The sequence below is a fragment of the Polyodon spathula genome, chromosome 13 (genome assembly GCF_017654505.1).
Source record: "Polyodon spathula isolate WHYD16114869_AA chromosome 13, ASM1765450v1, whole genome shotgun sequence".
Lineage (NCBI taxonomy): Eukaryota > Metazoa > Chordata > Actinopteri > Acipenseriformes > Polyodontidae > Polyodon > Polyodon spathula.
In genome coordinates, this window is record NC_054546.1 from 2,939,827 (window position 1) to 3,084,005 (window position 144,179).

The 144,179-nt window shown below is 38.6% G+C and overlaps 7 protein-coding genes and 1 pseudogene across 11 annotated transcripts in view; 1 reads left to right on the forward strand and 7 right to left on the reverse strand.

Annotated features, from left to right (window-relative positions):
- Positions 1-34,476, reverse strand: part of LOC121325128 (metal transporter CNNM2-like) — a 43,000-nt gene extending 8,524 nt beyond the window's left edge. Inside the window, exons 1-2 of one of the 2 annotated variants that reach the window (XM_041267421.1) lie at positions 32,791-34,476; positions 59-202 (exon numbers count right to left, since the gene is read on the reverse strand). In XM_041267421.1, the coding sequence (XP_041123355.1) occupies positions 59-202; positions 32,791-34,273 (1,627 nt within the window). In that variant the 5' untranslated portion in view covers positions 34,274-34,476. The remainder of the gene's footprint in view (positions 1-58; positions 203-32,790) is intronic. The other variant, XM_041267420.1, reaches the window with a different exon arrangement.
- Positions 34,477-37,267: 2,791 nt separating this feature from the next.
- On the reverse strand, positions 37,268-45,917 carry as3mt (arsenite methyltransferase). Of its 3 annotated transcripts, XM_041267397.1 has the most exons (12): positions 45,556-45,799; positions 45,388-45,442; positions 44,815-44,942; positions 44,116-44,266; positions 43,500-43,636; positions 42,870-42,939; positions 42,623-42,704; positions 42,336-42,467; positions 40,661-40,803; positions 40,227-40,361; positions 39,266-39,318; positions 37,681-37,767 (listed from the first exon to the last, which is right to left on the reverse strand). In XM_041267397.1, exons 1-11 carry the CDS (start codon positions 45,588-45,590, stop codon positions 39,280-39,282), a joined length of 1,107 nt encoding a protein of 368 aa, XP_041123331.1. In that variant the 5' UTR covers positions 45,591-45,799; the 3' UTR covers positions 37,681-37,767; positions 39,266-39,279. The 3 variants fall into 3 exon arrangements, with proteins under 3 accessions (XP_041123329.1, XP_041123328.1, XP_041123331.1); XM_041267395.1 differs by lacking the exons at positions 39,266-39,318; positions 45,556-45,799 and adding an exon at positions 45,837-45,917 and having other exon boundaries at positions 37,268-37,767; XM_041267394.1 differs by lacking the exon at positions 39,266-39,318 and having other exon boundaries at positions 37,268-37,767; positions 45,556-45,796.
- Positions 45,918-46,758: 841 nt separating this feature from the next.
- LOC121325952 (BLOC-1-related complex subunit 7) lies at positions 46,759-49,308 on the reverse strand. Its single transcript, XM_041269039.1, has 5 exons — positions 49,071-49,308; positions 48,114-48,176; positions 47,879-47,922; positions 47,576-47,596; positions 46,759-47,173 (listed from the first exon to the last, which is right to left on the reverse strand). Exons 1-5 carry the CDS (start codon positions 49,200-49,202, stop codon positions 47,122-47,124), a joined length of 312 nt encoding a protein of 103 aa, XP_041124973.1. The 5' UTR covers positions 49,203-49,308; the 3' UTR covers positions 46,759-47,121.
- A 2,618-nt stretch (positions 49,309-51,926) lies between these two features.
- Positions 51,927-60,551, reverse strand: wbp1lb (WW domain binding protein 1-like b). The gene is made up of 4 exons (XM_041268852.1): positions 60,230-60,551; positions 57,432-57,534; positions 56,356-56,517; positions 51,927-55,876 (listed from the first exon to the last, which is right to left on the reverse strand). Exons 1-4 carry the CDS (start codon positions 60,320-60,322, stop codon positions 55,152-55,154), a joined length of 1,083 nt encoding a protein of 360 aa, XP_041124786.1. The 5' UTR covers positions 60,323-60,551; the 3' UTR covers positions 51,927-55,151.
- Positions 60,552-61,871: 1,320 nt separating this feature from the next.
- Positions 61,872-67,479, reverse strand: LOC121325862 (annotated as a pseudogene).
- A 625-nt stretch (positions 67,480-68,104) lies between these two features.
- On the forward strand, positions 68,105-74,144 carry LOC121326151 (protein DPCD-like). Its single transcript, XM_041269338.1, has 6 exons — positions 68,105-68,218; positions 68,644-68,724; positions 68,855-68,979; positions 69,511-69,644; positions 73,275-73,377; positions 73,717-74,144. The coding sequence occupies exons 1-6, from the start codon at positions 68,155-68,157 to the stop codon at positions 73,786-73,788; spliced, it is 579 nt and encodes a 192-aa protein (XP_041125272.1). The 5' UTR covers positions 68,105-68,154; the 3' UTR covers positions 73,789-74,144.
- An 832-nt stretch (positions 74,145-74,976) lies between these two features.
- fbxw4 (F-box and WD repeat domain containing 4) lies at positions 74,977-112,817 on the reverse strand. The gene is made up of 9 exons (XM_041268602.1): positions 112,401-112,817; positions 108,154-108,249; positions 107,507-107,692; positions 106,745-106,877; positions 105,939-106,033; positions 88,377-88,442; positions 78,758-78,898; positions 76,748-76,889; positions 74,977-76,091 (listed from the first exon to the last, which is right to left on the reverse strand). Exons 1-9 carry the CDS (start codon positions 112,586-112,588, stop codon positions 75,957-75,959), a joined length of 1,182 nt encoding a protein of 393 aa, XP_041124536.1. The 5' UTR covers positions 112,589-112,817; the 3' UTR covers positions 74,977-75,956.
- An 8,844-nt stretch (positions 112,818-121,661) lies between these two features.
- On the reverse strand, positions 121,662-128,780 carry LOC121325473 (fibroblast growth factor 8). 2 transcript variants are annotated; one of them, XM_041267970.1, is made up of 5 exons: positions 128,470-128,780; positions 128,323-128,359; positions 126,698-126,845; positions 123,591-123,697; positions 121,662-122,019 (listed from the first exon to the last, which is right to left on the reverse strand). In XM_041267970.1, exons 1-5 carry the CDS (start codon positions 128,499-128,501, stop codon positions 121,741-121,743), a joined length of 603 nt encoding a protein of 200 aa, XP_041123904.1. In that variant the 5' UTR covers positions 128,502-128,780; the 3' UTR covers positions 121,662-121,740. The 2 variants fall into 2 exon arrangements, with proteins under 2 accessions (XP_041123904.1, XP_041123903.1); XM_041267969.1 differs by having other exon boundaries at positions 126,698-126,878.
- Between the last annotated feature and the right edge of the window lie 15,399 nt (positions 128,781-144,179).

Here is a 144,179-nt window from a genome sequence, read left to right on the forward strand (position 1 = left end):
TGCTAGTGCAAAGGAGTATCTCTTCCACAACAATAACTCGCTTGGTATTGGTACCTACTGTACAAGTCTGTTTCATCCAGGATTTCCGACTTGATGATTTCTTCTATAACATCCTCCAAGGTGACGATCCCCAGCACCTCATAGAAAGGGTCTCCTTCCCCCTCGTTATTCACACGCTGGACAATTGCCAAGTGGGATTTACCTGCGAAAAAAACAAGACAGAGAGAGAAAAAGGAGTTAACTTTCCATAGCAGCGGAAAACTCGCTTGATGGTTTACTGGACAAAAATGCTTCACTATTCTACTGTAAATCAATCTGCCTGGATCCTAAATGATGTGGGTTGGGATTCCAGTAGGTGAATAAGCACATAACATGACAGAAGTTATAGTTTTTTTTTGCAATTTATACATCTATTTTGTTAATGCAGTAACCCTATGCTAATACACATAAATCAATTTTTAATGGTTTAAAACACTTTTTTATTATTACATAAGCTCCTCATGAAATGTTAACTGGAGTCTTCAGACCTGCCTCATCCAGCAGGTGTCACTATTAGGCAGTGAGGTTGGACGATCCCATATATGCCATAAAATGGAACCGGAAAATGAATACAGAGCCCTAGTGCTTGGGTTTGGTTTTGGGTTAGAGAATCTTATTTTACAATGGACAAGAACACCTTTTATTTCACATCTGCAGCAATGTACTAACACCAGAGTAAAGGACACTTTTTTAGGCAGAGTAATTTTCTAAACCACTTTCCTCCCTTAGTAATACAGGTAACACTGTATAAAAGCAGTCTGAATCAGATGCAGTTAATCAAAACACCTTCTCTTATTTTAAACGTTGTTATATTACTATATTTCACATACAGTAACAGATATCCATAGTAAAAATTGATGAATAGTGGTAATTTGGACAAACGTGCGCTCAAAAAAGAAATGTTCTTCAGAAATCAGAAATCCCAGAAGTTTCCCCATCTGCTTTCCCAGGACCCACAGTAATCCGTTTAAACCCTCCTTGTGAATGCTGTCTGTCAAAACGTTAAAACAAATTATTTTCCTATTCTCAGCTTGTGATCATTTAAAGGGAATTTTCCAGAGCAGGGGCTAATATTAGACTCGAAATGAAGTTTCCATTCCACTTGGGTGCTATTCTCACCAAAGTAACGGCTGCGTAATCTGATTGTCTTGGAGCTACCCGTTTAAATGCAGATAGGCATAGTTTAAATACCAACCCCCCTGGACTCTCTGGATCTTATCTGTAAGGACTTACACCAAGCCTAGTCCCCAAAACCACCTTGCCAAGATACTCAATGTCAGCAACTCATGTACTCAAGATTCAGTGCAGTCATGCACATGTGGAACCCCATATTAACAGCTGAAGACACTGAAGTTTCTTAGTTTTGCAGCAAAATAAAAACAAATAAATTGACAACAGGAAACAACCATAACATTCATATAAATCTATTTATATATTAGTATATAGTATATATATAGTATATATAGATATATATATATATATTTTTCTCAGAAAGAGTTCCCTCAAGGGAAAGGGAGCCTGTGTTTGAATCAAAACATTGGAGGTATTTATAGGTGTTTGACAGCATGACAACTACTTGTTATTGTTTATACTCAAATAAATGATTTATTCTTACATGATGTAATGGTGTTCTATATATTGTGACATCATTTTTACTTATATCTTTAAATCTATATTAATTCTAATTAACATTATTTTATATAAACTTATATTTATATTATCATGCAATGCTGGCTCTGAAGATCAGCCTTGATTTGGGTGTTGAGTTATCTAGATCAAAACGAGATTAGAACCTTTGTCTTATTGTAAAAGTAAGTACATATATAGTAAATCTGATATGACATGTAGGGCGAGAAATTGAATATATATATATATATATATTCCAACCTTCATTATATACCTGGCGAGCGATATTTGACACGATACCATAGGCTAACTAAAATAAATTAAACCTTATATATAATTTGCTATAAAGCCCGAAAGTTATAAGGAATACCTAGTTTTTGTACAAAGAACATAGGGTGGTTTGATACTGGATGTAGATAAATGTAACTGTAAAGAATAACACAGTAATGAGCTTTGATGTCAGTAATACCTACAAAGGCATTCCAAGTAAGCAGCAATCTTGTACTTAAATCTAAGGCACAGTTAAGATGTTTGAACTTTGTACATATATTCTTTAAACGGTGTTGGTATCTAGATTTGCCCCCGGTTTAGACCCCATTATCTACTGTAGTTTGTTGATAGGCAAAAAATATATATTTTGCACCCCTTAATGAGGACCTATCACCCCCTGGAAAAATATCCCCCGATTTGAAGAAGTGTTGCCACAGTGATCATGTGGGTGGAGCAGAGGTACGTCAGCCCCTGCCACCTTCATTATGCATCCCTGTACTCGCAGCACTTTGTTGTGGTCTGGGTAAAGAGTTCAAAGTTAATGTATTTTGTGTTTGCTTCAGTAAATACAGTAAGTGTTCCAGTAATTCTGCCAGTGTGGGGCACGTCAGTAAGTCTGCAGGGCTGTTCAGAAGTAAAGTGTTCCCATGAGCATTAATAGCTGCTCATTAAAATAAAATCTTAAAAGCAAATCGGTGATTGTGCGCCCGTATGCTACAGTACACCATGCAGGGTCAGTCAGTCAGGTGGATGCTCGTGCCAGTCTCTCTCCTGCTTTCTATATCCTTTCTCACTAACTGCACTTTGTTTTGCCGTGGCTGCATCGACACCTTGGAGAACGAAGAGAAAACAGGACACAGCTCTCTAATCATAGCTGGTGTGCCACCACCACAGAATGACCCATCTGCAGTGCACTCCACAGTAGTGTTGGAGCAATTTTTGAACATTCGATAATATTGCAATAAAAATCTTCAACGATACACAAAATACTTCTTTTTTATAATACCGTATTTAATCGTTTATCACAGTTAAAAATCCCAGCATAGTCTCAACACTGCTCCACAGCATACTGGATCACTAAGCTGTTTGTATTATTGCCATTAACACATTGCAATGGCTGTCTTTGCTCAAACATTAAAGCTCACTATTGTTATAAAAGTTATCTCAGTCTACAGTATACAGTACGTTGTCAGAGAATGAGGATAGCAAAGGTACGTTAGGCTCAAGTTACAAGTAAAGTAGGTTTGGAAGTACTGTAATAAATAACATAGAAGGGGTGCTCATTTAGATCACAACTGAGGTGTGATTTGTGGGGAGGGTCACAAAGCATATAGTGTACCTTCACCATGCTGTAATCTACGCAAAGTCCCTGGCAGGAGCAAGAACTAATCACACCCAATTGATGTTTTTTTACACTTGAACAACTGCGCTTTTGGTTTATAGTTGATTTTTTTTTTTTTTTTAACTTTTGGTTTGCAACAAACATCCAACTGCTTCTAACCAGCAAAGAGGCATTGCACCACATTGTGGAAATAGTGCTCGCAGTTCATATACTGTATAGCAGGGAACTTGCAGGGACAATCCTCTCCGCTCATAGAACAGTTCCTTCAGCTGTGGCCAGCCTGTGTCCTGACACTCAGCTCTCTTTGTAATAAGCAGTGAATGCTGGCACAGGTGGGAAGGCTCCAGATGGCAGGACAATCACGCACTGTTACCTAGCAGGGAGCTTAAGGTGATAAGCCCTGGTATGAAGCCAGTGCGCATCATGCAGTGGAAAGCATTTAGATGGAACACTTTAACTGGTATCTTACTAGAGTGAGAAACGGGGGTAGATCAGGGAGCTCTGTAAAACACTCTCAACTGAGCTGTTGGCATTAAATCATAGACCGGTTAATGTTCCACTACTGTTTTAAAATAACCTGAAGGAACATGGGATGAATTCTTATACAAGCAGAGCAGATTTAACACAGGTCTCAGTTGCAGTGCATCTTTATGAAGTCCAACAGCATGGCATGAAAAGCCTAAGTAATCACACAGCTCTTTTGAGTGGCATGTGTATAACCCTAATGGAGACTTACTGAATTTATTGTCCAGTACTATTCATGTAAAAAAAACAATGCAAAAGTGTCATTTTTTTAATCAATTAAAATATTAACCAAGGATAACTAGGGTGAACTGTTGGTATTGCTTTTAAATGAAATGCTCTTTATAACACTGACTACATACTTTCCATTTTCCCACAAATTAGATGTCACAAAAAAATCAGCCTCATGTCCTTCGATACCAAAAATATTTCAAACAAAAACACGCAGTGGCTAATAATAGCACAGCTGCTACTATTCTTACATTCCTCTTTCTTTCAGATGGAGTGGAAATTATCTGTTCTAGTGTCTGAGAGCCCAGTGACCCGCCGACAGTCCTGTGCGCTGGAGTCAGAGAGACAGCAGCCCTGGGAACAGAAGCCAGCATCTTCCACCTCGAGCGCAGGACCAAGCAATCAGGAGGTCAAAAGGAGCTTGGAATAGAAGCAGTGACGGCCAGCTGTACTGTACCTGCTTTGAATTAACAAGTCACTGGCATTACTAAAAGACTGAAAACAAATGTGTGGTTTGCTTGGGATCAAAGGTAGTGCTCACAGTGCATTTACTGGAACTGAATGTGACATACTGGGCACTTGCTTAGCAGAACTTGACACTCAAAGCACTTTATTTAAACAATAAAACTATGTTTTCATTTATATATAGTATTGCTTCTTAAAGACAGGTTGGTTGTAGTTCTCTTTTTACAATACACCTGCAAAAGGATTTAATCTTTGTATATAGTGAATCAGTTAGATTTGCTTACTGAGCTGCACAGCTCCATTAAAAGCTGTATTAACACTCTCAGCAACAGACTTCCTCAGTTGGAGTTGTGCCTTCCAGCAGTGTGCAAATGTGGTCCACAGAAGACACTGCAGTACCTAAAGTGCTAGATAATATACTTTTGACTCTGGTCTCAAAACTGCTCCTGTGGTCAATCACTGCATCTGTCTGGTAACCAGGAGTCTGATTTTTTTCCTAGACTGCATTGCACTGGCGAGAGGGTATCCTAAATTATTACAAAGGCTTGATGGACACAGTAAGTGTGAAATCTACTAACTCCTAAATTCAGTCCAAGTCCCAGTCTGGACACAGGAAGTGTGAAATCTACTAACTCCTAAATTCAGTCCAAGTCCCAGTTTCAACCCAAGCTGTTCTTATCTGCTGCTGTGGCCCGTCACATGGTGCTTGAGAAATTCTCACAAACTTTTCTGAGACTGCAAGTCGCACTTTTTGACCATTCCCAGCTTATTAAGGAATGCCATTTTCCATTTTTTTTTCCAGAGTGGAATCTCCTATAAATAGTCTACAAGGCTCCAGGGCTGTGCCTGTGGTGGTCTGCGATGTTTTACTGAATGTATTTTTAAAATAGAAAATGATAAGTGATGGAAAACTCTTGTGACCCTCCAAATGGCCTGCAGGTCTTCAAAGAGTGTTAAAAAAAAGTATACTTTAGACAAAGCACTAAATAAGGTCAAACACTGGAGTAGAGACAGTTTTGAGAAAAACAATGATGATGATGGATTATTTCTTGTGAATGGTACATGATATCATTCTGCTTTAAACCTTTCAAAGACAACACCCAAATAAGTTGAATAAGCAAGAAATGAGCTCTCCCATGTTCTCATATACCAACAATGAAATGCAGCATTCTCTCATCCAGTATTGAGCAATATACCATTGGAGACATTTACCCATTTACTTTTGTAAAAAAAGGAAAGCCTGGCTTGTCCAAGTGTTCTGGAATTATCCTGATTGCCTACCATTTCTTAGAGACTAAACTCCACGCAGTGTGTAAAAGGAATCAGCATGCTGGTAGAAATGTTACTTCATCAATCAGAGTGGTACGTGTGGTTTGACAAGCTACAGTACTTATTGTCTATCAGCCACCAGGGGCAATAAGTATCTTCTAGGTCTCAGTTGCTTCAAGAAGGCTGGCTCACTTTATGGACCCTTTGAATTTTAAGAAATTACTGAAGGTACTGTACAAGGTAGGCAATACCAAGTTCGTCTGCAACTTTACTATACTGTCTTAAATAGACCACACTGATGATCTGCTAAGGTGAAGCACAGTAACTGTGGTGTGGTGACCATATCATGCATGTGATCATAAATTAACAGAAGAAAATATTAGGAATAAAATAAAACTGATCATTTTTTTATTTAGCACAACTTAGTACCTAGTTGTTTTTCAGTTGTACATTTTCTTCTCTTTAAAGTTAACCAGCTGCTTTGCTTATCGCCATGTATTTATGTGTAAAAATAAAATATGGAGTTAAGGACACCCTGTATGGACATTTATTCAGTAGCTTGTCTCATTCAATTATCATAATACAAGACCCATCTCACTGCATAGTCGTAAAAAGTTGTTTAATCATGCCTTCAAGCCAATTAGAGAGCACTGTATCATACTGCAGTGGCTTCGCATGAAATCAAAAGTCAGCCAGCTAATTTCATTTGTTGACAACATTAAGGCACATAACGTATTTGTAGGCAACCTTGAATGCTTGATAACATTGATTTAACAAGTACAAGTGCCAGTGTGCTTTCACCGAGTTACCCAGGCTGTAATACAGGCCTCCGCCACTACAGTACTTCATTAAAATACAGCAAACATCCCAAGGATCAGATGGAGTTCCTGCATTTACATTTTCATTAACCGTGCTTGAAGTGTGCATAGGGCCTACTGCAAATAGTTAAAAAGGCTAAAACTGATTTAGCTTCCGTGTGCAAGTCCTGCTGTACTCTGTTGTTATTTCTTTTTAAAGTTTCCATTGGCCTCCGTGTTTTCCAGCAGTTTAGCCTCATTTTGTTGTAATTATGCTGATCAGGACCTGCACATGGAAAAAGCTGCAGCTAAGTTGTTCCATTCACAGGCCCTATGCTTGACAGTGCTTATGCCAGGCTCGACCTGTTTTTTTCAGTCCCTTCAGAATATGACTGGCCATTTACAGTTTTTCTTTTCCCCTAATTTTCATCTAATACAGCCTGTCACACTCCAGCTGCTAATATAGTGCTGACCTACTCACTAGCACTGCATGCTTACTGTAGCACACAGGGCACACCTGGGAAAGTGTTGCGTTTCTAGATATCCACTGCTGTGGTATAGGGGTCATCTTCCATGATGAGCAGAAGAAAGTACTTGCTTCTTGAGGGGGATGGAACCCTGCAGATACAGTCTACTTTTCACCTCCTATCTAAGCAAGCATATGAAAGTCATGGGATATTTAAATACACTGGGATTAGGGATAACTGGGGTCTTAACTGTAATTCAGTACTTTACAGTATATAATATATCTATACATTTTCAATAGTATATAAAAAAGAATCCTAGCTTCATTTAAAATGTGTTGCTACTGTAAGTAACCCTACTGTCTCTAGGCTCAGATGACTACTGTATGGCACGTAGCTTTGGCTTACAGCCCTACTGTAACCTGACACAATGCTGAGGCTGATCTTTGGTCTTGGACTGATTCTTGTACACCAATAACAGCACAATAAATCTAATATATAATTAATTCCAGCATGTAGATATACACACAGAAACACATTTAAAACATATCACTCTTCCAGTGTGTCTTCCCCTCTTGCACAAACACAAACAGGCCTACTGTACAACATACTGTATTAGTTGTCAAAAGACTATCCTACACAATTCAATCCTTAACTCAAGCATTATATGTTTTGGGAATAGCCGAACTGAAGCTACCCCTGATTCTTTTTATGTCTGTTCCTAAAACTTGAAGAATCTGGTAATCCCCAAGGAGCACGTTTGCGGGTGCAGATTTATAATGTGGGGACTGTTCAGATAAATGGTAAAGAATATCCAACCACTGAATTAGAAACATTTCCACTACCTTTTGTTTGTACTGTAGTGGAGTCTAAACAGCTGCGCAGCACTGGTCCTGGTTACAGTGTTACAGATGTTGCTTTTCATGCCATTAAAGAGGCAGATTTCTCAATTGCAGCTCTATTTTAGGTCAACTCAATAATGTACGAACACTTAGAGGCCAGTAGACTTACCGTGCCAGCAGCCATTCATACTGTGCAAGCTTTATTTCTAGTACGGTAATTGAAACAACTTCAGCACAACACACATCATGCTATGCGCAGCTGTTTTAATGGTTATGGCAGCATTAACAGTGCAGTCATGTTTCACACTGACTATATATTTCAGTACCTCAGTCCTGATGAATATACAACAGAACGCTCTTTGGTCACTCAGAGCGCCCCCTCTTCTCATCTAATCAATGCAAATATGGTAGCAGATGGATGTGGGTACTGACATGTTATAGTAAGAGTGTACACTGAAGGATCTGGATCACCTTGCAATTACTGTAAAGTATTTATTTATTTAATTGAAGATATGTATACAGTAAGTGGTGGTGGAGAACATATGCAAGCATCCTATTTGATAAACGGTGTCAAGCCACTGATACGTTAGGCTTCAGCAAAATTTAGAAATCACAAACAGTCTCCAATATATGTCATAAATAATCTTCTACTGATGCCTTTTTGGCTTGAAATGTGGTGTAGTGGCAAATAATTTAAACTGGGAAATTAATCTTCTGTCTACAGGGAATGCAATACAATAGACTTTCAACAATACATACTACTGAATAACAGATTGCACAAAAGGACACAAATACAAAAGAATGTAGTCAACAGAGACCACTGAATTTTATTTTGATTTAAAACTGAACATGATTGCAAGATTGAGTGCAGCTTTAAGCAGCTGACAGTAAGCCAAGGCACTGCACTGCTCTGCTTCTCTACGGATGAATTTCCACTTTCACAAGGGGAAAGCAAGAGACACAAATGAAAAAAACACTCCTGCTTCACAAAGTGTGGTAAATAAAACACACAGAAGATTGAATTAAAAGCTGTTTTTGGCAGAGTCTTTTGGTGCATGTTCTTATTTTTCTGAATCTTTTACATTTGGGCACAGTTTGGGCACAGAATCAGTGATAACATAGATATATTTTTTCAAAATGTTTAACATTTTGGCTTTTGGCTTAAGCTATAAATATTTGCGACCAAAATATTTGGTGAATCACACCCATAAAACTTAATTTTGCTCCAGAAATGTTGGCGACCTGTTGCAATATACAAAGTATGTAATATTAATGAAATTTGATATTTGTGCCAGAAATGTTTGCGTTTTTTTCATATGTGAAAAACGCATAATAAAAGGCTTTACAGTATTTTATAAAATCAACCCAGAATTATTACTTTATAAAAGGCAGCTTTAGGACATGGTTCAGTTCCTCTGTTAGATAAAAGTACACTGAAAACACAATCTCACCCTGTTTAACATACATAAGGCTGCACACCAGGATTACAGAATAAATCAGTGGTATTGAAATGTAATATTAAAAAACATGTTCTACTGTTGAAGATTCCAGCTGTGTAGAAAGAAGTAATACAGTATGCACTGCTACAGGTATAGTGTACATGTGACATCTGCAGTGAACACATCATGCTACACTGCATGCAGACATAAAGGACACATGCTGGAATATAACTAATTCCAGTCTAATTACTGAGGTATACAGTGTTTGGCATGATAAGAATTAAGTTATGTCCCAAAAACCGCTGACATTGTAGTATCATTAGGGGGCCTTCTGAAAAGGGGCAGATCAGTACACAGCACATGACGTTTGGACGTTGAAGGAAAAAGAACCACGTCAATGTATTAGGATTTAGATCAGGAATCATCAGTGACCACGCACTAGCCATACAGCAGTCTTTAAAGCTTTTGTTTTTCACAATAAGGGAGCCTGTAAAATAACTTCCACACTCAACTGTTTTGTTGCAAAAAGATTCTCTTTACAAAACTAAAGTATAGCCCAGAAAAACCGCCATGTTATATTATAACAACAATGTGCACCAAATAGTACACAAGTTGTAGAGTACAGTATTAATCTTACTGGTTAATTAAAAACTAATTCATAACTAATAAACCCATTTCTGTTACTGAGAAGGATATTTTAGTCAGATCAACCTTTACCATTCCACATGCCTGTCTGCTGCTAAAAGCATACAATTAAGTTTCCCGACAGTGCTCCATAATGCAGAAGTGTCTTCTGATATTGAAACCAATCACTCCATACCACACTGGCCTGGCCCAATGTAAGCCAAGCCAACCTACATTTAGTAAAAAATCTTGCCAAATGAAAATTGTTAATAACAAACAACTGCCTTGATTGTTTGTGATCATTAAATGCACTTTGAGCAGCCAGGGGATTTCAACTCACAGCACCCAGCTACTTTGAAATTAATCCTACTTCTTAGAAATTCTATAGAATGTGGCAGGGCTCTATAACGGAAGCAATAAGGCATGACAGGGTGTGTGATGTACTCTAATACCACTACGCCCCGGGTGCTTTGCAAGCCACGATGCGAAGCGGTGTGAAAATTCCTGTATATCTGTTTTTTTTTTGTTGTTTTGTTTTTTTAAGTCTACTGGCATATGGATATTTACAAGTGCCAGCCTATGGTGATATGCTGTAATATCAACACTCCCATGTTACCTGTTTTGACCAATCAGGATAGAGTACTGATGTCAAATCCACCCAACCACTGCTAACAGTACTTGGAGCAGCATCTGATACTGACCCGAACTGTTAATGAAGAAGCGGCTACATGATTGTGCAAAAAGTGATCCTCTCCTCTAAAACAAGGCAATTGCCAGTTTGTTACTTTAAGCTTTATTTATTATTATTATTATTATTATTATTATTATTATTATTATTATTATTTATTATTATTATTATTATTTTCTAAAACCAAAGTTTTCATATCTTGTAATTTAAATACATGGTGGATGTTTTGCTCTTTCTCTCGCATAGCTCAGCTGTTTTAAACATCGCACAGCTGTCTGCACGTTAAAATAAAGGTGAGAAACTCTAACAATTCAGATTGTTTTTTATTGTGGACTATCAAAAACAGTTAATAATGTGAATTCACCTGATGATCCGAACTTTCATTTTTCCGAACTGGCTCCGGTCCCAATTAGGTCGGATTAACAGGGTTCTTCTGTATTTAAAAGACCCATTTTATAAACACAGGATACTTTAACTGACATGGACCCCTACAGACATCCAGTGCATCGCTGTGTCTGAACTGGCTGTGCTCCATAAAAACATCTGAACCGATAAGGGCATCCAGTCGAGCTGTCAGGCTGTGATTGGCTGACTCAGCAGTTGCCGGTACAGGACTGGTGCTTTGCATCTGCATCTTTGCAACTTCCTAGGAGTTCACTTACTTGTGATACAGCACTTCACCCTCTGAAAAGCGTAATACAAATTGAATTGTTCATTGTTTTAAAACATCTGTAGGGGGAGCAGCTGTGGTTCAACGATACCTCTTTCAACAGGTGGTGGTGTAATCCTGAACAGGCCCTGAAGAGTTACATGGTGGAAACTGAACAAAACCGAATGACAACCCTTAAAGTGAAAAGCAACAGCAGGTGCTTTAACTCTCAGCAGTGGGTACACGTCATTACCTTTCCTTTTTCTCAGGACCCTTGCTTATCCAGAAGAATCGCACAGGAGGAAAATGACGCTGTCTTCATCAGCAGCAGACCAAACTGTGACCTTTTTCCTATCCATGTAATGATTGCTTTCAACTTGTGCATGCATTAACTATGTGCGGACAATTCAGATTGAACTTTACTTCATAAGGAAGTGTGTTCTCTCAGCCCCTTGTACAAAAAACATTTCAAAGTCTTAAATAAATAAATAAATACTATCACGTTTCTATCTTTTACAGCAGATTGCCATTTGACTGTCTCACGTTGAGATCTTGCTGCTTTTCTCTTAAATGTTAAACCCCCGCCACTCAGAACAGACTTCAATTTCAAGATTAACCCTCGCAGCTGTACTGTGTATGAGAAACCGGAGAGGTCTCAAAGATACTGCTAGGCAGTCGGTGTCATACCTGGCACTTCAAAATAGTACCAAGTTTTACTTATCTGCCACTCACTGACTAATTATTTACTGAATATCACTAAATGGAATAGGATTTTACAGAGAAAGACTCAGAAACCAAACCTTCTCATCTAGGCTGATTTTAATGCCAGTGCACTCACTTCCCAGCTCAGGGGAACTACAGTACAACTGTATAGAGTTAGTTTTATTAAGTCTCATTTGTTTTGATAAAAATGCTGAGTAACAACTCAATTTACAGACCAGAGGGAAGTGGGAACAGTTCTGTGTACTGTAGCTTGGCATTTGATCAGTTTTTTTCCCCTTCTGAAACACATAACAATATTCTCACTTTTCAGCAGAACAGGTTTACAGCTAGTTTTTCGATTCTGTTTTTAACCAGAAGGACACTGGTGTACTGTTTTGAACCATCAATCTAGAAGATGTGGTTTGTCTGTTACCGGAAGTGTCGGCTATATTGATGTATATCTACAGTGTTACATATCAGTGTACATATTATTTACTTTGATGGGATACAGAGAATTCTGCTTCCGGGCAGCACTGAATTTCACCTTTGCTTATCCAAACAAACTGCAAAAACAGCACTGTGCTGCTTCGGCACGTATATACTGGAGGTTTAAAAAAAAAAAAAAAAAAAAAAAAAACACCTCAATGGAAGTCAGAGTTTCCCATGAGCACACACACACACACTCTAGCAGCCTTGACCCGTACGCAAAAGGAGAGTTCCAGCACTGTAAGCAAACAACTGGAGCGCCGAGATAAACACGGGTTTCAGACAGACCACATTCTGATTGAGTGAGGGGGCTGCTTGCTCTATTATAATTGCACAATTATTAATTGTATAATTTCGCAGCCAATACAGGAAAAGGGAAGGACAAAGGAAGGTCATATTTACTAGCTGTGTTAACAGACTTGTCTAGCCAGCACTAACGTTAGGATGTTTTTGAAAAGTCTTAGCATCTACTTGTGCCCAAAAACTGTTATGTTGCACTACTCTATAACTAATAATAATAATTGTGTCAGAAGACCTTATTATTTTCATGATTTATTTTGTTAATTTTCTTTCACCAGTCAGTGTGTGGAATACTAATCTGAAAATCATAAAACTTTGCAGTCTATAAAAGAGGACTGCATTAGTATACTGTAGTTGCTGTTTGTAAAGCACAGCTTTACAGGGGAAGTTAATGAAGTGTGCATTAGAGTTTTTGAGTGCTCTCCTCAACATATTTACAGTTTGCTTTACAATAAAGAGACATTACAAACACAAATAAAAAATCTATACACATTCTTTCCTACCACAGAGATTAATGCTAGCGAGTACTGCAGCAAGGGGCAATTCAAACCTAACTTTTCACTAAAATAGCAGGTACTCCATTTAAAAAGCAGTAACCCTTACTGTACTGAGCATATTAACCCTGATCCTTACTGTACTAGATACATTAACCCTAACCCTTACTCTACTGAACATTTTAACCCTAACCCTTACTGTACTGAACACATTAACCCTAACCCTTACTGTACTGAACACATTAACCCTAACCCTTACTGCACTGAACATATTAACCCTGACCCTTGCTGTACTCAACATATTAACCCTGACTGAACTGAGCACATTAACCCTTACTGTACTCAACATATTAACTATACAAGTAGTGGTGCAAGACAAGCAATCCCCTCGCAGAACAGAATTTGTGTAGCGGAATTATCACCCTGATTGTAATATTTACACAGTTCTATTCTGGCCAGCAAAAGTAACAAACTGTAACACACAATACAATATAAGGGAACACTTGCTGTATGCACATGACATTGTGATCTGAATGATAGCGTGGTGTATTTAAGACCATCTATGCTGTTGATAAGTGGCAAAGTCTCAAGTGGATTTTTAATTATTATTATTATTTTTTTTTTTTTTACAAAATTCAACAGGAAGAAAGCTGTCCCAGAGTAACTACTCCAGCATGAGATCAGCGTATTCATGAACAGCTTTGCTAAGAATATCAGCCAATGTTTTTCAGTTGCAGCTGCTCTCAAAATACCTTGGCAAAGACAGAACTATAAAAGGCTCAGAATTGGATTGCAAATGATGTATTTTCAGTTATTTCTGCAATACTGATTTTGCTATATTATGAGATGGGTTTGCAGTATTTTATCGCATCTCGTTCGTTCAATCCACTCCAATTTACTTATGGGTATACTATACTGTACCTCCCATCTAATAGGCATGTACAGTAGAGATCTAATTTAACTTCATTTTAATCCAGTTGAGAACAAACAATATTATATCACAAAAAGTAGTAATTTTCTGGACTCATTACAATATGTAACACAATTTTTGTTCCTGGGTAGTAAGTGTTATTTCCTAATTGCTTATGCCTCAAAAGTATAGAAAACAGCTATTATTCCCCACAAACTTTGCTTTTGTGACCAGGACAGTGATATTTTGAAATATTACTATTTCCAATGGGAAAACGGGCAAATGTGTGTCTTTTCGTTCACATAAAGTCAGCATTTACAGTATAATCGTAAATCTCGGAAAACTACTCACTTCTAAATCTTTTGTAGTCATTTTTGTATTACTTTAGTATAAATACATGTTAATTTGGATTCATATGTTGTTTTTTTCTGACTTTATGTGAACGAAAAGACACACATTTGCCCGTTTTCCCATTGGAAATAGTAATATTTTGAAATATCACTGTCCTGGTCATAAAAGCAAAGTTTGTGGGGAATAATAGCCATTTTCTATACTTTTGAGGCATAAGCAATTAGGAAATAACACTTACTACCCAGGAACAAAAAAAAAAAAAAAAATTGTGACACAGTGTTATCAGTGTACTGCTATACCTTTACAGGATTTCCTTTATTAATTCAGACTCAAAGTTACTTATTTTTGGTATATATAGGCCTTAATCATATTGTTATCCTTTTAATTACTGTAACAGGGAAATGTAAAAGATCAATAGTTGCATTTTATTGTATAGCAGTGTACTGCATTTAACAAAGTGGGATGTTGTTTGAAGATACAAATGCAATCTAGAAACAGAATACAAAGCAGCAGATGAATGTGTTTGCACAGATTTTAAAAACAATGTTGTTTGCATTTAACTGCAGACCTGCTGTAGCCGTTTTCTTGTCCATCTGTTCGTCACTTGTCACAGTGAATTTACTTCATGTGACCTTCAGGAGTTGTACACTACATTCTTGTGGTCCTGAAATGTCTGGTAGAAGATTTTAAATAGCAATGTGCTTAACATAACCACAAACAAAACAATATAAAATATATAGTACTTTAATGTTTATGCTTCAATAAGCAGGTATGCATTTTAAACACTGTGATAAGCAGTGTATCAGCTATTTTTGGTAACAATGCAACAACAACAATTAACAACAGAGAAGCCAATTCAGTACTGCAGTTGGCTTCAAATCTCCATAAGGAATCTACACCAAACTTTTTTTTTTCTAAACACAATAGATCAATATCTATAAAAACAGAGTAAGCCCTGTGGTGACAGGTCATGCAGCCTCGTGTTGGTCAAGTCTGTGAATATTCACTGCTAGTAAATCAGAGTTTTATCAGGAGCGAGAGGAAACAATAGAGCTCTCTGAAAAGTCTGTACTCCTCTGATAACCCCTGGAGCAAACACTACTAAACACAATACAACACATACACTGGGCTTCCCACTGAGGACAAGGGTTCAGCAGCACAGAGGAATCATACAGCATGATGTTAAAAGCTTACGCTAGGTAGGAAATCTAGTGGATGATACCCTTTTGTTATGCCGTATTGATTGATTTTTATTCTGTGCATTGTTCAGTATTTTGTTAAACTGTACGCTGCACTGCACCTTATGGGCATTTTTAGTTTTTGTTAAGACAGCTACAGCACAGTATATGACTGAACTGGTGTTTGCTATGTGCAGATCACTGAGCAAAGATCCTTTCTCTCTCCCTCAGTCTACAGCATGTATTTAACATAATACAGGTCCCTGCAGTTCAAACAGGCCACATGCATACTGCAGCGAAACCCATGTATAGACCAGAATTTAAACATGTTGGATAAAATGCCCTCTACAGCATTGGCTAAATGGGTTAGGAGTCTGATGAAACGCATTTCACACGGAGGAATGTGTTCAGTGAAGACATTGAAAAAGACCAAGTATAGTCAAATGTCTGTCATTGAATATACAAAGCTTTAGTATCTCAAAATGTGCTTCACTTTTAAGTTTGTTACAAAAGAGCAAACTTTCAACTAACTTTTCCGGTTTGAATTATAGTATTTTGCACGTTGCCTGTCAAAAAAACACACTCTATACTGTAGTACTGCAGAGAGAGAATGCTATGATTTCAAATAACTTAAAATGACTTTGGTTTTAACACAACCTTCTACAGCAACTTGATGGTACAGTAAACTAAGGGGAGCTACTGTAGTACTTGTTTTTTTAATGACCAACACACAATGCAATCTATGAATTACTTAAACACCACAGTTTAAATCATTAACATATGACTCTTTGCATACCACAAGGTTATGAAACATCTAGTACGGTCATGTGAATCTATTTGTATTTTTGCATATATTTTAATTATTTAAAACGTCAGCAGTATTTAGACCTGACAAGTCAGATAAATTCAATAAACCCCAAGCCAAGTGAAAATGTATTCTTTCTTTTTTTATATTTTAATTGAAAAGCCAGATGGTGAGTAGTGCATTTGTCCTTGAAGCTTATCACTCTGCATGAACGGCAAATCGTGGCTCTAAGAAACATGGAAACAATGACAAGATAACCGAAAGCTTGGCTAAACTTGTAATTCGCCATCTGTTCCTATTTATTTTTTGTTAAGAAAATATGTAAAAAAGCTAATTGTGCACACATCTTTAAATTGGGCCAGCAAAATGCAGACCGTTAGTGTTAGTGGAGCATACTATAGCCTGCCACCCCTAGGAATTTCTCCCACAGCATTTTCAAAGCAAACAAGATAAAGACAGTGAAGTAATGAAAATCCATCCTACTCCACTCCTTGTGCAGCGTTGACACCGCTCACTACTGCGCCTGTTTCAGGGTTAGATTCACTGTGCATACGATTGATTCATTGTGCATAACACACTCGCTATCATGACCCTTTCAAATACTGATCCTTCTCTTTAGGGCATTTAGTCTTTTGATACTTCAGATCCTTAACATTGCATATCCTCAAGTAATGATTATCTAGTTCATATGGTCTTATCACAGTATGATAATTTATTTGAAAATCGCATATTAAAACAAGTAGTAAGATGTTGTTTTAAGATACAAATGCAAACTCTACAATCAGATTACAAATCAGGGTATCAAAACAGAGAGGGGCATAGTCTCATAGAGATCTCAGTGAATTAAATTATTTGAGTATATTTATTTTTTTTAATCGATTGGATTTAAAGGAAGAAAAAAAAAAACAATGGTACAATTTCCAATAAAAACAATATCTGCTACACTTTGCTTTAGCATTCTTTATTAATGACCAACATGCAAAGCACTGACAAAAGGAACCTCATCATAGCATTAACTCCAGGGAAGGGCCAAACAGTAAAAGGAAACTATTTTGGGTCACACATCCATTTGAAATACAAATAGAAAATAGGTTCCCAGTAATGTTTTATAATTATAAAACAGCAAATGGCAAATATTATTTTACAACCATTTAATGGTTGTGGAATACACCAATTTTATTGTTTTGATGTTTCCATAATAATGAACTATAGGCTCAATACGTTCTGCTCTATACCTTCTAATGCATGGAATAGAAACTACAGACCCTGCTTATCCAAGATTGTTTCTCTAGGAGAACAGTTCACATGATCTTCTGTGAAAGGAAATCACACCACAAATGCTACGAAACCAGCATGAACATACTTACTGCTGGTGGATAATGTCATCCTTCAGATATCCTGTTCTGTTGTTTCTCATTAGTTTTCTAAGGTTTACAAATCATGGAACATTAATACAGTATTTCATTTCTACACTGTAATAAATTGCACCCTGTAATAAATATTTAGCGTCATATGTTCATAAAAGTTAGCAATTTCATTTTAAACAACACGTTCTTAAAATAAACCCACTATTTTATCCATGATTTATTAAAAAACTAATATCATAATGGTCAAGAATGCAAATTGTTGCTGGAATTATCCCACAAGAGATCCAGAAACATGATGAGTAAGACAGATGTGTTTTTTCTGTTTTTTGGTAGTTACATAGTGCAGTGAGCCTGTTCAAACGGGATAAATGGGACTGTGTAACGAATACGAGTTCGCTTGTGGATAAGTGTGACTGCTGAGCGATGAATCTCTTTTTTTTTTTTATCTGTTTGTGTTTGGCAATGTATTTGTTTGATATAAAAACTCTGAATATGATTTCAACTTTAAACCAGGCTAGGCACACCACTAAATACCACGCTGCTAAAATGTTAGTAATTCCATTTCCCAAGTGGCAAAGTTCTCTCCTGGCCAGCAGACAGTTTATTCAAGTAAATGAATCTGGAGTGTGCGGATTCCATTCACACTTAATCAAGACCTGGCCAGGAATTCACACTCCCAACCCTCTGATTTACTAAAACACACCAACACACTACACTGTGGATCAGTTTATTAACCAGTGAACCAAACAGCAATTAGACCTATTTGTTTGTTCAAATACAGTACCGTACTTTGCAATAACAATGAGGGCACTGTGGTTCTGGAGTCAGGCTGAACAATGCAAATTAATACCTGCAAACCTGCACATTCTTGACTCTAGCTGTTTACAGCTTTGCGAATCATAATTAATACCCTGATGAAAACAATTAGCCATGGCTCAAAGCCTTAAAGCCACAATGAGCTAAGTACCAAAAGAAAAGCTCTCAGGCCTTTATTAAGCTGTGGGAATGTTGCTGGTCAGAGCAAATAGCCCAGCAATGAGCTATCCCTTAACCCTCTAGGGCAATTCAATTTAAACTGGTTTGAAGAGATCACATCCTCTATGTGCCTTTACAGAATTGCTGAACTGGGAGCTATGGGTGTAGCATAACAGCTCCACTTTTTTCCCATTGCATGAAATTTGTATGTTACAATATTATTAGGCTTATCGCCAGCACTACAGTACATAGTAATAATAATTAATACCCTAGTCATACTGTCTAAATAAGGCATACTTAACACAAAGGAAAAGTAGTATGGACTGTACCACCTGCAGTACCTGATTGATCCAACAAATATAACTTACAATCCCAAAGTCACACATTTAGGACAAAGATCCTTTCCTTACATTGCCTCTACACTGAGCAATGCCTAACAATGCCCAAATCAATTGTAAAGCTCCTATTGTGCAGATAAACACAAGCTATGATTAGATTTTTACAAAGTATCATAAAACTAAATATTAGTTTATAATTGCATCAATTGTCTGCGTGTTTACATTTCGAGCTTTATGTAATTCTCTGAAAGTACACCTCATGAAGAGAACTTCAGTGTAGGTTTATACTGTAATTATAATGCAATTAGCACTACACTAACAGGTCTTCCTCTAGTGAGACTATTTGCCAGGAATTACACACATTTCTGGTCCTTACTACTAATAATGCTTTAACCCATTTTTAGTCAGAAGAATTTTAGTTTGAGGTTCTGTTTTTATTACGGTACCGATAATTTCATTTTTTGGTGCTTATTTTGTAACTATTTTCAAGTTTTATCTATCTATCTATCTATCTATCTATCTATCTATCTATCTATCTATCTATCTATCTAATCTATCTATATATACACACACATACAGACACACTTGATGTGCAAAAGTCTTAGACATGTTGCATTTTTCTACTCTGATGCATTATGAACATCAACAATTTACTCAAAGCCTCGACTAATGTTTTTTACTATTATAACAACCTTGACTTGCATATAGAAGGAAACACATTGCGTGAAATAGCTTGCATCACTTGATTTTCAAGGAGTGGTATCTGAAGCACAATCAACATGTACAGAGAAACATCATCTGTAATTGACAAACCCAGGACTGGAAGACCCAAAAAGCTGTCTAACAAGGATGAGCAATACTTGAAGATAATAGCCTTAAGGAATAGAAAGAAGACAAGCTTTGAATTGACAACAGAGCTGGCAGAAGGTACAGGTGTCGCTGTCCATCCATCAACAGTCCACTAACACTTTCTGTGTTATTGTGCATATTTTAGCCTTTTTGTCTTGTTCTCCTTTCTTAACAGAGGTATTCTTACTGCAACACAAGTCCTGATTTCAAGAGTGACCTTCGTACTGTTGATTTGATGGACAATGACACTTGTGCAAGTCAAGGTTGTTATAATAGTAGAAAACACTACTGGAGGCTTTGAGTAAATTTGTGATGCTCATAATGCATCAGAGTAGAAAAATGCAACATGTCTAAGACTTTAGCACACCAGTGTATACGTATATAAGCAACAGTCTAGTATCATGGTAGCAAAATCATATTTATCTCCATCAGTTTTAACAAAATATTCAACGAAAGCTGTAAACTGGGGTTAGCTGGATAATATTTTTGTCAGTTTATTGCAATTCTGTATTTTCTATCTATTTATAAAATCTGCATTATTCAAAAGGCCTCAAACTACAAAACTGTCTTGTTTACCTAGCATTCAATTGGTACAACAGCAGAACATGTCCTTCGTATCACGTTTAAGAGATTAGTCAAGTTTTGCTCAGAGTCACTGCGAAGTTCTGCGACAAAGTTTGTGACAAGCTCCTCGTCTGCTACACAATTGCTTACAAGCATTTGTAAACTTGTGCCCGTTCCCCAAGTTGGGTCACCGTACAATTTGAATGAATGAAAAATAGATCTAAGGTTTTTGAATGTAGGAAGAAAAGTACAAAATGGGAGGGGTGGGGGGGGGGGGGGGATCTTCTTACCTAATAATTCTGCATACTACAGTACTTGGTGAAAAATCACAGAATTTCTCAATTGAAATCTCTTACAGTATTTTACAGACATGCAGTAAATCCATTTGTGTCACACTGGATCACAGCTGTCCTGGATGGCAATAGTGGCCCTCCAGTATTCACTGTTAAATTGAAGGCTCCTGTTTTGTGACTGATGTTTAGGACCAGAAGGTCCAGTTTATAACACTTAGAAGAGTTGCAATGCAGATGTACATTAATTCAATGTGTCAAGTTACAGTGCTAGTTGAGGAAGAATGTGTTAAGTATATAAAAAAGGGCAAACACAACACAGAGGTGTCACAAGGTTTGAAAGTTTTCTGCACTACCTGAAAGCACTGGAGTGGGAAACTGAAGGGGAGAAAGATAAACTTTTGTATTTCTTCTCTTACAGTAGGTTTAAAGGGTGCTGTAAGACAATCTCTGTCTGGCATTCTGTCGATCACACCTACTCCACTGCATGACAGATCCCTTATGTAAAGTCAATTCTGGGATGGAAGGAATACTCTCACACAGTAGCTACTTGAGTCATTCTAGGCTTACAAAGAGTTACAAACTGGTTATGATATTAAATGAGGGGATAGCGCAACACAATACTTCTTGTGTGCAGTTATGTGAAGCTGTACAAACCCTAAAGCTCTCCTGCATGCATAGGGTACTGTGTGTACTGTACACTACATAAATGATAAAACCAAATTACATTAAAGAAGTACAGTATTTTCCTGATGTGCATTTGCTTAGAAAAACACCAGATCTGGAGAATTTCCTTTTCACATCAAAAATCATCTTTAAACTGTGAACTGTGGTATATCCAAACGCTGTCTATCTATCCTATCTGCTTCACTCGAATGCTTTATCAAAATATGATTCCGGTTCTGTTATTGTACTTTAACTAGCAGATCTATGTTTTTTTCATAAACCCCAATTTGTTGTAAATGATCAATATTTGTCTAGCCTTGTTTTCCTATAATAGCAACAAGGGGTTACTTTTAGTTTTAATTTACAGTTTTATGGACTACCTTTGTAAAATCAGCAATAACCATACAGTGGTTACATACTGTATATCTATTCTGTTGTTCACTGCAATGTCACAGTCAATAAAAATATAACTGGTTACGTTACATAGCTTATCATCTACACTGTATGCTGCGCCTACAGTAATGTAGTGGGTTATAATAATATCTTTATTTTTATATAGCGCCTTTCATAGTGGACCACCATCACAAAGCACTTTACAGAGGTAGGCTGTGAACTGTGCATTACATGCAGAGTCACTTACAATAGGACACTGATTTAACATCTCATCCGCAGGATGGAGCACATGAAGTGACTTGCTCACGGTCACACAGCGAGTCAGTGGCGGGATTTGAACTGGTAACCTTCTGGTTACAACCCTGGACTTTAACCACTGCCCCCTTTATAATATAAAGTGGAGCTAGGAATGTAGGGTAAACGTTTGGTGAAGATTGATGAAGGTAGTTTTTGTGTTCACCAGTAGAGACCAACAGAGAGACAGACTACCTGACACGATCAGCGCGGAAGGCTCCCCATTTTGTTAAGGAGGACCCTAAACACAAGCCTACTCTCTTTATCTTGAACAATATATAAACAATCCTTCTTCGCTTTCACTCAGCTAAACCCTGACTAATGGTTTGACTTTACTTCAGTACTCTTTGCTAGTTAACCTGAACTTCTGACCACTATGGGAATACTGTGTTGATCATGCGATTTCAAAATACCAACTGGCGTGCAAGGGTTTTGATACGGTACAGCAAGCACAGGCTGTGGATTGGTCTCAACCTCAATTTACTTTACAAAAATTGTTGCAGTTGATTGTACCAATCCATCCTTTATTTTTAATGTTTATGTGGGCGAGCTAATCCAGCTGTGAGCATCATGTTCTGTAAATGTAACCTTGCTGAACCCACCCCTCACAAAATACTGACTGGATACTGTGTAGATTTATCTATTTATTTATTTTAAATAATCACACCACAGAATCTCAGGATACGTTCACCAAAACAATTCTACACTATATCATACAAGAGGTCTACACAGAATATTCACTGTGTTATCAAAATTCAGTGTACTGGTACTCAAAAAGATCAAAAACATTCCAAGGCATCTACTGCATGTAAAAAACAGCCAGCTCTGTAAATCTTGCACAGCACCAAGTTCATTTGTCTTGGTTGGTCCTCCACTAGCCCCCTCATTAATGCGGAGAGCTTTCAATTAGAGGTAGAGATCTAACATTTTTGTTGTATACCGCTCAGCTTAAGAAGGCTATAGGTCACAAGCCCCTGGAATTAATAGGATTTGGCTTCAGTTGCTGTTTCAGTACTAGACATTAAAATACAAAAACAGCCCAGACTTATAATAATAATAATAATAATAATAATAATAATAATAATAATAATAATAATAATAATATATTGAGTCTAATACTTTTGTTTTATTACTTATTTAAAACTAAATAACAGCAAAACAGAACTGCACCTTTAAGTTAACAATGTACATTTCAAACGATACGGCAAGTACAACACTACACTTTGAATCAAGTTTTAAATTAGAAACAGTTCAGATCTTATTGGATGAACAGCAGCAGTAGCATTGACAACCTCAGACCTGCCACTCAACGCTTAATTACAGTGCTTTGCAGGATCTGCATAATAACACATAAGGTCAACTCTAATACTGTAGTCCTTTGTTGCATACACAGTTAACTGTAGTGATGTTGTAAACAGGTCTGCAACAACTTAACATTCACTACCAAGAGTGTCCATTGCAGCCTTTTAGAAAAGAGACCAGGTGATCTCCAATCAATCTGGACAGGGTGCACACAGGGATACAGCAGATTCTCAAAGTGCTTTACTCTAATATACATATATAGGTAACTTTATTGGATGCGTCTTTACTATCCGACAATGTTTTATTTAAAACAATTTAGATTAAATAGCTTTGCGAATCTAGCCCATTGTGATTAGAGTTGAGAATAGCAGTACTTTTTTTCCCCCATATTGCATGCATTTCCTGTTCCTTTCTCCGTGCTCCACAGCTTTAGATTTGAGGTGTTGGGTACTGCAAATATGGAACACCGATAATGCCAGATCAGACAGGCTTTATGAATGTGCACAAGCCTGGCTCACACTTTCCATTTGCTTTCTAATCTGTGCAAAGTCCATTAACACCGTTGTGAAATTTAGAAATTCCAAGTGTGAGGTCTGTAATTAACACGTTCTGAAAACTATTATTAAATACAGTAAAGAAGCTTCAAAAACATCAAGATCAGAAACTTTTTTATACAGTCCTATTAATTACTTACTGTAAGAAGAGATCATGCTTTTTAAATTGTATACTTTTTATTTTTCTCAGTATAAAACAGTCAAAATATGTATGAATTATCATATCAGAACCAATTACAATAAGCAAGTGAAATGTACACAAATACATACAATTAAAATATTGCTATTTCCTATTTAAAGTATACATTTTTCCTACTGAAATAAGAATCAATTCATCGAAAGGCACATGCTTACAGTAGGCTAAAATTTAGCTATATATATATATATATACTCTTATTCATCAGAACTGACACTTACTATAAACTGTTTCCCAGAAAATTTAAATGAAAAGTATATTTAATTAAATTGAAATTCTGATTCAGGTACAGTCACCATTCGGTCCAGAGCCTACATTTCCATTTTATCAATGAAGTGATCCCTGCATTGTTACTCACTGCAGAATGGGCAGGCTGGGGCCACACAGCAGCTCAAAGCAGAAGAGCCATATACATGACTTTTAAATAAACACTGCTTTTATTATTGAGTGATAGTTCTACTAGATTTCAACAGAAAGAAAAGAAATCTGGAGGTTTTCATTTTAAAATAAGTAATCTTGGGACTCAAATGAATACATGTCTATCTTTAACATTTAAATCGACAGGTTTTCCCCTCTCAGTTCCTGCAGTCTCAGGTTGTCAATACAGCTGTATACAGAAGGCTATTAGAAAACACTGTGCTGCAGTCATCAGTCACAGGAGATAGGATTCTGTAAATTTATCTCGATGCCGTAGAATTAGTTGTGCCCAGAATCTCCAGATGGTTTAATCAGGCTTGTTTGCAGGTGTCACAAGAGATAGTTTCAGATTGCTCAGGGGCCGATGGGGCTAGTTTCACACCCAGCAGCCTGAGGGTTTCCTACTAATGCATCACATGGAGTTTCTGCATTTTTATTTATCACATGAATGCAGCTGGAATACAGTGCAATGAGGCTCTGCTGCATGTAATATTCTGGTAGTTCTACAATAATAGAAATCACATTTGTATACATCATCATGTATATTAAAGAAAACATATGTTAGTAACAAAGAACCACCACCATACAGTGGTTGTAAATACAAAACTTTGAGGTATCAGTATCATAAAAACTAGATACTGTATAACCTACATCCACTAAATACAAAGATATACAGTAAAAGGTATGCTGGTTTGCATGGACAGACACATCATCAATCAATACTTAATTTATATAGCTCCTTTCATACAAAAAGCATATCAAAACGCTGTACAGGAGAACAAATGAAAAACAAAATACAATTCATGTGTATAGAAATTAAAGAAAAACAGTTTAGAATTTGGTTTAATAAAGACAATATAAAAAACAGAAGAAAAAAATCAAAATATAAAACATTTGCATAGAGATTACAGAAAAACAGTTTATTCAGTATTAAAAAAAAAAGCCAATTTAAAAAAGTAAGTTTTCAATTTTGACTTAGTCATCAACTGATATTGCATTTCTGCTAGGAGGCGGCAGTGCATTCCACAATCTGTGAGTGCAGCGACTAAAAGCTCGCTCTCCTTTCCTTTTTGTGTACACCTGTGGGAGTCTTAAATCACAAGAAGATATGTGACTAGAAGCTCCTTTATATAAACTGGTGCCATACCTTTAAATGCTTTGTAAGTCAGAAGTAAAATTTTAAAATCAACTCTAAACTAGCCAGTGCAGTGAAGCCAGCACAGGTGTTAGGCTAAGGCTGATGCATCATCAGGTTACTCCCTTATAAGGCATGCTTTTCTCATGATCACTTTATAAAGACCTCTAGGCTTATGTGCCAGTTAGTTGGGCCAACCAAAATATACCATTACTTTTTTTATATCCACATTAGTCTTTTGGGTACACAGTACCCTAATTTCTCTTCGGTCACATTTGGAAACAGAATATAAACAGAACTGTCACCCTATAGGCCACTGGAGGACATATATCTCTGTTCTTGTACTACCAGCTAATATAGTAGATAAAATGATGGTATTATAGTATCTAAATCACTGCTGGATAAATCTGGATAAATTATTTCATCTAAAATTTCAAATTGTACCCAAGAGTATATATAGTTTTAAAAAAAGTAATCTTAACAAACCAACATTTTTAGATCCAGCTTCTAGTAATCAAAGAGGGTGTCAGAAAAGTGTAAAACGTTTCAGAAGTTAAAAGTGCAGATTTTTATCTTAAGTACACATCATCTTCTCCATGTTTTTCTTGTTCTTCTACACTTATAGGCCAGCAGCTGGTAAACCAGATTTCTCCAATGATGAAGGCCTTGCTGCCATGGGGTATGTCTCTCAACAACGTTCATTTTATACAACCAGCAACTTGCAACTTTAAGTTTCTGCTCCTGCAGTAGTTGCACAGAGTGATTTCGTGTTAGTTCAGTAACTTTTGATAGTTTCTAAACATTACTGTTTTTCTCAATATGGAACAATTGCGTTAAACTTTGCACTGGTGCAAGAACCAAAAAAAAAACACACACTCTGAATATGCAGTGAAAAACAAATCAATTATTAAATCTCATAAATAACAAAGCGATAACAATCAGGGGAAAGAAGTGTCAGTTGACTATCTCTAATTTCCCAAGATGCAGCCAGCCTTCATTAAAAAAAAAAAAACACACACACACACACACACACACACACAACTCAGTCACCTACATTCACAGTAAGGTGGATATCAAATGTCCATACACAGTACCGTATCATCAGATATGTGATTTAAACAATCAGAATATTGAGCTAATGCAACCCCTCAAGAGCATGTGCTAAAGAATCACATTATCAAGTATCACATTTGGTTGAATATTTATCAAGATACAGAAAAAAGAGGCATCTGCTCATGTACTGTATAACCCAGTATCCCAAAATATTAATCTGAAATTGCTTTACATGGGTACCATTCAGTTAGTGCAGTGCCCCAACTGTTTTTGCTATTTTGCTGGACTCAATCAAAAAATACAGGCCCTTAACAAAAGAGTCAAAGGAAAACACTCACAAAGACTTACTCCATCAGCACAGTATTCTCCAAGAGAAGAGAAACGCAGAGAATTTGAAATAATCAACTCAGAAATTTAATTCTGGGTGTTTATTTCTGAAAACAAAAAAAGTGCAAATGACACTGGCGTAAAAGGATATGTGAACATCCCTAAAAATTCATGCTAACCTTTGTTTCAGTAAATGAAAACAGACAATTGTACATGCATATGATCACGTGATTCATTTATAATTGACCTTCAATAACAATTTCAAACACAACCACGCCTTCTTGATGCTCTCGAGTAACCTTTTTTCTTTCTCAAAAAACCTTAAAAAGGGGAGTATGCTTTTCTAATAGTACACAAACATAATGTATATTACTGTACCTTTACTGACAAAATCTATCACACTTACATTCACACTACTACATTTTACAACTTTGCACAGTGCAATCTGAGCTCCAGCACTTAGAAAGACAGGCATGTCTCACTCATAAAAGTTTTACAATGGACTTGATCAGGCGACTCAGTTTGATCTAATCCAGGTAAAAAAAAACTAAATTGAGATTACTCATCTCCTTTCAAGGATGATCTGGTCACGTAACTATACAAACTAATAAAAGAACATTTCAAAACAGGACCTTTGCTTCACATACTGTAGAAGGTGTTACCTGGTGTACATTTAAAGCAAAAAATAACACATTTACATTCATTCAAATTGGTCCGGAAATTGCAAAGCAGACTCGCATGCCATGCGTACTTCAATGGCAAAGCTCTGTTGGTAATGTATCATTTCTACCCTGGCAACATCAGTTTTTCCTTGAATGCTCATCAGGATTTCCTTGAATGCTGCCCAGTCAAGACCCTGTGGGTTTAACTTGACTTAAATAGCATTCATTCAGCTCTTACAGTGCAGTGCCCCAAACACCATTAACATTTAAGTAGAAAATGATCCCTGATAAAGAGAGATTATTTCTCATATATGAGAAATAATCTCTCCTTATCAGGGATACTTCCTATGTGAGGGTCAATAAACAAAGTCAACAGCATTGTTTAAACCAGATTCAACTGGCAGAAGCAGCAGCAGCAGCTCACTCACTGCTTTAACAAGTGGAGCCACTATGGAGCACACTGAAGAAAGAGGGCATTCTTTAAGCAGCAGCCTCCCCTGACTGAAGAATTATAGCCCCAATTAACAGAAATACTGTATTCACCTGCTAGCACCCCGAGCATAGTCAGCACTTTTAGGCAGTACTTGCTCACTGAGGTTGTCAATGAATAAATCCCAGACCAGGACTATAAAAAAATAAAATAAAACAGATAAGAAAAGTAAGACCCTTACTGCACACATTAACTTCTGTAAGAATACACAATTCTATATGTAGCTTCCAGCAGTATTTCTTTTGCTTACAAGTGGCAAGGAGTCTCCTAATTGTGACTGCGGTGAAGTGCAATCCATCACACATCACAGATCACTGCCCAACACAAGCTTTTGAAGGAGTTAGAAACAGAATCCATCTGGCAACCCCAGATACCATAGAACGGCTTTGCAAACTCAATATACAGCTAGACACTGAGCCCATTACTTTTCAAACGCCATATGGAGGAAGAATGGTGTGCATTTCACAAAGCACAGTAAATTAGTTAAATGTGAAAAGCATGGTAAACTGCACAATTTACTATTCAAGAACACATGGATTTGGTTTATGGTAACATTAAGAATCAGCTCACAATGTGCCATGTTTTTTTGGTTTGCTGCAAGTCAACAGTTTTCACATTGCTGTTAAAGTCACTTGCACCCTGTCATTTCAGTGCTTGTCAGATTACACCCATGAATGTCATGCTTTCCTGACACCACACGGTTCAGTAATTGTCAGATTTTCACCCTGCAGGTCACCAGTTGTTTGAGTTTAAGAAGTTCAGAAGAACAGCTGAAAGCAATGCGATGTTCCAATGTACGGTACAGTGTGTTTAACACGATCTAAAACCTTATGCTGCAGGGTCAAAGTAGCACTAACCATTTCAACTCTTGGACCTTTTTTGTCTTGTTTAACTGTCCATAACACATTTTTATAAGGATTCTGGGTCCCTAGGGCTGAACTTATATAAGGTAACAAGGGTTTTTATTTTACATGTTTTACTGTAGGTGTCACATCAAAGGATTTTGTTGGGTTAGGCAATAATATTCCTCAAGGACATCCTGAATTAAGACAGCATTCACTGCACCCAAAGATAAATGATCTACTCTCCTGATTTCAGCAATTATTCTGCAAGCATGAACCTATAGGCTTTTCTAATGGTCCAGTTCTGTGATCAATTCTTGAAGATCTACCCCCCCCCCCCCCCAAAAAAAAAACAACCCTAAAAGTATTAAAAACTGGGTAATCCAACATCTTGCTTGTTAACCCCATGCTCTGTCCAAAGTCCTGAACCTCACACTCAAGTCGTTTGATCAATTCCAATGCACTTTGTGGTGCAAGCACAATACAAATAGAAATGCAATTGCCAAGTGCAGAACATGCTTCTCTAGGTCTACACCCGAGTAAACCAGCTGCTAGTCAACCAAACATCAGCCACCTCACAGTGGTGTGCTGCAAATTGCTCTGATGTAGAACCCTTCTCTGTTAAATGGAAACGGTTTGCTAGCAACAAGCTAGGGTTCTAGTATAAAGAAACCCCTGCCCAGAAAGGGAAAGTGCAAGGTGTGTAGGAGATTCATAGGTAGGGACTGCATGCTCCACTGACCCCAAGTGATGTGATCTCCTCATGTGTGCCCAGTGTGCTGGTTCAGCCTGCATTGAGAACGTATCAGTACTGTTCTCACAGAGAGCTGAAGGTACCTGCTTAAAAGGGAAGGACAATCATTGGAACACAGTGGTCACTGAGAAGGGATCCTACGACCCCGATAAGGGGACTATGCATTTTTGGTCAAATGACGATCCCCAATGAGTTTGGGGAAATTCACAGTAAGGCTGTGACAGAAAGTACATACCGATATTCTGTTGCTTTGTGGTATCTTTCATCACAATCATTTAATTCTATTGTGAACACTGCACTTTGCAAAACTTGAATTTCTCAACGAAATACACACAGGTTTGTTGTGTTGACCTGTGGAATGCCCTTCAACAAGGTGTAGAAAAAAGGTGGATGTTTAAAAGGTTCAAATCCTGTGAAAAAAAAAGAAAGCAAAATAGAGTGCTTTCAGCCCCCACACATACAATCAAAATGTTGGGATTCCTTTGAATAAAACAGGAAACAAAACGTAATACTTTTGCTTCTGAAACTTTATAAAAAGTGTAACACGATGTAAACAGATCTGCAAAGAATCCACTGATAAAGTGTTTTATAAAATGACCACCCTGGGGAAAGACTTGTTATTTATTATCCAAACAATCACATTCCAGGCCTTATCTCCACAATCACTGCAAAAGCTGTTTTTATCAGACTGGGCAGTGATGCAAAACTTAACCAGCTTTAACCCGCAGGATTAGGTCTGCTCTGGTAGTTCTGTAACTGTTGCAACACCAACATTTCCACAAGACCAAAACCCTATAAAAACAGCTCTTATTCTCAAAGAAAGATTGATTAAAGCTACATTGACCTTGCAGTAGGTTTGTTTAGTATTACTGAATATTTAATGCAACTAATTCGACAACACTATGTTGATGGATAAAACAAAAAGCCTCCATAGCTGAATTCAAAATTAGAGCCAATGTGATGAAAGAGATGACCATGATAACAGTTTGTACAGAAGAGTATAAAATAAGAATTAGCAATGAGAGGTCCACAACTTAACAAGCAAGTCTCCAAATATGGAGACAGATTGATGAACGGATGGACAGACACGTCCATGCATCTACAGAACCTGATACTCTCACTAACTTAGGCTAAATAATGCTTACATCAAGTTTAATGACATTTGGATGAGTGGACTGTCAGATATGCAAACACCAGCAATGAGTATCAGATTTGGAATCAATATTTAAGAAAACACTGGATAACTTTTACTGTATGATAAAATTCCCACATTGAATAAGCCTCTAATCCAAAGCCTTTTCAAAATGACTACTTTTATCTGTTTAATATTATAAATACAGCATGTTCCCCAGCACTGTTTGACAAACACAAAAATCTTTCTATTGTACCAAACAGCTAAGTGATCAACCAACATCTATACAAAAAGCTAGTTTATAAAATTTCGATGGACCATTTATTCCTTTTACTAAACCAACAAAAACAATTCTGTAACTGATCTTCAAGATCATAGGTCACTCAAAGGGGGCAATGTCATTTTTGGCCTATCTGTCATTGTTTTAGTAAATATTTGTAATATATCAAACAGCCAAAGAAGACATTGCATTAGTGCTAGATCTCCGAGAGGAGTCATGTTCTAATCCCTGTATCCCAGGGTTGTAAAATTTATATTACATATCTATAATATATATATATATATATAGATATATATATATATAATATATATATATGATATATTAATATGTGTATATGTGTGTGTGTGTGTGTGACATAAATGAGATAACAATAATATTATTCTTTAATATATTATAATATATTAGTATTATGTCCCACCAACAAAATTTAAGTTTTAAATTCAAATAAACCATATTTGGTACCACCATGCAAACATTTTCTAAATGTACTTCATCCTATGAATGGACAGTATATATATATATATATATATATATATATATATATATATATATATATATATATATATATATATATATGGGACGGGAATTATTACTACTACTACTACTACTACAAAAAAAAAAACTTTACATAAAGGTGTAGTCAATGGAAAATGGAGAAAAAAAAAACACCACAAACTGCATTGATTGTATTTATTGTCATCGTGTATCTAGGACATTATGAACACAATATACTTACCCAGGTCATGAAAGCAGGGGAACTGCAGCTACTGTAGCCAGTATGTTAGTGGAAATGCACCAATGTAGAGGCATATTGTTACAGGTACTGTTTACAGTAAACCACAGACGTGATATTGAAGAATCTACTGAGCTTTGTACTTATTGTACAGAAACCACAATAAACTACAACAGCAGTGAAACCTACAAATAGTATAAAATATTGTAAATTAAGGTCTTAAAGAACACACACACACACACACACACACACATTTTATATATATGCACGTCGGGCATCTGCAGGCAATGTAACAAGCTGATCTGGATCATGTCACATAGATACTGCTAATGCATCTTGGTTTACACAACGTTTTGGTTGTGTGTCATTTAAGCAATATTTTTGCAGAGAACAACAAAAATACAACCCATCAATTAATGAAGAAATAATAATAATAATAATAATAATAATAATAATAATAATAATAATAATAATAATAATAGGCTTAATCCTGTATTTTTTCTTACATTTTGTGAACTCTGCACTCTGAGAAAGTGCGCAGGCTACGTGCCTTTCCGAACCCGTAGGCAGTGACATACACAGCGAAAACATCATTGCCCTTGATTAAGAGCAAGAGCGAACCCTTCACATACAGTTCAGTTAAAAAACAAATCACACATAAAATAATGAACGGTTCGGTCCCACCTTTTTTGAACTCCTCCAGCATGGTATCCAGCTTGGTGTCATTGAATACAAAATGCAAGGGATGGCTGTAGAATTTGGTAATGGTTTTCAGTGGCGTGCTGTCGTCTGGGTCCACAAACGCCAGGTCTTTCACGAACAGCAGGTCCACAATGTTAGATCTTTCCCCTTCAAAGACTGGGATCCGGGTATACCCACTCTCCATAATCTCTGACATGGTATTAAAGTCCAGTATGGCATCGCCAGCGATCATAAAGCAATCTCTTAAAGGTGTCATCACATCTTCCACCGTCTTTGTCCTGAGCTCAAGTGCTCCCTGGATGATGTTCAGCTCTTCCTTGACCAGGTCATTGTAGGGGTCTGTAACCCGGAGCATCTCCAAAAGCTTCTCTCTGTTGTACACTGTGCCAATCTCCTGCCCCAAGACGCAATCTAAAAGTCTGCTGACCGGGTATGATGCAGGGAAGGTAAGCAGCATGAAAAATTTGGTCAAAAATATGGTATTGGCACCTACTGCCAAACCGTGCCTGGAACAGATAGCCTGGGGCACAATCTCCCCGAATATTACAATCCCAATGGTAGACACCACGACAGCAATCAATCCAGACCCAGCAATGTCGTCCAGCAGAATGGTCAAGGTGGTATTGACCAACACATTCCCCAAAAGAAGCGAGCAAAGCAAGTAATTCCCTTGACTCCGGACGGGCTCAATCTTTTTGGCATAGGTCTTCTCCTTTTCAGTGCCACAGTTCTGGACAATCCTTAGTTCCATCGGGTCAAGGGCCATTAGACCCAAGTTCAACCCACTGAACATACCAGACAGACAGAGCAACAGCCCAATGAATATGACCTGCAACCAAAAAGGCAGCAGGAATTTCCTTTCTTCCACCACCACGACTTTGGTGTCATCTCCATCATGGTAGACCCATGTAGTCTCAGTCCATGGATCAGGAGCCCCGGCCGCTGTAGGTGTGGGGATGGCAGTGCACAGGTAGTACACTTTGCTCTTTTCCGTTTTCCGCAGAGGTTTGATTTCAATCTCCACAATCCCAGAGGTCCTTCTACTCAAGATTATGTGGGGCAAAATTCTTATATCTGAGGTCCTTATGCCACAGGGATGAAAGCTGGAGGTGTCCTCTTTGCTTTTGTTATCTCCAGCAGTGCTATAGATATTGCTAATGACTTTGGTCCTTTCATGCTCGGTGAAAGCGATTTTGGACCACGTCTCGTTGTTGATATTTTGCCCATAAACCCTCAGCTTGACCTGGGTCCTCTCGCTCACCCGCAAAGACCCGCCGTCCATATATGAAACGTCGTCCGAGTCTTCCAGCCTCAGCCCTATGATAACCGTCTCTTCTGCCCCTTCCTCGCCGCTGGACAAGCTCACCAAACAGCCGCTGACTGTGAAAAAAACCAGTGCCAGAACTCGGACCCGGCTGAAGGCCGCCATCTTTGAAGTGGGCATTGTAGCCGAGCGCTCTGCCATGTTGATATTGGGCAACAGATTTTTTAAAAGAAGTGGCTTTTAAAAATCACAGCCAATCGGCGTCAGCCTTCATCTCTGCTGCCGGTTGCCTGGCTCGTGCATCAGACCTGTCCGCTCGCGCTACTCCTCTGGAACTCCTCTGACAGAAAAGCGAGCAGCGCGAGCCCAGTATGAACTTGCGCTCCTCGTGATACATCCAGAGCGGCAGGCCAGCCTCCCAATCCCAGAGGCGAGCTGAGAGGAGGCGGGGATATGTTCCTCCACCGCAGCCAACGAGAAAATAAAACCATTTACATAAAGGCGGAGTCAGCCTACTGAGCATCCCTCGTGACTTGTTGTGATGAGGGGGGGGGGGGGGGGGGGGGGGGGGGGGGGGGGGGGGGGGGGGGGGGGGGGGGGGCGGGGAGAGACAAGTGGACAACCAATGAGAAGTCGTAGGCGGTGGTTCCGAGAAAGGGGAGGGTGAAACGCAGACCAATCGTGGAATTGCTTTCGCGCCCTTCGTGATGGAGCTGGCGGCGGGGATCCGCATGCTGCTGCAGGTGGATGAATATGGGTGAACATAATGGAGCTGGCTGCGTGTGGCTGCTCTCTGTTTGACGTTACGTTGCTACTAGTAACGCCTTCTCCAAACCTTTGGGAACCTTACCAACAACATCACCTATTTATACACTAGTTGCATAATTAATGACTTATTATATTTGTTTGATGTACATAATGAAACGTAATTACATTTATTTCTTTGATCACAATGTATCACACATGGGGGTTGCATTCATTTGCAGTCCATTCTAACTTCATTTTAATTTTGAAACGTCCTGTAGTTAGTGTCTGCATTATCAGACCATAGAGTCAGTCTGATGTAATTGTTGAACAACTTTATTATAACCCTATACATTACTTATCATGGATTAGTACATTATGGTTATTTTACTATAAATTACTATTATATATTGATTAATTGATTTATTGATGTGGGTAGCACTTTTAAGTGTGTGTGTAATTCATGATGAATTACATATGAACTCATTTATCAGCTGATAAAATTGGAATTCATGATGAATACGCTTGTAATAATGCCATTCCGTGTCTAAAATTCATTATGATTTACAGACACTTATTTTAAAGTGTTACCATTTATTTACTATATCGTGGATAATGCTGTTCGTCCTTCTTTGCATAAAGATAACATGTCATTCCCCGCAGTAGTTTTAGTCGCTATTTGCATTACGCTTGTCAGGTCCCTTGTGATCTCTGCATCGCCTCTGGTTCACCGCAGCCATGCAGGCTCGGCACAGATTTCAGCGGGTGGAGCTTAATGACGTCACACGGCATCCCTCGAAGAACGCGCGTTTGTGCAGAACTGCGCTGCAACAACACGACCAATGATTTAATACTCATTTAATACAATACTCATTTGCACAGAAGACAGCTGAAGCATTAGTGGAAGAGAAGATACATTTACACCGTTGCGTCCCCAGGATAGTACTGCTTATACAAGCCATACAGTATGCAGGTGCTTTTACTGCAGACCTACGTACACTGCGAGACACATGACATGCTAACGTATCATTCACAATCCATTTAAAATACGTTCCAACACGATATTCTGCTGTTAAAGACAATTCTTTTGTTATTATTGCATTGGAAAAATACGTCTGCCTGTCAGAAACGCATTCATCCCTCTGGTTACCACACGCGCACTTGCTTCTTGTCAGGAACATTAATGATTGCAAGTTAACTGGGTGACGACAAGACTAGTTTAACCATACGACAAACGTGTGGTAACATTTCTAGAAATGGTAGGTACGGTAAGCCAGTTTCAAAGGGCCAGTTCATTTAAGCAAGATAAAGGACTAGTTACCACAACAACACATGAACTGTTCACGACTGCATCCCAAACTACAATAAAACGTTCATTTATACATTTACATTGCACTGCGAATAAAGTAGCGATGGCGCGTTCCAATGCAAATAAAACGAAGGGGAGGTTTTGCTCATACAGTAGTTGATAAAGGGCGCGTTTATCTATAGTCTAGTAATGCAAAGATAAATAGTAGTACACATTCAATATATTTTAACTACCGTTTTTCATATAAGTCGGAAAATACTATATCAAATCTTAGGGGTTGGGCGTGGGCATACGGATTATAGCTAATTAAATTATGCCCATAAATCGTAATAGTATTGCACATTTATTGACAAAGTAGATCTCATACACACAGGGTTGAAAGAACCACATGATAAACCAAATGTAGTTCATGTAAAGAACAACGATTGCCTGGTACCATGTATTACAATGGAAATACATTTATTTCACACATTTTTCGACTCGGGGTTTCTCAATATCTTCATTACTAAGGTTATGTGGCGCAGAGACATTTAGTGTGATAGGGAAATGCTCGAGGAGGTGCAACAGGTAAAGCGATTCCAAGTGAGAGGCTTCTTGAACCTGGTTTGGCATCATAGCGAATTGCAGGGCGCCGCAGGGTTATGGAATGAGTTCATTAAACCCTGTGTTTAATGTGTTACCTGGGAGCTTGTTACCGTACTTGCGATATTAAGGTTGATCATAGATGCTCTCATAATATTTAGAATTTTAAGTACGTTTGTTTGTGTGCCAGTTTATTTATTTACACCGGTGTGTTAGGCGTTGTTGGCGCATCTTGTTTAATAGACTTTTGCAGTTACTATTATACTTGTGACCTCTGGTGGTGATAGCAGGTAATACAGAAAACAATTGTGGTCAAAAACATAGGCCAATTTCAGCTCATGGTTTTAACAAAATGCAAACTGCGTGTATGTAGTTAATTATTTGATATTGATCGTTTCATACTATGATCGACAACACCCAATAGCTGTTTCATCATTCTTTTCTATACCCCACATGTTGCTTTGCTTGCTAAAGGCCTGTCGGTATAAAGGAATTTGTATGGCATGGATTCTGAAACCACACTGCATATCAATAGCAACTCGCTTATATGACCCATCACCAAGCCTTTCAGCGCTCATTTTATTAGTATCATAAACCAGTAAAATCCAAAAAAGTTAAACAGTCGTGCTATTAACACAGAAAACCAAACATTACAAATAAATGTAATGCACCCAGATCTGCTTTCAGTCATCATCCAATGAAAAATGCACTGATTACTCTTACACTGCACAGAGTGACATGGCATTGTTTTGCCAATCAGGGTTTTACCCTAATCCTGAGTTTAGGTTTCAAGAGCAGTCACATGATTAGGTTTTACAACAGTGCAAAAACTGATTCAGGTGTAGGCACTACCATTTGAAATAATAAATGCTATTATCATAAAGCCATATTGACAATCATTGTAAACTGAACAGGATTCTCTGGCTTAAATTCCTGGTCCATGATGGTCCTTGATTTAGGAGCATCCAGAGGCCTTTGTTCCACAGCACCCTCCTGTGGCTGGTTTGATATCAGCAGGTTCCAGGCGTTTTGCCAGCTCAAATGGGTTCACAATAATTTCCTGTAGGGTAAAAACAACAAAAAATAACATAAGAAAATCCTTATCAGAATTTCGACAACATTCAGTGATGTTATGGCTTATTCAGTGAAAATGACAAAGTTGAAAAATGTAACATTTTAATTGACACCTCTTATCCAATACAATTGCTACAAATCATGCCTTTTGTGATCTTTATTGATGGAAGAATGCCACTTATCTTCGTGGACACAGTCTGGATGTGAACATTTTGTATGAACAGCACAGGCATTTTTATGGCTTTGTTTAGAGTCCAGACAGTCACGTGTATTCTGAACCTCAAGCAGAACAGCAGGTCACATGTCTTGTACGTGTGCATGCTGAACACTTACTTTTAATAACATATGTATATTTTTAAAAAAATGTAAGGATATTTTACATACCTTATTGAATCCAAAATCAATTTCTCTTCATACTGTTCCTGTACTGGAACTGTATATCTAAATCTTTGTGTTGGAAAATGACTACTATGAAATTCCAAGGTCATGAGAAATTGTTTTGTGACTGCTCTGTGTGATTGTGGTTCATTGCCTTCCAGTCTCATATTTACTGGAGTTACAAACTCAGCCTATACCCAGAACTAGGCGTAGTGTACACTGCAGTTATTCTCGTAGCGGGGATCGGAAACCCATGCGGGTTCACAGACTTTTCAGGGGGCGTGAAACAACCACATCACAAGCAGTCCCGCTGCAGGCAATGGCTGTACTGCATTGCAGCAGCTCATTTATTCAGCATAGCTATTGCATTTTAAAATGCTAAGCATTTATTTTCTACATTTAATAACATCACACATACAATATTTGCCCTGTGCTAGAGAAAGGATGGCTTGCTATTAAAATAAGTTCATTACATGCTTTTCTTTAGCTTCTTATAGACTCAGGTTAGAAGTTAACCCAATAATAATAATAATAAGGGACTTATCTATTTTAAGTATATTGGAAGTATATTTCAAGATGTTGCATTACTGAAAAAAGGCCGTTGACTGAGGGATGATTGTGGATGTGACAGTGCCGATTCCATGCTGTTCAGACAGGAACTAAAAGGGCAAAGATTAACTGATTAACTTGCTGGATGAGGGCTGAAAGACAGTTAACTGGTAACAGAGTATCTGTACCCAAATTACACCCTTCCAATATTCTTCACTATTTTACAAGCCAAATATAATCAACTTTTCCGAATCTGTTTTCTAGCGCTGTTTATTTCAAATAAAGAAGGAATGAAAGAAGTACTACTGCATTTATCTCCTGTTTGCTTCTGTTCTTCAAAAAGCCACAGTCCATGATAAGTCTGCATGCCTCAACCCCACCAAGAACATTTTCTCCTTTGGCAGTTCCTGCACAAAGTTCCCAGCCCTCCCTCCCCCACTTCATAGTCATAGTCTCACTCTGCAACTGAGGGATGGAATCACGTGCAGGAGTTGCCTTGCAAATAATTAACAAATCATGACTCGAGAATGTGGTGGTAAGCCTTGCTTAATCATTACCTTTGATGATGACATTAGTGCTTTTTCAGGAATGTTCCTTTCCATGTCACTTCCTAAACATTGAAACTTTATGATAGCATATTATTTATAATGCATGTGGGATATGTACAGGATAAAAATGGTCTCATCACTATTGGGGGAAAATGCTCACTGTTGATAAATGTAGTAATTAATATGCAAATAAAACAGTATAAGACACAGCCTTGGTAAATGATACTGACATTTTTTAGGGGTGTGGAATGCATGTCTGCTTGGAATGCATGAGATTCGACAGCGTTTCCTAAAATGTTATGTATTCTAATCAAAGCACATGTTCTATTTAGAATGGGCTGATAATGCATTTTAAAAATGCCAAGGCTACATTTCTAGGACATCTTGCTGCTTGGCCTTGGTGCTTTAGCTGGTACAGTGCTGGCCATACATTTTACATCAGCTTACATTCTGCATTCTTACCAAGAAAATATGACTGAAAAGTAAGATCATTATACTTTTGAATGAACAACAGGGATCAATCATTTCCCGGAAGCTTCCTAAATGCAATGCAACAGGTAGTGTGTTAAGGCAAATATCTGCTGTATTTTATTTTTAATGTATATTTACCCTATTCTTTCAGAAATTCAAATTTTCACTGGGAACTACATATTACATGGCAAAAGGTAAATTTCACAGAAAATATGAAATCTGTGATAACTGTAAAACATAAAATAAAATACAGCCTCAACCATGAGGAATACATGAGGAAGGAACACCACATGGAACAAATCTAGACAACAATTACACATTAGTTACAATAACTTAGATGTCACACCCAGGCCAAGTTTTGTTATCAGCCATTAAATACAAATGGCTTTCACTCACCAACAATCTCGGCTAATACTGACCAGGTTGGAAATAGCTAAATAAGCTGTTACTACGTTCACAAGCGAAACTATTTAAGATAGACAGTGTGCCCAAAACAAACCTTTGGTTTCACAGGACAACATCCAACACCTGCAGCTGCGCCTCCCTCTACAGGGCGGATCATGAAGTCATCTGCAAACCTGGAACTCCTCAGAATGGCTGCTGCGTCCCCATCCACAACCATTGCTTCTCCTTCCTGTGAGAGCAATGATATTCACGTTAGTTATACATGAGTGAACAGCATTCGTAACATTTTTTATAAGCTCACTGTACTATCACAGTCACACCCAAGCAAAGGGCTGAAAAGAACTGAATATGGAAAACAAATGAGATATCAGTCTGCCTTTCTGTACACAAGGAATACTAAATTCATTAAAATAGAGCATTTGTACCATTAATCAGGAACACGAAAACAGACCACCTTGTATAATGATATGCACAGTCTAAGACAGGACTTCTTTTGTAAAGGTATCTTGGAATTACTTAGACACTCACCTTAAAGGTGTAGTTAGCATCAAACTCCAAAAACTGTTCCCAGTTGGTGATGGAGCCATTGTAAATGACCTGGGACCTCTCCTTGGGACAGCTCTTTGGGACTTTAAAGAGACGGTAGGTTGCAGAAACAAATTTGTAGTCACCTGTTGAGATGAGACAGAATTGGAATGATTAAAAAAAATTAAATAAAATCTGTTAAACTTGCTGCTGGCTCTTGTAACAATCGTAGCCTTGGTATAAACCACTGGCCGCTTGTGTAGCAATGCTATGAACAGTGTATCTCTCTGGAAACCACTGGCCGCTTGTGTAGCAATGCTATGAACAGTGTATCTCTCTGGAAACCACTGGCCGCTTGTGTAGCAATGCTATGAACAGTGTATCTCTCTGGAAACCACTGGCCGCTTGTGTAGCAATGCTATGAACAGTGTATCTCTCTGGAAACCACTGGCCGCTTGTGTAGCAATGCTATGAACAGTGTATCTCTCTGGAAACCACTGGCCGCTTGTGTAGCAATGCTATGAACAGTGTATCTCTCTGGAAACCACTGGCCGCTTGTGTAGCAATGCTATGAACAGTGTATCTCTCTGGAAACGTTCAGTTTGGCCAAATTACTCATAAAATCTCACAGACAATTTTGACATAAAACCAAAATTCCAAGCCTACTTGGAGCCTGTAGGAGAATACCTTCACAATGTAATCATGCTCAATGTATCAAGCGGGGGTGTACATTTCCACACTCTGTTACAGTATGTGGAGAACATGGGAAAAGCTTAATACTGTACTTGGCACAGATTCCCATTCAATCAGCCCTGCTTAGTTTAGTTCTCTCCTGGGGAATTCGAGGGTATGAAAATCAGACTTATTTTTAATATACAATACATTCTGGTAAATACAAATGTCTGCATTGATATGTTTGAAGACCATACATGGAAGTGAAGCCTTCATTTTAGCTTTTATAAGCTTTACAGGACAAATAGCTGAAGGGTTACAAAACTTTTCTACAAATGCTCCAGCCCTCAGATTTCAGGGATAGATCTCAAGAACCATTGTCCATGAAGTGGTGAGATTTGGAACAATGGTTCGTTCTCATGCACATGTATTAGTGTTTTTAGGATTGTTGTAAGTGTTTTTGTCTGACTTGAATTATTTCTCTACTTTTGTCATTGATTATGTTACTTCTTGCCACCTTCTCCTGGCAGGACAACTTGTTTCTTCACTTGGGCTAGTGGTATCACAATTTCTGAGCTTGTGCAATTGAACCTTGTTATATATCAATCTGGCAAAGTCAAGTGTAATAACCTGGAACACAGAATTAGAAGTTTCTCAGCAGACCTAGATAGTATCAGGATGAACAGTGGCAGCTTATGGTTTAGGTATTCATGCTTAAAGGAGTGGTAACTAAAATCAATGTAATTACGTCCTGTCAGCTTTTATAACTGTATTACTGCTCCCCTGTTTATTGTTCTGGGAATCTTTGGGGTCATCAGTTTTTTTTAAGTTAATTTAGGATATATAAATATTTCACAACACTAAAGATAAACGTAGTTTATGATAAACTGCAGTTATAGCTCCTATACAATTACAGTGAACTGTTACAGGTCTGTTGTAGTCGTAGTATTTCTGTGTGTGATGATCACTTGTTGGCGCATAGCTTCCGACTCTCTCTTCCACTCACCCACAATGCTCTCAAGTTCCTTGTTGCCAATGGCGACATGGCTGGCAGTGACCAGTCGTGGGGGGGAGAAGCCCACCTCTTGAGCCAATCGAACAAGATCCTCCCACCAGAGCGCCCCGCCCAGACACTCCCCTGGTAACAGAGAAGAATGTTTTCAGTTAAGGACAGATTTGGAGCTCTTAACGTTTATTAACAGATTACTCTTTTTTCCAGGAGTTGTGAATCTAGTGTTTCAGTTTAACGTTTATAAAATGAGAGAGCTGCCTGATCTCTTTCATTACACGTACCCCATAATACTCTGTGCTCCCTAATCTCCTTAGTCAGGGCTTGGTTGCTGTAGACATCACTGAAATACATCTCTCCACCATCCTGGAAAGTGACAGCAAAAAAAAAAAACTTTCAATTCCCATTAATGAAAGCATGACACATGCAAGAACACACACACACAGCACTGTCCCTTTGAAGAACACTGATGGCACTCAGTTTGACTACTGATGAATATCAGCAGAAAAGCTCTGTTTTTGGTCACTGTACCTTCAGAACACGGTAAACTTCTCTCAGCACAGCTGCTTTATCTGGAGACAGGTTAACCACACAGTTTGATCTGCAATGAAATCAAACACACTAGATAATCAGCCACTTAAAAAGACATACAAAAAAATATATACTAGTCACTAGTTGCATAATAATGGAGATAGTCATTCAAGAGTACTAAAAATGTGCAATCTCCGATTACAAAGTTCTGTAATTTATTGGAAGAAAATGCAAAGTGTAATGAAACACAGTGAAAGCATGGTAAAGCACTGAGAGTTATAGTAAGACATACTGAAAAAAGGCCAAAACATGGCAAACTAAGGTAAACTGTGATAAATGCAGAGTAACCATGTGAAAAGCACAGGAATACTGATAAGTGACCATGCAAATTTACTGTGGTACACTTTTACAAGGATTATCTGATTACCACACATGCACTTTGTCCTGTAGGATGATTACAAAGTTGTCTGCCTGCTTGAAGCCTTGAAAAGCAGAATTTGTGCAAAATATTTGTCAGAGCTGAATGCTGCCAACTGACATTTTGCCAGACTACAACCAGTCTGATTACACTGCCGTTATAGAGTGAGATAAAGGAGAAATCTGAGCAGAAACGAGAACCCCTTCACCCACATAATGATGTCATAGCTGCTGTCCTTCAGCCCTGCCTCTCCCAGCAACTCCATGTATCCCTGAACAAAATCCACATTTGGTTTCTTAAAACCAAACTTCTTGGTGTGGTAATCAATGTGCTTCCTCGCCACTGCAAGCTGCAAAGTGACACAATTAGTAGAGACTTATGGTTAGCAAACTAGTCCACTTTAGCTTATAAGAGGGTTTTTTTCCCCCAAACTCAAGCCTTGACGGTTAATCTCGTTACTGGCCAGGCTTCAGTTAAAATGGTATCTGAATGAATCTCTGTGGTGGGACGCTCCTCTATTTTTTTTTGGGGGGGGGGTACATTAAAGAAATGGTCACCCAAGTCAAATAATTTGTGCTGCAATGAGACTCCGCACTCGAAATGTTTAGAATAGAAAGTGTTACAGACTGCGAGAAAAGGGGAACCTTCAAAGAGGGTTGCTAATGGGGGTGTGACTGGTACTAATTTGCAAAAATATACAATCTTAGAAATTTTCCAGAAATAACACAAAGATTTTTGTGCTTACTTTGATGAATGATTTGTCACAGATTTTCTATTGAAATCAGGGATCTGAACTGGGGGGTTAAGGCCCCTCTGCCCATGCAGTACCTGCTCCTCAGTCATGTCGATTCCTGTGACGTGACCCTTCTCCCCGACCAGCTGGCTCAACATGAAGCAGTCCTGCCCGCTCCCACAGCCCAGATCCAAGACCCGGCAGCTCTCCAGAGACTCGGGGACCACCAGCCCGCAGCCATAATACCTAGACGAGACACAAGGCTTAAAATGCTCTTAGAGACACAACAGAAGCTTCAAGCACACTTTTTTCTCATTCACTATTATAGTTTTAATCGATTGATCCTAGTATATTCCATTTGTATTCCAACAAACAAAATATTTGCATATTATTTTTCTGTTATATAATTGTAAGATGATTCAGAAGAATCTGATTTGCTTATGGAATTATGAACTGGGCAATGAAAAGCCATATACCCATAAGCCCATATACCAACATGGTCATCAGGGCAAGGGAGGCCACACCAAGATGGGCGCATATTTAAAAGACATTTGTAGTCCATTGAAAAGACAAGTGGTTTTTTTTTTGGTTTTTTTTTGCCTTTTTTGATATATTGTATATCATAAGGCAAATGTATTGAATTGTATTGAAATTAAAGGGTTCACAAACTTTAGTCAATACAGAAAAACAGTTCAGCTATGTTTTGATGGTATGCCATTTTTCCGGTCTCAACCACCATCAATAGCTTTATTTGTAAAATATAACAATCATCTGTATTTATTTTTTTCAAACACCTGGAGGTGATTTCTGAGTGGACTTCTTTCAAGGCTTTCCGAATGAATGCTGGGGTGGGTTTGGCCGAGGTCGTGCAAGCATTTGTCTTAAGGTCCTCACTTTTCTGCAGCTGCTTTCCATAGTAATCCTGTGAGAGACACTCAGGTTCACAATTGCATTATCAACCTACAAAGAGAAGCCCTTGACACAGAGTGCCCGATAAAAGACAGCAAACTCACTGACAGCAAGGAACTTGTAACTGCACATATTGTAAACGCCTGAAATTAGTGTAGGGGCAAATGAAGGGCACCTCAGAGTGCTACCAAACTAATTTCAGTGTAATGGCTGACTATTAGCCACGTTGCCCTTTTGGCGTCCTGTGTTCATTATTAACATTTATTTTGTGCGTCCAAATTTAGCCAATGACTTATATTCTGAGGCACCGGATTCTTTGCAACCTAAAGCAGTGCAATTTAACAAAACATGTACCTGGAATACTGCAATGGCTTTACTAATACTGCAACAATATGCTAAACATTTATTAGAATTATTGTCTGCTAAAATAATATAAAGAAAGAAAGAAAGAATATTACCTTTACATCACTGTGGATAGTCGATGCTTTGGAGTCACACGCAGGCACAGAATCGCTATATGGGAAGGGAAGGCAGGATTAATCTTTACATTTAATGCAGTGGACTTGTTAACATGCTCCATGTGGGTAATGCATTGCAATCGAATCGATCTTTAAATAGCCTCGTACCTTATAAACACCATCACAAAAGACAGAGGTTTCATGCAATATACATTACATATGTTGTATACGCTACAGCACGCTGCTTTTTAGAGAAATCGCTTGTATGCACAGTACAGTGCCCGAGGTGCACAAACATGAACGTATTGATCTTGTACTTTGTATTGTACTAGCCGAGCAAGATTAACGCGTTTAAAATAGAATTGACAAGAAATTATTAAACAAATGGTGTATTTTCTTCTAACTGCATAAAGTAATTTCAACCAAAACCCGGTGTGTTTGCAGTTTACCTGCTGTTTGCGCAACACTCCGACATTCTCTCGCCCAGACCAGCAGCAGTAGTACACGCAAAAGCGTACCCGTGATGCTTTGCAAACATGCAGTTCACCAGCTACAAAGGGGAATCTGCTTTTGATAACAAAGCCTGCTGGAGAATGGCACATGCAAATCGTCATCAAAGAAAGATACCTAAAAATGACTACAGCAGAAACAACTAGATGTTTTGTGGACAGAAATAACACATCGATAGTGGCAGTGCATGTCTGATAGAAAGTTTTGTTAAACAGATATGCATAATATTGCCAGAGCTCAGAACAATGCAGCAGTGAACATATTTTTATTATTATTATTATTACTGGACAACCCATTTAATTGGACTTTAATGAAATAATCCCAGAATACAGCTAAGTAACAAATACCAAACAGTATCTCAAAAGAGTTCCATCAAGGATGCAGAAGAAAAAAAATCACATTACCTTAACGACAGCCATATTGAGGCCAATATCCAGACCAATAAAACATTGCAAATATGAAGTCTGCACCTCAGCTTGTCTTTGAGGTAGTGAGGTATGTGATTATGGCAGATGTATCATACAGAAGATCCCAAAAACTATGAACTACATATGGTAGCTATTTAAACACTTGTTCAAAGATAATAAAAAAATAGTCCTGAAATATGAAGTATGCATCCAAAACATTTTTTATGAGCTGTTGCAGAAGCAAAGGCAGCATTTTTTTTTTTCTCATTTCCCCTCACACAGTTGTTTCACAAGCAGGATGTACAGAAACCAAACAAGATTATTCCTGCTTGCAACAATTTCTCCTTCACGGCTCTTCCTGTAAGGTTTGCTGTAAATTAACTGCAGTAATTAGATAACTGGGTATGTGTGTAGTTGTACTGGCAATAAAGATGCACAGAAAGAAAAAACAGTGTTTAATTTTCTAATGATTTTATTAACTGAGTGAAACATTTCATTCAAACAGTATGTACAAAAAAAGGGGGCATCCAAGTGTACAAGAGAGATACCCTGGCATTGATTGTATAACAAGTTACCTCTCCATGCAACAATGTCACTGATGAAGGCATTAGCGAGCTGCAGGGCCCTTTCAGTTTACTGTTCTACCTTGGAATTCTCGAGTGTGTTGAGTTCTGGATGAAAATCTAATCCTGCATGGCTGGAACAAAGAAACCTGGAACATGCATGTGAAAGACATGAAGAAGAAGAGCACACTGCTCATCTGCGATTCGCCACAATCAGCATGTTCTGCTTGGGCTGTGCCTCTTCACAACAAAGCTTACTTCAGCAAGTGCTTCAACTGGTCCTGAAGGTTTTTTGAGTGTTCAACGCTGCAAAAAAAAAAAAAAAACACATATTCAAAAAAAAATTCAACACAATAAAATAATAATAACTTGATTTTCAAAGTGCACTAGAGGATGCTGGGTCTGCTGGCTAGTGTTTATTACCTTTCTCTACTGGGAAGGAAGGAAAGAAATAAAGAGGCACTCATGATTAGCCTTTATCAAGCCAGTACTGTGTACTCTCACAAACAGCAGAGCAAAGCAGTTTTACTATCAATCTGCCATGCTGTTGCATATTGCACATTTTAAACACATCGGCAAGTAAGGCTTTGATTGGTCTTGATATTATTGTTAAGTTATAACTGCATTATATAGAAATATTTACTTTGACATTTTCCAAACCAAAAATATGCATGTGGGTTCATATACAAGACGGATGTTTAGGCTTACTTTTTCTGAATGGCTTCTTGTCTGTGAGAGAAAGAAAAAAAAAATGAAAACATAAATCCAGGTGGACAAAAAAATACATAATATATTATTATTATTAAAAACACACAGTTTCTTTAAGAACTGTGAACAAATTCATGAGGTTTCTGAGGAAATTATCAAAGTAAAATGATCACAAAGTGAACTGTGTCAGAAGTTTCAGGAGTAGACTTTACAATTGCATACAGGAACCACAAAAAGTTTTGACGGTTAATTGTATTTACAAATAAAGTTTTCTACTTAGGTTACAAAAAACCATATACGTACTGGTACTGTAAATGCGTTGTTATAATTGCCATTTTTCTTAGACTCTGTAAAAAGAACACAGATAAATCGGATTGTAATAAACATCATCCTGTGAACACTGGGGGCTTTTACAGAAACCGATTTGAAGTCTGCGTTTCTGGGGATATTGCCAAAGGTGCGTGATCGTGTTACAAAGTGAGATATAAGGGTTGCGGATTGGAAAGACTGCAAACCGCTTTGATTATCAATTGCTTACATCTTCAGAGTGTAGTATAGCATCCTCTTGCATAACCATATTCCGGGCCGCCTGTCCAAGAAGCTAGAACATACAAACCGAGAGAGAGAGGGAGGTTAGGGAAGGGGGTTAATACTATATGATTAAGTGAACAACACGGGCTCTGTGTGGTGAAACACTGGCAGGAATCCAGTACCGACTAACAAAGCATTGTGAGATTCCACGGATTAACATTAGGTCAATACCTAGCAGGAACCTATACTTCGGCCTCTCCGGTTTTTTTTTTTTTTTTTTTTTTGGTGGGTGGTTGATCACATGATGACCTCTTTTTTCGTCGACTCCGTTCAATTAAACTCTGGAAAAGGTGTTGATTGTAGTAACGTAGCAACCGTTAACTTGATTGTAATTCTGTTTTGTGTGTTAATGTAAAAAAAAAAAAAATCCTTACTTTAATTCAAACCGAACGCAGTCGGCAAGTTAAGTTAATTTGGTTTAATTAAATATTTTAAATCTGAGAGAAGAAATTTCACTGAACTGGCTGCAGTGTTCGGTTTGAATTAGAAATAAGTGCTTCCTTTTCACACTATCAGTGAAACAGAATCAGAGTTTCATTCAAGTCACAAGAGAGAAAACAAAAGCGTGAACTCCGTGAACGCACCCACAATTCTTCCAATATGTACAGCAGCCGTACGCATAGCAACTGCTAATGAAGAAACAGAGGCGACTCAATCTTTAAGGGACATAACGTGATCAACCCCCCACCCGAACACTAACAGCCCAGGCTATTCTGTACTTTTACTTAAAAGCCTCAGCACACCGTGCACCGAGTAAACTGACAATATTATTATCACGTATGTAACGAATTACGGTTTTCCAAATATGTACAGTATAGTCTGTGCTTTTGTAACGCTGCAGAACGCAATATTTGGGACAAGCTGCCACAACAACATGATGCAGAAGAGAGAGAGGAACAATCACCTCTTGGCTGCGGGAGCCTTTCAACACCTGCCGAGTGAGCGCAATCACATCGCCGCTGCAGGAGCTCACTTTCTCGGACAGCAATCCCTTCACAGACTGTCCGAATCTGGGCTGCGAGTCCGGGGAAGCCATACTGACAACAAGGGAAGCGGAGGCTACGGTGTCCCCAATGGGACCAAACACGGAACTGAAGCATTAAAAAATCACTCAGTTCAAAACTCTGCCGCAATATCATCCAAGCCCACAGACAAAGCAGATAACACACACCGACTACTACACGCAGTACATCATTTTATTAAATATGTGTCCTGTTATAATCAGTCGTCTGTCAGTCAGTGCTTCTGATGAAACTAAAACGTTCTTCGATTGACATACAGTGTACTATGGTATACTGACCCACGAAGACACCTGCAGGAGGAAAGTGGTACTGCTCTGCATATTTGGAAACTGGAAAAATGAGGCTCCAAATCACTGCTGATATGTAGTGAGAGAATTTTAAAACGTTGACAAATTAAACTACTTGAGTATAATGAAAAAACTAGAGTATAATGAAAGAGAATATTAGCTGTAAAAACAGCATTAATAATTGCATAGTCTAAATTACTATCCAAGATTTCAAACGTAGTTTGGAAGCATTTACGTATACTTCTAATAAAAATAACATGATTAGAAATATTTCCAAAAGCGCCGCTGGTGGCTTTATAATGTAATACAAATGTAGCTGCCATTGTGGTCAACAGTAAATACAGACGGATCATATAGACATATTACAGGACTTTAAACCCTGTTAGAGCACATGTCGGGGATTCAAATATATTCGTGAAGAAAAACGGAAAATCGCAAATAGGGAAGATAAACATTCAGACTTAAGAAATCTGTAGTGTAGAACTAGCCTGGTTTATGGTATATTTTGCCAAAAATGTAACAACATAAAATATGTAGGAGAGACAGGTACAGCATTAATTAAAGAAAATATAGAGTTTCCTAGAAAAAAGAATGTTTCGGATAGCATTATTCTACTTGTGAGATGTCTTGCATTTAGCGTGTTTTGTAAAGTGGAAACCATTATTCAGGGATACCAAGATTTGTATAAAGTTCGCGTTGCCATTGTTACTGCCAGGTTTGATCTTTTCACCGGCAATGGGCCAAATCAGTTAAATGCAGACCAGGTGGCACCCCGCTCCGAATACTTTTCACCAGGGCTCGCCTCAGGCATGTTACTGTTTCTATTGATTTATTTACAGTATTGGTGCTTTTACTATCTCGAAAGGAACTCAAGTCATTATTAGTCTTTGGTCCTCGCACCACGATGAAAAGGAATGGAAAAACCCATACATATTTGACCCTTGTAAGTATCAAGATTTTACAATGGCTGGATTGATAGGGTTCATATCATGGCAAAGTTTTTAAAGTATGTGTTGTTATTTATTTATTTATAGCATAATGGCTATTTATGACCAATTACTACTGGAACAAATCATATATGACGTAACGTTGATAAGTCCTTTCAATTATATTCTCATGTCACGAACCTAAGACACAGCTATCCTGCTGAAATCTTCAAGTTGTCACAGTCATTCCCTTACATGTCTACTCTCAACTGCATTTATTTAAACAGAGTACCCACTATACTCCCATTGGTTGAACTGCAGAGTGAAGAGGGCTGACAATAAATCCACTTTAATGGACTACTGACCACCTTAATTCAGGTGTATGTGTGTAACGATGAGCGATTCTCTAGTCCTTCACTTTCCAGGCCGCTTTCTCGATGAAGAGGAGAAGGAAGTTTATTCCCCCTCTGCCAGCTACCTCCCGTTTGGGGCAGAGGTGCAGGTCTGTCTAGGGCAGTCGCTAGCCCAGATGGAGCTCTTCCTGTTTCTGGGCTGGATGCTGCAGCAGTTCACCCTGAAGGTACCAGCCGATCAGCCCCTGCCTAACTTACAGAGCAAATTCGGAGTTGTCCTCCAGCCCCAGAAATTCAAAGTGAACGCCAGACTTAGGAATTCCAGGGTGAACACTGAAATGTACCACTGAATAATTAATAATTAATAATTAAAAAGGGAAATGTTATATAAATCATAAACATATAATTAAACACTTAATGTTTAGGATTATGCCTCCCCTTCAAAAGATAAAACAAAAGCTAAAGCATTTAAAATCTCCTGTATAATAAAGTATAATTGTCTCAGAGTACACCTTTAGAAATTCCAATTTCAACAAGTACACAGTATGTGTGTGTGTGTGTGTGTATATATATATATATATATATATATATATATATATATATATATATATATATATATGAATCTATCTGTATAGTTCACTATCCAATTGGCACAAAATAAAAATGCACTTGAAGAGCCCTACATGTTGTAAGATCTGGTATTTTTGACAGTTTCTGTATTTGTAATTTACTTTTAATAATCATTTAATTGACTTTTTTGTTGATAACTGAATTGGTTCAATACACAGAATGGTTGCTAGGAGTGGGTGAGTGCTATTTCAATCTGTCCTCACAACGGTAGGGGGAGGTGACATGTTCTTAAGTCAGGTGTTGATAAGGAGGGGCCAATTGTCAATTGAAATTGTTAATTGTGTCTGGTAATTTTCAATTATGTCTCAATAGATATTAAGAAAATATTAGGCCTTTTCTTACAACATTTAGCATGCAAGGTTTACATAACCCTGCAAATGACTGAATACAGGGGAGACAAACGATCAACATATGGCAGCCGCAATAGGTCACAGGTCAAACACTGAAAACATGAAGTCAGGATCAAAAACAGTTTAGGAGATGCCAGCAATTAAAAGATAGGGTTTCAAAGGCCATAAAAAGGTACACATTAAAAAAGGGAGTTGTAGTATTTTTTTTTAATCTCTCCTTTAAATGCATCGGCCCCAGTGGCTTCTTTGAACTTAAACAATACATTCAAAAAGGGCATATATTCAAGAATGAAACAATACATACATTTCATTAAAAGCCTACATATACAGAAATATTGTATTGTCTGTTATTCAGTGATATTCTGTAGACAGTACAAGCCCTTAGTACATAACTTGTAACAATAACATAGTGCAAGAACCTCAGAAACACTTCATTAACAAGTATTTATAACTTTGAAGATCTCTTTTTATATATTATATCAGAACACACTTTACACATGTTCAGTATTTCCAAAATGCTACTATGCACCTTCTAAAATAGAAAATAGGGGGAAAAAAAACAAACAAAAAAACTTTTCATGCATTTTCCATTACAGCAGATTTAACACTTTCATCATCATTGTCAATATGAATCAGACATAAGATACTGCACACGCTAATCATTTTTTTTTTCTCCAAATAACTGAACTACCTTAACTGCTCTACATTATCTGAACATAGGAAAACAGTGTAGTCTACAAAGCTGAAATCTGGTTTTCTTAATAATCAAAAACAAACTAAAAGAAAACACATAAGCTCATGTTTTTCTAAACGACGAGTTATTTCAATTCTTACATTCTCCCACTGTAATGCCAAGTAATCTTTCTCTGTTCTGGGTTAAGCTGCACTGTGTCGCCCAGCTTTTCGCGTGCATACAATTTTAGACCCCTTCTCCACATTATTTTACAACTGAATGTCTCTTCCAGGGATGGGCAAAGCTGGCCCTCCCAAATCAACTTTCACTTCTATTCCCCCCTCCCCCCAAAAAAAAAAAAAAAAACAAAACCCAATGTTCTAAATTCTTTAATGAGCAAGTAGATTCAAATTGCATTCATATTTTTTATTTAACTGTGTGCTGTTTTTGTCAGTTTCTTTCTTTAAAACAAGGAATTACAATAGAATTTGCAAAAACACCACCTGGCAGGTTGGATCAGCATTGCGTTATATACGCGACACTATCATGCAGTTGTGCTTTGATCTCCACAACACACACACACACACACACAAAAAAGGTGATACATCCTCAACACAGAACTTGATATTTATTTTCCACCTGTACACAAGTCTTAAAGTGGCCTTTAACACAATGCTTTTATAAAAGTAATATGAATTGAATATAATCATCTTTCTTCAAAAAATAATGTAACTGGTATGTTTTAACATAAAAATAATTAAGTTTTGCACTTGTGCATAAAAAAACTATTTTCTTCAGCAATTATGCAGCATTAATAATCTAAGGCCATCTATTGTCAAGTAAAGGCCCTTGAAAATGAGGTGTCCGAACAGAGCCAGCAGGGCAATCTGTTGGCATAAAAGGCAAAACAATGGCTTGTACTTATGATTAGAACACAAAAGACAGACACCGCCTAGGATAACAAAAACTAGTATCCTTTCCCATTAAAATGCACGTTTACACCTGTAACAGATATCTAGGTAAATTGTATAATGTTCATTTAGGAGACAGTAGATACTGGTACTGAATTTCTCAAGCAATGGTACTTGGTATTGTCCACTAACTTGTTTTTCAATTTTTTGCAGTATAGTTTGCTTCTCTCTCTAGTATGCCTTTGCTGGAACAAAGCTCTAAGTAATCTTAGATAACTCCAGGAGGCCTCCATCTGAAATGTACTGAGATGCCTTTTGAGATGTGCAAAGTTTTTACTCTCCTTTAAGCTGAACCTATGAAATCTGATTAAAAATCAATTTGAGGTCATGTCTACTACGACCCTTTTCCCCCTTCCCTCATACACTTGGCTTTTATTCTCGGTTATTCATGGATGTGTATCCAATTATTACCCCCCCCCCCCGTTTTATTTTTATCTGCTCAACAGGTCTGCCAGCTTTGTAAACATACATAATGAGCCATCAGCGTTTCCTAGGCGGAATATTAGTAATTACTTAAAACAAACAGACGGGAGTCAAACTTAACAGGTACCATTGCTGTTTGTTTCAGGATACCAATCGCAGACTGTATATACCATGGAAAATAACAGAAATAGAACAGATTTCAGTGTGTAAAGCTATATTATGATATAGTACCCTTTGTGGTACAGCAGGGTTGCAGATTACTTTTTTATTCCATGCAAAGTCATTGATTGATTGTTGTAAGGTATCGTTTTCATTTCAGCACTCAACTATAGCCGAGGTGAAAAGGAGGTGACTTTACTCATAGCCTAGTGAAGAAAATCAAAAACCTAGCCAGCACATTTTAAATGCTTAATTTAAAGCTTACAGTACACACAAAAAAATATATATATTTTGCTAGAAAACATTTTATATAGAAAAACAAATCTCCTAACACCCTAGAGGACTTGCTCTAAAAAGAACAGTCATTTATAAGTCTTCGATACTTGAATAGAAGGATCGAAACACAGTAAGAACTGTCCCAGATCAGAACTGAAAAGATAATTTCCTTGTATAACTGTGTGAAGTGATTGTATGATGCATGTACACACATGCACTTACAAAAGCAGCAACGTGTTGCTTTTTGGCTCTTAAAATAATATCACTTAAAATTAAAATACTACCCACACACACAACAAATCTGGGCATCATGTGTGTTGCACAGAGGGACAAGAGAAATCCCACCATTATCCATTACCTGTATGCAAGAATATTCCTTCTGAAGAGATCTCTGTTGAAGCTGTTTGTTATCCAAGAAGAGATTCTGGTCTAACTGCCTCTTTTCCACCACAAAAAAACAAATCAAATGATGTATTTTCAAAAGCAAGTAAAAGACACCATCTGTTTCCCAGTATTACTCCTTGATTGTAATCCTAATTAAAATTAGCAATCAGGAGACAAAATCTTCCGGTTTTATTTTTCCAGCAAAGCACTTCAGTGCGTACAGTTGCCAGTCTGCTTACCTGGAACAGGCCACAAATTCCTTGTAACAAAGGTGTGAACATTTCATGAAACAGTCTGCCTTCCAAATATGCAAACTACCTCGATTTCTGTAGCATACACTCCTTGTAAAGTTTAATAAAAACATTTAAAAAAAGTGGTGTCCTCCTCTGAAAGCAGAACAGCACTCATTTTACTAAAGGCTTTGCTGGGTCTTACTGAGAAATAAACAACCACAGACACCCCTCAAACACCACCATCACAAAACAAAAGTCTGTTTCTGTTCAACTCTTTTTCTACGCACCAAACCTGTGCTCAACTTTGTGGGTCGCTGCTGGCACTCTGACTGTTTGGGGATTCCTGCTCATTTATAGTGTGCAGCAACAGGCAGGTCGGATGCCGAGACAGCGAAGGCTCCCCATTGTCCTGGTGTCTCTCTGGGACAGCCAGTCCCAATTCCTCATCCTCGTGTGCTCGGGGGTCACAGGTGTTGCAGCCATCGCAGAAGTCCATGGGTCCGTCCAATCCTTCATCAAGCAGTCCGTCCAGCTCCTTGAGATCGTCTGCCTCGCTCCCCCGGCTGCAGACGCACACCTCGATGCCTGAATCTCCGGTGAAGCGCCGGTGCCTTCCTGGGGTCTTGTCTTTGTCGTCCGAGAAGGTTTCACAGCTCAAGTCTTTCAGCAGCTCTTTCTGACAGTCCCCTTCCTTGTCTGGAGAGACTGCTGGATCAGCCAGTTCCTCTGCGCAGGCATCCAGGCTGTCATGCTCGATAGCAACATGAGGCTTTGTGACTTGTCTCCGGATGTAGGCTGTGGGTGGCTCAGATTCCAGGGTGCTGGGGTGTTGGGAGATGGCATCGTTAGCTGCTGGTGGGGTGTTCACTTGTGCCGCCTGAGGGTTTCTGTCTACTTGCTCTGGGCTCGAGGGGCTGCTGCTGGCTGGAGGGCCCGGCTGCAAGGCACTATACGGTGGAGGTGGGGTTGGAGGTCTGTTCACCACTTCCTCATAGGCAGGCAGTAGATAATTTGGCAAAAACCCTAACAAATAAAAAGGGATGTGATTAGGATGAATTTCTTAAGCATGTATTAAGCAATTTACCACACCAAAAAATTGAGAAAAAAATGAACACAAAAAGTTAATTATATTCTGGCAATTACAAATGAAATAATTACATTTTACAGTGTGCTTTTTCTTGGTTAAAATCTGGTGCATCAAAATTAACACTGTACAAATCTCAAAAATAAAAAAAGTTGCTAACAAACATGTGCATTTGGGCAAAATGCTCAAACACACAACAGTACATCCATACAGTAGACACAAGACACAGAAAATAACCTTAATCTCTTGCTACTATAAGCAAGATAAAATGTGGGTACTAGAGAGTACTGGTATTAATAACTAGAACTTTGGATTGAAAACCTCTCTGCTGGGTTAACTGGTTGTGAAGTGATGACTTCCAGGAATAATGTTGGGTTGGAAATTCCCGACAGCCCTGCGATGAGACTGCAATACCTACTGAAGTAGAATGGCAGGGAGGTATAGTTGTGCGCTTCCCGGTATGCAATCAGGTTTATTTCATGCTGCCGCTGTTGCTGCTGCAACCGGTGCTTTGTGCGTCGGTGGTGACAAACACAACAGCAGCTCAGTATTATAATTATAGTCCAAACCAGCCAGAACCCTGGAACAAGGAAAACAAGAAAACACCAGTCATTCATTACCAAGTACTAGTATGAGAATACATTCCAAACAATTACAATTTCTGGCAAACACACACAGCTTAACTTTTTACAGTATTGCATTGCTTGCACACACAGCGAATAGGTATGTGTTGCATGCAGATACAAAAAAGAAAACCCAATTAATTGTGTAAGCCAGAATATTTAAATACATTTAGTGGTGGTATTTTCCATGTAATGAATATTATTGTGCAGCTGTATGCAGCATAGTGGCAGAAGAATCATTATTTTATTTAACTTTTCCCAGACATGCTGACCTGATTCTTTTCTGAGATTCATACGGTAATGACAGTGTCTAGTGTCAGCCCATGCCACAAACAGGGCTTGTGTTCATGAACGCAAAAAAAAAAACAAAAAAAACATGTGCAATGCTCTGAATAACAAATGATCCTTACAGACAATCTTTCTATTTTCCCCTTGCTCTGACCCCAATCAACCTTAATCACATCATCTTCAATTTGTTTATTCAGTGCAAAAGTTATCCTAAATGTAGCCAATGACATTACTGGAAGCGTTGGCTGGCCCTGGCAGCTGTTTACTGGAGCTGCTGGAGGCTTGGGTTTCAGGAGGCATATTCGTCACAGTTTACTGCAACCTTACGTGAGAATTTACATATAGCTTTTTATGTAAATAATCTTGTGCAACTTGTGTTCTGCGTGTACACTAGTACTGGCTCTAACATTTAGTGCATACCCCAAACATGTTATGCTGTACAAGGAAAAATTGCTCATGCTTGGAAAAACACAATAAAGCTGGACTTTATAATATGAAGGCCAACGGGATCTCTCAAGTTCATGACAACATTCAGGTTAGCTGTGTCCTACTGTAGATACTGTAGTGATAAAGTATGGCTTACACCAGAGCTCATAGTAGTAGTTACAGCACTGCGACTCCCCACAGCAATGGCCAGCATCACAGCTGTAGCTCTGATTGTTCACTCCATAACAGACTACTTTGTTCTGAAATGGAAAACAATGATTTTATTATATTGATTAAAATCATCAACTAAAAATGTCTCAAAGTAAAACACATTTAATTCCAGAGAAACATTTAACAATACACCCAAGTTGATTTCATACAGTGCTTAGAGAAAATATCAGCTTTAGAAAAATAAATGTTTAAGTAAACTCACAAACATGTACTGTTTGAAAGCAGTTTATTTTGAGCAGTTTCATTTATTATTTTTTTAATAGGCATGCCAGACTGTGGTACATTCGTTCTGTGCCAAGGGTCCACAGGCCTGAGAAACTGCTGAGTGCTAGGGAAAAAAAAAAAAGCAGTAATAGGAGAAATAGGTCATTTATTTCAACACTAAAGTTGTCGATTTGGATACAGGGAATACAAATGAAAGATTATATATATATATATATATATATATATATATATATATATATATATATATATATATATATATATATATAGTATATATATTTATTTATTTTACTGTAAATGAAAATAAATCCATGTTACACGTAATGCCAACAACTTGGGGATTATCAAGCTACTGTACAAAACACAATCCCAAATTACCTTGGGCATAAATAATCCAACATTCTTTTATTTTTACTTGTGATAAAGTATGGCTTACACCAGAGCTCACAGTGGTGGTTAGAGCACTGTAAAACATAATACCATCATTGTATCACTGAAAGACCCAGAGCTGGGAGGGGTTGAACAAACACAACATTCATCCTGGAAGAACACACATGCTGCAGCAGAACCAAAACAAGGATGTGAGTAAAATCAATGACAATTCACCACCATGGCAAGGCAACAATGCACTGACATTATTTTCTCTAAGCAGCAATATTCCCACACTGCTTAACAGTTTAGTGAAATGCAATCATGACCTTAAAGACCATAGTGAAGCTCTACTTGGAATATAGCAAGTATCAAAACATTGTGCGCACTATAACACAGGAGGCAAAAATAATGTAGAAGATCTTTTACTTTTAAATATTCATACCATAAACATCCACAGGGGGATCGATATGTTTCAGTGCCCATCCAATCTATGCCAGTATTCACTACCAAGATTTTAAAATACTGTCACGAGATTAAGACCCCATTCACACTACTGTGCTGTTCCAGGACCGCCCCGTTCACATTTACTGTTTAAAGCGCCTCTGTGCTTTCACATATGTGATGAAAAGCAGGTCTAAAACGTGGCAAATGTATTATTTTTAAATGATAGCAGAACACTAGCAATCTTATCATAGATTACAACCCCCCCCAAAAAAAAAAACATTACTGACTATTTTGACTTAATGTTATGGTGTGTACAACAAACTGGGATAAACAAAGTGAAGGTAAAAGAACTGTACAGATCTTCAGTTCAGTAAGTAGTACTTGCTCTAAAAGTTTACAGTAGTTACATATGCTGATCTCTTAAGGCAATCTGTACTACACATTGCTTTGTTGTACAACCAGGAACAGAAACGGATCAGGTGCTTTACCCCGTCTATTGTTTTTTTTTTTTTTTAAAGGCAATGACCCGTGAACCATACATCTTAAGACATTTATATTTTTTTCACATGGCACTGAATTGGCAAAGGTCAATCACACAAAGGGACAGTATGTTCTGTCTCTGGGACGGCTTTTTGGTACCAGAAAGCTTGCACCAAACAATCCTTGCCAGACGACTCCATCTTCAAAGGTGGCCAAAGACGCAAAACATCAATACCCAATGTAATAACCATCCATTATGCTGTCCTCGCAGTCTTGTATTAAGACAACATGGTAACGACCGTAACCAGGTTACACAAACAACCAGGGAAAACCGGATTCAGGAATTCACACTGCAAAACAAGTTGCAAATTACACAAAAGAAATACTGCCCTCTAACTGCAATACAATGACAAGATGAAACTAAAACAAAGACAATTACCTGTGTGTGCGTGTGTGTGAGTGAGTGGTCTAGTCTTACTGCGGAAGCAAAATGTGGTACGGCTTTTTAAAATAAACAAATAAATAAAACAGGACCATATTGAAATTCAGTCCAACGAGCTGAATGTCAAAGACATGCTCACGCATGGTCAAGAGTAGTTGATTGGGCCTCTGAAAATTAAGAATGGTTTCTGAATGCAAAAAGCTCTGTGTGGAATTTTGTTTTTGAGTTAAGGAAACAAACATACATTTGGGATAGAGCCTTTACCACAGAAGTTGTAAAATACTGACTGTACTAAACGTTGTTTACTGATCCAGACGCTTTAAGAGCGGCGAGAAATATAAAAGTACAATATTATATAACTAAAGCAACAGAAAAAAATCACGAATGTAGTGTAGACGTTTAACCTTAAACTAAAACCCACATCTCCCATTCTTGCGTCATTTTATAACTGAAGAAACGTTGATTCAACCCGTCTTTCATCAACAACTGTTGGGATATATAGCAATATATACATTTACACACACACATAAAAAAATATATATATATATATATATATATATATATATATATATATATATATATATATATATATATATATATATATTAAAAAGCACAATATAGAACCCAAGCGTTAAACAACGCATACATTTTTTAAAAATGCGGAAGAACAAATATGATAGGCCTCAAATACAAACATGAGCACACGAAAAGGCTGGAAAGCAAGGTTTATAAGAAGATAAACACCGCCAGCTACAAAATCTTACCTCCGCGGAACTTGCATCACTTGTCTCTGCTGTAAGAAGGACGGGGCCAGCGTGGAACAAAAACAAGCCCATGTTAAGAAGACGGCAATCCATTTGCCTGCGTACCCCTTTTCATCAACAAATACACACATACATACAAAATAACAATATAGGTTTCACATAGAGCTTTAACTATCAACCGATTCCTGTTTGGTGCAAGGCCACAGTAAGCACCGCCTTCGCGTTTTCACTATTGGACCGTTCGAGGGCAATTTTCCGAGGAGCCTGCCACTGGCTAATACTGACTGCCGAACTCAAGTCGTCAACTCCGCTGTCTCGGAAGGGTCGGCTCTTCCGGGCGGTGATTTAATCAGCTCTCTGGTTTGCAGAGAAGTCAGCTGATGGCATGTAAAGAAGACGGCAAATGCAACGTGAAAGTTGAGGCTTCATTTTCTGGATTTTTTTTTTTTTTTTTTTTTTTTTTTTTTTTTTTTTTTTTTTAATTTACATTTTGTTCATTATGTTTTGATTGTTTAAGTTAATAATTAGATATAGGGAGTCATACAAATATATAAAAAAAATGAAGTAAAGAAAAAGTGCAATAAAATGATCCCTTAAAAGTGTACCCACTTAATGGCAGAAAACACCTTTTAAAATACATTTTTTATGCTGAGTTGCAGCGTTTTTCCCTTTAAATACCTGGAGTGGTTATTCAGTATTCGTTTGTAATGCATAGCTGAAGTGGAGTTGCAATTGAAGACTGTATATTTGTTTTAGAGAACGGTGATGGGAAACACACAAATTGTGCCATTTCTGTAGAATGCTTTAGCCATTTGTATCATGAATCAGTGAGGCTTAACCAGGAGGCACTGGAACTAGCCTAGAAATGCAAGGCTTTTAATAGCGGGTCTGAAATAGAAATCCAACTCCTAGAATAACACTTTTAATCTAGATGCATTTCTTTGTCATCACTTCATGTTGTTTTTGTATACCTCCAATTATTACAGCTGTTACTATAGAGTGCATTCAGCTATCATTTAATGTACTAATTAAGCGAAGCTCATCACACTCATAGCATGCAACGTATTGCTATTGTTTGTTCTTTAAGAGGGTAGGAAATCAATGTGTCTTTCTATACCGTGTCAATTCAAGCAAGACGAGCCCAGGGTATCAGAACATGAGGGTTAAACACTGTACATATCCAGCACATGGCAATGCCTGTGAACTATGAACATTTTCTAATGTGTTTAAATACTTGCTATTCAGATGCATGTTCATAGCAGCTATAGAAAGCAAACTTGAATATCAACATTCTCAGCTGTCTCTGTATTTAGTTATTCAAAGAAGTATTACTGATGTTTGTGAAAATACAAGCTGTGTGTGTGTGTGTGTGTATATATATATATATATATATATATATATATATATATATATATATATATATATATATATATATATAAATTAAACAAACAAATATTAGACAAAACATTTTCATTATCATCATTCAACTGCTTTAATTCTTTGGACCACATGGTGGCGCCTGAATCCCACCACAGTTTGTGGGTTTCATAGGCTTTGCGAGTGAGCACGGAATGTTGGACTCCACTATTAACCCTATTACTGGATAGAAAGTCTGGCTTTAGGAGGCTGTGTGGCCCAGTGATTAAGGTCTAGGGCCTGTAACCAGAAGGTCACCAGTTCAAATCCCATCTCTGCCACCGGCTGACTTGCTGTGTGACCCTGAGCAAGTCACTTAACCTCCTTGGACTGAGATGTTAAATCAATGTCCTATTGTAAATGACTCTGCATATAATGCACAGTTCACAGCCTACCTCTGTAAAGTGCTTTGTGATGGTGGTCCACTATGAAAGGCGCTATATATATATATATATATATATATATATATATAAAACATCTAGCATTAATTAGTGTTTTTTTCCCCCATGAGTACACAAAAAGACCCCAACACTCAAAATTCATTATTAGTACAGGTGATCAAATACATAATAAACTACCCCTGTTGTAAAACAAACAAACAAACAAACATGTATCAATGATCACATGATCAGATTCCAGGGTGCAAGAGAGGCCTATGATCTGTTTATTATTCTGGGCAATGAATTCTTAGCTAAAACAAGGTATGGACAATCATTTTATATGTTACTGTTTTACATATGCATGCATACTAAAAAATATACAACATATTGTTTTTCTCCTCACATTTGAAAAAGACAATTGTGCAAATTCTTTTTAGCATGATGTGTTTTTTCTTAATTTTACAGTGGTTTGGAAAGGGCCAGAATATCCCCCAAATCCTTGATGCAGCCAAAAAGCTACATTCCCTATCACCAGTCTCTGCTGGTGTAGGCAGGGGTAGTCCCGGGGTGACCTTCAGGCTTCCCTTACGGAGGATGTCCCTGTTAAGGGAATGTTCAGATAGGCTCATGGCCTTGGTTTTGGCCAAGTCCCGCATGGACCGGTTGAAGTGTGCCGAACCTGTGAAGTACATCAAGGCACAGGCAAACTCGCTGTACGGCACCACAATAATATCCAGTCTCTGGTGCCTGCACACAGGTCCTGGGGATAACAGACTCCCAGACACTTCTCCTGGTTCCCATTGTCCTTGTGGCTGACCAGATCATCTGTCAGAAAACCTTTCAGGAGAAATGGAATCATGAAACGATCAGCAGAACTTTACACCAGTAAGGTCCCAGGCATATCTATCTGCCCTTCATTCTACCTAGACTGCCCTGCAAGGGCAAGTTTAAGCAATCAGAACGCTGTGTAGTAAAAGGGTCTACCTACCACTTTGATGGAGGCCATGCACGACTTTACTAAAGATGCCTTTGTGATATTTTCCATCTGGGTGGGTGATTAGAATATCCACGTCACCACACTTGGCCTTCCCTCTCCGATACAAGCCACAGGCGTACAAAACAAGGGATTGAATCATTAAATAAGGAGAGTAATGACATAGGTTTTCAAATACTTATTATATTTCATATGACCCTTAAAATAATGTTCTCCATTAGCACTTTACCATGTTGCAGGTTTATACATGGTTTTGCAAGATACTGTAGCTTCACTGTACCATAGTTGTGGCTTTAATACTCCTTATTGCTGTATTTCTATTTGTATCTTGGATACGTCTCATGTTAGAAGCACAGAAAAAAAAAACAAGTGGGCCTTAAGTGTATCTAAACATTCAGATTTGTTAAGACTCATTTGTAGAGAATTTACAGCTTTCATTCCTAACTGGAATCACTCAATCATTAAACAAAAAATGTTTGTTGTTCTTGATCCAAAAAAAAAAAAAGAAAAAGAAAAAATTGAACAATTAATGAATGCACTCCTAGGAAACTAAATTTGCTGATCTCTCCTCTCAGCTGCACTGCCCTGGGATTTGTTTGGATAATGGGGAGGTTAGATGTTGTTGGGGGGGATCTGGAATTTTCAGACATTCTGAAATGGTTAAGAAGACACACAGGTGACATAAGAGCAACCACTGCCAGGCGTGAGCGGTGTGGGAATCTAGCTCTGCTCGACCGCAAATCTGTGTTCCGACTGTGGGCTTCAATATTAGTGTTGCAAACGTTTAGGTGTTCAAACATGAAACAACCTTTTTAATTTGTTTTATTAGGTTTATTTGTTTATAAAATTAGATTCCAAACTGTGTCCTGGGCTTTGAAAGGGGGCCTCATTTCTGAACCTAAATTCCTCTTAAACCTTTCTTCTATGTTAACAGAAACAGCAAACAGATCACAATGTTCCTTTATATTTTTTGTAATGGATTTTTTTTTTCTTATTTAGGTGCCCCTCTCATTCAGGACAGATAAGTCAATAGTTCCGTAAAACTTGGTGTGACAAGTTAGAGGGATACAGGCTAATCCCTTCAATCTCTCTATTCTCCTTTACAGCCCCAAAGGAGAAAGAGGGATCTGGCACAAGTAATCCCATAACAAAAACAATAGGATTAGGCCCTGACTCTCAAAGTGACAATCAGGATTCTCCTGATTGACTTGCAAAGTGGGACACAATTCCAGAACCCGTTTTTGTATGGGTTTTATAAATGGAGGATGAATCCCAAAGGGAGTGGAACTGTAGGGCCCCAGCACCGAGATGTATTCTTCAGGTCCAAGAGCCATGGATGATTGACAGGCTTGGGGTGGCTGCTGCTGCTATGGTTACTGCAAGAAGGTGGGGTTGCACGGTGGGACCTATCAGTCAGGTTTTCTCTTTTTTATTTTTATTATAAATACAGTGCTCTAAAGAACAGCTGGATTGACAGCACTGGCTCTGAAATCCTCTTCTCATACACAGACATGTGAAGAAGGACCCACCTGCTCTGCACTGCAATAAAGATCACAGAGTAAAGAAGAAAATAGTGATTGATTGCTGTCCCACTAAATGAAACTCCACATCGAGGTTCAGCTTAAAAAAAAAAAAAAAAAAAAAAAAAAAAAAAAAAAAAGAAGCAAGAACGCATGCTCTAGAGCTGGTATAAAAGCTTGAAATTACATATTCATTTAAAGCGTCGGTTTAAGATATTTTAGACATGCCCACATCTCAACAACCCACTAATGGAAGTTTTTTGGACATGAGTATGTAGGACTCTGCTTGGGGTTAGATGCCTGCTGGGTAGAAGTATTCTAGAATTTGTCCTGAAGATGTAGTTCTTAAAGCTTTCCAATCAACTTTCCTGCCCTTTATTAACTTTAGTGCTACTTTCACTGATCCCCCAACAGCAACGAGCTGCCTTTACCTCCATGTTGGCATCCATTGCTTTCTTTGTTAGGCATATGAAGGAGACAGAAATATAATCTATAATCTTCCATGCATTATACAATGTTTAATTTATTTTTGATATTTAATAAAAATGCTTACAGTTTTCTCAACCTCAGCAGCCTCCTCGCTCAGCATTCGATCCAGAAGATTTTCGTAGTGCTTCAGTCCTACCAGCTGCTGGCTATTCAAGGTTGCTTTGGTGCGCATATAAACAAGGGTACGAAACCCCTTTCAAATCAAGAAGAGAAGAGTATGTAGAGGAACACAAACCCAAGCCCCCAAATACACACATATACTAAACTAAGCGGGCTAATCTCAAATAACATCAAACCATTTCTAATAATAACCAAGTGTGCAATTACAATTCTACAGGAAATATACTATGAAGCATCAATAAACTAATAGTAGAAGCAACTAAAGAGTACAGGGAGACATAAGCTACCTGCTGATACCACATCTGTGCAGTCTTGGCTCCAGCACCCGAGATGTTGGAAAAGCGCTCCAACACTGGCACACTCTCCCCAGTGTGGTGCAGCTTGTGGAGGTGGCCACTTTCCAAGATCTCCTTTATCTTCTCTTCCATCCGCTTTCCAATGCCCTGGATCTTGCATGCCTCCTACATAAAGGAAAACAGTCAGTGTCACATTGGAAAGGTGTGGCAAGGATATGAGTGTGTAGGCATTGTTTTAAACAAATTGTTAAGGCTTATTTCTTTAGAGATATTCACTACTGTTACATCCAGACTGCTAGCTTGTTTACCAGCAGAAAGACTCCCCTGGCTGCATGAGCTTTATTTAAAAATGATAACTATTTTATGTTGTGAATGTGGGTCAGCTTTTCTTCATTAATCTCAATTAAAAACTGAAACTCAACTGCTGAACCTACTTTTGTTTTATTCCTTGTGAATTTACCTCAAACGAAGACACAGATTTATGGTAGCTCTGGAGGGCGTTTATAGCTTTGGAGTAGCCCAGCGCCCTCCACTTGTCCCCCTGGCAGGTATAAGCTTTCGCCAGAACCTCTAGCTTGTCAGTAATGTGCTTGCTGTGATTCTCCTTCTTGGCTTCAGAGGACTGAGCGCAGACCCACATCCCTCCAACAGGTGGTGCTGTTGTACTGGAGACCCCCTGCTTTTGATAGCCCCGTGAGTAGTGCTTCCAAGTCACCCTGGGTGACCCCTCCATCTTCCCCATCGCCTCCGACACCTTCTAATGTCTTTTATGATTAAACAAAATAAATAATCAGGCAATGACTCCCCCCACCTTCCTAGCCAGTAAATGTTCACACATTGATAAACCTTGGTTCCTAAGGTCAAAATTATTCATGTCAGCTTGGGGTCTTTATTCCTGCACCTACATGGTGTTATTAACCATTGCTAATTAATTGGTTGATGAGGACAGTTTGTCAAATTTGGACAAAGCAAGATGGAACATGTGGTCTCTATACAGTACTAAACACTAAGAATTGAACACTAAATGGAAAACAATGTTGCCTATGCTGAATATATTTGGATAGTATTTAGGGACAAAATCTACGGTGTACGTCTGGCTTTAAGTTTTGACATACTGAATAAGATAAAAGCTTAATGAGAAAGCAGTCTACATGTGACTTGAAGGCTTTCTTATTTACAGACTCTTGAAGCAGCACTGCATTCTCTCCTGCCGCTGTATCATCTCTTCTCCGCACTCAGCACTTTCTTTGTTTTTAAATCAGGTGCATCTCTGTGCTCAGATTCGTCATTCACTGCCTTCAGGTCTGAATTCAAGTACCTGTGTAATAGAATTATATACGCCTACGCCTATATGCCTACAAAATCCCTGACTGTGGGCAATTGTACCTAGAAGAACTGATGCTGTTTTGAAGGCAAAGGGTGGTCACACCAAATATGGATTTGATTTAGATTTTTCTTCTGTTCACTCACTTTGTATTTAGTTAATTGATAAATATAATCTATTAACATGTCTATTTTTGAAAGCATTCTTACTTTACAGCATTTGTTCACACCTGCCTAAAACTTCTGCACAGTACTGTATATATATATATATATATATATATATATATATATATATATATATATACACACATACACACACACACACACACACACACACACACAAACACACACACCTGTCTGGGGTGGAAATGCTGTAACCTGCAGTGTTCACAAGTTTTCTTTCCCAATCAAAATGAGTCAAACAGCAAAGCCTCATTCATTGGAAGTTAGAAGAACTCCAAGCCTTCTGTATCTGGAAAGCTAACAGGGACATGGGCTGGTGATTATGGCTGCTTTGTTTAAAGGCTATGATCTTTCCCCAAAATTCTATACCAAGTACCTGCTTTCAGTTGAGGTTGGATCCCACAGCCTACAATGCAACACAGAGCTCTACCTAGCTGATCTGCCAGTTATTGTACTGAGGGGTATATAAAGCGTTCACCTGCTTCCCCCTGCTTTCTTTTCTTCTGCGGTCCTTCTCTGTGTAACCCATTGTCAGTCCTCTTCATTTTAGGGAACGCTTTAAAGATTCCTTGAGACTCCATACATTCACTTGTCTGGTGGGAAGAGGAGTAACTAATGCACTGAACAGACAGGTACATTGAACATCTGAAATTGCAGTTAGACTAGAGCAAAACATACATTAATCAGCCAGCCTTCAAAAACACATCGATCAGAAAGTTTTTATTGTCTTTAACAGTGGTCGTTGGTAAATAGAGGAAGTGTACAAGGGCAGTTTCTGTAACTTACAGTATTGACTAGTATTTTTTTTTTTTTTTTACTGTAAAGTAAGCTTACATCTTTACAATAAAGTCAAATGTTACTGCCATTAGGGGTTTTACTGCCATTAAAGCAGCTGGTTCCGCTGCTGACAGTAGCTGCGTGGCACAAAACCATTTCCTAACACAAGCACAAATTTCACTTTCTCAAAAAGTCAAGTATTCTCTTTCTTCCAACCTGATGGTGTTAAACTACTGGCAGCAGTATTTTGGGGGTTTCTTACTGGCAGTAGAATTTGTACTGGTATCGGGAACCCCCAGAAAATCAGAAGCTCTAATCACTCCGTACATTGCAATGCCATGATCGCAAATACTCTGATAACTATCCATGGTTGCCATAACGACGAGCTGAGCGTCGGGTTCAGAAGGAAGCGTGGCAGTTTTTCAAGATGGCTGTGCAGAGCTGGCTGGAGTCGTTGAAAGCCTCTAATAAAACTGCCCTAATACAAGATGGTGAGTAGATTATGTAAGATAGTTATTAACATTTGATGCTGCTTTGGGGTTACGACATGTGTTAATCCTGTTCCTGTCAATTACAACAACACGTAGGCTTTTCATTTGATTGACTGTAGTAGGAGATGTGTAGTGTGAGTATCAGGTTGGGGTATGAGGGGAGAGTACACTAGCACACAAATGTAATAGTTTGCAATAGTTATATGGCTTTTTACTAATACGAGTCCTGTATTTAATGTAATATACGTTCGTGTGCTACGCGCCCATACACAATTCTACATGTTTGGACGATTTTGCCCGCAGTGACATAGCTCATGATATACACTGAACAACGGATTTTTTTTTTCGGTTTAAGCCCCAGGTTTATTGCAGAGAAAGTGTACGCCCATCTCTGTGTTAATGATGCACTCTCTTTATTGTGACAGGGAAAAGGAAGATACACTATTTATTTCTGGATGGTAAAGAAATGGCTGAGGAATATGACTTGAAGACAGATGAACTAACTGGTAAGTGGTGGTTGTAGAATTTCTTAAAAATGAATGAACTCAAAAAGCCAAAAACCCCTCATTCAAGTGCCCTGCCTTCTGCGCTAACAGTACCTTTAATACACTTCACATGATGTGTGTTTTGTGACAGTTCGAAAATGGCCTGTGAAGAATGCCCTTGGAGTGCTGGGTCAGTGGCAGATTGAGGTGGGGGAGCCTGCACCTTCCACTGTGGGAGCTCTGGAGCCACAGCTTTTAAAGGAAAACAGTTCCAATGTAAGAGAAGCACTACTGAACCGTGGCAGGCTATTCTCCACACTAAAGAAATCTAACAGTGCCCTAACAATAGCTGTCATCGAACCAGTATAATGTGTGTGTGTGTGTGTGTGTGTGTGTGTGTGTGTGTATATATATATATATATATATATATATATATATATATATATATATATATATATATATATATATATATATATATATATATAATTTTTTTTATTGATGATCTCTTATGCTCCAGCACTTCAGTTAGTGAGGCTTTAACTAGGAGAACCAATGGGGACCCCAATAATTATATAGGGAAGTGTGGAACCATTGGCCATCAAAATCCATCTGCAGTTGGGTATAATGGCCAGTGGGGGCACTATGGAGCACAGTGGGCCGTTTGAGTTTTCAGCCTGTGGTTCCAGACATTGTAAAAACCCATTTTATCGGTAGCCTTTAGCTGCCGGATTGTCTTTCTTTAGCTGGGTATTGACTTTGTTACAGTGATGCTGGTTTATTAATGCATGTTGTGTTTTTGTTGTTTAGCCTGCTTTTATGCGGAAAGATACCAAGAGCAGTTTCCAGTGGAGAATCCGGAACCTTCCCTACCCCAAGGACGTCTACAACCTGTCAGTGGAGCAGGCTGAGCGCTGCTGCATCGTGCGAACCACGAACAATAAGTAAACCAAACATTCCTATTCATATTGAACTTCAGGAAAACTGCTAGCAAATATGCAGAGAACACGCAGCCCATATCAACTATACATCCTGATACTCATTTTACAACCCTCAAGTGATTCATTTTCACTAATAATTGACCATGCTTTTTATAATTAATATATATTTTTTAACATTAGTGTTTTTATTACAACAATTTAAACCTATAGGGTTGCCTTAATAGTAGTATACTGGTAAAAGTATTTGATTATCTGCAAAGATAACAAAATCAAGGATTTGCTATTTACAGATATACCAATTTAAAAATAAACTGATTGCAATGCAACCCTCAATTAGTTTAGGAGTACTGATTTGCAATGTGATTTGCAATCTTGCCTGAAGATGGCAGCATGAACAAATGGATCACTATACTGAGTGAGCAGTGAATACCAGTTTGAATAGAGCACTGTAAAAAGGTAATGTAATTCTGCCACCTCACTAGAGAAGATTGTTTTACTTCACATAATTGATTCTGTCCAGAAGAAAACAGGTGAACCTGGCATTTGAAACTGCACTGATCTGGGGTCAGACTCTAATGTAAGGGGGAGATTTTACACATTTTTCATCTCATTGAGCCACCCACTTCGCTGGGGAGGTCATTAGCCATCAGCCTCCAAAATATTGCATCTTGGCAACTATACCAAAGAAGGATACTGTTTCCCGTTCAATAATTTGTTCCTGGAGTGCAGTGCCTGCCTTGGGAATACATTTGTAACCAAGGCCTCAAAGATGCTAAACCAGCAGCTATCAGCAGATCGCAAATGTCCTTGAAACTGGGTTTCAGTTTCAACATCCTGTGCTGGCTTGTTCTCAGGTGGGTTTCTTGAAGGTCTAAAAGTACTTCTTTAAATATCAACTACATTCCATGCACAATCTCAAAGTTCTTTATTTACAGTTGAATCATTAAGAAACTACCAGTGTTGTGGAACTGGGAAGCCATTTTGTGCCAAAGAAGTAGGTTGAGAACTGATTTCGCCTTGGTGCCCCAGGTCACAACTGAACCCGGGTCCCAGAGGTAGCATGGCAGCTGCTATAACCACTACAGCACCTACTGAAAGAACGTACCAGGTTGTGAACATGTGCTACTAGTTGGGGAGAGAGTTGACACACTGCTGCGTTCTTTGTGTTGAAACACCACATCAGCTTTAATTGACCTCAGCCATAATGATGTTTACCACAAAGGTCAACTGGATAGGAAGTGGTGGTGGGGAACAACACTATAGTTAAGAGTGTATTTCAAGAAGAAATAAGATGCCACTCTGGGGGAAATGGTTTTTTAAAAAGAGAAGACCCTTGAAGAGATAATTAGCCTGCTCTTGTTTCCAGCATTTCCATTGCAGTCTGTTTTTTATTTTTATTTTATTTTTTTATGTATTTGTGAATGGAAAATGTAACATTAGAAAATGAGTGAAATAAAACAAAACATTCAGGCTTCAGAATGTCTCCATTCTCACTAACTCTGTAACATTGCATTTAAAACAGAATGTTAAAGGCTATAGGTCTAAAAATTACTGGATTTGGTTTCACTACTTTCTATTCAACAAGGTTTGAATATTAATAATGTGCTAATTAAGAGCAACTTAAATGATATCTACAGATATTCATTTGAAGAGCCACTTATAGTAAAGTAGTGTCTGCCCTGGGACTGGGATGTACAGAATTGGGTTACATTATCATAAAGTACTGTTTCCTTACCTTTTTGTTATGGTTGTGCTTTTTGTCTGGTTTTCCAGTATTTCTTGTTTGTTCTGTGTGTTGTGCTTCAGAGACTCTACATTAGCAGTGCAATGGCAGCAGATAAACTGAGTACTGCAATAAAGGCAAAACAGGCACAGCAGACATTCCTGGATCTATAGATGACTGCCATGAGACTTTCAATGTGGAAAAACAGGACATAGAGTGATTTTAGAGTGCAGAAAAAAACAAAAAAAACATTAATGTCACATTAGTGCAGCTTAATCTCTTAAAACTGTCAGTCTAGGTTTGAGTGACGTGCTGTCTGTGCTTGGACCGCAAGACCTCATACATGAGCCTTTATCACAAGCTGGTCATTGAGGGTGAAATGTTACTGCTGCTAATCTATATGAAACAAAACGCCTCCTAATATTTGGACACCAACCATTTCTAATGTAAGCTTTTCTATCATCTTTGGTTTAGAGTAGATCAAGGACAGTTTAAGAGATTCTTTCAGGTTGTTGCTATGACTGGCAAATCACAGAAGCCTCTGTTTTTCCGGATTGATGTTTACTGGCTGCTCTCAGTGAAAAGTAGCATCTTCTTACCATTCTGCTGGGGCTTGCTGCCTGTTTGTCAAACATGTGCCCTTTTGTTCTCAGCTATTTTAGGGATATACCCTCAGACTTCCTTTTAGACTTGGGCCATATTTTTTGCCCATGAGAATTTGTTTATAGATATTCTTAGTTTTATCATTATAATATCATATATAAATTGAGTAAACATTATTGCTGTATACGAATATTGGATGTTTTAGGTACTATAAACATTTACATTATTATTAATTAATACAAATCTACACAAAAAGGATAATAGGATCCTTTGAAGTCTTAAAGTGATATCAAAACCTTGGCATGAGAGATTTTCAATAATGACACCAAGGCCACAAACTCATTCATTATATCATCATACTCACACTTAGAGGGGACGTTGCAGCTATTTATATTGAAGTTCAGCTTTCCTAGTCCTGGAATTTATAAAGAATTTCAGTGGAACATGCATCCGTTGTGGTAAATGCAAGCAATCCATTAGAGGGAGGAGGGAATCTCCAATGGATTATCCTGAAGGATATACAATGTTACATGTGTGTTTTTAGTTAATTCCTTCAAATCCTCTGGCAGCACCGCAGGGTACCCAGTATACTAGCTCTTTAGCTAAATCTCACTGCCTCCTCACTGCTAATATAGTGTGAATTACATCCTGGACACATACATTTTAAAGGTCCACTACCAAACTAGCTCCTCCCCCATTAGCACTTTAAAACATCTGTCACCTATATTACATTTTTAAAATGTTTTTGTTGCTTTCAAATGATACTCTATAGATTTCAAATAACGATAGGCATACGGAAAGAGGAGTCATCATTACTTTGTTTCTAGTACTGGTCAAGCCCAAAAGAGAATATTGAAATGTGTTAGTATTATAGTCTACTGTGTGTGTGTGTGTCTATATATATATATATATATATATATATATATAGTGTCTGAAACTTTATATGTATAGCGGTAACAGTATCCCAAATGAGTATTCACACCTCCTCTGCCTCTTTTCTGTAGTGGATTGAGTTAGTGGCAATGCAAATGCACTGTGTGTACCTCCAGGAGTTTGGTATTGTGAATTCGAAAATGCGTCTGTTTTTTTTTTTTACCACAAACCGATATCTCCACTTAAGCACTATTGTCTACCAGAGTCTACTGTGTGACGTTCCAGACAAATCATCTCTGGCTTCGTGTAGATCAGCCTTAATGAATCTGTTACCGATACAGCACAGATTGTGCTTAAGTCACTGGAATTTATCTCTGTAAGTAAAGCCACAGAGCTAACACATTGTACTCTCTTTTCCTCTACCCTCTGTTCAGGTATTTCAAGAAGTTCTCCATTCCAGACATGGACAGGTGCCAGTTGGCACTGGAGAGCTCTGCCCTCAGCTTTGCACATGCCAACAACACTTTGATCATTAGTGTAAGTTGTGTGGTTCTTCATTTTTACCCTCGTAGCGCCCCAGTATTTAAATCCTTTAATTCTAAGACCTCAACAGACAAGATCTATGCTTTCTAATCTATGGGTTTAAGATTTTCTCGGGTACTTCTCACCCATGGAATTGTCAAAGTAATTTTTCATCTAATTCCAAGAAAACCTTGTAATCCGAGTGCATGCAAGCCCTGTTCGTGTAGTGAAGTTATCACCCTGTATAACTCCAGAAACTGTTGTGCAAATGTGTTTTGAGTATCCAAGTCAGCACCTACAGAGTAAAAGAAATGGATAGAAATACAGTTTGGTGTTTTTGTTTCGTGTCTGCAGTATCAGAAACCCAGAGATCCTGAGCCTGGAACAGGAGGTGCTGAGAGAGGTGAAGAAGATGAAGGGCTCTAGTGATGGAGAAGTGGATTGCAAAACCCAGTGAGACAGCTGAATCGCCTTGTTCCATCCATGTACGCTTGCGAAGGGTCTGGCTCAAAAGCATGCTACTTGTTGCCAATACATCTTTTAAACTGTTTTTCTGTTGAACAGTTTGAGTTTCACCAGGAAGCAGCGCAGATGAAACAAACACCTGAAAACATACAGTTCTGCGTTGAAAAGTCACTGTGTAGTGACTGATGTTTGTCTTTATATTTCTAATAATTATTTCTACATCTGTTTAAAAGCAGCAGTGGTTTATTTTCTGTTGCTCCTCGCTGTATAATATATAGCTGTTTTGAAAAATGAATACCTAAATAATTAAAATAAGTCTTTCATGAAACAGTGGTATATAAAATATTCATTAATAATAAACCTTATAAATCACTGTCTTTTAAATTCTGGCATGGTGCTATTTTCTTAACAGTGTGAAGATTTACAGAGTGATATTTGTGGAATGTGGATAAACCTCTAATCGTGTAAAAATGATTATTTAATTTGTAGCCAAAACAGCTACATATGTTGTGCAAAAGGCAAAATAATTTTGTAATGCACACCATCTGCGGATTATTACACACCTTTGTCCATGTCACATCAAAAGAGCTGTTAATTCCTAGAAATGCTGGATGCTACAGGTTATCCTGTAGTGTTTACACTTTTTAAAAGGTAGGATTTTGCAGCACATTCCATTGTAAACTAGCAATTGCAGAGAGAAATTCCTGGTTATTAAAAGTTCTGTGGAAGAAATTTGTTTTTAAAGGCAGAGGATTAACAGATGTTAAGGCATGTGTTGGCATGTTGTGTGTCCTACAATCAAAGTAACAGTGACGTGCAACTACTGGCAAGTACCTGCAAAGCGCTGTAAAATCGGAACGGTCAAATGCAGAACAGAGCACTTCCCCGGCAGCCTCCCACTTGTTAGTACTGTCAGCAACAGATGTTGAGTTCACACCTTCTTGTGTCACGGTCAGCCGCGGCTGGCCATACATTTCTCTGCATTTCGAGATCTTTTCATTTCCCCACTCATGTCTTTTCCTGGCAGTTATATGGGTTTATAGCGATGGTGATGTGCATATTACTCCTTGAATACTCTCCAGGGCTAACACTAGAGATATGCTTCTTAACTATTTTGATGAAGAAAAACAGACAACCCTTCACAAAATAAACAAATAAAACCAGTAACAACTTATTTTACCAAAACTGCATGATTGACAGAAGAAAAGTAAAAGACAACAGAGTATGCTGTGAAATATACAATAGTTTCTATATACATGCTGGTAAGACAGTATATTATAAACATGACTTTTGTTTGAACATCTGCACAGACTAATCATTCTACTGTTTAAGAGTCTAAAAAATGCATGAATAGGGCTTACTTAATCATCATGTGGTTTATCACTGTTTAGGGTTATAAACTCTAAAATTATGGGTGCTCAGGGGATGGATTCCTATAATGTTAAAAACTAAAATTGCCTTCCCTATATTTTTTTAAATTGTACAGATAATGTTTCAGTTGTGACAAACATTTCCCATTGCCTCATCCAGCTTTTTTTTTTTTTAGAACAGGAATTTAATGTTGATCATGTAAATGTTTTGCACCAATTTGATTCTGTTGTTTTGCTTTAAATATATTTATATCTGAATAGCAACACATTGAACACAGAGAATTTGAGGCCAGCTGAATTTTATCAAGTGGGAACATGTCTTTCCCTTGATCAAATCGAGAGTCACTGCAAAGGCTGTGGAGCGTAGATGAAAAACTAAATATTTTATAAAGGTTCTCCCTTAAAGAAGACCCAAGCTCAAATCCAACAACTGATACGGCTTTAGTGGTCTCACATAGCTAGGGTGACTGCACTCTGCATCAGGTACTTCATACACTTTGCACTACTGGCATCCTTTACAGAAAGTCCTTGCTAGATGGAACACAGGGGTCTGGAATACACTTTCAGCCGTGCAGAGGATTATCTCTCCAGGTCAGGCACATTGGCATGTGAATTGAATTGAAATGAAGAAGTGAATTTGTGCAGCACCTGAGATCAGTTTTTTCACCAGCACCAACAGGCATTTCCAGATTCTCGGGACAAGTCTGTCAAGATCTGTCTTGGAACCCTTCTGCTGTTCTTGCGTTATCTTGTAATATTCTATTTTCTGCCCCGTGAGTCCAATCCTTTGAAATCCAGCGCATACAGTGCAGAGGCCAGGGCAGCATACAGGTGGGTGCTGTTGAAACGGAGGCAGTAAACTGGGCTGCTGGTAGGGGAGGACAAAGAGAAGGTCTGCAAGGGCAGGGAGAGATGTGTGTTTATTTACAGATGTTTATTACCACATTCCCTTTAGCTGCAAATGGCTTTTAATTACTGTTTACTTAAAGCAACATGTCTGTGTGCATCTGACACACTTGATTTTGATAACACACCAGTTGACAAAAAATTGTAAACTGAAGGGAAGTAAAACAGCTTATTACACTGCTTCCCAAAAACCATGCCAAAAACACACAGATCACATTGGTTTCACCCTCCAATTACAGTACCTGAACATGAAACATAAATTACAGGCCGTTACTTCCTAACTCTGCTATTTGACATATTCTCAACATGAGTTCAGGCTGACTGTAGCAGCGACAGCTTTAGGAGTTTAAAATATAATTGTAACATGGACTTTTTACAGCAGGTTCCACTGCTGTTTTGTCAGAGGCCTGTGTAAGAGACACACATTGACAAGCCTACTTAAGAGTGCATCATTGGGTGTCTTCATGCAATACACAGGCCTCAAGTTGAATTGGGTGATTTCTGAGGTTGCTTGAATGATGCAAGCGCTCCATTATAGAATACATTAAAGACTCAAGAAAGGGCCACCTCAGCAAGAGGGGAGCTTCTTTCCACCTTGCTTCAGAACTGTAAGGCACATCTTGTTACTTGCTAGTGCAGCTCACCTGTAAACAACGTGTCTGCCGCTTGTCCCAGAGCCGGACCACGCCGTAGTAGGAGGAGCCGCTGGCGATCATGTGATTGCTGTCACTCTGGATGCAGTACAGGGCACTGTCGTGAGGCTCCTCCCACTCCATGACACACTTTCTGCAAGAAAGGAAAGAGGGTCTGGGCTCTCAAATGCAGCACAATGTCTTCCTGTCACGACATTCCAGAGGGTTGGGCAGAATGACAGGAGCCAAGCGCCACTAGTCTGTTCAAAGAATTCAGGTGTAAAAGCAACACCTTCCCCCACAGCTAGGCTCTTGTCTCTGTGCTCTTGGCTGGTAAATTAAGCACTTTAAGAGAAGTGTTACAATTGTTAATGCACCAAAAATAGTGCAGCTTCAATCAAAAGGTTACTCTTCGCTTCTGAGATTCTGGTAGCAAAGTGTAAACACACAAAGAATATGCAATACAGTATAAGACAAAGCAAACATACTAGCCTCTGAAACACCAGTACTTCTCATATCACTCTTTCAAACTTACGCTGCAATCTCCACCCACTGCAGGATTTACATAAATGGAATATTCTGTGGTGTTCTCATTAAATTTATCCCAACTTTATTTAATCATATTTTCATGCCTCAATAATCAAGTGGGACCCCAGTTTTCTCTTACTGCTGAGTAACCTCACTGTATTCAGTTTTCACTCAAAATCCAGTTTTCATGATGATTAGAGGCAGGTTCTAGGCACTGCTAGTTCACAATGGCACTGAGGGATGCAAAGGCTTTCAATCTTCACTCAATACAATGGGAAGTGATCATCTTTTTTCAAGTGGAGCTGTGTCAAAAGGGAATCAAATTTGGAAATGCTTTCCCTTTACACTGTAACATCATCTCTGTGTGTGGAAAGGGACTGCCTGTTTCAGTGCTGGTCAGACAGGAGCGGAGAGGATCGAATCGGTTAAGGGAAGTGTCAGTCCGTGCCAAGCCAAAAGAGATCAATTATCCATTAGGGGGTTTATTAATAACTAATGCTGTGGGATCTCCACTGAGTCACGCGGCAGACAGTGGGGAAGCAGAAAGAAAACAGCGACGTCTCGCCTGCCTCTCTCTGGGGGTGGAGGAGATTTCCATGCTGCTGCAATGAGGGCGATCCATGTTCTCACAACACACTACTATCATTTATTGGTTTTGTGATCTATGGCCATTTTAAGAGAATTACTCTCTTAAACAGTAAATTATACACACACATATATATGTATACACACACACACACCTTTTACCTACATTTTCTTTATGAAATTTGCAATTATTCAGAATTCTGTTTCAAAGTGCCTTTTAAAAATTATAAAAGCTGCAAGAAATCCATGCAAAGTTTTCTAAATGTAATGAGCAAGGAAAAAATTGTCCTTTGTAGAGTTAAAAACATTTCCTTTAATGAACCTTTAGCAGGATTACCCATTTTTACAGAAGAGCAGGCAATAAGAGGGTAAATGGTGCGATATTGGCTTCCCCCAGCTTTTGCGTTAATTATTGATAACTAAAGAGGTGGGCATTTATCCTCCAATCTCTCCAGGGCCTCCCTTCAATCACGTCGCATTTGTGTTCCTTCACTGGCCTTGTGTAATTGTGTGTGCACACAGTGTGCGGCGCTACACACAACAGCTGGCCAAGCTATCCCAAAGCCTACTCTATTCCAATGTTGAGGGGCCTTTTATCCAGTGCTCTTTTTCAGACTGTTAACACCCTCAGGACAGCGATCTATTATGAACACCGAGCACGGCAGGATACTTTTTGGGCAACGGTGCAAAATGCTTCAAATCAATAGTCAATAATTTATTTAAAAAAAAACCCCATGGAGACTATTACCCAAGATGTGATTTGTGTGTGTTCATCAATGTATGAAGACAGCAGCAGTGGCAACTCCAGATTACTGTTTAAACACCTATAGGGGTAATAGCCAAGCCTTGAAAAAACAATTCCAATATTCCACCTGCAGGTGCACCCTGCTCCCTTTAACTCCTTCCTACCTGGTGCTGGCCCTGACATCCCAGTACCGGATGTACGTGTCATAACCGCAGGACAGCAGTGTTGAGGGAGACTCGTACACAATATCCAGGACACCGGCTCCTCTGAGGAAATCTGTCCCAAGGCAAGTCAGCAGCTGGCAGCTGAAAGAGAGGGAGAGTTTTCAGGGTGCTGGTGGTTTCGGCACTTTGACTGCCAACTCACCACTGGGCCTCAAGGGTCACAGGTGCAAATCCAACTAGCAACCATACAGGCCTGTTCCTTCCACCTGGGTGTTTGTAAGAGGTTTAAACATAGCTTTGAAATTAAACATATTGCAGTATTAAAGCAATGTGTTGGTTTACCTTTAAACTTGACCTGGCCTCACACAATTAATACTATTAGGATAGAAATACTGTATATGGACATTTCATTTCAACATTTCAAAATTCATATTTTTATTTAAAAAAAAAAAAAAAAAAAAAACACAAATGTATAGTAAACATATTGCGGGAATTATTATTAGTATCATTTTATTTTATAGAATAGATTTAAGACCGAACTAAAACTATTTTCAAAACTTGTGGAGGGGGAAGAATAAAAGCCAAATGAACTACCAGAACATAAGACGCTGTGCCCTGGAGAGACCCGTCTGTCTCAGCGACTCCACGCCTCTCAGTTAACTTGTTCCTGTCCAGCTCCTGAACCCTGAATCTCACTGTAGCAAAACACCTTCATTCTCTGAGCTAATCCCTCGTCCCCCTGCTCAGTCCTCTCAGAACAACTACAGACCACACAAAAGACAAATCAAGTGCTAGGAGATGTTAAAATAAGTAAACACCTTTGTGTCGCAGAAATCGCTCAGAGTAAAGTAAATAAAAATAAAGAAGCTGTGGCCCATTCCCAGATGAGAAAAGCCAGGGGCCCGGCCTCTCTGGAGGCAACACGCTTCTGTGATCACAGCCAGGCCAGCCCGCAGAGACCAGCTCACTCCCCAGCCACTACTCCAAACAGCAGATTATGTAGAATAACAATTTCTTTGTTGCCGTTTAATTCCCTCCATGACCGTGACTGTGTGTGACTTATGGGCCCTTGATACCTGGTCCCTAGCAACCATTTAGAAGGACCAGCTGTCCTTAGTGACCACCCCCCATGCTAGCATCTCCAACAAGCCTTAACATCGAGGGCAGGCTAGTAATCCCCAACCTTCACCCCAGGGAGGGAGGTTATTGGACAGGGGCATTCTCACCAATGGGGTCTCTGGGCAAACCATACAGCTGCTGGTGGGTTTACTGGAAAGTGCTTTTATCACTTCAGTGGCTCCATCATTAGAGAAAAGAAAAAAATCCTTCATGAAAATTAATGGTCTAATGGCCAACAAATCCATTAGCCGGCATATCAATAACATTGACAATCACACAGCGCAGATTTGCTTGCTATTACATAAGCGATCACTGTAATAGTATATAAGTATATAATATAAGGTAATACATTTTACCTGTATAATAAACATAATTTAATATAAAAGCATGCTCTAGATCCATTTACTCCTCTTCAACAGTCTCAAAACTTGTTTCAGGGTTGTGCAAGTCATATTAGAAAGTGTTACCTGTAGACAGAATTACATTTAGAATGCCCAACTATTTATCCCAGATAGATAGATATATATATATATATATATATATATATACACACACACACACACACACACACATATACATACATATACACACACACACAAGCAGATTTCTCTTGATCTGCAAACGTTTTCTTGTATGCATTACAGCACGTTATGTTGCAACAAAACATCTTCCCCTAAATAAAACATACACATAGTTTGATTTACTCCAATACATATCTATATCTGCATAACATTCTTGTCTTCAGTTGTGGACCGAGTTGCTTACCCAACACGCCCATGCTTATTTCGAAGTAGAACATTTCTACCCTCTAGTTTTACAGTTACACCTCAGAAGAGTCAGGCTTGGCTGGTGATTCAACCTACATGTGCATACATACAAACAAATACAGACCAACAGCATAAGAGTAAGCACTTGTTGTGAAACTGGGTTGATCCGTCTCAAGCAGCTGAGACATGACAATGGCAGCTCCACTTCATGTGCTGAGGCAAAAGAGAAAACAAGCTCGTGAGCAAGCTCTCCGCAATGCCCCTATACTCCTCTCTCTCTCTTCCCTATATTCAGACACGAGCGAGAGATGAAAGAGGAACAACAGATAAAAGAAAATAAACCACAATTCAAGTCTTTTGAACTTCAAACATGAAGAGAAAGAAGCCCACACACCCACTACTTTCCACAGCAGCTTCTCCTTCCCGATAAAACCCAGGCAAGGAGAAGAAAGGAAAACACGCTTCTTATATCACTGGGCTGCCGATATCACTCTGGCGACTAAATAAAAGGAACTACGCAGGTTATAGGATTGGAGATAAGAATGCAATCTTTAACTACCTGGTCGGGGACAGCTGGGAGAAGCAGCGATGGCCTGAAGATGGCTTTTACTTTGTTGGGATCTTCAGGTTAAAACGGTTGTGTCACGCAGAGTCTCGTTTCAGCTTTGAACACACTGCTTCGTGTCACAATAAAAAAAAAACATCAAGCAACACTTACACTTATTTTTAAAACAGAATATCAAATTTTAGGGATAAAACTGGTTCCTTTCATTTTGTACTTGCTTTGAGACCTATCCCAAAAGTAAAATTCTACCTTAAAAAAAACAATTTCTTTCTCAGGCTCTTTTTGGTTGTTTTTACGATTTCAGATATTGTAATGCCCCTGCATATTACTTATTCTCAATGAAAGGTTTCATCTGGTTGGAAAACGTATCATGAAGGATGTAATAATATTAGAGCTCCCATGTCCCATAAAGTGCAACTAAAGCTGGCAGGAACTATTTTGTAGACCCTATAAATCTTTAAGATGAGCCTTGCATCACCTTGAATAAAGTATCAAGCAGGGTAATGTAAATTCAAACACTCAGGCAATCCGAACATCAGCACTCGATTTTACTTTATAATGTATACGCTTCTAGGGGAACAGTTATTAAAATAAAGAGGCATATTTTGAACACTATCTGACTTTAAAGAATTAAATTTTAAATTTTTAAAAAAATTTTTTTATAGAAATCCTCTGCTTACAGAAAATCTGAAGTAAAACAAATGCATGCAAGTCAAAGTTCAGGTTTTCTTGGAGAATCCCAGCTCATCTCAATTAGGAATGGGTCTGAATCCTGAACTTGGGTTTCTCAAAAGGCTGGCCAGCTCTCAGGATCACCCAGTTCCCTGGGTGGCGATTGTCTGGTTTTCTGCTCAGCCAGCTGGTAGCTGGAATCTCTTGCTCCCTGGGATTCCTTCAGCCTTTCTGAACATCTGGGCCACACACACACACGTTTAATGAAAAGGCCTATTGTCAAATAAAAAAAAGAGGATACATTTTCTTCAGGTGCTAGGGCTATAGGATACAGCTAGTTTTTGTTAAAGTTCTTGTAAGGTTAAGTTTAGTGTATAAACTGACACAGCGAGGCTATGGGAAACAGCAAGTTTCTTCAAACAGCACCAGACAGGTACATAAAGGAGCCCACTGGGTCTTTCAGGGTGGAACACAAACAGAAATGGCATTGCACACTCTGCATTTCCACTAATTTACCCAATCCTTATACTCTCCAGCGACAAATAAAAGCCAGGAATGCTGGGGAAGACAATGGGGACCTTTTAATGCCACACGCGTTCTTGTAAAAACAATTAGATTGCAATTTGTATAACATGGCGACCCCCAATTTCAGACATTTAACCCTCTTTTGCAAGAAGAATGCCAGGAATTTCATTTCAGTTCAATGGGGGGGACTCTTTGATGGGCTGGTGGGTTTTCTGTTTTGTGTGCGTTTCTTTCTACTAGAGAAAAAGCATTGTGAGAAGTCGGGGGTCTCTTTTTTACGCACCACTTGTGTGGGAACATTATGTATGGATGTTGAGAGGTCTGAATACAACAAAGAGAAAAAAGAAAAATGAAGCATAAAAGGAAAGACAAACTTTTTTTTAATTAAAAACCATTTCAACAATGACAAACTACATTTCTTCATTAACAGGTAATTTTAGATTTTACAATGAAGTCAAACTGCAGGATTGGGGCAGTTGCATTCTGCTTGTAAAGCAACGAAAGAAAAGGTCAAATGAATCCTACTAAAAAAAACTTCAATTCAGAAGTCAGAGCCCTTCAAATACATAGAAATTTCATTTGTTGCAGTGGCACTGAATGGCATTTTTTTAGGAGGCAAAGTGGGTTTCCAAACAACCTCACTGTCAAAGCTTTTTGTCAGTAGCTGGCTAGACAATGGCATTAGTTTGAAGCAATTTTCAGAATCACCAGCAGACGGCTAACTGATTAGCTTGTTTATATAACTGAAGTTTAGTGTTTTTGTATCCCTGTCCTTCCACTGAGATCTCACTACAAACCTGCAATTTAAAGGTTGAGTTTTTTGCATTAATATAAAGCTCCTGAAACCCAGAAATCAAAAACCTTTTTTTTTTTTTTTTTTTTTTTTAATTCAAAGTTTGGTGTTTGTCGACATTAATTAACAAAGTAACTTAATGTGATTTGTTCTCATGGGAAATTAGAAAGATGAAGGTCTGCTGCAGAATGCAGTATGTTTATTTTTATTATCAAATAACTATTAAACACTATTAAAATAGTGCTACATTTTAAAATAATTTATTAAGCTCCTTTATAAGTAAATGACAATGACAATAAATTCAACATGTCTTCAATGTGACGACAGTCCTTGAAATGTTTGTCATTGAATGTGTTAAAAGTTTCTTTTGGTATTTTTTTCAATGACTAAATACGATAAATTTAAAATACGGACAAAATGATTGCCTTTGCAGTCTAGCTGTGGGAGCAGAGGACTGGGTGCCAGGAAATAAAAGTCAAATGCTGGCTACCAGTGTGACGGTGGCTGTATTTTTTAATCCATTCCTGGCTCATCAACCCAAGGTGCGTCGAGAGGAATGCAGTGCCACTTTTTGTATTTCTCTCCTCTTTTACAGAACTCACATGGTGGTACTTTCTTTCCTAGGGTGTCTACATTTTCTGTGGGTTTTTAGAATAATAATAAAAAACCCTCTTGTTATGATTTTAAATTTTTTAAAAAAAGTGTTACTGTTTCCTTTGTGCTTGGCAGATTCAAATGATATAAAAACAAAAATCCCTGCCACTAATGGCTTTTTGGATCTTTTCCCCCTTCCCTGGCTTTATCTCATTCCAATTCGCCTCTCAGTATCACAGCAGGTGAGGTGCTGGTGGATGAGGGTGCTACTGATTGTAAGCCACCGTGTTGAAAAGCTAATAGAGACCTTTGCTAATGTAGCGGCTACACTTAATGTGGCATGGCTTTCTGAAGTTGACGCTGTCTTTGTATTTAATCAGGGGAAAAAAAAACAAACCAAAAAAACCCCCAAAAATAGGTTCTCCTATAAAAAACAGGGCTCAATACTGCACACCCACATACCCAAGGTGGTACTCTTATTATGCACACCTACCTTTGGCAGTCAATGTTTATGTTGGGCTACACAGAATTAGGGCACATTATCCCTGTCTCATAGGAAGACTGATCAGATTTGTGGGAGGACCAGTGATAAACACAAGGGTTAGGGTTAACAGAAAACCACAGGCGGCTTGGCTCACCTCTGTTCCATCAACAGACATTTGGCAGTTCCAGGAATGCTTCAATGTGAATGAGCCTTTAGACCTGGAAACTGAAGTAACTATTTGCTTAACCATATACACCCAAAGGAGGTTATAAAAGAAAACAGCAGGATGAATATAAATGTGATCCTACAGCCTTCAGATGGCAGACTACTGACCACTGGAGAGGTACTGCTGTCTCTGGTGCAAGCCAGATGACTTGAGGGCTATGCAGACAGTGATGTTCAAAGTGTTTAGTATACCAAAACTTCATTGGTGCTCTGAATACTACTCATGGAACACAAGGCAGGGTTTCAAATAGTCACCAGGGTTAAAACAGGACCACGTGTGGATTACTTTTAAAACACAATAATGTCAAATAAGAAGACCCCTGGTCTGCTTCATACATATTCCACTGGCTTTACCATTTCTCAAATGCATATTCAAAGAACTTCTAAAAATCTTAAAACATACCGGTGCACTAGTTCTTCTTGATGTGTCCATTCAAAAGCACACTACAGTTAAACATGTAATGCTGCCAGACTGAACACAGTTCATACGCTATAACATAGCTATGCTGTATACAATTCCTATGTTATTTGGTACTAGTCATTTGTTTTCCTCGACACGGGCACACACAATAGCCCCATAATAAGAAAGCTATTCTAACATATAGCGAACAAAGGGCAGGCTGTAATTTAAAAACAGATGCTTCAGCCCTCATCCTTTTTCAGTCTCTTATCTCAATCCAAACACCATATTGTAATGTTTTCAAACAACAACAAAAAATAAAAAGAAAATAAAGGGAGGCAAACCACTTCTAAAAACATACCTGTTACCTCACCCAGCCTGCATCAATTACAATCTAAAATGCTGAAATGTGCTGTTCTGGATGTGCAGAACTGCTGAAACACTGAGACACAGACGGCCCTTATTATGAGAATCCTTTGGGATCGGGTAACATTGGATTCTACAGCTGGGCTACCAACAGCACCAGAACACAGTGTGAAACGATGAACATGGACACACGAAGCCGATGGTCCAAGCAAGAATAGCAAGTCCCTACTGACAGCAGGGGGCTGGAACAGAGGGCAAGCATACCTGAGCTTAAACACACTGCTCTTCAGAGTTCTGCAAAAAGCACTGGGTACATGCATATATACACACACACATTTTTTATATATATATATATATATATATATATATATATATATACATACATACATACATACATACATACATACATACATACATACATATACAGGCTCCCTTGAGAAAGATATGTACAACATATCGAAACGTTGGGCAGCTGGCTCTTTGAGCTAAAATTATATATATATATATATATATATATATATATATATATATATATATATATATATATATATATATATACACACACACACACACACACACACACACACACACATAATATATACATAAACACACACAAACACCACACACACTATATATATATATATATATATATATAATATATATATAATTTTAAACAACATTGTGTAAAAATGTGAGATGCAAATTAGTCACACTCGCACTTACAGCAGACAAAGGACTGGCAGTGCAATCTAAATACAGAAACAAATTCTGCTGTGATCTCCTTTATAACCAAACATCACAACGATTCAGTAGTTTTTCTGCATACGGTGTTGTACCAGGCTATGTGCACCACACAACAGCTTGACTCATCACTCCTGCCTACCTGGCAGGGTCTCCGTTTACCTGTGAACTGGTTCAGAGAGTCACTGGTGTCACACCCCCTGATATCAAAGAGCTTGGAGGTGAACACCTGAGGCGAAATGCTCTGCCTACCGGGAACAAGCTGGCTCGTGAACTCCAGGCGCTCGGCTGTCAGTATGCAGCCTTCATGAAAGGGACACAAAGGCTGCCCCTGTCCACCCCTATTCCTTAAAGAAACAACATGCACTCCAGAACAATGAGTCAAAGAGCCCTGCTGCGGCTGGGAGCTTTGTACTGTTAACAAGGTGTACCTGATTACAGGAGGGGAGCAGATTAAAGGGATGCAGACTTAACATCTGTAACAAGAAAAGGGAAGAGAAGGGCCCGAGCATGCAGGATTGAATCAAAAGCTATGAAGCTGTGTGATCTTGATTTGTTAGTGAGGCGTCTCATATTCCTGTGTATGATTTCTGCCTCATTTTGAATTTGTCTTACCTAAAAATCAGAACAAGGAAAAGGCAATTAAATGCCTTTAGACAGTGTCCCAAACTCTACTTCTCTGCTTAACCCCCCATAACCACTAGCTTGCTCTTTCCTTTCCTCTCCTCAGGTCTATCATTTTATATAAAGTACAGGTGCTACTGGAAATTAACCCAACATATTACAATAATTTCAAGACATCCAACTTCAGCTGCTCCTGATGGCCTGCAGCAGTTCTCATGCACAAATGAATCCACAGCCCAGCATCTCTCAGTAAAGAAAGCAGTAAACTGAGGCTTCACAGTTCCAGCTACACTATACAAGCTAGTGCTAAGGAATAGGAATCTCTGCTCTTCTGGCTAATTGGTACAAAATGTAAAACAGCCTTTGCTTTCGGGGGACTTTAGTTGAACAGGATTTTTTGTTATTGTTTTAACTTTATTATTAGTTGTTTTTTTTTTTGCCATTGTGAAACGATATGTGGCTGTTGTTGCAATCCCTCCATCAAAAGCCCGAAGTCAGTATCTGAGTGAGAATCCCATTGAGCTGTTTAAGCAGATCAGCCAGTGGCACTGTACTGGAACACTGCGTCGATCACCCTGTCACTCACGATCTGCTATTGAAAGATCAAACTAAATCCCGTCTGTTCATTAGCTAATCCTGTTTTCTACAGCTTCATTTTATTTTCACATCGGGATGGGGGCCGCCGGGCTGCAGCATTCCCTTGTAAGGTGGTCTCCAAGACCCTGGAACGGCAACTTCTTACAAAAGACACTAAACATTTAAGCTGTAGGTAAACCCTTCTTGTTTTACAAGTCAACCAGAGATGTAGCAGATTTAAACCCTCAGCTTTCCTTTTGAACCACTCCAAAATCAACACAAAATTAGAAAACAAAAAACACTGAACAAAACTAACTGAAAAAGTCCTTTTTAAATATTCTTGAGCTGAATTCTTGTCAAGAACGAAACCTCTTAAAACTTCAGGAGGGTTTTTGTAACACCATCCTTTCCAACTCTCCATGTATAATGCCAAGTTATTTTTTATTTAGTTAACCAGGGGATTTACCCATTGAGACCGATGCCTCATTTACTAAGGGTTCCTGGAAAACAATAAAAAAAGACAATTGCAATGTACAAACACCACAATAAAAAAACATGTGTGGTGGCAAACATCAAAAGAACAGAATAAATAAAACACATCTATTTGTTAATGTGGACTGAGGGAGAAGCATTAGCAAGAGGTTCCAAACAATTTCCTGATACAATCTTTAAAACCAGAGTAGGAAAAATAATCAAATTCCTTCTTCATACTATGATGGAAACCATTCGGGAGTTAACATGGAAAAGATCATTCTCGCATACGTGTTCGAACCCTTGAAACAGCCACATTAACAGAATCCTGAGAGCGAAAACTATAACCACTGACAGTCCATTCTACCAGAACGCTCAGATAAGGAGCTACCAAACCTTAAACACAAAACAATACCAATGAAAATGACTCTGGTTCATAGGTAAGAGCCAGCCTAATGTTATGTACATGTGATAATGATGAGTCAAAGGAGAACACTCTAGAAAATATTTGCAACATGATTATTTTTGTGTACTGTGTGAACATGTTTTTATGTTAGCATAGGATTCATGTGAACGAGGCAATGAGAGTTACATAGTGATCTAAGGTGACAAAGCCCTGTCAAGCAGACAGCAGCAGCCCTGCACATGACTCTCATTGCTGTAGCTGCTTTTTAAAATTTGTATTTCTTAGTTTTACCTTTCCATGTCCCAGATTCTCAGAGGTGCCACATGACCACAACAGGCTGTGCCAGTCACGAAGGAGCTGTGGAAAGAGAACAACCGTCAAAAAAGGATGGTACCCAGTACAGCGATTGCTGTGACAACGCTGAAAATGCGTGCATTTCTCCCAAGTAAGAGCTTTGAATACACGGCTATTCAAGTATGAACCATCCAACAAGGCCATGTGTTGCTTAGATCTTTGTGTTGACAAAGAGAGCAGCACACAGAAAGAAAATTGATTAGATTGGTGAATCAGAGAGGGAAGAAAAAGCTAAACATTACAAAATTAAAAAAATGAAAAGCTCCAGTTTAGGAGAGACAATATTGCTCTGGTCTTGATCCGCAGTGTTGGTAGAGTCGTGAGGACTATTATTACTTCTTTACATGTCCGTTAGTCTGACACAAGCAGGTGCTTTAGAAACCTGAATGCCCTGTGAAATAAAAACAAAAACAGGCCTGTATTTTGAAGCAAATTAGAGGAGATCTATCTGAGTACCACCATAGATCACATATCAAATCTCATACAGCAACAGAATCTCTTAATGTAATGCCAACTCTGAATTTCGAGACTTCAATTAGTTTCATTCAAAGATGAAAGCGAGTCTGACTTTCCTGTTCAGGATGAGGGATAGCTCAGTGTGGGGATCAGAGTTCAATTACAGCCTTTACCGGACCAGGGGAAAACCTTTGCAACTCACACTCCGGGAAAATACAGGAATTCAAATATTTCCAGTAAGTGAGCATTATTGATAAGTGTTGCCTAATTTATTCGGGTCATTATTAGATTTCTGACATGATCTTGTTTTGAGTAATTACCAATTACTTGCTTTTGTTACCTTTCACCTACAGCACCTGGGTCACCACAGGTGAAAACATTAAACAATAAGCAATTTCCTTAACAGTTTATTAAATTTCAATTAGGCAGAACCATCTATTTTAAGGGTTACAGAAAGAAGCCTTTTCCTTTCTTTTCTAAGCCATGTTTCAGGTGATGGGATAATGAAAGGGCTGGCTAATGAAATTACGACGGCTAAAAACATATAAGCCCCTGTGGGGGGTGGGGGGGAATCACTCAAGCAGACAAATAGTTTACCGAAACGCTTTTCTTTATTTCTTTTCTTTAAGCATGTGTTCTCCTGTAAGAAAAGCATTCAGCACCTCTTTGATTTCAGTGACAGGTTTGAATTAGTAGCTAGGTGTGTCGACTGGGATGAAAAAAAAGGGGGGGCGGGAGAGATACAGTTGCTTTAATCTCTCGTCCGATTGTGGTTTTGACCTGCCTGTGGTAGGGATTACAGCCTCCCCACCGGCTTCTCTGCAAGTCCCCTACTCAGCTGCAGGCATGCAGTAGAGGAATCAACCCCCCCCCCCCCCCCCCCCCCCCCCCCCCCCCCCCCCCCCCCACCCCCCCCCCCCCCCCCCCCCCCCCCTGTATTGTGTGCAGAGGTACAAAGTTGGCTGAGGTGTCACACATTTAGAGCGCTCAGCACCTGAAGACCCCCCCATTAAATGCCCCCCCCCCCCCTGCTACCTGTGGCTTTCCCATCACTGCTCTGCTTTCACTTCTCGCCAAGGGGACCATTCCGCATATGTAAACACCAATAGCCTTTACTCTTATTCAGTCACTGAGCTACCTGTGAATTATCAGACCACCAACACTCACAGACACAAACACACACTACCCCTTTCAGATATGCACCCCAGCACGCACAAATTGGACAAATATGAACGTATTTAGCCATAAAATAAGAACACCTTTCAAAAATCGAACACAAGGAATAGACCATAAAAAAGAGATTCACAACTTTAGAAAATGTGTATTTTATATAGAAATATGTATATATATATATATATATATATATATATATATATATATATATATATATATATATATATGTATATGTATTGTGTGTGTGTGTGTGTGTGTGTGTGTGTGTATATATATATATATATATATATATATATATATATATATATATATATAATTGTAAACATACATTCTACCATAAAACCTTTCTAACCCCTTGTTAAAACTATAGTTTAACACTTCCAGACCCACAACCACAAAAATGAGGTTTGTGGTTCAGCCCAAGTTCCAGGATAGCCTAGTGCTGAACACCAAGGCAACTAATCTGTAACCTAGACCCGAACTTGAATTAAAATGGCTCGTTTCACAGACCCTGATTAGTACTAATCTTGGATTACATTACCTAAAATAACATTAGATAATCCAAGATTAGTGTTATTCGAGGTCTGTGAAACCAGCTGACAGTGTCAGAGAGAGAAAGAGAGACTGTGAGAGGCAGAGTTTAAAAAGGAATAGAGCAAGGACAGCAGTGAGGGAAGGGCAGCAAAGAAGCAGAAACATGGCTTTAGGAACAGGGAACAACAGTGAGAGTGAGAGGCATAAACAGAGTAACAGAAAGGAGGAGACAGATAGGACAGAAGTAAAAAGAGAGTGGGTGAGTGAGAAAGAAGTGGAGAAGGGAAGAACAAGCTGCCAACCCAGGCCACAGGGTTGTGTTTATTTTCCATTGAGTGCTGAGGCAGATTGGCACAGACAGCCCTGGCAGCTGTCAACTCAGTTAGCGGCACGACCATCAAATGTATTCAGCTCTGCCTGCCTGCGCTGGCATTTTAATTACTTTTGGGTAAACTAATTTATCCAAATGAAGGTAACATGCCCTAATAGAATATGCAAGCTCTCTGACCTTTGACCTGCTGTGACACAAGGTACAAAAGGGATAGGGGCTGGCTTTTTCTTCAAAGCCCTTATTACTCTCCATTACTTCGATTACTCATCCTTCACTGCCGTTAATTGAGAAAAAAAAAAAAAAAAAATAGACTGGCACAATTAAAAACAATTTTTGGCGATGCACCCAGAGTGGATCATAAAAGACAGACCAGGCTTGTGAAACGGTGATATTATAGCAGCAAAGGTCAAGGCTTCTCTCGCTACCAGTAGGTATCCCCCCCCCCCCAAAAAAAAATGCCGCCTGCTTTGGAGAGCATTGGAACATGCCGGGGCTCACTGCCGACAGTGCCGGTTTGGTTACTTAATCAGCTGACATCATTATTCGAGGTACTGTGTAGCATGAAATTAGTGCCAGGGTCACACAAACTTTAATTCATCTCCCGCTGAGAAAAGAGCTCCAACAGTAACAACACTGTTAGGTCCAAACCAACACAGATTCCTATACATAACACATCCCTGCTCTTTCCCAAGAGTTTTTTTTTTTTTTTGCGTTGGTTATTTCAACAGGAGCATATGCTTTTCCACACCACTCTTCACATGGTTATTGTTTTCACACTGCAACAAAGAGTTACAGAGAGATCCAAACACCTGCTCACCTGAGTGGTTCACCTTGAGCTGCCTTGAGAGTGAAGAGCAGACAGCACCAATGAGACTCTGTTATCTAGCTGGGTGTTCAGGGTCTAGTTAGGTAGGTAGGTGCTTGTGTGCAAAACTACATCAAGGTTGTTTCAATAAAAGGACAAAAAAAGAGATCCTTTCCTGCTGCTGTGCCGTGTTGAGTAAACGATGGCCCTGTTCACACAGTATTAACTGCAGGCTTAATAACACATTGTTTCATAGGAATAGTTTAATGAATGAAAAATGCCAGTCATCTGAAGCAGCAAAAAAAATAAAAATAAATAATTATACAAGTATAAAAGTAACCCAACTTTGGAAAATGTTATGATGCACTTGGCAGTGAAACAAAGTTACCATTAAAACACCTAAGTGAAGCAGATTGCTGTGTGAGAGCAGTCTTTTTTATTACACAAATTCATATTTAGCATGTAACGGTGTAGGTAATCAGTAATTAAAAAAGCAAAACAAGAACGCACTGGTAAATTCATCTGCAGCGACTGATAATCGTTCTAAGTAACTTGGAGTTACTGCACCCAACTGGTGCCCCTGGGAAAGCTTCTAATCAGCACACAGCACCACTGAGGAATTCCTGCCATTGTCCCCTCACAACATTCTCCCTTTCATTCCTTTACCTGCTGTGGCGACATTTGTCCCAGTGCTGTATTTAGGAGAACAATGGGGTCGGAACCCCCCCCTATAAAGCTAACAGGTAACAGTGTAGAGAGAATGGGGTAGGAAGTAATTACCCAAGCCACCAGGTGAGGCCAACTTAAAAAGTCCCCAATTAGCCTATCAGAGCAGCTTACTGTAACCAAATTAGGCCGTCGGCCTCCCTCCCACTGGCACAATTTAGGCCTTTCCACAAAAAGAGTTTTTCAGACAAGCTGCTTATTAAAAATGATTTTATTTTGTCGGGGGGGGGGGAGTTGGCTGTTAACAGAGAGTACAAGCTTCTCCAAATAGGAATAATTATCTCTCTTGGCTCATTGTGTGGCCTGAGAGCTGGGAAAGAAAGGTTTCAGACAGGGTTGAGAGATGGGGAGAAGTAGAGAAAGAGGGAGGGCATGAAAAGAAAAAGCACCTGGGCTAGGGGCAGACAAGGCTAAAAAATTAATTATTTCAGTCTGCATACCCCGTATTCCAATATGAATACTGATAAATATGAACACGGATAACAAGAATAAGCAGCAAGGATCAGCGAGTGAAGGTAACTCCGACAGGGGAGCTGCTGATAACTGCATTGAGTTCTGTAGTTAATTGGACCAAGCCACAGGCAAAGAAGGAAAGAGGAAGGGTTATACCTGCTTCAAAGTGTAAATGCTGTTAGAAAACGGGAGAGCAATGCAGTCCTTTTTTGTGTCTCAAGGTACTCAATGATTTTAACTTTCGTGTTCATCTTTTATTTCTGATCATCCCACGATTAAGTTTAGAATTACACTATCTACTAAGTATTAACAGCCATTATAAAGTAAACTCTGTAAACAATACATTTAAAAATGACATTAGGGCAAGCAAGCAAAGAATCAATCACTCAATAAATAAATACATCAAAAAGCAATCAATTTCCAAATTTGCTCATGTGCACGGCTTCCTTCAAGCCACAGCCAGTGTGATTGTTCACACTGATATCAAAATATATCTGCTTTGCAGAGGGCTTTATACATAAACTAACTGGCTAAATAAATTTTCTGGGGAAATTTTAAAATAGAAAAAAGAAATACCAGGCTGTTGAAAACTACAGGCTATTACATCTACATTTCTTGGTGAATCCACTGGAATTCTCTGCGATAGTTGAGATATCAAGTAGATCTATTTTGTAAAGAAAAATCTGGTGTTACGTCCACTATCATTGACCATTGGAAATTAAATGATGACCCAAGTGGTTTGCAAGCTAACCTCCTCCTCCTCCTCCTGCTCAGTTCCGCTGTCTCCATGCTCCCATCCTTTAATTCACTCGTAACAGAGGCCATCTGTGCCTCCAACGCACTGCTGGTGCCGACTGCATGAGTCTCCTGATACCGATCTCACTATGAAAGCAACAGGGCTGCGATAGAGGGATCCTGCCTTATCAGCAGCAATAAGGGCTACCCAGCACATTAAAACAGAGACATTTCTCAGATCTGAAGAAGATTTCTCAGTGGAACAATTCACATCCTTGAGGACTTTCCAAATCAATGCGTTGTGCTCTCATACACAAAGTGTTGCGAATTGAAGCAAACAAGGTGCCACAAGTACCAAGGACTTTAAAGGCAGCCTGACTGTGATCCACAATCTTGCTCCATTTGGTTTCATTTTGACACAAGGTGGTCAGGCCATCTGCCCATTTAAGGTCATGTATTCCTTGGCGAGTTGGATTTCAACCCTAGGATCTCCTATTTGCTTCTTAGTCCCATTGCACTAACCACCAGATCCAATTTAAATAAATAAATAAATAAATAATCATAATTAATAGATTGTAATGGCTCACTATTTCACAGCATGATCCGGTTAATAACGAAAGTGTTGTTGACATAGTTTAAGTATTTTTCCCAGTTTAACTTCACATTGATAGTAAGATTCAAAATGCTGCTGGAGTTAGGAATAGTTAACACCCAAAGAATCAATGTGTTCAGTAAGACACACAAACCTTGTGTTTCAGTCTACTTAACTAAAATGAAAGCTTTTTAACATTTCACTAGAAGTTACAATGGTGGTGGGAATCAGTTTAGCTGCAGAATGGAGTACTGTAAAACAAGAACATTTCATAAGCAAGAAATGTTTGCTAATTTCGAGTAAATATGTTATTCATACATGTGCTGTACATTAAAAGAAAAAGAACCTCAAAAATTTATTACAGCAACAATGGACCTTGAAGGCCATTAGTGAAATTAAGTTGCCGCAAAAAATCCTGTTTAACAGTAATTCCAGCACTCCCTTGATTCTTGTTAGGTCAGTTTAAGTCATTAATAACAATTTTACTATATAAAATACTAATTGTGAAAGAAACACCTGTGCATGCCCACTGTACTGTAACTCAATAGACAGACTTCTTTAATGATGTAGAATTAAAAGACCAGACAGATACACAACCCTATCTTGCTGGATGCACATTACAAACTCTTTATTCAGACAGAATGGCCCCTGGTAAGAGGAAGGTGGTTTTATAGTTATGCAAAAGTCATTATTTCACCCTGTAAAGGGATTTCCATCTGCTTTACACTCATACCTGTGACAGTGCCTGTGTGTCTGTGCCTGGGCACCCTTGACCAGGTATTGCTCTGCCCCTTTAATCCACTCTGAATCTGCAGCTCGCTAATTGCTTCCTCTGATCCCCACCCTGCTTTATCATTCCTTTCTTCTTTTGGTTTTTTTTAAAGAACAACATGCAAACAGAGCACTGCTAATGAATCTCACAGTCACTCTATCATTCCCCAGGCCCGCTCTGCTCAGAGGAAATGGGCTTTCCTCTCTTCATTAGCAGACTGTGTCTGCGGAGCGCGGAGAAGGCTGATCTCATTTAAACAGCCAAGGCTAAACCTGTTAGTGTGCAGGAGGTCAGGGGGAGCAGACTGAGGATCCAGATCTGCACAAAAAAAAAAAAAACATACACCCTTTAAAGCTCAAACCAACCTATATTATAAAACAAGATATTCAGAAGTAATTTTGCAAAAAAAAAAAAAAAAAAAAAAAAGATTAAGATTTTGGTAATGGACGAGTGATAGAACCACTATGGGTATTGTGGAATCTTGGAAACAAGTTCCAAGTAATACCTGACATATAGATGTATTTAACTGTCATACTGCATATTTACTGTAACTTTAGACCTTCAATTCTTTGTAGAGCTCAAACACAAAGCAGAGACCACAAGTGGATGAGAATCAATGGGACAAAAATTATTGAATCTATCCTGCATGCATATTTTAAAATATCCGTTTCATAAAAACACATAATAAAGTAAAAGCACATTACAATGCAAAGTAGTTTCTGATAAAAGCATGTGTCTGCCACTTGAACAAAAAACATAAAAAAAGAAATGGGCTACACAAATTCCTGGAGTCCACTGTATGTGAAAACTAGGGAGGGTAAATATGGATTTCTACTAAAGCCCCCCACCACCCTTGAACCTAGCAGGGGATGTCAATTTGTTTCGGTTGACACTCGCTTTTGTTGCTTGGATGTATCTAGTTTGTAAAAGCTCTTTCATCTCGGCAGCTAAACATGTTTGAATTAAAAGGGTTATGATGTGTTTGTACCAGCCTGGACTATACAATCCTCATCCGGGGAAGGCTCTCTGCACTTAGCAGCCTCCTCTCTGGGACCCCTCCCTCCAACTAACACCAGAGTTCAGGGACCTTTTGGCTTTCATTTGTACCCACATCATTCAGGGTCAGAGGGACATTCCAAAAACAGCTTTTTGCTTGCCCAGGCGGAACAGCCTCTTGACAATGTTTAAAAAACACAATCACCAGATATAATGGGCTGAAAAAAAATCAACTGTCAGCCAGTGCTTAGAAAGAGTATTAGGTATCCTCCGATTTCCATGGAGCTTGGCTACTTTAAGAAGATAGTGTAATAAATTATTTTCAGAGTACGTTTTAGAGGTTTATAATTGCCCTAAGGCAGTATACTTTACTCCCACTTGGTTCTTCAATAAGGGTTTTTAATCAATTATTTCATGAAACAGCATTGGCATCAGTCTTTAGTCACGTAATAGCACCCTGAATAAAACATTTCTACACAGCACAGGTATTTTAATGCACACCAACTTTCCACTGTTACAACCTGGTGCAACTATTGTTCAAAAGCTCCAGTAAACCTTTTACTGGTTGTTGGAGCCATATGCTTGTCACAAAAAGTGTTTTCTGTAAGTTTTTCTTGAGACAGATCAATGACATAATCTGTGTGGGTTCCTTTGTTCAAAAAGCATGATACTGTGTGATCAATCTAGCCAACTCAAAAGTGGTTCAAAGTTGGGGATTATGTGGAACGTGTGTTTAATTCAGGGACGTTCAACTGCCTCTCATATCAACAACCCAATGGACTCAAAACCAACACCAATTGATTTCTAAGTCTTCTCTAAAAACACACACTGCTGTTTACCAAACATTCTATCAATTAGCTCAATCAGAACTGGCAATACGGGGCTCACTACATTTTATCAAACCCCCACCCATTCAACCCTGACAGTACTGCCATGTAATATGAGCTGGCCTTCCTTGCAAAAGTTCTTGTATCTCATGACCTATCAGGTTAAAGAAGCCACCCCACAAAAAGATCAGCTCCAAAATTTGGGGGCCACTATACCATTCCAATGCTGATGTTTTCAAAGTGCAAACACGGCAACATAGTCTAAGGTCAACACTGGGAAAACAATTTAACACTATGCATATTATTTTTATTAACAATATCTGTATGGGATTGCTCCTTAATGAAGTGGCTTTTATAGAAAGTCTGTGCAACAGAGGAATATTGATTCAGTTTATTCAGGACACCCCCTGCTGTCAGCAGTGTCTCTTTCTCAACTCCTGCTAAAACACGTTCTATATGTAGTGTGGGAATGTGCATTCAGTCCGTTATCGTGTTATTGTTGCAGGTTTTTTGGTTATTTTTGTGTTTAACTAATTGCATTCCCGACTCCAAAGGCGCAGCCCACTCTACAATGCGAGAGAGAGAGGGAGAGAGATGGTTAAGAAACAAAAAACAAGAGATGCGTATCAAAGTTTTGTGGTTAAGTGGGGTGAAGCAATGGAGGCAAGAGGAAAAAAAAGCGAGCCCGCTCTGAAATGATAGAGGTCAAAGGTGATCCTCCCTCTGTTGTGAGAAAGTGGCAATTCAGGGCGGTTTATCAAACAATCATTTTCTTTTGAAAAATTCAGAGGCATTGCCCTGCAACAACTTTGTAGATGTGCTTGATGAGTTTTGGACAAAAAAAAGGCCCTTTTTTTCGCCTCTCCTCAGGGTAGCTTCTCCCTTCACTGCCTCAGAACCCACTACCCACCCCCCTCTTTGGAGTGGTCAGTACAGACCCCACCACTGCTGGGCTTTGTGCGCGTGACCCTTTGATGCTCAGTTTAGGCCCTTTATTACAATGCCCCAGCACCGCTCCTCTGCCTTTCCAATTTGGGCCACAGGGTTTCAGGTAACTTCTACAGACCTGAATTCTTTCAATTAGATACAAAATTAAAATGATTAAAGTCAGCTTGTTCTGTTATTGGCCCATGCATTTGTAATGTGTCTGCATGGTTTGTTGTGTGTGTGCAAGCATGGAGTGCTGGTTCTTTTGTACGCATGTTCATGAGTATTGGATAGTGAGTGAGCAGAATAAGAAATTCAGAAAAAAAAGTTAACCATGGACTTTATGAATAAAATCATACTATTGTGCAATGGATCTTTTGGGGGAAAAAAGATAAGCATTTTGAAATCGTTGTGTATCACTAAGTATTCTGAGAGATGTTAGAGCAGTATTTACTGTGACATTTATACTACATAATATACTTGTTTTTTTTTAATTTAAATTAAATAAAATAATAAAGGTTATTTAGACAGAGATGCACTCACCTTGTACAAATATTACCATCAGGAAAGCATGCAACCAAGTAAGTTTAAATTCCCCTGGAAATGTTAAAAGCTGACAAGTAAATAGTAACTTAATTTGTCATGGTTCAGATTTCACATAACTACTTGAAAGTGACTTCACCATCACAAACTCAAGCCTTGCTTTGTATTTGTTTTATTCTTGTTAGAAGCCAATGAGTAGGGGGTGGACTGCAGGTATTTCTTACAGTACGTTTTCAACACACTGGTACAAATCTCTCTCTCTCTCTCTCTCTCTTGCTCTCACACGACAATGTATTTATTTTTTAACACTTGACGAAACAAACATTTTAAACGCAACTTTGGCCAGTGGAATGACATATCCCTCTTGATCCACTGTTACCTACACAGACCTTGAAGCCATTTGGCTGACACACAGTAGCATTGCAGCCTGTTATTGTATTGATGTTATGAGCAAATAAACACAACCTAAGTCTCTGGTGACGTGGCTAGATCTGTGTCCCTTCAAAGGGAAACATCCTGCCCTGTCCTGTCCTGTCCTGTGGCACAAACCAAGTACTGTTACTTAAATATTCTGTTTTATTATAAAACTGTATGCCAGAAATTGTGTTTTACCTGACTTGACACTTATGGAACATTTCACATATATTACTGTAGATTAATCAAACTAGTATAAACAGTGTTATTCACATCTTAAATAAGTATGCATTTACACACGGGCGGATTTTCAGAAGCTGTGTATTTTGAGTACATTTACTCAATCATATCAATTATTACTTAACTTTATTTTCTTATATGCTAGCTTGCTTCATGAAAACTGCACTGGGAAACACACATATTTGGTTTTATATTGTGCACTTGCATAGCTGGCCTATTTAATGGCAACCTCTGTGACAGCGACCTGTACTCTCTTTTCCTCTCCGAATTAATCAGCTCTCCATGAAGGATTTATGAACTTTTTTTTTTCCTCCCCTCCTTTTCTCTCCGCTCCATCGCCAGTGAAGCAAAAAAGCTATTTTAACATTAACTCCACACTTCCACCCCGGGATGCGATTGCTAAATTATCTGTTGGAGGGGCTCTGATCAAAGCTGGAAAAACAAAGGCACACTGCAAAGGGTAAATAACCAGGCAGGGCACATCAGAATTACTATTCTTTTTCTTTAAGCCAAAGGGTGAAAACAATAAAACATTCAGACATTAGTGTCACTGGGCCTGCCTGTGCTCTCCTAACTGAAACAATGAAACACTTAAACCATCTAGATATTTCCTTATAAGTCGACCTTCCTGTCGTTATAAATCAATCTGGATCATTATTTTAATCATCCACATTAAATAAAACAAGAAAATTAGAATGCCAAAAGCCATGACTTATAGAAATGTACATATATCACTACTACTTACAATGGGCATTTTGAGCATCCTACCAACAAACAAACAGCCAAAGTGTTTTGTGATCAGCCCATTCATGACAGACTGGTTTTATTAGCAGAGAAAAAAAGTTATAAAAAAGGACAGCCCAGTATCAGTTTACCAAGAGTTATTTGCTGGAAATCTTTGCTTGGGGTTTGTTTCGAATGCTCTGCTCCATTAGCGAAGATGGCATCTCAGAATGCCACAGATACAACTGCCAGAGGCAATGCACTATCCGCAAGATAAGGAATGGGATGTAAATTAGGAGCCATTAGTAGCAATCATGACCTTCTTTCAGATAAGAGGGCACAAAAATCCACACGGGCAGGCAGGCAGGCAGGCTCAAGCCTGAAGCAGGAGACAAAGACTCTGTTCAGACAGGGGGTGGACCAATTTGCAACACTCAGAAATAATTTGTGTCAGCCTTTACATTCTACTTGGGCTCACTTTAAATAAGCTTTTAAATGTAGCACAGGGATTAGCAACCTACTTTTTATTGCTATTTTTGGATACACTTTTTTGAAGAACCAAACTTGTGGTACAGTATCTATTTAAAAATAGACTAGAGGATATCTTAAGCTATCAGGAGATTTCTGGTTTAAATCCCAGTGGTGCCAAGTTGCCGAACTTGGCTGGGAATCCAGAAGGACCGCATTTGCCTCTGCACTCCCGTAGGCTAGGGAGGAAACTCAGCTGGGTCACTTCACCTAAATGTGCCAGTGAGACCATTATATTGTATAGCTCAGGTAAGAAAAAAAAAGGCATTTCCCTCGAGAGGCCTGGTTGCACACTGTTTGACGAGGTTAACCTGCTAGCCACAAAAATAAATAAGTAAAAGAACTGAAGCTTTCAGAAACCCAAAAGTTTGATCTAACTATTACTACCATCTGTCTACAAGTCTTTGCACTCAATCAGCTTTACTAAGGTAATGGGTGTTTTACATTTGAGCCCCTGATTCACTTTCACAGATATATCCCTAGCCTACACCACCACCTGAATCGTTATATCAGTAGATTGCCCCCCTGCTCTCCCCCAAACCAAACAGCACACAGCTGCTGCTCTCCCCTCTCACTCCCAGTTCTTTAGATACCTCAAGCGTGAAGCTGGAACAATTACATTTGCAACACAAGGGCCTTTTTCTTTCTACTGGGTTTCCATATTTAAACATGCATTGTGTAATGACTCTCTTCAGCCCCTCCAATGGTGGAATCCTTCCATTCTCACCACAGTACTTGCTCATTTGACCCCCAAGTTGAAAATTAAATAAATACTAATACTCTGCTTAAAAAAAAAAATATATATATAATAGACAGAAGGAGGTGAAAGAAAACCTAATCTTTAAGATATTGTTTTATTTAGGCGAAGGAAACATTAAGGAAGACGGGTAATTGTAGATGTAAATAAAATGACAGTTGCTTGAGTTATTCCCATTTTAACACATTAATAAGCTTGTTCTTGCTTCAGCCCACATTACACCTGCTCTTTATCATCGCACTATAAGATTTGGGACTCAATGCCAAATCAGAATAGAAACATTGTAGAGCTGAGTTTTATTTAACAGATACATTTTAAGAAGTCAAATGGTTTGATTGATCTTCATTCGAGATCACTTGCTTTTAATTTAGCTTTGATTATTTCCTGTCATGATTCCAGTCTAACTGTAACGTTCCACTTACTTAGACACTTATCTTGGTATAAACTGAGGCCAGGTTCAACCCCAGACAGACCATTATAATGGATCAAATGAAACCAGCCCAATAACTAGTATAAGGAGACTGATTCCTGGTTTACTTTAGACATGACTTACAATCCTACGAAGACGTTTGACATGTTGTGCAATGCAGCTTGCAATAACAAATGCTTTATAACAATCAAACACAAACCGCCAAACCATGCATTTACTGCATAAGCAGAGTTTAAACGATGTTTGGTTTTTAACCATTATGTAACCAATTAGTATTTAATGCAAATTACAATACAAAAAAAAAAAAAATTAAAAAAATACAACTAAAAGCTCATGAAATAATTCAATTATTCCGATGTCTCCAAAAATATCAATATTTGGAAATACAAAGCAAAGGTCTAATTGCAAATTCAGTCATGTGCAAATCTATTAGAACACCTCATATCCTTTATACACCTACCTGCATGAAAACCTCAGGGTGTGAGAATTTCAATTCTTGGTCAGTAATCAGCGATACAGAAGCAATAGGCACTCGTGTATGAAAATATTAGACCACTTTGTGCTTTAATTAGACCTCTTAAACAACTTCTAAAAAGTCTCATGCTGTGGCTATGTATTCCTTTTCTCTTACTATTTTAAACAAATTGCACCTTAAAGTCATCAATTAAAGTAGACAATCACTAATTTGCCTATTTTAACAGTTCTGCAAGATTTTCAGTGGCAGTGATTTGATTTCTTATGCACAACAAATCTAAACTACAGAAGCAACGGGGTGTTCTATTAAATTTACACATTACTATCAATTAAAAAGCTGGAATATGCTTTTGTTACCTTGTAACCTTAATTGTTTTGCTTTTAACGACTTGTTTCAGGACTAAACCTCAGATCAACCAGTTACTGTGGAACATTGCAATTAACCCCGAACTCTGAAGAACAACCCTAGGTGCCACATTCTATTTTCAGTTACCACCCTCCTCCGTCTGTCCTGAAGTGGTGGAGTATACCACAGTGAAGTACTGAAGAGGAGCTTCTTACAATGGTCATACTAAGAGCTCACTCAGATACCACACCTCGTTCTGCCACCTCAAGTAAGAAATACAGTGGTGCCTACTGAACACTAAGCAGTACAGATGTCACACTCTGCTCCTGTCATGAGGAAGTCCTGTGGAAAGAGTGGAACTAGGCCCAGAATGCCCTGTAGGGCCATCATTCAAACAGCATTCTTAACCTGAACTTTTATGGGGTTCCAGACAGGATTGTAGAAAGTTGCATTTGTTCCCACAAACCAGGCAGAGCTGCCTCAACCTATAATGTGAGCCAAATGTGTTTTGAGCAATGCAGCATTCTGGGTTCCCACAGCCGGGTCTCTGGAGTCACCAACAAAGATGCCAGTCGCTGCCGAGTGTGATTTAAACAGTTCTGTGCTACAAAAAAGAGCCGAGACCACAGAAACACACTATATATAGGGTCACCTGGAGATGCATCAAAGAGCAAGGGCTTTTGGTCAGTGAACTGTGCAAAAAAAAAAAAAAAACACTCAGATCCCATCGCCAAACCACTAAACCAAACAACCCGGAAACAGAAACTCAGCCTGAAGGGGGAATATGGCATCTCTTTCTTTTTGTTTTTTTTCTCTCCTGCAGCATGCTCGGTGAGAATGATTTGTTTAAAAGCGATGGGTTTATAGGTTAGCTGACACCTTCATTCCAAGGAATTTTAATTAACTTCTCCCATCATCAATATGTTAAAAGGAGCAGTCCCATTATCCGGGGGCAGCAGTCTGTTTCAGGCCCTGCTATTTCAGCCATCAAATTGAAGAATTAATGACGTGGATAATCGTCTCTAATTCCGAAATTTACATTGAGGAGAAGCTGAAGGGAAAGTGGCGCCATAGCTTAATAAAATGGCTGACCAGCTCAAAAACACTCCGTTCCCTGGCTAGACAGGTGGTACTAACTGGCAACACAGTGTGGCTGGTTAGGGAAGAACACATTCAAGGGTGTGGGGGTGGGTGTTCAAATGGGGTTTTGATTGAGGACTAGCGTTCAAGGGTGTGCTTGTGTGACAGTCTGAACGGCTGTCTGTGGGAGTCTGTGCTTCAGCGACTGTGTATATGTGTAATGTGTGGGGGCGATGGTTGTAAGTGAGTGTGTGTTTGTGTGCAGGTGTGACTTTTTATGTGCATACATGTCAGTGAGCGTGTGGGTGTGCATGCCTGACTAATCACAAGCTGGTCAAGTGACACTTTAGTTTCAGTGATGTTGGATTCACAGGAGACATTTTAATTTCCTGTACATTTTCCTGCATTTTGCATCACTTCACTGATATATCCTGTTCAGAGAAATCTTCTTATATATTCTCAACGATCTACAGCCAACTTTTAAAAACATTTTTTTTTTTTTATCTAGGTCGGATAATAACCCTTCACAGGATGAAACAACATGCCCGGCTGTTAACCGTAATAGCTGGTTAATTGCCATCTGCAGCCATGAGTGACAACAAATAAGATTCAGCTTATTGTTATTATAAAGTACACATTCTATACAGGGAGAATACTAGGTAAGGTAGGACTGTTCAGGAAGTTCACAGCGGTCATGGCAGGGCAAAAACAAGTCACCATGGGAACTAAATATCAGGAATTACTACAGGTGTACACGGTGATATTTGGGCGCCAAGTGGAAGCATTACCACAACAACCACGATGCATTAGTGGCACTTGTTGCAACTCCTCTGACTAACTTCTCGTTCCACTGTCTTACCTTGAGATTACAGCTTGGAAACCGATGGTGTTATTGTATTGCATGCCGTCTAGGTTACACTGCATAAATAAATGCCTCTCTACATATAAATCTGACCGTTTTATGTAATGAAGACACAGAAGAAGAGAAGAGGCGATTGTGTTCTCTGCAACAGCATGTGGAAGCAGTATCACTTGCCACTATCTGCGTAGGAGAGGCGCTAAATGACCTTTCAAGCAAAAAAAAAAAAAAAGCTATAAATCGGAGACTCTCTCGAACAAATCGGACCACCTGTGTTGGTGTCCAGTGACTCTGCACTTTGTTTCCTAATGCGCAGAAAAAGCCCCTTCATAAACATTACATTGTGATATATTTAGTACCTTTGAAAGGTGCCGGATTTGTCAGCACTGGAGACAAAGGCGTCCATTTGTAACAACAGTGATAGCTGTAAACAGCCTTCAACTTCTCAACCAAGTTTGAATTGAATTGTATGGCCCATACACGTAATTCACATTCTATTATTTGATTAAATCTTCAAGTGTAGGAAAATTATATATATGCCTACAATAGCTCCTGGCACTGTCCATGCTATGAAATTAGGCAGAGTGGTTCTCAAGATGTGCAAATAGAACTCCTGGAAGCCTGAGCTCTATCTCCTTCTGCGGGAGATAACAAGCAAATATTGATCTTGATCGGAGAGGTGACTGAGAATGGGTCTACTACAATACTAATGCTTAGAAGCCACATGCGCCATTAACTGTGGTGGGAGATTGGTGGAGAACAGGCCCTGTTAATGTAATTCCTTGAATCCACTAGGTGCCGCTGTTTGCTCAGTTTGAAAGTTTATTGTACTAGTAACATCATCTTCCAGAAAAATAAGACTGGTTAAAATACCAGAGAGGCAAGATTTAACAACAGTTAAAATCTGAAAAAACTAAAAACATTGACTCGAAAAGATGACACACAGCTTTCCTGTTTAATTAACTCCAAATTAAAAAAAAAGTGATTTCTTTTTAAATTTTGTTACTGTTTCATGCTATGATCAGATGGGGTTTAACAATGGTGGCTGTTAAAACCGGTATCCTGTTATTTATAAACATGCTTTTTCACAGACCATATTTAGCTGTATATTATCCATTGTTCATGCATGGATACAGGGCATTAAACAATAAATCAACAAATGCTCATTCACAGTACAATGCGCTGGAAATCAGGATTGGGGTCAATTCCCATTTCCCAATTCCAATTCCCATTCCCATTCCCTTTTAATGAATTCCAACACATAGTTGATCACAATTGCAATCAGGGGTATTCTGTTAAAATTAGCTTCTCATAGTGGCAGCACAATACTTTAATTAAAGTCACTGTTAGTCAATTAAATTGGCTTCAAACAAAAGCAGTTGAACAATCACAATTATTATGCCTCTAAAATATCAAATCCAATTCCTTTGAAGGAACAGGAATTGGGAATTGATTTTAAAAAGCAATTGGAGATGAATAACAGGAATTAACCCCAACCCTGGTAGAAATTAAACAGCTTTAGATGTAGCTATGGAGTTAAGAACAGATTAGAATAAAAATAAAGGATACATTTAGGCTTGACAAAAAAATGCACAAACACACAAATAGTAAAACTTTTCTTGACCAACAATAATTAAAGCAAAACCTCACAGTCTCGTTGTTACAAACAGAACTCAAAAACAGGTCTGTACTTCACACACAGAGCTGGCTTTTCAGGTTGGCGATGTATTAATGAGCCAATGACAAAGATGAACACAAGCAAAAGACAACTTCTGTACCTTTGCGAGGGGCTAATGGCCAGTGACCAAACCCGGTCAAGAGTCGGGATCGTGTGCAAACACTCGCCTAGTCTGTTGGAAGACAGGGACCACACCTGAATAGAGAGAAAAATAAACAACATTTAGATTTTCATGCGGCAGCCAACGGGCCTCCTAGTGCTACACAATCCAAGACCTACACACAACTGAGGTAGTGTGGGTGTCTCTCAATTTGATCTGCTGGATTTGTCATGTTTAATTAATTGTGAGCCAAGAACGAGGAATTACTAAAACAATAAAGCAATCGCTCAATCCCCATGAGGGGGACACCACTGATATTTCTACCACATGCTTTAAAAAAAAATCTTTAAGTTATTGAGTGTTTATTGTTTGAAGCTGGCTCGGTCACAATTAAACAAGTTTAGTGGTCTCCATCTAGCACCCCAGTGGGTATTCATTCACATCACAATTCTACCACACAGTTTATCACGACTGGCAGTCATTGCTTGAAAAAACTTAAGATGCTCTCCAAACTGGGACATTACGTTCTTTTTCTAATTTCAAGTATTGCGTGTCTAGACCCTGGGAGGCAAAGCTCTCCCGTGTATAATTAATATGTATATTAATTATACGCTAATTAATAATATATATATATATATATATATATATATATATATATATATATATATATATATATATATATATATATATATATATATATATAATTTACACATACTATGCACAAAGCAATCCTAATAGAGCAGTAACTATCTACGAACAGCAAACAGCAAACAGACACAATATCGAATCCCAGAAGCAGAGCTCACCCGTGCTGTCCTGTCCCTTGAACCGCTGACAATGACACCTCCCTTGCTGTCAATGCAGTTCACCTCCTGGTTGTGAGCAGAGTACTCCATGCTGAACGAGCCCTGTTTCTGGTGCAGAATGATCTTCCCGTCTCTAGCAAAGCAAAAGGAGATTTAGTTTTTTATTCAACACTAGGAACCCTGGTGCTAAAAGGAAGCAATGCAGCCTTGTGGTTTGAGTAGTGGTCTGGGAGCCAGGAAATTAAACCCATGTCAGAAAATACTTCCCTAGCGCAGGTGAAAGCCTGTTTGAAGAGAGGAGAGTCCTGTCTGTACCCACTTTTACAGTCGGGAGGGCTGAATGACTTCCCTCTGCAATTTTGTTTTTAATACAGGTCTGGAAAGTGTAGTCTAAAGTCATAGTTTATAGCTTTAATTCAAAACTACTCACGGCATGAATCTGACTATACACATTAGAAAACGATTTGCAGCAGCCAGATGAGAGTAACATGTTGTGCAAATTAGTTATAATGGCCCTTCTGTTACTATTATTTATGATGTGCTTTCAGATGTATGCCTGCTTAAAAAAAAAAAAAAAAAAAAAAAAAAAAAAATTGTACAACTAAATTGCAGTATTTATCTTAATTTAGTTTTATGAAACATGCCCAGGTACCAGATAGGTGACAGCAATCCAGCTAGGTACAGTAACAGACTAGAAGGTAACATGCATACGTTAATACAAAGCTTTCAACAGGAAATACAGTAAAAAAGATAATACCGTACACTCCTGCACTGATCAGGTGAGACTCCGTCACGATGAACCTGCACACATCTTCCCAGTGCCCAGAGTACACAGCCACAGGCTTCCGCTGGAGCCCTCCGCTATCTGGTCTCAGTTGGTACGCTCTGATGTCCGCTGCCTGAGACAGATACATTACATCGCTGTCTAACTGTATCCATGGCAACAAGCTGTGGATCAACAGAGCAACACCCGGTGAGTTTCAAACAATGATACAGCGTGGTACACCAATTCAATGGGTAATACATATTTTAAAATATTTTAAAGTGGGGTTCTTTCACTTGTAATGATGTACAGTGTTGCTGGGGTATGAAAAAAAAATGATTCACTCGAGTCAAAGAAGTGAAAATGTTATTATACCTTTAATATATGACAGATAATCAAGTACAAGTCCCACAGTCCTAAATGGGACCAAACAAACATATTTTACGGATCTAAACAGCTTTGCCCACAAACAAAACTTTCTTGGGATAAGCAAGCCCAGCAGAAACACTCCCCTCCAAGGGGGAAGATGTAGAAAGCAATCACACAGCCACTCCTCAACAGGAGCTGCCTCCTACTGAACAGAAACACACTGCAAGCTCCAAAGCATTCTTTAGAAACGACTGATTGAGCTAGAGAAATGACTCACTTGTTCTTCCATTTGAGGACAGCTTCCTTCCTGCAATGTCCTCTGCGCCAGTTCTGAGATATCTTCACCCTGTCCTTTAGAGGGATCTTAGGAAATCTAAAATCAAAAGAGCACAGCTTTGTAATTAACTAGTAGCTTATTTATTTAGATAAATATAAGTACTGGTACGTTTAACAATGTAGTACACGGTTATGTCATCATTATGCACTTCCTTTGGTTCTCACTAGATGGCAGTACCAGACACCCTTGTATCTTCTAGTGCAGTGGTTCCCAATCCTGGTCCCGGGGACCCCCAAATGAGGTCTCAATTACTTAACTGCACCCTTAATTGAACTTATAAATTTGCTTAATTAGATCTAAAGTTGCAAATACAACTTCTAACATGAAATCTGTAACTGCTTATGAGCTGAAAACAAGTAGAAAGGCCTAATTAAGCAAATTATTAGTTCAATTAAGGGTTCCTGAAGAATGTAAGCTGTTGAACAATTTAGCAAGTTAATTTGTTCAATTAAATCAGGAATTGTCAGCTGTGGGCTGCAGGGTGTTCAGGTTTTTGTTCCAGAGTATGTGTGAATTAATTAATTGAACAAATTACTACTTAAATTGAAACCATTGCTTTTTAACTAGTCAAAATGAAACTGTTCCATTGATGATTAAGGGTTTCCTATAAAACCTGATGGATTATGGCTCTCCGGGACCAGGGTTGGCCACCCTTGCTCTAGTGCAAGTTTTAATCACAAAGCCAGAAGGCTGTCAATAAGCAGAGGGAAAGGGTTAACAGGAGAACAGTTATGGCAATTCCTTTAAGAAGTACCAGCCATTTGGTATAGGACTGCCAAACAAATGTGAAGCACACATGCCCCCTCAGCAACAGCTCCATTCCAACTCTCTTACACGCACACCTGTAAATCAAATTCTAAGCAAAGGACCCTTGTCCTACCTAAAAAAGAGCTGAGAACTTTGACTTTTATAGTGGCACTCCCATCACCCTCCATCTAAATTTAGAAGATGATAGACTTAAAGGGAAAGTTCAAACGTCAAGAAGAAAAACAACAGGGGGTTAAACTGACTACAGAGCAATCTGTTACCTGGATGCCGAGGAAGAAATGCGAGGCTTAGTGAATTGTTTTATTCTGTTGCTGGCAAAACGTATCCTGGATTTCAGCAATCCAGCAACTACCAGTCACTCATAGGGTCGGACCAAATCAAAGTCAGCACTTGGCGAACGAGGACGCGAAAGCATTCGCAGTAACAAAACACAAGAAAAATTCCAAGCGAAATCCCGTGGATCCAAAACAAGCCCTTTTCCCATAGTGGCGACAGTGTTACGGTGGTTTTTTCATGTTCTATTCACCCCAAGGTTTTTTTTTTTTTTTTTTTTTTTTTTTAATATTCATTCTTGTGCAGTTACTATACAGCCTTGTTCACAACAGGGTCCTGGGCAGCACCTTGCCAGTCGGGTAGAGGATGCTGGCATTGCATGCTGCTGACACAAGCCAGGGCACAGTATGGATTTTTACAAAAATCATGAAAACAATGTGGCACGCTTTCATAACAGTGACAGAACAATGCAGCACGATGCTGCAGACACCATGGAAACGAGGTAGTTGCCAAGTCACGTCCATATTTTTCAATATTTTACGCAATAAAAATAAAAGCAGATTATTATTATTATTATTATTATTAAAAGTAGTAGTTGTATGTAATAGCATTCACTCACTGGTATTCAAATGAAACAATAATACAACACAGACTTTTTTTTTCCCTTGCCCTGGCTGTCTTCGTCTGCCTTTTTGTCATGCCTTGTTTCCACCCCTTCATAATGTCATAAATACCAGCTGGGGATTGGTCAACAGCTGTATTCGTGTTGCTTTCGGCAGTCTCTCCTACTCCTGCAAAACTTCTCTCCGTCCCTTTTGTGGATTGGAAATGGCTAGTTTTGGTTTCGTGATTAAGAAAATACGATACGGAAACTAGCGATATTATTGCATAAACAGTCTTTCAGGGCGATCAGGGTTTGATTTGGTCCAGCCCATAGTCTGGAGTACCCGTTCTACGGCTTGGCTAATTCCACCCATTAAGCCTGTATGAGCATGTGATTGATCTCTTGAAAACAGTCATCAGCCACGAACACTGCACAAGAATCAGTTATAGTTGATTCGAACTGCAGCACCATTTGTTGCAAGCGGGAAACGTAGTCCCAGCAACCTGCTGCAATACTGAGCCAAACAGTATTAACCATGGTCAGACTAAACCCAGTGCGCCCTGATAAACTTAAAATATTACCTTCAGGAGCACTCTGTATGCAATAAATTGGGAAAGCAGTTTATTGTGCCTTACCATCAATAGAACGCAGAACAAGCAATCCTGTTTGTTTTGCTCAAATTAAGTGGTTCTTAAGAGTTTTCTTGCATACTGTAAGCCACAATGGCAGATACGTCAAGTGCAGAACAGCACGAAGGGTTAATACACTTGACATGTGCAAAGAAGGGGTGAACAGGACTCACGTTACAGTGCTGTCACCTTGGGAATTTACTAAACAGTCAGGATACCCCTCCAGCAATATTCCAAAGAAATGTTTTGGTTTTGTCACGAGACTAGCCACGTGCAAAAAACAGTTTGCCCTCTGTCTCCCCTTTCCCTGTAAATAAATAAACATCTCACACAACTGTCAATGCAGGTAGAGTACTGCAGTGGGCTCCAGGGTCTGCTCTCTTCCTGTTCAAGCAATTTCTACACTTCGAACTGTTTGTTTTTAGCCTTGGGCTTTTAATACATGCCTTCTTTCCACACCCCAATTATTTTTAAAATTCCATTATTGACATCTAATCTTTTTCCATTTTTGTACCCATTATAACAGGAACACATTCCAGACTAGGTGAGAGTTTCAGCTCCTTAACAATATTCCTATAACAGAACATAAATGAAAAAGCACACAACGCTGCTGTCAAATTACTGCAAGAGATTAATGAAAAGGAAAAAGACTGGTTTCTCATCTCCCAGCTACACAGTGTTACGTGATTTCAAAGGCTGTAAACATTTGGCACGTAAGCAGTATCTGCTATGAAAGATGCCCAGACTTAGACCAGTAATGGGCAACATGTCACTTTCTGTTATGTTACGTGTCAGCAAACCCAATGACAAGTCTCGGCAATCTTAGGTTACCCTTTCAATTACATATAAATAACAACTGGCTGCTACAACAGCATCATCACAAGCTGCGAACACATAATAAATGGCTTTTGATGACACACCAAACAACCAGAGATTACAACTTCTGACGGCTCTACAAAGGCCTTAAGATAGCCTGTGACACACTGCTTTGCTGTTGGACAGCTGTAAACATCTGTTCAGCTTTATAGAAGGTAGGCAACCTATACTAGCGTCTACTGCAAGTGGTAACAAAAATAAAATAAACATTGTCACAAGCCAAGGACACAAAGTATCAATAATAAATGTCTGTTTAGAGACTTATTGCTGCATATACAGTATGCCAATATAGATAATTAATTTACCATATACGCCTGAGTATAATATTATGTGTAGGACTATACTGTATGAAGGCTATTGCAACCACTTCAACAACATTTCATTTCGACAAATATTTTCCAAGGTGTTTGTTTGGATTTAAAGGTACCTAATTATCAGAATAAACAGTTTGCCTTGTTTCTACCGAATATTAACAGCGAGTTTCCCTACACTGCCCTCCAACAAGGAACGAGCGGCCCAACTAGAACCAGCATAATTACTAATCTTAAGAAATGAGGGTCTCTCTCATTTTAGTGATTCTGTGAGAAATGTTTCCTCCTGGCCGGCCACGTGTCTTAAGTCGTCTTTTTTAAATCATTCCTGCTAGGGAAGCTCATGTCACAAAATCTGAAATCTGTTTGTTTACTGTAAAGCAGAGGGGTGGTTTGATTGCATGCATTCATGGTGTATTTATTTCAACGAAGTGTATTTTGAACCAGCCAACGACGTATACATTTCTAATAGAACAATTGATCTGGACGGTAAATTTTCGGATTTAGCCACACACGGTATTCATCAACGAACCCTACGCAAAACCACAGCGGCGATGACGTGACTGTACGCCTAGGAAGCTGCGCACGTTGCGTATGACTCTAAACTCTCGCAGGCAGCAACTGCGCATCGATAACAAGCAGGGTAAGGGGTAGGCCGCTTTTGACCCGTTCTGTGTATTTTTTGGCAGTTTTATTTTTTCATAAATATAAACAAATATCGCTTACATGTCTCTCCCTTGTTGAGTTATTCCAGAATTGATGCACTCTTTCGCTATCTTCTTCCAAACAACGTCCCTGCTGGTGAAATTGTACATTTTCTTGCAAACTTGGGCCAAACTGTTCAAAGCCCGGCAGTCCAGATAGGAGAGGACGAGGTAGAGAATGTCGTCTGGCAGGTGGTATAAAAACAACATTCCCAGTCAGTCTGAGCATTTATTTCCCCTCTCCACTCTTTGGTTCTCACTTTCTCTTTCTTCTGATGCTGGTTTGGAGCTCTTAGGTGGCGGGTTTGTTTCAGATAACGCTCCTTTTCCATGTTGTTTCTTCCAGGCAGCTAGTGAGCAACAGAGCTCAGGGAGGAAGCCATCATCACACGAAAACAAACGCAGAGTCACATGGGCGGTACTCGTCAATCCAAATACGTCGTAATAAACTGGGTACGGTAGTCGTATTATGAAGCGCAAGAGCACTTTAACTAGCAGGATACAGTTTAAAACTGCGAGTTTGTAACAGTAAACGCACTTTTTCTTTTTTTTTTGCATTAGATCAACAATGTGCATAAATAGTTGATTTAAATGCAATATTTGTATACTATATTAGCATTAGAGTTTTATGTTTGAGAAACTTTAATGAGGTATAGGCTGTTGTTTTGATGGTTGAAATAGGTCATCTTTGCGTTTTGTTAAGTACAGCTACTACAACTAAGGAATGATAATGACCCAATTTTACCTTCTAAACGCAACGCCAATTCTAGAGGTAGCACACAGATATACATGAGATACAGTTATTCAGCATACCGTTAGAGATTATTAGCATGATTTATGTAAACTTAATCAAATATATAAGTACGTTTTCTTCAACGTTTTAAATACAAGTCGTTCTAAATGTTCTGTAAAATAACACTAATAAAAAGGACTATGAGGCTGGAGGTAAACTAGCTTCCTAACGGTTCCCACGTGCTGTTTGTTCAACAAAGGACGCACTTGTTACAAGGATTCCCTTTCAATTGGGTCGGTCTTACTGAGCATTTTATATCAGAGCTGCCGATAGGCCCCTTCTTGGGACGACACACTCGGTCCCGCCCACTGAGGGATAAAACTGTCCTCCTTCGGAAGCCATTTCTGTTTTTGCTTCTCAAGAGGGTAGGGTAAGACCTTTGTGTTTAGCTGAGGGTGTTGATAGAAAAGAGCTTCCTGAGTCAACTGCAGTTCCCCTGCATTCGTGCTGAAAGCTGGCTTGCTGCTTTCCTGGAATCAGCGACTCCAAAAAAATCGAGTTTCGTTTTCGGTCCTGTTGCAGGTTGCCTTCATTGTTACTGTTTGTCATGTGTGAGCGACTGCCTGTGCAGTACCATTTGCGTGTGTGTGTTTTTTTTTTCCTTTCTAAAAACTACACTGTTGGGAGAATACAGTCCCTCCACTGGGAGTCCAGTCCAGTGCACATGTTGTTCGCAACGCTCGGTGCATGGGCACATGATGCTCACGGTGCTCAGTGCACGTGGTGCTCAGTGCACGTGGTGCTCAGTGCACGCGGTGCTCATTGCTCACAGTGTTCAGTGCACACGATACAAGGTGCAATCGGTGCCTGATCACACAGTGCTCCATATAACCACTGAAATTAGGGTTGTGCAGTGTGCCTTTTTTGAACACTTGTAAGGAACTTGAAAGATTCTTATTCAAGTTTTGTTAAGGAGAATATTATTCTTTTAACTTTTGAGTAACAAAGCTGAGGTGCACTCTCCTATTAGCCCCCCATTATGATAATCCAAGCACACAGTTATGGAGGTTACTGTGAAGACAAATAGGTAACATAAGTCACAAGAACATCTACTATTATATTTATAGGGCTGGATATAATGGCAGCACATCTTTAAAAAGAGTACCTTTCATAATGTTTGCAATAAGTTATTTGTTAATTTTGTGTATGTTCATTTATCTCCTATAGTTGACTGAGTTCACCTACTGTATGCAGCTGGATTTTAACTGAAGTCTTACCATCATGCTAAGTGCTTAGGTACTAACATTCCAAATAAAGATATGTTGCTGTGACCTTTCAACTCTGTTAGTTCCTGAAGTTGACCACCAAAAGGCTATCCCTCTGAGCAAGATTACACATCTCAAGGGACATCTAACAAAAATAACTAGCAAAGCTAAATAAATAATTAATAAGTAGAGGACTTCCCTGTGCTCCAGTGGGCTGCCTGTTGGATTATCCACACTTTGTTTCCAACAATGGCTGGGATAACTCTAGGCACATTTTTTAAGCTGCTTAGACTTGACACATCCCCCACCCACTGCAACAATTCCAATGTTTGTACTGGAATTGTGTCTGTTGTGCGGCATAATGTTTTCATTTAGTTTTTGTCTTCTTCCCCTATTAACACCCTTAATCCCATTGGTGCAAGCCTGTTCTCGGCCGTACAGTGAACCTGAGTGCTCATGATTAAGCTAGAGAATTGTGCTGTTGTGCTTGCTCTCTGCAAGGTGCGGAGAGAGGATTCATGCAATACAAAGAAGTGCACCCTGCTACTTGGTCTGGGTTTCTAAAGTGAAGGTGTGAGAATATCAGCTCTCTTAGAGGTTTGATTACTATGGGGGAGTGTTTGGCTAGGTCTGTGTGGTCTTTGGGAATTGGACCTTTGTACTGATGAGAAAGGGTTCCTAGTTTCAGTGGATGGTACATAGTACAGCGTACCCCAGTATAGCACACCTGCACTGCTCAGGCCCATCAAGATAGATTGACAAAGATAGATTCATTATTGTCTACTTCCAAACATTGTCTCATACTCTGATCTCTATGACTTGTCCTGAGATTTAAAAAAAATCTTGCTTGGAAAGTGTCAGAAGAGCATCTGTTTCCTCTAGTGTAGAAAAGAAACGGACTAGACATGCGAGCATTGATCACCTGTCTGGCAGTGTGTGAAGCACGGCTTGCAGTGATTGCTCAGTGAAAATGGATACACAGTAAATGCTTTTTCTTGAAAAAATGCAGACACAATGATATACTATAGTGTCAGAAAACAGCACTTTATCCAAAAATACGCTGACGTCTAGATCCACACAGATATAAATGTATATTATAGCATTCCTGGACAGTTACGTTATTTAGTAAGAGAAGTCTGAAATCAATGTGGTCCTGTTAACCAATTCAATGATCTGAAGTAGCTGATGAAAAGAAAGTCCACTCAATTCACCTACAAAGTTTGGGCTTTTTGTCCTGTGCATGTAGCAAAGAGGGTATCCATACACAAACCCAGGTGTTCTTTGAAAGATGCCGTTTGTGGTATCTTAAGTTTCTTCTTTGTAACACTGAGGAAAAGATACAACAGAAACCCAACCAATATCCTTCTGTCTGTACATTTGTGTATCTATCATCAACTCACTTCCAGCAGACTGATCAGAAACATTATGAGGTATTATCAGAACTGTTATTAGTTATATCCCAGGAGCCTCGAGGATCACCTAAAAAACAACATTATGTGGCCAAAGACAGAGAAGTGTATGTAACCTATGTTGATATTTATAGTCAATGAGCTATCTTGTGAAAAAAATAATTTTTGTTCATTTTATTGATTTCATCATTATTCACATGTATTACTTTTCCATCAGTGTTTTTTTGAAAAGTTATGCTCTGTTGCTTGAGGCAGGCTTTTTTGCCCTTTCCCACCCCGCCCCTTCATGCCCCCCCTCCAATACAACCCCAGCTGTCCTGTTCCCTCTGATGTTATTTTGTGTATGACAGGCCCCTCAGCTCTCATTGAAGACTGACCCCTCCTCATGTCATTCTTCCAAATCATCATTGTATAACATGTTTTTATATTAGTGCTACAAAGGGCCCATTTGATCAGGGGGTTATGGTATGTGATTGTAAGAAATGCAGCTAGTTGGTGGCTGCCATTGTGTGTGAAAGCGGCGGCCTGACCTCATCTCTTTCAGGCTGGAACCCTCACCAAGTGAGCTCTATTCACATCGCAGCAGCCCTCCGCAGTCTCACTTGCTGAGCACGCTCAATTCAGCGCCGAGTCATAGATATTACCTCACAACAATCTGGCCTTTCTTTCTTTTTCTTTTTCAGTTAAAAAATAACCTTCCTAGTAACCTGTGTGAACAACTTGCGAAGGAGTGAAATCAGTTCATTTGTTCTTTTCTTTTATGTTTGCTTGCTATTAACAGGAGTTTTGCAGCCTTCTAACAGTGTTTCTTTGTAGGAGAAATAAAAAAAAAATAATCATGTATGCTGATGCTGTTACTTCAGGCTTACTACCTAGTAGCTGGTTAATCTCAAAACATTTGTGGAATATACCATTCCATACTTCCCAATTCTCCCTCATTGACTTTGACACAAGTAAAAATTGCCCTGCTTATAGGCACAGAGGTTGGGACAAGTAAGGGCAAGTTGCAAAGTTATATATTTGTGTAGATACAGGTGTAAATTGTACCTTGAATGCATGTTTGCTGTGCCCTTTACACCTTCTTCTCATAACCAGCATGGACTACTGATCACCGACATGACACCATCCCCAAAAATCTGTTATGATGGTCCTGATAAAAGAAAAACAGGTTGAGAACATCAGAACTTATCTGATATAGCTCAGTGTTCCATGTAACCAATAGGCTCCCCAACAATAGGGTCTAATAAAAAACCGAAATTGTTTTAAATGTTCTATTTTATTTACTGGATATTTATCTGGTGTGATTTCCAGCTGAGTTTCCAGGATAGTGTGTTACTTGCACCTTTTTTGATCTTTTGAACTGAGGGGCTTTGTGAGCAGACAAACACGTTTAGCAGGTAATTGTTCATATAATTCTGGCAATCAACCTTAAAAATGCGTGGACAAACACATATTTACTGCTCAATAGGATAAGCAAACAGACCTTTTTAAAGGCTGGTATAGAAACAATAATTTGCCTGCTCCAATCCAACCTTTAACCAATGTTTGCACTCTATTTCGACCTTCCAGTTTTGCTCCTTGTTATATAACTGTTATTCTGTGATTCTGTATTTGTTCTTTAGTTGGACTGAATTTATTTTAGGTAAGTCCAACCAACAAAAATGCCTTTACAAAAGTGCAATCAGCTTACGTGAAAATGTGTAAATGGGCACCTAGAGAAATCTGGTTGCATTGTACGCCATGAGTTGAAAAATATCGCCTAAACATATAGGGCAAAATATTCATAACAGCCAGTACCAAACATCTGGAATGGTTTTCTTTCAGGAATGTCTCTTCACTACATGAATTCAAACAAAGCCCCTGTGATCTGCTAGGTAGCCCTTGTAGTTGTGGGTAAAGGTGTGAACGATGTACTCCACTGTAGCAATTTGTAATTGCCTACCAACCCCTGTGGATATAAAATTGTGTTCTACATCTCTGGAGATTTACTGGTGTGGGAAGTTCTAAATAAATACATTCTTATCGCCTAGTAGAGCATAGTACTCATAATGCAATTAAAGTGATTTACCCAGCTTAGAAAGCTCCTTTGTGGGCATCTGTGTTCAAAAGAGGTTCCAGGTTTGCATTCTGCCTGGAGATGACCTTTATACCCTCTATCTACTGGGGTTACTTTTGAAGCGAGAAGATCTTTACAGGTTCAGATTTATCATTAGGAATTGAGGGTTGAACATTTGAATTTGTACACATGCCAAGTAAATTGAAATACTATTGATGAATGCTATCATTTACATGAAAGGTTTTATAGTTGTAGTCTGTTCAATATTCTATAGCCTTAAAAAGAATGTGAGGAATTGACTTAGAAAATATTGTATCTGACCCAAACATCCATTTGTAATGTGGCAATGCTTACAAATTTAAAAACAGAATTTCATTTCTAACATTTGTGTCATTGCTCTTCACTGAAAACAATACTGTCCTGCGAAGCAATAAATGAATGGCATATTCTTTCAATAAAATGTATCCATCATCCAACTAATTAGTACATCTACGGAATGTTCTGTAGATTGTTATTGACACATGTCTTCAAACTGATATTTTAAAGAATGTTATTAACTTGAGTTAAGTTTCATCTTATTATGAAACATACGCTAAGATTCAGAACCTCATTAATAGATATAACATGTGGACCTGTGACTGAAAATGTAATCATTTAGTTCAAACGATAAGCTCTGTTAAAAAAAGATGAGAAAACAGTTGCAGTATTTCATAATGTTTCTATACCTGTTACAGCAGGCAACGAAAGAAAAAAAAAAGATTTTCCTTATGAATTAGACATCTGTGCTAACTGATCTTGCCTTGATCTGACACTAACCTCAGAATGGGGACGAGTCGTTTGGTTGCACATGGTGTTAACGTCCCTTCAGCCTTTGAACATAATCTCAAGCCAGTCGGACCATTACAGAGTTAAACAGTAATGTGTATTGAAAGTTTGTCTTGATTTTTTGTAACATGCTGTCTGTATATTGGGCCAGATCGACTGTGTTTGGTCCAGTGCAAAACACAATGTTGTAATATTTTGCAAATAACTTGCTTTACCAAATTTCACTAGACCTTACTAGACTTACTTTTACTATTATACTGTTTACATTATACGTTTTAAACAATAACACTTCAGCACTGGTCAATAAAATAAATCCTATGGAATCAGACATTGCTGCAATGCGTACAGTTAAATGGCAGATGCAAGTGCACTTGTGTAAAGGTAGTGAGAGCTAAATACAACCACAAGGGGCTTTAGTTCTGAGCCCTTGTATTGAGTCCCATTTGGCGATGAGCATGAATGCATAAAGAGATACTCTGATCTGATATCTTCCAAATAAACAAATGCATTTCCCTCTTTCCTGCAGGTCCTGTGTGATGGTAGAGTGACTTTTTGAGGACAGGCCAATGAAGAGGGGGAGGGGTCAGAGTGATGTATGATCTTTATGAGTAAGCCCCTTTGCCTTACGCTTGCAGTTCTCACTCTCCTGAGGTGAATTGCTTCTCGGCAAATTAAAAAAAGTTAGTACTTAATGGCTGTGAGAGTGGGGGTGGGCAGGATGAAAGGGTTTCTCGTTCCTTCTTCACTCTTCTTTGCCTTTACCGAATTGCCCCACATTTGCATGGCATCACAAGCTGTTCAGGAGGTGTGACTTTTCCCACAGCTTGCTCGTTGCTCCAGAGCAAATCAATTCAATAGCTCTTTACCAGCATTAATTAAAAGGAAAGGGGAGAGGAGAGGAGAGGTATGGAGAGTGAGAGAAAGGATGTTTACAGTTGTCTGGGACCTCTTGGAGAGAGATTTTCCAATATACAAACAATGTTACCTAAGACATACTGCAATCTGCAAGCCTCCAGCTACCCTTCTGGAGTCAGGGGGGAATGGCTCCAGTTGCAACATTTCCAACCAGTCTAACATTTATTCCCTTCCACAAATGTCTGCTTGGCTGTGTGGTTCGGTGTGTTAAAACATCCTTGGCTACGTAAATGGATAAGAACGCTTAATCCTAAAGTTATCCTAAAAATAGCCCTATGATGATGCAAGGTGTAAATATAAGAAAGTGTGACCCACTGACTAAACTATCTAATTATGTATATTTTTCTCAATGCACATAATATAATATAAAATAATATGTTTGTAGCAGATAACATGAGACTTAAGTATAAATGTAGAGATAAAACTTCTTGGTACTGTAGATAAGCATTGTTTGGGATTTGGAATGTGCTATTACCTTTGGGAACCAAGGTGTAATAGCCTTATAATAGATGCGATGCTGCAGCTGAAGGCCTTCGAACATGGGTGATATGCACAGAAGCTTAATATTACAGAACATTTGTGGACAACTAGCCTATCCACTGGTGTGTATAGTTAGAGATTTCTATATAAAGAACACAGTTACTTTATAGAATACATACATAATCAATTTCTACAGAATTAATTGGATCAGGAGCAGAACTAGTAAATCAGGGTCACAGCACCACCCACTGACAGCTCCTATACTGTTTATCTAATGGCTTGCGAAAGATATTCTGGTACCTGGAAATGGTGTGTAATTCACATTGAGAGATAAATACCAAGAGAAGTAAGGATGTAAGGAGTTAGGAGGCAGTGCACGTTTGGGTTAAACAATACCTACCCAGTTCGGCACACATTTTAAAGATGAGAACAGTCATCGAATTTTCTACTAAATTCCAGGACAAACAAATCTGGCCTTCGCCCCTGAAAACCCAGCTGTGATGGTGGCTTTAGAGATGATCTGAGGTCACCTTCATTTATGAGACACGATCAGCCACCCATCGCACACCTCTGATGAGAATGACAAGACCCAACACTAGAACTGCAGTCTAACTACATTAAAAATAGAAATAGTAAGAATGGAGGCTTATATTAGTACAAACCCCCATATCCCCACAACGGTGCCCTAACAAGAACTCTACAGGATCCTGGAGTCCAGCCAGTAGACATTCTAAAACATTAGCGGTTCATAACATACAGTAACAAAAAAGAACCAATAACATGAAAAAAGCACACATGTTGTTTTCATTATTCTAATGCAAATTTAATAGACATTTTTTAAATAAATATTTCCATCATTAAAATTAATTTGTACACAAATACTCCCCCCAAAAAAGTATTTATATATATATATATATATATATATATATATATATATATATATATATATATATACACACACATATTTTTTTAAACTGAACAAATAACCTTAAGCCACAGGTAGGAAGCTGAAGAGTATTCAAAAGTAGCTGCCACTGGTATTGTTAGTTCTTTTTTTTTTTTTGGTCTACAGAACAATTAAGTAGTTCATGTTATGTTCTGATGTAGACATCTTCTGTGCTTCTGTTTGAAAATAAAAAGACATTGAAATCTTCTGGATCGTCAGATGTCCTTGAGAGTTGTCCCCGAGCGGTGCTTTTGAACACGAAAGCAGAGGCTAATCGATGAGGCTTCGAACATAAGCATTTCTATAAGAAACTAGTAAACATATATACAAAAATAAAATGGCCTTCTGTCTTCCGTCCTCTCTCTGGTCCTCTGAATCTCCATGAGTAGCAGATTTGCAGAAACCAGTTTAAACAAGTCAATGCACGCCTGAATGACACAACATCTATATACATACGGAAGTGTACATGTATAGATTGCATGTCATTGATGAAGAATGTGCTTCACTTTACCAGTCTATTTACTTTAAAAAAATAAAAAAAAACTAACAAACAAACAAACACAATTTTTAAGCTGGAGTACAAAAATAGAGCATATTATTTCTTTTTTTTTCTTTCTTTGAAAAATTATAAACAACTAGTAGATATCTGTTTTTGTTTTGTTACAAAAATGATAACAAGTCTCTATAATGAGTCCACTTAGTACTATTATTATTATTAGTTCTTGTTTCTGTTCTACCGCGAGGCTGAGTTGCGGGTACGTTTAGTTCTTCTGTTGAAGGGGTAGTTGATGAACTCAAAGTGTCTGTGTTGCTCGGCAGCCTGGTGGCCCTTGGGCAGCCTCTTCATGAAGTGAACCTCCCGCTGGTGCTGCCGGGTCTTTGAGCCCTTCCTGGGACGTCCTTTGCGGGTGAAGGCCATGTACCAGCCCTGGTACTTGGCGTTCTGCAGGGCGGTGTAGTTGTTCTCCAGGACGATCTCAGTGAAAACACAATCCTTCCCTTTGCCACTTATCTGGAGAGCGCCAAAAAAAAAAAAGGAAATTCTTCAGCTGATGGAATACAAATTCAACAGATATATTTGAGCTCGGAAGGAACTGCATTTGATTTCCCTGGTCCGAAACCAGAATGGTTTTACTGTGGTACTTCAAGGTTAAGCCTCTACATCCATTCCCATTGAAAAGCCTGACAGCTTTAAGGTCAGCAGCCCAACATCAGTAAACCCTTCACGCTAGGCATGCCGCAATGTACAAACATTCTTGACCCGAGCCCTATACTATTAGCAGCCCCTTTGGTTAAGTACATATCAATTTACAACTCTTGTATGTCTATCTTACAACTACACACCTACAGCCCTTCACACACACACCCACAAGCTCTCCCCCTCTTGTCTAGCCCCATCGCTCACAACATCCCAAGGCACACCAGACAGATACCAAACAAACAAGATTTTAAAGCTAGCCCCTTCCACTGAAAATTACCCTAATCTCCAAAATAGTACTCATATTAACACATTTGCATACAAACACACACACATAGACCTCTACCAAAGCAATCCGATACAGGCTGCCTTCAATTACAACATGTCACAAAGAATAAGATCAGGGTCCTAAACAGATGGCTCCCAAGGCAGGGTGCTGGGGATCTGGCAGGGCTGTTTGCATCATAGTTTATTAGCATTCACAGCACGATGTGAGGACAAATATACCCTTGGAACAGCAATACTTGGACAAGGAATTATTTGCCCTATACTTGGTGCAAAACAAGTGTTAGAGCAATACAAAATTATCATATTCAGTAAACCCAGTCTAAGACAATGTGGTAAAAAGTATACCGAAACACAAAACACGCTTATATGCAGAATACATTAGAATATTGAATACAAACACGAATAATGGTAAGAAATGGGAAGACTGAAGGAAGCAAGAGAATGTGCTCCTCATGTTGTATGGGCTGTGACAGAGAGCCACAGAGGGTGACGAAAGTTTTTGTTGGCCAGGGGGCCTGAGATTGACTGATCAGCCCCTTTTGCAGGGCTAAAGCACACAAGTTAAGAACTAATAATGGTCTGAAAACTTCAAAACTCTTGATGTTTCAGAGTAAGCACGGCTAATGCGAAAACCTCAGTGCTTCTCCAGTAGAGTTGCTCAAAAAACTGTAGCATGTATTAAATGTAATAGGAAAGCAATTCAGCTATTTGTAAAAGAAAGGGACAAAGATATATGGAATTCCGAAAAAAACCCAATTCTGCCTCTTCCGATTACCGATTCAATTTATCACTTCGACAGAACAAAAACATTAGTCATGCCAATTCATCCTAGCAGGGCCAAGAGAAGAAAAATTTAACACATTTGATAGACTTGTTTTCTTAACTGGGTCTGATACTTTCAATAGAAACTGATGGGGAAAGAGTTATCTAAAGTCTTCCAAGTGGCCTCCCTCAAAGTATACCAAAGTAAAAACAAAGACGTGAGTGTGTGTGTTTAAGAGTGGTGAAAGCATGGCAAACCTCAAAATGACTGGGAATTTACAAGGGGCTGCTTTTTCCAACATGTGCAACTTCTGTGTGTGTATTTGCATTCTCACCTTTCCAATTAGCTTTCCCCTTTTGTTCATACAGATGTAGAATCCGGTTTCTGCGCCTTTAAGTCGAACCCGGCTTCCAAACGTGTCCGTCTCCACTATGAGTTTAGCTGTGGAAACAAAAGAAGTGCAAATGCCTTTTTAAAAACAATGTTGCGAGTCTCTCTGCCCTGCATACTGGAGGGACTGTGTAACCCCCTCCCGCTTCCAAACTAAAGATTCATTAAAACCAATTACAATTAGGGCTGGCCAGATCCATTTTTAGAATCAGGCCATCCAGGAGCCCTCTTTGTGTAGCATTTGCATATCTGTTCAGAGTGAACTTCCAGTCCCCATAACTAGCACAAACCAAGAATTGTCTACTTAAACACAATTCTGTGTATATATATATATATATATATATATATATATATATATATATATATATATATATATATATATATATATATATATATATATATATATATATATATATATTATAATTTCAGTAAAATTCAACTGTATATTGCAAAACCTTGAGAAACACAATGTATAGACAAAATATTTCTTTATTGTAATATCGCCGGTTAGAAACTGTTGTACATTTGGCCTTTTCAGGTTATCCAATCTAAGTGTTCTTTCAGGGGATCTGCCTGGTGCACAGGTGATAAATCACAGCCCCCCTTTCACTGCATATCCCTTCCCAGACAGGCACACAGGGGAGAAGGGCCGCTACCTCCTCCAGCCTGTAACTTCAGCCCGATGTCATTGTGACAGGAAGGAATGACAGAGGCTAGAGAAAGCCTGTAAGTGCGTTTCACCTTTTGTCTGTGCGAGTCAAGAGGAGCTATTGATTTAGTCTCAGTTTTTAATGGAGTCATTAATTGAGTTTCAAACAAAAGCAACGCAAATTCTCCATCAGTACTGTTTCAGAAATAGAAAGGGGATAGACCAGCCCGATTACCTTGGAGCCTGAGCAGGGCTGGAATTTGCTTTCTACGTCTGAAGCTTTTCATGTGCTCCCTTAAAGAACAGCCAGCGCAAGAAGTTGCCACTTCAGTCTAAAGTGAAAGCTCTTAACCTCATGTGATATTCACAATGGTTTCAACTACAAATCATATGTCTCAGTATCAGTTTTAATTTGGACCACCCATAACCTCAAATTGTCTGTGACCCTACACTTAAAAGAAGGATTACAGCTATTCCACAAACATTCAATGTTAATTCAAAGTTTACTCAGGCAGACCACTACAGTAAGATGTATTATTATTATTATTATTATTATTATTATTATTATTATTATTATTATTATTATTTTTATTATTATTATTATTATTATTATTATTATTATTATTATTATTATTATTATTATTAACCGGCATATATGTATATTTGCTTGCAAGTAAAACTTGATTACTAATAAATCAAATTTCAAGCTTCCTTTTCCTGCTTGGTGGTATAGGGAGACACATTACCTCCAACTAGGAACTAGTTTTTTTTCCTTGTTTTTTATTGAATAAGTGAGAAAATAAATGACCCTTAATTATAGCTTGGTCCTGCAGGAAAATCAATCAGAGAGCCAGTAAAAGGTTTAAAGAGTATTGATTTTTACTGACTGAGGGGAAAAATACCAGGAAATGGGAACTGGCTTGAGGGTGGCAAACAGGAAAGTAGAAGAAAATGAAAGCTTTACTATAATGACTTTTAAACGTTTAGCCTTAACATAAACCAACTGTTTCAAGAGGAGTGATACAGTATATATAATATATATATACATATATATATATATATATATATATATATATATATATATATATATATATATATATATATATATATATATATATATATTACACACACACACACACACACACACACACACACACACACACACACACACACACATATATATATATATAAATCAACTTTTAGGTCCAGTGAAAGATTCTAAAACTTTTTTTTATGGTCCTGAATACCCCAAACTTGCAAAAAAATTTGAACTTTTTTATAAATTTTTTTCTGGACAGCGAATTGTGATCTAGGCCTACTGAATTATTCATCTTAAAAAATATATATATATATATATATATATATATATATATATATATATATATATATATATATATATATAAATATATATATATATATTTTTAAAAGTCATTATAGTAAAGCTTTCATTTTCTTCTACTTTTCTTATATATATAGATATAGTTTATATATATATATCTATATATATATATATATATATATATATATATATATGTAGGCAAATTATGTGAGCTAAGTCTATAGATATCCAATTTGTGGCTAGACCGATCTGCTCCTAAACGCCCGAAGAGAAGGGCTTATTCAGGAAAATGTTTCTGAAGTGAAAGTAAGATGAGTTTTTAATTCTTCTCAAACACACACAGTCCCCCTGGAGAGTCGCATATACAGTCTCAAACTATATCATTATAAATTGTAACATTTTTAAAAACATCTGTAACTCTTCATATATATATATATATATATATATATATATATATATATATATATATATTTATAAATGTTGACGCATGCTACAAAATAATACCACAGCCTCCACAGAACCCGAAGACAAACAGGAAATCCTTAAATAAGCATTATGTGGTGACATATCCCACATGTTGGTGTAAGTGAAAGTACAAAGAAAAAATATAAGACTTCTTCCCATAGGATTTACATGTGACAAGCAACCCCAAAACCCCATGTGACAGCCTGCCCCAACCAGCCTTCACATGATAATTACATGATAGCACTACTGGGAGAACCTACTGGTTTTTGCATTTACACCAAAAGATAGCCAATATCTGGGTCTATTTAACACGGGCATCAGTTCAAATAAACTCCAACACTACTAAGAGTTATAACATAAATAACAAGATATGCAATTTTTACTTTGTGTATGAAAAACAAACAAAAAAAAAAAAAAAAAAAAAAAACGAAATATGTGCTAACCTATCAGTATGATGGAATTGCCCTCAAGTTACAAGATGGTTGAGTTCCAGACAATCTAGACAAGCTACTTTAAAGCTTACCTATCTATATCGATTACATATCTATATTAATTTCAAAACGTATTAAAACCCAATCCTTAGCCCAAAGCTTCTTACCGTGAACGTCGCCATCTTCTGCCATGGCGTTGATTTTCTTGTTGCCCAGGACCTGCACGTGTTTGCCACTCGTTCGGCTGTACAGCTGGTATGTCCGAATTAGTCTACGGCTCACCTGGTCCGTCACCTGGCTCTGCTCCCTCACATGCTGTGTAAAATTAGGCGAGGACTGAATGGTTACCTTTAAGAAATTTAAAGAAAAATATACACACTTTTATATAATCTATTTTATAGTGTAAATATATATTGCACAACATGTTTTTATCAGGACACTCGTTCCACGTCTCTCTCTCTCTCTCTCTCTCTCTCTCTCTCTCTCTCTCTCTCTCTCGATAGATAGATAGATAGATAGATAGATAGATAACTGGAGGACACAATATATAACGAGGTTTATATAACACAGTGTAAGGATTGACAGAACAGTTTATTCCAAATGTGGATGCTTTCAGAAGACATTCTAAAACGAAAACGACACCATAGTAATTATTATTATTATTATTATTATTATTATTATTATTATTATTATTATTATTATTATTATTATTATTATTATTATTTACCAGCATATATGTATAACTTGATTACTAATAAATCGAATTTCAAGCTTCCTTTTCCTAGGAACTAGTTTAAATCCCTGACATTTATAAAGATATATTCTGAACATATGTTCAAGGGGGTGCTCCATGTCTATCGAGAGAGAGAGAGAGAGAGAGAGAGAGAGAGAGAGAGAGAGAGAGAGAGAGAGAGAGAGAGAGAGAGAGAGAGAGAGAGAGAGAGAATGAATCACAATATTAAATGCTGGGGGTCTATTTTAGGTCTGATTTGCAACTTTTGCAATGGCATCCTTTAGGCAGCCTCTGACATAGCTCTGCCTTTGCGTCTCTTTTTGGGCAATATGTTACAGGCATGCCTGCCAGTTCGAGAGGAGGGCAGCATGCGGCGAGACCGCTGTCTTCTCTCTGCTGTGGGTCTCCATCTGATCTGTTGTTATAACCACTAACATGTCCATCTTATATCCTTCTCTTTCTGTGTACCTGCACATTTAACGATGTAGTTCTGCTTCCAGCTACAAGCCATTCCCATCTGTTATAGCCATCTCGCAAGTTTTTTTCAGTCCCTCTAAAAAATGTTTCTATACTCCTTTTCAAGATGCGTGTGTATGCGCTTATCGTCTCTTTATGTTACACACACACACACACACACACACACACACACACACACACACACACACACACACACACACACACACACGGCTGTTTTTTTCAGCTCAATCAACATCAATGGAATTAGTTGATCGTTCGTTTGGCACTGTGACTGTGTTAGGAACACGCACACTCTTCTTCACTGTATGTGTCCCATTATTTAACGTTTGCATTTATTACATTATATGTACAATTGTTGTACATTATGGGTGAATGGCAAAGATTTAAAAAGAACAGATATATTTGTATCCTAAAAAAAATTACTTTAGTAAAATCGTGTGTAACTATTTCCAAAAATGCACCAGTGTATGCTGCTATACCACACAATCAAAAAAAAAAAAAAAAAAAAAATCATCAAGCCATATACAATATTGCTATTAAAACATATATTTTTAAATGACGTAATTTTCAGAAGATACATACCTGAGCCTGGAAGCATAAGGCGAGGAAATGAAGTAATCTGTAAAAAATAAAAGAAAATGTTTGGTTAAGTAAAGGCCATGGCGTTATCAGCCTACAATAAAAGTCGAATATCTCTATATAAATATTAGTGTATACAAATATACTTACAGGTAACTTATTCTCGACGGCACGAGTCTCATTTTCAAGTTATTTTGAGATATACTGTGTAAACGGAAATGTCTGATTGCCTTTGCCGGTAAGTTATGTATGTAAATATGGTATTTACAGATACATATATATAAATATTCATCCGGCTTTAACAGTTAAAGATTCCCAATGAGATACTCGTGCTGACAACAACGATGCTTTATCTGACAGGCAGCAGAATATGAGAGTGGTCCCCGGCGAGACCGCTCCCGTGCTCTCCCTTCAAATTCCTCTTCTCTGCGTCTTCTTCGCGCTTGCTTATCAAAATCAGAAAAAACAAAACAAAAAAAAAAAAAAAAAAAAAAAACTTAGCAGCCAAAAAACCCCAAATAAACAATTGATAAAAACTTATTTGACTATTGTCATTGAAAACATGGCAGAAAAGAAAAATCAGTTTTAAAAATTGTATGATACCCCTGAAATATCAATGTTTTTATTCATTTGACAGAATGGCGAGTTTATCATTCCTAAAAATAATAAAAAATAAAAAAATAAAAATCAGCACAGTCCGGTGAACCTTGTTTTTAAAATAAATATATAGGCCAATATTTTAATAAAATAACACACACACATCAAATTGCAGATTATTAATATATAGGCCTATATTATATCACACAAGCCAATGTATAATACTTATTACATGAAGAGCCGGTAACTTCCACAGTTTGTTGCTGTTAGTCAATATTATATTTTTAGCGACGAAGGTTTAGTCGAATTGCTTTCCCGGGGACTGCAAATCGTTGAAGAAGAGCGTTTCTGTGTGATGAGTCACTTTCAGCCTGGTCCTGTTGATAAATGTGTTAGGATCCTGTAGTTCATTTCTTCTAGCTCAGTGCGGAGTTGCTGAGTTTGAGTCCTGTGTCGTGGTAGCCCTGGGTGATGTTGTCTCTCTGAGCAGCACTGGTAGACTGGCTCCCTAATCGGTTCCTATCCCCTCCTCTACTATCAGAACAGCCTCCTATATCAACCCCCCCGTTCACCCCTGCACCCCGGTTAAATACGGGTGGAAGATGATCCTCTCCAAACCAGCCCCTTTCTCTCTCCAAACCCGAACAATAGCGGCCCCCAATCAAACCACCTTCACCTGGATAAAAGAGGAGGCTTGCATGAAAACGGGAGGGGCTTTGACAATATACACCGCTAGTGGCTGCAAGAAAAAACATTAAAAGATGGCCAATGCTTCAATGAGGGGGGGGGGGGGGGGGGGGGGGGGGGGGGGGGGGGGGGGGTTTTAATAGTATTAATAAAAAAAAAAAAAAAAAGCTCTATACTGCATGGTTATATCTATATATATATCTATCTATCTATATATATATATATATATATATATATATATATATATATATATATATATATATATATATATATATATATAATATTCCAACACTTATTGTTTTTTGTTGTTGGGTCAACAGGTCATATTTTATGTGTTTCTAAGAAATTTAAAAAACTGATGGGTCAGTTTAGACATAACGGCGTTTATTTATTTATTTATTTTAAACTTAAACTTTGTGTATTGGGATATATACTTTAGGCTTTGCCATTGAAAAGTGTCAGACATATTAAACGGATTACAAAGTTTCAAACTTTAAAAACAACACCAAAGCCCGCCCTGAATAACACATTCTGAGACATTTAAACTGCTCTCTCCCTGGTCTCACCTCCGCTCATCTCCAGAATCCCCCCCTTCACCGAAGCCACTAAAGACACGAGTCTGAGCGGGGAAGCAATATAAAGAGGGGAGAAACAATAAATGAAGACGACAGACACCCCAAATGCTCCGTTTACCCCGATAATATCCCCATCCTTTCTACAGCAAATACAAGTTTCTATGTAGTGGGCTCTCCTTGCGTTGGAGCCATACCTTCTGTAAGCCATATCTTGTGTTGTAGGGGGTAACGCCACAGCACCGATAACAGGCCAAAGCTGCAACTTGTCATGTAGGGCTGGGAAAAGAAACAAAAATAAAACATAAGGTTATTTTTTTAATCTTTATTTTAGTATTTCAGAAATCGTATTTTCTTTTAATAAAGGGATTAAATAAACCGCGATTGTGTAGGCAAACATTAGAATGCCTGCGATGTAATTAAAAGCAGTTATAGTTTACATTAGATGTAATGATACCAGGAAACAACATGCAAAGTGACTTGTGATAAAGCATGTGGTTTTCTTGAATTGTCCTGTCAACAAGATAGGCGTACTGATATTTCACAGATAACATGTACATGATATTATTGAGACTGAAAATCGGTATCATTTATTATTTCATTTATTTTTAAATATCGCGTTTTATATCATTTCACTTAGTGTCTTGAGAAACCGAGTTGGTTTTAAAACGATTAACTATAACGCTAAAAGTTAACACTACATTTAAATATTACTTTGCATGGATAAGCATAATTATTAAGGAAATCCGATACATATACATATGCTTGTTTGTTTACAATGTAACGTTATGTAAAAACAAATAAATAAAACAACAACATCTCTTTTAGATAGTATTTGCCGTTGCATTTTGCTGGTGACATTGGAAACAAGTTCAAATAATTATTTTAAAGCTACATTCATTTTAAAGTCATCCATATTACTGCATACATGTGTATTGTATACAGTACCCTGGCACTGAGGTAGTTACATATATGAACATTGATCCAATATAATCAGAATCCTGCAGTAACACACACCTCTTCAAAATAACCGGTCATTCAAAATACATAGCCTCGAGTACAAACACGAACAAAGACACACACCAGTTAATGCAAGAACAAAGCCAGCATCACAATCCGAGCCTTGTGAAATGAGCACCCAGGTTGAAGTTCGCTGGGATGCCCCTTTAAGACACAGTAACACTTAATGCACACAGTGTATCCGCATTCTCAACCAGTGCCAATCAATACTGGGAAGGCGCTTCCCAACTTGGGAGAAACATATTTCACATTTCCCAATACTTAAGACTAGTCATATTAACGCCTTAACCAATGTCTTTAACCTAAAGCCCCTGTATAATAGGTATCGAGCGACTTAAAATGTAACAGGGCACCCAATTATTATTATTATTATTATTATTATTATTATTATTATTATTATTATTATTATTAGTTTATTTGGCATACGTTTTTATCCAAAGCGATTTACAGGTGCTATAGGGCAATGCAAGGTTATGCTATGCACAGAAGTTGATTGGCAGCAGAGAAGTTTACTGTAAACTCTCTGTGAATTGTCCCCGACTCATTTAGAGCTACCTATCTTTCTTTTATCTTACCAAAGACCATAATTGCCATTGACATTTTGTTTCTCTAAATGAGCAATCAGCGCTATCTTTCATCGATAGAACAGCACTGGCTGTTGTCAACCAATACCCAGCCCATTAAATCTCAAAATGCCCGGTGCATGAAGGCTGAAGAAATAACGTCCAATAGACAGTCATCGCAAATAACCCTTAGACCATATATACCGACCGACCCCATCCGGAGTTGAGCTTGCCTGCTTGACTCATAGACCGCAGGCTACTTCTCATCTTTCTTTTTCCTTTTTTCTACAGCCGATTAGCAGACTGACTGGGAAATCAAGCTATGCAAATTAATTATTGACTGATCGCCCGCAATTAATTAGCAAAGTCTCTGATCCAAGATGTAAATTGCTGTTTGTAGGATTTACGTCCTTGACAATGAAATTCTCATTTACATCAAGACTGGCAGGACTGTGCTTGTTTGCCCAACTCCCAGGGCACAATTGAACAGAGTTAATACATCTCCAGCCGTCAGTATGCCATATTCCAAAGCACGTGTTCCGAGTTTATTTAATTGTTTAATTGTAATCACAGTTTTATACCGATTTGAGTAACCATGACAGAAGCTGCACAGCATCTCCAGGGCGCTAAGTCTATTTGACCGAAGTGTATATTAATAAACAAACGTTTTAGGGCACCCAGTGACGTTTTAAAGACGCCCCTAAGGCGACGTGTTCTCAGATATCTACATGCCTTTTACACATGTTTAAAATGATGTGTTAAATGTATATTAGACGCAATGTTCTTCGTACACAAATAGTTATTACTACTTTGTTTCGAATAGAAAATACAGACTCTTAAAAAGTATCACATGTTAAATAATATTTTTTTTCACCATGTTTTTTTGTACCAACTTTGAGACCCGACTCATGAGTACCAAATATATGAACTATAATAATAATAATAATAATAATAATAATAATAATAATAATAATAAGAAGAAGAAGAAGAAGAAGAAGAAGAAGAAGAAGAAGAAGAAGAAGAAGAAGAAGAAGAAGAAGAAGAAGAAGAAGAAGAACTTGCACCCGATGTAACTACAACACAGACTCTATCAACGATTACTAAAACGCTCACAAATCTGCAGAAAATTCAGGTTTCATGAGGGGAAATCCATTACGTTATTATTATATTGGATTCAAAAGGCGCTGAGGGTCCCAAGACCATGTGATGCATTGATAACACCGTGTAACAATTTTTTTTTTGTTCCTGGGTAGTAAGTGTTATTTCCTAATTGCTTATTTAAGTATAGAAAATGGCTATTATTCCCCACAAACTTTGCTTTTGTGACCAGGACAGCGGATATCACTATTTCCAATGGGAAACGGGCAAATGTGTGTCTTTTCGTTCACATAAAGTCAGAAAAAAAACAACATATGAATCCAAATTAACATGTATTTATACTAAAGTAATACAAAAATGACTACAAAAGATTTAGAAGTGAGTAGTTTTTCGAGATTTACGATTATACTGTATTTGCAAAGTTTGTGGGGAATAATAGCCATTTTCTATACTTTTGAGGCATAAGCAATTAGGAAATAACACTTACTACCCAGGAACAAAAATTGTGTTACATAGTGTAATTAAACGAACCTTTAGACCGCTCGCACTTCGTTAACTTTGCCAGAGCGCCACCTTCTCCTGTGGTTTTGGAATCATCTGTGTAGAGTTTACAGATGTGACCTGTCCTGGCCTTCAGTTATACAGCAATGTATACATAATATCCTAGTTTATTTACGTGCGCTTATCAAACATTTTGGTCAGTTTTCTGTTACCATTATTAATAGGGCCCAACTGAATTTTTTTTTTACATACAATCATATTGGGTTCTTCACTATTTTCAAATATTTATGTAAAACAACAAACAAGAGGAAAGGAGTGTTGCTTGGTAAAGTTAGCTAATTGAGTTTTAACAGCAGTGCAGGTTGAATAATATGTCAATAAAAACTGTCCGCAAGAGGGCGCCAGTAACATCTTAAAAAAAAAAAAAAAAGTAATTCAGACTTGAAGGTTTCACTGCTTGACGTAAAGAAATAATAACACAAAATATTGACAAAAGTTAATTATCACGCGTTTGTTTCTACAATTAAACGTATTTACCTTGACAGTAGGGTGTAATATTTTTTAAATATATAAAATACCAATTAGGATTATTTAATTCCTTTACTGATGATAAAACTTTTGTTACTTGGCTTTTTTTATGTAAAATATGTATTTATTAATGTATGTAATATTTGCTTAGTTATACTGATTAGGCCTGGAGAATGAACAACCATGTTAACCCTAAAAGGGTCGTCTCTCCAGGGAAAGGGTCGTCTCTCCAGGGAAAGGGTCGTCTCTCCAGGGAAAGGGTAAGGCGCATTTATGTAAAAATAATAACCCATTAAATAGATGGTAGAAGGTTAGCACACTTTTGTATAATATTTTGTATAGCATTGGGGGTGCGCTATACCTTTAGTGGGTTAACCCTTTAAGAACCGTACAGACGAGCACAAGTGCGATTTGCTGCTTGATCTGATTGAAGGTGATTTTTTTTTTTGTCAAACCACAGAACTGTGTAGGCAGAGCATTACCTCAGTAGAGTACCTTTAATGTTTCACCTGGAAACAGACTCAACTTCAGCATGTATGCATTTACAGTGCCTTATTCATTATTGGTAAATACATTTGAACACAAATTCAAGAGACTATGGGAGTATGTAGAATACTTTTTCTCAGTAAAATCTTAGTCAGTAATTTTTCAGTAAAATATCCTAATACATTTAATATTAGTGACAGATTATAAACCCACTTGTCTAATGGATTTTTTGTTTTTGTTTTATTTTATAACCCACTAAAACATGCAAATGAATGCATGCTATTAAAATTGCAGTCAATGATAGTACTAATTGAACTATGGTCCCAATGGCATTTGCTCTCTTCTTTCATGGGCCGCTTTCTTTTTTGATGTGTATGTTATTCTGTCTTTAAGTGGCCCCATATTAATGAACCATTGAAAAGTCAACACTCACAGTCCATGGCTGAGCACTTCAGGACAGCCTGAGGCAGAGCTGGGCTCTACATTAACCCCAAACACTGCAGCTCTGCAACTAACCTGCCGGGCAGGAGTTGCATGGGAATCAGGTTTTATTATCTACCCACAGCCCACAGAGGATGGGGGAAATGAGGCTCACACACACACACACACACAACACACACACACACACACACACAGATGCACACATACACACACACAGACGCATAAACACACACACACACACACACACTGACACACACACACACACACACACACACACACACACACACACACACACACACACAGACACACGCACATACGCACACTGATATAAAAATCCTGACTGTAGCTCACTCCGCAGTGTAATCCCTTTAACAGGCCAGACCCTTTCCTTGATGCTGTTACAATTTTAGCTCAGTTTGTCTATGTTGCTAAGCAACACAGAAAAAAATGTGAATCTCAGATCATCCACCCCTCTGATTTTCAATCGAGGTGAATACGTCAGATTTGCTGTCTTTTGGATTAAGAATTACTGGAATGCAAGCTTTCTTCAGGAAATCGAGCCTGTGTTCATTGGCTTTCCAGTGATCCTGAAGCTGGGAATAGCGCACCGATTGGCTAAACAAGGAGGTGAAGAACAGGAACTTGACTAAAGTACACAGACACAGATGTGTTTAGAAACGAGCACCTACTGCAGGCCACAGCAAATGAGAATAATCCTTTATCGTTCCAAATTCCACTTCTCTGAGCAGCAATGGTCCTGACAGAGAGCACACAAATTCCACTTCTCCGAGCAGCAATGGTCCTGACAGAGAGCACACAAATTCCACTTCTCCGAGCAGCAATGGCCCGGACAGGGGGACTTGTAGCAGCAACAGGCTTCCCATCATTACATCTTGGCCAAGCCTGTCTTTGAGTCAGCAGTGCGTGACACGCACAGTGACATCACAGAGCCTTCTCAGCACTTTTGGTAAGCCAGTAAAATGTATAGTTCTATTTAGTGCTACAGGAAAAAAAATCTATTTCTCAAAAAGGTCCAAGTATCCCACTGATAAGACTTCAGGGTAAGTGTTAAGGTTAGGGTTAGGGTTAGGGTTAGGGTTAGGGTTAGGGTTAGGGTTGGGGTTAGTGTTAGTGTTAGTGTTAGGGTTAGGGTTATTGTTAGGGTTAGGGTTGGAGTTAGTGCTACAAGGAAAACAAATGTTTTAAATCTTCTCAAAAATGTCAGACTTCAGGGTTTGGTATAGTTATATCATGAGTTACCATGGGGTGAGCACAGCAGACCATGGATAATAGAAGCAAGGTGTATTATCGAAAGGGAAAACAACGCAAATGTGATCAAGATGTCAAACTACATGCCACCAGCTCTTTAATGGATGCATCCCCTCTTGTGCCCTGGAATGCAGAGTGTAATGATATGGGGATTCCTACAGTAGACAGTGTCCTTTATGCAGTCAAGCAGCCTTTTTTATTTACCTGTCTTCTCCTAGGTGAGTATTCCATGTGGCTGTTCTAACATAACAATCAGGACAGGCTTTTAGAGTTATAGGTTACAGGCTCAAGGCAATACACATTTTTGTATTCAAGATTTCTTAGTTACTTGTAAGTACTAGTCATTTAAGGTTTATTGTATAGAAAAAAATCACAGTGCATTAAAAAATTATTTAAGTATGTACAATCCTGTTTTCCTTTTAGATTTTTTATTGACTGTTGGGACGGCCTATCATGTGAAAATGTGCAAAACAGAGGTATGGAAACCTGGAAGTATTACAGCAAAACCAAAGACTGGCATCACAGACCCAGAGTAGCACAAACCTTAAGAACATAAGAAAAGTCACGAATGAGAGCAGGCTGTCCGGGCTATTTGTGCTTGTCTGGTTCTTAGTAGCCAATTGATCTCAAAACTTTGTCAAGCTGGATCTTCGAGGATCCAAGTGATTCAGCCTTAAAAACATGACTAGATGACTCGTCCCTTACCCTCACCACTCTGTGTAAACATGTGTCTCTTCTTATTGCATAGGTGCATTGTATAGTATGGATTCCTGCTGGCTGGTTAAATGTCTGGAAAACCATTTCAATTTAGTGCAAGGTCACCCGCATCTCAGCATCTTCTCCTTAATCTAGTAAAATAAATACAGCAAAAGGAACTGAACTAAAAAGGGCCAAGTCATTCCAGCTATGCAGACCTTGATAGCATTGAGCATCCTAGTGGAGAGAGGGGGAGAGGGGGAGGTGCCCAGGGAGCCCCCTTCACGGGGGGCTGTGATGGATGAGAGGGCAGGCCAGGCCTTGTGCCCGACTGCAGGCTGAAGGCCGCCTCGCGCTTTCCTTTAAGATCTGATTGCACTTCCAGGCGGCCTGATCTGACAGGACACGCGGACGCCTGCTGAGCGAGGAGTGGGGTGCAGGGATCCTCTCCTAAGTAGCAGCAGGATGAGCGTCAACCCTGACCTCAGACGTTTACTAATGACATGCACAACACACAGAGAGATAAACTTCTGGACAGATCGGATCCTGTTGTACACATACATGTTTATGAAGGCATCATTTGAAAGGCTGATAAGGTACAGCAGCGTCCTTAACTCTAAGTAGTAACTGAGGACCGAACTCTGGTCTCCAGGGTCAATGACCCACTCGCTTTCAGCTGTGGCTTTGTATTCCTTAACTTCATTACATGGAGCTGGAATAGAATATTTTTGCACCACTCTAATAGCTAGCTAGATTCTTGCAGTTGAAAGGGTATTTCCTGGTGCTTTACAGTATACCGGGTCCCCCTTCTTCAAAGCTTGCTTGCAATTTCTTTCAAGACCTCTCAGGTTATGACCTCAGCCCATCTTTCCTCAGAATACTCGCTATCCTGGGAGTGGCTGAGGAAATAACTAGGAATGTTCCAGGAAAAAAAAAAAAAAAAACATCCAAGAAGACTTGACTAAAGGCAGGAATAAACTGACAAAAGGTGTATTTACACAATTATTTTAATAATTTCCGTTTTGTCCTGTAAAGTAGAACCAAAGGAGGGATAAAGGGGTTGCTCTAGGTCACCTGATCTGCCCTCCAGTCATGCCTATTCAGGGAGAATGGGACTTCAGTTAGAAGTGCTGAAATGACCTACCTGCTCATAAGCACCAAGCTCATTATTGAAATAGTTTTAAAAAAAACAACAAAAAAAAACCCAAAAAACCTTTGCTGTCCATATGGAAAAGGTCTCTATCTGGAATATACTGTTAATGGATTATAAAATATGTGACTGTAGATACATTATTCTATTCCCCAGTTACAAACTCAGGGTCGTTTCACAGCCCCTCTGGGTTAACTCTGATATGTTTTTCCTTTTTATTGAAACATGTGTATGTAATACGTATTCCATATGAACACGTAACGCAATATGGTTTTAGCATCTACCCATCTATCCATCCAGCCATGGAAGCATCTGTCTCTCCCCATCTCCGTTCCTCAGTATATACAGTATGTACAGCTATGGCCAAAAATTTTGCGTGACCTTATAGAATTAACTAATTTTGCTTCATAAAGTCAAATGAAAGCTGTTGAATAATGTTACCTTGTTAACATGTTGAAGTATACAGTGCACACACACTGTGAGGGACAGGAATACTGGCTGTGCAGCTACAGCTCTTATTTCACCCACTTGTCCCAGGCTGCCACTTTTCTGTGATTATCCAAGAAGTGATGGGATCTTGACATTTTGTTTAGTGGGTTAGCATATACTGTAGTGGGTCATGGAGGCACATAAACGGGGAACAATTGTTTAGTTGGTTTGAAATTATCACTCATTTTTAAAATGATTTTTAAAACTTTTTTTTTTTAATTGCATTGAACAAAGTGTCACAAAATACAAACAAGCTTCCTAGACAACATCTATTCCCAGGTGAGGTGAAAAAAAAGTGGCTTGTGCCTCTTTAATGCTGCTCAAATACACACATACAGATAAACATAGACACACTTACTGATGCATACGTGCAAACACACATTAACATACCCACACACCCCCACACAAGCACATCTCAAACAGGCACATGAACTCAATACAGAAATGCATGTCAGCAAACACTCCACCTAAGCCATCTCAATATTATATTATAGTGATTTTTTGCCAACACATTTAACATCAGCAACTTATATTACAACGTACAAAGCACAGTACTTAAAAGAATTCTGAAAACAATTGCAAAACTACACAAGTTTAAGTATGACATCATCAAGTTTTGTCCAATATCAGATCCCCTGTCCTCCTCTTCCTCCTCCTCCTCCTCCTCATCAATTATCATCACAGGCTTGACACTCCTAAGTATCCATCTCTCTGTTTATCTCGCTATCCACCTTCACACTGCCTCCCACAAGCTTCCCCTCCAGGCCTGGCCAGTGGCAAGTGGCTGAATACTTCTGAATTGAAATCACTCCAAACCTTACCCTATTTTCACTGCTGATATTCTAGGTTGCTATGGTTTGGGCTGTTTTTCACATTTGCCTCTGTTAATACAATCCTTAAAGTGAGCCCTGAGTAAAGACAACATCAATACAGGCTGTAAAAACGCTGGCAGCAGAGCCTGCTCTTTCTTAGAAGAGGAGTGACTGAATGTCTCAAACAGCTAAGAACAGACTCCATTTACAGAGGTATTATTCCCCAGGCTGACACAGAACTTTAAAAACACACGTTTCCATAGACAGGGGGGCCCGCTGAACTTGATGGGGACAGCGGAGCGGTAGAGCCCTGGGAAGCATAGGAAGAACGTGGGAACTCGTGTCAAATGCATTGTCATTTAAGAAGTTGTAACAAATGTTTTTATATACTGTACACAACGTATTATTAGCACTGGCTATATTATAAATCAATCAATATTCCATTGTTTTACTATGCAGATTTCTCAATAACCACGCTACAGATGAAAAATGTATGCTGTATCCTGGCACCCAATGATGTGATGTGTTGTAGTTAAAACTTAATTCCAATTGTGGAGCCGCTGTCAGGCCATGTAACCAACGGCAAATGTACCAGGAAGCAACAGTGTATACAGAATATTAGCCTGCTTGTCTCAGCATAATTAACGTGATCCAGCAAAAATGTTAATAGAGCAAATAAGAGTTAGTAAGAGTTAGTTATGTATTAGATTATTTTATCCATGTTGCTTGCAGGTACTGATGGGTTTCAAACAAAGGCAGGCTCCTCTACATTCATTGCAGCTGGTCCACCAAGCAAACTCTGTTGTAAAACACTTAATCTGCAATCCCACACATTAGTACACAGTACTTGCTCTTTAAGTGGGATACCCTGTAAGAAGGCTCAGGAGTTGAACAAACAAACAAGACGTTTAATACTTCAGGCTGCCCAGGTCACAGTTGCTTGTGGGCCCTAGAGTTTGAATGCATTGCCTCGTGGAACCTTAGATTGGTTTCCATGGAGACCTAGCTGCTGGGCAGAAGGAAAGACCCTGAGTCAGCTGTTGGAAAAGAAATAGAATCTTCTATTTTAAAAATAAACTAAATCAGGAAAGTACCCCATTGCTTATATGGACAATACGTATTAATGCATGTGGACTCGCTGGAGATTTAAACAAAGGAGAACAGTGTTTTGGACTGGCGTGCAACACGCCAAACTTTTGTGGAACGCATTTTTTTCAAATTTGCAAATACACTATTTGAAACTATTCACAAACACTGAAAATACTGGAACTGGGACAATTGTGGGTCTGTGCACATGCTTAGATGACTATTCCTGGAAAAAAAAAGATTGTGTTACACTTAAAAAATGATTTAATGCAATCTTTAAACCTTATTGAGTAAATACTGATAAATACTAAAAGGGCACAGTGAATTACATTTTTACTACTTCAGAATAAGGTGCTATAGACCGTTACTAATAACTTAGATTAGAGTCACTAGGACCTGGCCTTGTGTTTGCAAGTCCTGTACCTGGGTGATGACTGCTAGAAGAGAGCCAGCAGCTGCAGCAGCCCCACCACTCCTTACCGGTATCACTGCTCAGCTGTGGGGTGTAGGAGTACTTTTATGGGTGGAGGACTGGTCATAAACACCACATTGAAAACACGGCCCCATTGAAAAGGAGAATTGACAGAGCTCTGCTAATAAGGCAACCCAGTAAAAGCTATTATTGGCCTGATAAAGTCTTTTTCCTTTGGACTCCGAATGCTTCTCGTGATTTTATACCACCTGGCTCCTGTATAGGGCAGTGATTTAAAGTCTTGTAAACACATAGGAAGTAACATTGAAAACTGTTTAACAAAGTCAATAAAAGCAGACATAATTTCATAGTAATGGGATGTATGTTTTTCCTCTCTGTCTCCCTTTTTTCTTTTGCTCAGCACAGATACGGACCAATGCGTTTCACGGCCATATCCCCTGGCCCATTTAAATCTTTTCTTTTTAATCCCTGCCTCACAGGACGTAGAGCAGGGCCCCCCCCCCACTCCCATCCCCCTGTGCCTGAACAGCTGTGTGGCTGGGGGCGGGCGGACGGGACTGGACCCTTTTATACCTCACAAAGCAAACAGGGGGCGCCTACCAGGAGCTCAGCTCTTAACGTTGCAGTGACCCATTGTACATTTCATTCTTTGCTTTCTGTTTTTCTTCCACAGCGGACTACTGTGTTTACATTTCCCATCCCAAATGGCGGTGAAACCAGATAGCTACACTGCTAATAGGCATGCTCCTGTTCAAGCCCTAATGTAATGATTGCCCATGAGGTATACCTGTGCTGGGACTGAATTTATAACAAAAGTTGAAAAGCAAAATGTTTTGGTTACATTTTACATTAAGTGTCTCTAATTACAGGGCATTTACATTGTAGTGACTTAGTAAATACATGCATACTTACAATGTTATTATGCACAGTTACAATGTACTTAATATGTACATTTTTGGTGCTTGATATAACCCTAATCCTAACCTGAACCCTAACTCTAAACCTAACCCTAACCCTGCTAACCTGAACTCTAACCCCAACCCTAACCCTTTTCTGATGCAACTGTGTACTTAGATATATCATGCTAAAAGATTTACACATTAAGTACATTGTAACTATGCATAATAACATGGTAATTATGTGTAAGTACACATCTATTTACTAAGTAACTGCTATGTAAATTTACAGCAATTAGAGACATTTAATACAAAGCGTTACCATTGTTTCTATCTAGATGTGCCTCAAATGCAAAACAAGTACCACTGTTCATAACATGTTCACTTTTTTCAAACTTTAATTCAGCACTCTATTCAATTCCTCATACAATGAGAGAATGAATGAGGTTACAGAGAGTACCCAAGAACACAAACGAAAGAAGAGCCAAGTTCTAATCTAGAAGAGTGTGTAAGTCCTGCAGGTAAAATGTGGGTGAATGTAAAAATCTTGTTGCAGTATGAAGGTAGGTTTTTTAATGTATTCAATTAAACTATAATTTAATTGTGGTGCACACGGGGGGGGGGGGGGGGGGGGGGGTGTCAACCACACACTGAGCCCCAAATAGCCTCTAAAAGAGCAAATCCATTTGGAAATGCAGCAGATTGTTGAGAATAAGTGGAAAAGCAAATATGCCTGTGCAGCTATGACATCACCAGCAAGAACACAATCTGTCAGTTCTGTGCATCTCAATGCCCATTCCTATGGAAGTCTTATGCATGTCACACACACCTCTGTTAAGATACAAATTAGGAACTGCAACACATGGCACTCTTTGTTTTTAAAGGCTATCTTAGTGCAGTTCAGTAACAATATTCAGTCAAAATATTTAAGCAGGGGCTTGTCCACTGGGGATGGGCACACATGTTTAAAAACAGACATCATCCTCCTGGGGCAAGCACCCCCCCCCCCCCCCCCCCCCAACCAACCATAAATTCAAAGGGAGCCAGGATAGAGAGAAGAAAAAAATCAAGTGAAAAAGCAGAAAAGTCTTGCTGGAATTTGGAGGAAAAGGGAAGTTGAAAAGAGAAAGGTAGTGCGCTGAGGGCTGTTGTGTTTATGTAGCGCTCTTCAAAGGCAAGCCTAATCATTTTTCCATACTGTGTGCAACAACATTGACTGTGGGCTGGGAATAGTCTTGAAAGGAGTTCTTACTGAGACACTCCCCTCACCCATCCCCCCAAACACACACAATCACACATTCAAACACACAAACACACACAAACACTCAAAAACACACACAAAAGCACATTCAAACACACAAACACACTTGCACTCATCCTTGTTTTTGAATACCAACCATTAGCTAAGATCATTTAATAATTCAAACTGAGTCGTTACCACATGCTAATACTTTTGAGAAAGAAGACATTGTTTTTTACTATAGTTTATTAATTAAATAATACAAATTATAAACCTTTCTCAAATATTACATTTGACTTTTAAATACAGTAAATGAATCACGTGGTGGCTTATTTGAGAAAGGTTTGGCTTTTCATATAAATAAAAACAGTGTTTTGTGTAACCACATAATCAACATTGCTGTATTTCCCCAAATCCTATACTTCAAAGAGGACATCAAAGTCCATTACACACTCAATCAATAAATAATGAGATAAACAAACAAAAGTGTACTTTTCTAATTTTGGTCTGTATACATATTTACTTATAACAAACAGTTCATAAATGATATAACCGCTATATTCATGTATTAATTAACTTATTCATTTGAAGAATGGTTTCTCCTGTGACTGAGAGTGGCTGACCTAGGTGTGAAGCCAAGGTTCTTCTAGATTCTAAATTCTTGGTTGTTGTCAATTGACCACAGTGCTCTAACTAATGTGCCCAAATGTTTGAGATAACTGTACCGATGTCCATTTAAAACCACATAACCCCTGGAAACGCAAAGCCAAGTGTGCACAAATATGACTCTGACATTTTTGGAGCAGGTCCTCCAGTTGAGATGCAGCATCTTCTTTTCTGGTAGCTAAACAAACATTGGACAAGTCTCTTCTGATTTCTACAGAGAAAAGATCTGTCCTTGGGATCAATTTAAATGCTAGAGGCAGTGATAGAGCCTGACATTGCTGTCCAAATACTATAAGCATGCTGTAACCCGTCCACGTTATTGTGATTTTATTGTGTTTATGTTAATAAGGGGCTCAACAAATCAACTCTAGGAGAAAACATGAGCAGGGGTTAAAAGAGAGTCGATATTCAGAACTGCCACTGCATAGATCATTAAAATAGACCCCAGCCTGTTGTAGAGTAGACTTGCATTGGGTGCTGTAAAGTCCAGAGTCCACATGCCTATTTAGACTCACTCCACATGCATTTAGGATTGACGCTGTGTGGTCAAATCCTTAAGAGCAAAGTATCCACTGGGAGATGCTGGATCTGAGTCCCAGCTCAGCCACTGACTCACTTATTGTGTGACCT

Coding starts and splice junctions, on each gene's coding strand:
- as3mt (XM_041267394.1), bottom strand. CDS start 45,590: ATGAAACCTCTGTCTTTTGTGATGGTGTTTATAAG. Junction 44,943..45,387: donor CTATCCACAGTGATGTAAAG/GTAATATTCTTT, acceptor TGTCTCTCACAG/GATTACTATGGAAAGCAGCT. Junction 42,468..42,622: donor GGAGCACAGAGTATTATGGG/GTACGTGTAATG, acceptor CTCTGTTACCAG/GGGAGTGTCTGGGCGGGGCG.
- wbp1lb (XM_041268852.1), bottom strand. CDS start 60,322: ATGGATTGCCGTCTTCTTAACATGGGCTTGTTTTTGTTCCACGCTGGC. Junction 57,535..60,229: donor GTGATGCAAGTTCCGCGGAG/GTAAGATTTTGT, acceptor TTTCCATTTCAG/AACAAAGTAGTCTGTTATGG. Junction 55,877..56,355: donor CTCCCTGCCATTCTACTTCA/GTAGGTATTGCA, acceptor TTTATTTGTTAG/GGTTTTTGCCAAATTATCTA.
- fbxw4 (XM_041268602.1), bottom strand. CDS start 112,588: ATGTTGTTTTTATACCACCTGCCAGACGACATTCTCTACCTCGTCCTC. Junction 108,250..112,400: donor ACTCAACAAGGGAGAGACAT/GTAAGCGATATT, acceptor TTTTGATTTTAG/ATTTCCTAAGATCCCTCTAA. Junction 106,034..106,744: donor CAAGGGACAGGACAGCACGG/GTGAGCTCTGCT, acceptor CTCTCTATTCAG/GTGTGGTCCCTGTCTTCCAA.
- LOC121325952 (XM_041269039.1), bottom strand. CDS start 49,202: ATGGCTTCCCCGGACTCGCAGCCCAGATTCGGACAGTCTGTGAAGGGA. Junction 48,177..49,070: donor AAGGCTCCCGCAGCCAAGAG/GTGATTGTTCCT, acceptor TGTATGTTCTAG/CTTCTTGGACAGGCGGCCCG. Junction 47,923..48,113: donor CTATACTACACTCTGAAGAT/GTAAGCAATTGA, acceptor TTCTTTTTACAG/AGTCTAAGAAAAATGGCAAT.
- LOC121325473 (XM_041267969.1), bottom strand. CDS start 128,501: ATGAGACTCGTGCCGTCGAGAATAAGTTACCT. Junction 126,879..128,322: donor CCTTATGCTTCCAGGCTCAG/GTATGTATCTTC, acceptor AATTTCTTAAAG/GTAACCATTCAGTCCTCGCC. Junction 122,020..123,590: donor GGGGAAAGCTAATTGGAAAG/GTGAGAATGCAA, acceptor GGCGCTCTCCAG/ATAAGTGGCAAAGGGAAGGA.
- LOC121326151 (XM_041269338.1), top strand. CDS start 68,155: ATGGCTGTGCAGAGCTGGCTGGAGTCGTTGAAAGCCTCTAATAAAACT. Junction 68,725..68,854: donor GAAGACAGATGAACTAACTG/GTAAGTGGTGGT, acceptor GTTTTGTGACAG/TTCGAAAATGGCCTGTGAAG. Junction 69,645..73,274: donor GTGCGAACCACGAACAATAA/GTAAACCAAACA, acceptor CCCTCTGTTCAG/GTATTTCAAGAAGTTCTCCA.